This window comes from Enhydra lutris, unplaced genomic scaffold (assembly GCF_002288905.1).
Source record: "Enhydra lutris kenyoni isolate GAN:26980312 unplaced genomic scaffold, ASM228890v2 scaffoldscaffold68, whole genome shotgun sequence".
Lineage (NCBI taxonomy): Eukaryota > Metazoa > Chordata > Mammalia > Carnivora > Mustelidae > Enhydra > Enhydra lutris.
This window is the reverse complement of record NW_019154152.1, coordinates 4,718,819-4,862,997: the sequence shown is the minus strand read 5'-3', so window position 1 is coordinate 4,862,997 and position 144,179 is coordinate 4,718,819. Positions and strand designations below refer to the sequence as shown.

At 42.8% G+C, this 144,179-nt stretch overlaps 2 protein-coding genes across 4 annotated transcripts in view; both read left to right on the top strand.

Moving 5' to 3' along the window:
* LOC111159578 (WEE1 G2 checkpoint kinase) overlaps positions 1-14,191 on the top strand; it is a 16,738-nt gene extending 2,547 nt beyond the window's left edge. Inside the window, exons 3-12 of one of the 2 annotated variants that reach the window (XM_022522107.1) lie at positions 551-614; positions 814-986; positions 1,686-1,807; positions 5,625-5,771; positions 7,892-7,987; positions 8,075-8,160; positions 9,017-9,187; positions 9,284-9,429; positions 10,360-10,448; positions 14,046-14,191. In XM_022522107.1, coding sequence (XP_022377815.1) covers positions 551-614; positions 814-986; positions 1,686-1,807; positions 5,625-5,771; positions 7,892-7,987; positions 8,075-8,160; positions 9,017-9,187; positions 9,284-9,429; positions 10,360-10,448; positions 14,046-14,164 — 1,213 coding nt within the window. In that variant the 3' untranslated portion in view covers positions 14,165-14,191. Of the gene's footprint in view, positions 1-550; positions 615-813; positions 987-1,685; positions 1,808-5,624; positions 5,772-7,891; positions 7,988-8,074; positions 8,161-9,016; positions 9,188-9,283; positions 9,430-10,359; positions 11,713-14,045 lie in introns of those variants that run through there. The other variant, XM_022522109.1, reaches the window with a different exon arrangement.
* A 45,618-nt stretch (positions 14,192-59,809) lies between these two features.
* On the top strand, positions 59,810-126,366 carry LOC111159419 (switching B-cell complex subunit SWAP70). 2 transcript variants are annotated; one of them, XM_022521867.1, is made up of 12 exons: positions 59,810-60,013; positions 85,066-85,206; positions 98,042-98,215; positions 108,991-109,218; positions 111,487-111,633; positions 112,782-112,890; positions 115,536-115,717; positions 119,881-119,988; positions 121,544-121,710; positions 123,657-123,855; positions 124,833-124,929; positions 125,261-126,366. In XM_022521867.1, exons 1-12 carry the CDS (start codon positions 59,915-59,917, stop codon positions 125,365-125,367), a joined length of 1,758 nt encoding a protein of 585 aa, XP_022377575.1. In that variant the 5' UTR covers positions 59,810-59,914; the 3' UTR covers positions 125,368-126,366. The 2 variants fall into 2 exon arrangements, with proteins under 2 accessions (XP_022377575.1, XP_022377576.1); XM_022521868.1 differs by lacking the exon at positions 98,042-98,215 and having other exon boundaries at positions 59,868-60,013.
* The last annotated feature ends 17,813 nt before the right edge of the window (positions 126,367-144,179 follow it).

Below are 144,179 nucleotides of genomic sequence, written 5' to 3'. Positions count from 1 at the left end.
AGTAATCAGCTGTGGAAAAGTAGTGGTGTGAAAAAGGAAGGAATAAAAAGCCTAGATAGCTTGTAGAAAATCTGCTGGTGTCAAAAATGAGGCAGGCAGAGAGAGTTGATTTAGACTTTAATTTTGATATGTGTAGTGGTGTTGTTGGCTTGTAGTTAATAAGTATATTTCAGCAGGGACAGCATTTTCATCAACTGAGCTATACCTTGTGATTGTAAAATTAAGTGCTTATCTTTTTTTATTTAAGATTTTATTTATTTTGGGGAGAGAGAGAGCATGCGCATAAACACAAAGCTGTGGGGAGGGGCAGAAGGAGAAGCAGACTCCCCGCTGAGCAGGGAGCTGGACACAGGACTCAATCCCAGAACCCTGGGATCATGACCCAAGCTGAAGGCAGATGCTTAACTGACTGAGCCACCCAGACGCCCTTTCTTGTCTGTTTCTATTCATTAAAATATAATTTCACTGTACACCTATCAGATTAAGTTTTGGATCTCTAGTTGATGTATCTGTTAGATCTCTTGATGGAAAAATACATAATATTTTTCAGTTCTTGTGGTGAAGACATGGAAGCCAGTGATTATGAGTTTGAAGATGAAACAAGACCTGCTAAAGTAAATATCTTTTCATTTTCTTTTTATTGTTTCTGAGATTTCATTTTCTACTTCTTAACAAGTTACCATATATACATTTTAAATATCCATTAAAACATAAGATATAATGACTTAAGTTTCACATACAGTGCTATCATCATAGCAAAAAATCATTTTTATATCTTTGTATTATGTATATGGATACGCTTTTTTATTACAGAGAATTACAATTACTGAAAGCAATATGAAGTCTCGGTATACAACAGAATTTCATGAGCTAGAGAAAATTGGCTCTGGAGAATTTGGTTCAGTGTTTAAGTGTGTGAAGAGGCTGGATGGATGCATTTATGCCATTAAACGATCAAAAAAGCCATTGGCTGGCTCTGTTGATGAGTATGTATTAAAAATTTTGTCTTTTGCTCTTTTATTCCCTATGGTGTTAACAAACCTTAAGGTTTTACATAATCAAGCACTAAAATTCTTTCACTTTTGAGAAGCTATAATAATTTAAACGTATCCTTTCCATTTTGTGCCATTAATTCTTATTGGACTTGGGAGAATTATATGAGTAGTCTGATTTTGAAACCTAACTTTTTTTTTTAAAAGAATTTATTTATTTATTTGACAGACAGAGATCACAAGTAGGCAGAGAGGCAGGCAGAGAGAGAGAGAGAGAGAAGCAGGCTCCCTCCTGAGCAGAGATCCTGTTGCCAGGCTCGATCCCAGAACCCTGGGATCATGACCAGAGCTGAAGGCAGAGGCCCCAACCCACTGAGCCACCCAGCCACCCCTTGAAACCTAATTTAAATTTCTTTGTTCTGATAGCATCCATGAATTCAGAGTAAAATGGAGTTTCATTTTTCTCAAGTTCTAGGGCCAGCAAGGTTCCTTATTTGTAACATTCTTCTTTAATGGAATCCTTTAGAAAAATCTGGTACAGAGGTTCTCACCCCCTCTCTCTTAAGCAAGTTATCCTTCAGCATAATGATAGATGACAGAAATTAAGTTTCTCTTATGAAGTCAGATAAATTTGTTCAGTTTAGGCTTGAACAAAAATGATTTACCATTCTATCAATCTCAAATTTCTCCTAGGCAGAACGCTTTGAGGGAAGTATATGCTCATGCAGTGCTTGGACAACATTCTCATGTAGTTCGATATTTCTCTGCATGGGCAGAAGATGATCATATGCTTATACAGAATGAATACTGTAATGGTGAGTAATATGTTGGTTCTGTTACAGACTTGTGAGCTCAAAAAAATGAACACTGAGGAAATAGTTTTTATTTGAAATCCTGCTCTAATTCTATGTCTCTTTTATCTCTTATAAATTCAAAGAGAGCCTATCTTTTATAAATTGAAGAAGCCTAACCTGAGTTTCAGTGAAGTTCATTGCTTACCTGGATATTAAGTAAAGATTGAAAACCTTGTCCCAGTTACTTCAGTAGTAGAATTGTGCATGGTAGTGTGCCTGTTAGTCAAACTGATCTTGAGAGGACAGTGGTCTTGCCATACATATTTTGGCATCCCTAGCATGTAGCATAGTGTATGTAGGGTATGGTAGTTCATAATATAGGTTCAATTCATTTTAGCCTTCCCTTTCCATTTCATTTTATGAAATGGAGTTAAAACTGATGCTGGTTAATCATAAAGTGACAGTAACTCTCCATTGTTCCAACTTAAGCCATTTGTTAAAGTATTCTATAATCTTGCCACCATTCCCATTTTTCCAACCTAGTTTACCATTAGAATTCTCTCACAATTTTCTATTAAGTTATGCCTTTAGTTCTCTAGCTGTGCCTCTCTCCCTCATTTCCCCCCAAAAACAAGAAAAAAGCATCTGTAGAGGGTCAACTTTGGATCTCTGGAGAGCTTTCAATTTTCAAAAAGTCCCTCAAGGACCAACTTTGTTCCCCCCTTCGTAATTAAACCTTTATCAAAACCCTAGTCTCAATTCTGATTCTTGTAAATACCTGTTATTAAATAGGTTAATCTTTATATATGCTGGGTTTCCATTTCTGTATATCTTCTGTGAATATTAGAGAATTTGGAATTTAGTGAGCAGTTGGGAGGTGATAGCAAAGGTTTGTTTGTTACTTTTTTTTTTTTATTCTCGTTATTTTTTCCTTCAACAAGACCAGCCTTCTCATAGCTTGTTAATAAATAAGTGGTGTAGGTAGTGGATTCAGGTTTTCAGTATTTAAAAAGATTGAACAAAAAGGAAGTAAAAGATCCATTTCTCACACCTAGCTTTTTGTTGAGTTGTCATTATATTAATTCTCTGTACTTGAAAAAACTAAGTACTCAGTATATAGCATTGGTGCTAATTTGTTTCATACATCTCTTGAAATGTTTCTATTCATATCATCAGAATATTTATGTAGCTATCATGACCTTATGGACTAATCTGTTTCTTAACCTTCAGTTTTCAGTTACTGCACTTAATATAGGGCAGTTTGACCATGTCTTTTCCACTAGATGTTTGCTAGATGCCATCTTCTGGTTTCTTTCTCCCTTTCACTTTGTTGATGCAGTTGGTCCTCTTAACAAGTATTTCAGTAGCAGTCCAGGGATCACACATTTGTAACAATCCACCAAATAAATATGTGGTTGTATAATTCAGATGATTTTGAGAAAACTTTGGGCCTGGGGGGATAGGGAGGGGTGAGTTGATGTCCTACCCTCTCAGATTATAAAGACCTTGTCCTAAAAAACAAAATAAAACAAAACCCTGTCTTGTTATACAGTTAGATTATAAAATAATATTTTGTAACAGTTTATTATTTTGGAACAGTATAAAACACTTAAAGAATACACAGATCTTTAAAAATAAATAGACCTGTGTGAAACAGGGTTGCCTCTTAGAATAGTTGTCTTTTCTGTTTAGATGAAAGGAAATGAAGCTACCTAAATACATTCCTAAACTCTTCTATTTCCTTCTGCCATCATTGTTCTCTCCACATAAAGCTTTGAATGTCCTAATAATAGGCCCGATCTTCAGATCGTTTTCCACAGTTCTACAGGGAACTCATTCTATTATTTCATTTATACATGGTGATTAACTGATGTCCTTTATCGTGACTAAGTTTCCTTATTATCTCAAACAGTCATTTTGCATTTTAAGCCTTTTGTCTTGATTTGGTGATAGACTGAAATTTTTACCCCGGTAAACAAGTGTGGGAAAATGTGGATGGGTAGGGGAAGAGAATGTGAAATATCAGATGAGTGTCTTGCTCTTCTTACTTCTATTTGCCTTTCAGCAGTGAAATAGAAGGAACTGGCCTAGCTATAGCTGGTAGATCCACTAAAATGTTTATTAAACTTAGACTAGGACTTCAAGCTCTTTTATAGACCTCCCTTCTAGAGCCCTTTTTCCTGCAGCTCAATATTTGTTATGAGTATAGAGAACATACTTAAGTCTAAAATACTGAGGTGTGTGATTTATTTTTATTTTTAAAATACATTGGACATTTTGCTACCTAGTCTTATTCAAATTGTATGACTTCCTTTCCTGACTAATGTATACTAATATACCTTCCTGATTTTATTACCCTGGTTCTGATTTCATTATTCCTAACTAAGCTTTAAACAGAAGTGGTTTGTTTTGGTTTTTGATTTTTGTTTTGTTTTACATAACTCCTCTTTTCCTAAGATAAGTTATAAACTTAAAAATGTTTTTAATAAAACTTAAAGAGTATAAACTTAAAAGCTTTTTTAAAGTGTAAACTAATGAACTGGTTGGTTTGACCTATCCTACAAAAGCAGGTTTTATTCTTATTCATAGTAAAAGTAGTATAAGTTAAAACTATTCAAATACTGGTTTTTACCTATAAAATTTATAGACTGTTGTCAAGGGTGTGGGGAAAACCGTTTTTCTCATACATTAATGATAGGAGTGTAAATTGGTACAGGCTTCTCTATGGGGAACTGTGTGTGTGTGTGTGTGTGTGTGTGTGTGTGTGTGTGTGTGTGTAAGTAAAATTGCCCCATATTTGTCTTCCAAAGCCCCAAATTCACATAAGGCACATGTTAGCAGAGTTTAAGTACCGGCCATTTTGAAATCAGAAACAGAATACGCTGTTACTTCTTTTATGTGGATTTTCACAGGCCCTGAAGTTTTGGCACTGATGGTGTAAATACCAACCCTAAGCTGTTTTGTAGCAGAATAAACAGAGAAATGTCCCTCTCAGCTATAAATACATATTCTATATATAAGGTAGTATTTCACACACATACTTGAGCCACATATTATCATTGTTTTGTGACTAAGCATATCCTTTAATTTTTTAAAAAAGATTTTATTTATTAGAGTATGTGCATGAGCATGAGGGTGGGCTACAGAGAGGAACAGAGAGGGACAAACAGCCAGCCCGAGGGAGGGCTCGATCCCACGATCCTAAGATCATGACCGGAGCCAAAACCAAGAGTCAGATGCTTAACCAAGTGCCACCCAGGCACCCCTGTATATACCCTTTAAACCGGCAATTTGTTTCTATAAGATATGTTAAATGTGTGTGAAATGACCAATGTACAAAGTTATTCCTTAGACTATAGTATATAGTACTAAAAGCTCGGAAATTACTTTAAAATGTTCATCAATTAGGAGACCAGCTGATACATTGCCATTCATTTACACTATGAAATTCTGTAGAGACACAAGAGAGAACAGGGTAGCCTTTGTATGTTAGTAAAGAACGATCTTCAAGATAATGAAAATATGTTGTCATTTGTGTGAAAAGGAGTTGAGAAAAATATATAAGAAACCAATAACATTGGTTTATTCTGGGAAAAAGAAACAGGTAGGATGCTGGGGTATATGGATGAAAAAAAACTTTACATTTTATTTTGTACCCATGTGAGTATATTACTTAATTGAAAGAATAAATAAAATTTAGATTTCACAAGCAGGAAAAAGAATAGGTTGTATAAAATGCTACTTTCTTTCTTGAGTTTGTGGCCACTCAATAAAGATGGAGGGAAGAGAAGTAAGATCTCATGAAGAGGAAATTGCTAATTTTTCCTGTGTTTGTTAGGTGGAAGTTTAGCTGATGCCATAAGTGAAAACTATAGAAGCATGAGTTACTTTACAGAAGCAGAGTTGAAGGATCTCCTTTTGCAAGTTGGCCGGGGCTTGAGGTATATTCATTCAATGTCTTTGGTTCATATGGATATAAAACCTAGTAAGTATTACAAATTCTCTGACCTGTGTTCTTTAGTTTTATAGAGAATAAATTATTTCATTAAAACAATATGAAAACATATACATCTTACTATGTTTTTTCATTATTGGTTTTAAAAGACCTTTGAGCCACATACTGTTTTATGATTTCCATTCACTTCTTCTCCTGTTATTCCAAAGTATTTGAGGCAATTCATTTTTAATAAAAGTTGGAAAAATTTGCTGAATCTTATGGAAACCTCCCATAGTTATGAAGTGGGACTCTGATGGGAAGACTAAGAACCTATTGTTTAAAGTCCCTCTCTTCTAGGTTATAGAACTATAGTTACAAAATAGTGCTGGTGCTGCTAACAGGGTTGTTAGAATAAAATGAGATATGTGAACATATTTTTGGAAACTTAAGTGCTATGTAAACATGGTGATATTTCTAGCCTGTATACCATGAAAGTGTTACTGCATTATTCAGAAAACAAATGGCATAATCAGTATGATTATCTTGCATTTAAAAAGGGTGCAAGTGAATGCAGCCATAACAACGTGCACATTCCTCTCATTTTATTAAAATAACCTCATAATGTGTACTTTTAAAAGTTGTAAGTCAACTCTACCTTTTTGTTTCAGTAAATTTTCATCTCTTCTAATAGCTAGATCATATTAAAATTTTTTCCAGGTGACCCAAGTCTTTTTGTCCAAACTAGTATCCATTTTCAGGACCATGCATTCCATCTGCTTCTATTTCCACCCCCCCTTCAGGTTTTGCCCTTCCTCTTCCTTAAAAAAATAATACTGATATGGACTTTGTCTTATAAGATGTCCTTTCTTCTGGATTTGATTGGTTGCTCCATTGTATCATTTATCTTACTCATTTTTCCCCTATGTTTCCTATAAAAGGGAAGTTAAAACTAACAGATTGATGAATTCAAGTATGAATTTTAGGCTAGGTATTTCTTTTCTTTTTTTTTAAGATTTTATTTATTTATTTGACAGAGATCACAAGTAGACAGAGGGCAGGCAGAGAGAGAGAGAGGGAAGCAGGCTCCCTGCTGAGCAGAGAGCCTGATGCGGGACTCGATCCCAGGACCCGAGATCATGACCTGAGCAGAAGGCAGCAGCTTAACCCACTGAGCCACCCAGGTGCCCCTAGGCTAGGTATTTCTAAGTTGAACTTAATGAAGGTTTTTTTGTTTTATTTTTGTCTATGGAAATATGTGATTCATGAGAATTTAAATCATTTTACACAATTACGTGAAGAATTTATCTGTATGTTAATAACTCACTAAAATTTTTATTTTTCAAATGGGGAAAAATAATATTTGAATTGATGGCAGTAAATAGAAATTAGTAAGGTTTGCCTATACTCACTCATACCTTGTTTTAAGTGTCAGACAAACATAGTAGACCCTTATAAGTACAGAAGTTGAAAATATTAAGATGTGAAGTTTTAAAATTTCAAATTTATAAATATCATTGAAAAATAAATTATTCCATAAATAAAGTGAAATTGGAAAGATGACTTAAAAAAATGAGTGTAACATTTTTAAACTCAGTAGTTTATTTACATTTTACATTTACTTTACATTTACATTACTTATTTATTTATAGTGGTAAAACTATTAAAATGAAATCTGTCACTGAAACTTAATGTTAAATCATGAACTTACCTGAATTTGAAGAAGAAAAGTGTGTGTACAGCAGAGGAACCACAGAGCCACATTGGGATGTAGATACAGCCAAACTCAAAAGTTACATTACTTGTATTTTTCATACCAGCCCCTAGCATTAGGTTAAAATTTATGATTTGGAAGCACCACAGATTACAACATTATTGCCTTTTTTGTATTGTTTCTATGTAGTTAAAACTAAAGATCAATGTGTAGATGACAAGAGTCTAAGGAAGTGGTTTCCAGGTGTTCAAAGATCAGTACTAGGTCAGAAAATACGTTCCTTAGAAAGTACAACCCGTTTCCTATCCCCTGAGATTCTTACTTGGTTTTAGGGTAGAACATATGAAAATCTATATGTTTGAAAGCTTTTCGGATGATTCTGATGTATGGCCTTGTTTATGAGTTTTGGTTACACTATTTATTGTTAGTGCAGCTGACATACATAACTGTTTGACAGGTAATATTTTCATATCTCGAACCTCAATCCCAAATGCTGCCTCTGAAGAAGGAGATGAAGATGACTGGGCTTCCAACAAAGTTATGTTTAAAATAGGTAAGAAAGAAAGATAACCAGATTATTGCCTTAAAATAAAGGAAGAGCCTATTTAACTCTTGACTCTATTTTTTTCAATACTTACAGGTGATCTTGGACATGTAACAAGGATCTCTAGTCCACAAGTTGAAGAGGGTGATAGCCGGTTTCTTGCAAATGAAGTTTTGCAGGAGGTAGTTTTTTTCTTTAATAATGCTATTTGTTTTGTAACAATGCAGACATATTAAAATTTTGAGCTCTAATAACTAGTAAGATCTTAAAGAAAGCCTAAACCTTCAGCCAGGGATATTTAATCTAGCAACATTCAGTAAAGGCAAAGATTTATAGCGTTCAACGATGATGGAGTTGTAAAAGAAGTTCTCATACACTACTGGTGCAACTGTAAAATGGCATAGCCTTTTAGGAGATCAAAGTATTTGTATCTATCAACATTTTAAAATGCTGTACCCTTTTACCCAGAATTTCCTTTCTAGGAGTCTTATCCACAGAAATGTTCATATGCAAATAAATTGAGAACAATGTAAATGTTTAGCAATAGAGAAATGGTTAAATAAATTATAGCATATAGTTAATAGTACTATTTGAAAAAGTGTGACCTAAAAAAAAGTGTGACAAAATATTTCTTGATAAAGAGTTTAGAATGAAAGTAGAACAAGCAGAACAAATAAATTGCATGATCCCATTGTTTTTTCATAAGTATATATGTATTTGTAACTTGTCAATGTATGTATGTCTCCTGTATTCATATATGAGTGCCCCAGGATAGGAGTTTATTCTGAGAGATGAATTGGACTAGTGAAAGAGAGAAGGCATTTACTTTTACTCCTCTCCCTGATTATGTATGTATTTGTGATATTAAAAATCTCCTCAAATTTAACTTCTTCTCTGAATAGGTTTTAAAGGTTAAATGTGGCATTGGATATTTTAAGTTAGTCTTATTTCTCACCTAAGTCATCACTGAAGTGTAATTCTACTTTATTTTGGCCATTTTTATATTCCCTTAAAAAAATTTTTTTTATAATTTTACAGAATTATACTCATCTACCAAAAGCGGATATTTTTGCCCTTGCCCTCACAGTGGTATGTGCTGCTGGTGCTGAACCTCTTCCCAGAAATGGAGACCAATGGCATGAAATCAGACAGGGTAGATTACCTCGGATTCCCCAAGTGCTTTCCCAAGAGTTTACAGAGTTGCTAAAAGTGAGCATTTTTGGTATATAATGCACTTTTTATTGACATGGTTTTATATTTTTTTAAATTGCATGTCTTTGCCTTATTTTTACTTCTCTTTCTAAGGTTATGATTCATCCAGATCCAGAGAGAAGACCTTCAGCAATGGCACTGGTAAAGCATTCAGTATTGCTGTCTGCTTCTAGAAAAAGTGCAGAACAATTACGAATAGAATTGAATGCTGAAAAATTCAAAAATTCACTTTTACAGAAGTAAGTGAGAGTTTTATGGAATGTTTTGTTTTAACTTTCTCATTTTCATTTTCAAATTTTAATGAGCGATGATTTAGGTTTTCTGTCAATGAAGGCTGTAGTGGTTTGGTATGTTATACAGTTAAATTTTGGGGATTTCTGCCTTAAATTAATTATTTGTGACCTATTACTTGGTATTGTTCCTAAACTTGGAAATTATGGACTTAAAAATTTTTAAGACTAGCACGTATTTGCAAGTGGTATTAATCCCTAATCCTTAACTTGTAGCAAAAGCTAAGTGAGCCTGTACAGTAGACAGGCTTTTTTTTCCCCCTTAAAGGCTCACCGTAGATTAAGTTTCCTTCATTCTTTCTGTTTATTTTTTATGGAGGGATTAAATGAGTATCGGTTAAGTTAGTAGATGAGTCTCATATTTTGAATGACTTTTGACATTTCAGAAAATTGATGGGAATGATAATTCTAATTCATTTGTTTTATTGCTGATTTTAACCTAATAAAAACTGACTTGAAATATAAAAGGTTTATTTGCCACTAGTTTGATAGCCATCATAGTTTATACAAATGGGAAGTAGAAGTTTCCTTTCATCTCTATTATGTAATGATATTTTCACAATATGAATTAGAGTTCTGTTTGAAATTATTTTGTATTACAACTCAGTCATTACTAACATCTTTATTACTTAGGTCCAAGTATATATGATATTTTAATTCTGAGAGCACAAAATAAAATCATTTCATAAATTCAAGTTGTTTGAGCACAAGCTAAAGTTTCATACTGTAATTTTTTTCCTCAGTTGTATCTTAGAATAATCATAGCATGCTAATAAGATCTCCCAGCTGATAATAAAGTTTGTGTTTGGCCTCTTAGGATCCTTTCCTAGGATTAATACAATAGGTGAAAAGTCTTGTTTCCTATTTTTATGTTCTCAGAGAACTCAAGAAAGCTCAGATGGCAAAAGCTGCAGCTGAGGAAAGAGCACTCTTCACTGATCGGATGACCACTAGGTCCACCACCCAGAGTAATAGAACATCTCGACTTATTGGAAAGAAAATGAACCGCTCTGTCAGCCTTACCATATACTGAACTACTCAATTCCCACCTCCCCCAAAAAACTGTGACAAGAGGAAGCTAGGTTGAAATCACTGCTAGAATCCAGTTTGCAATTACTTTCTCAATCGGTGTCAGTAGTTTTACTGAAATACCTTTTAGAACTTTTATTTGTGAATTACAGTTGAAAGCTGTATCTTGACCAGTGGTATATCAGGCTTTCGTCTAGTCTTACTAGTGTGTCTTCTGTAGGATATCAGTGACTGTTGGATGTTACACCAGCCTTTCCAGGGTTAACCACTGTGGTGGTGTGCTGCTTATAGTTTGCTGTTGCATTGTAATAAAAGGTGTCTTTCCCTGTAGTGACCTGTAAAAGGGACGCAAGGGCTTTATTACAAACATATTCTCCCTTTGAGAAGGGGAATGCTAAGAGACTCAGTACTACTCAGCCTTCAATGTACCTGTGTGTCAATCTTACATTTCTTTTTTTTTTTAATTGTGAATTATACTTGTATATCCAACTGGGAGCACTTTGTAGGCATTGCATGAACCATGGAATGATAATTCTGTGGAAGTATTGCCTTGTGAATTTGCTGCTATTTTAGTTTTGTCGTTGCTGTAAAATTGTAGCATTAAACAATCATTGTTGTTAATAGGCTTTTTTGGAAAACAATTATGTGAAATACATAGCTGCTCTTGATGACAAGCAGCTATTTGCCTTTTTTTCTTTGAACTTTGAAGCTAGTGCATTGGAGTAATGCACCTTTTTTTCCCTTTTGGATTGCTGTATTAATGTAGTATAATTATTACTGGTTTTGTAATTTTTCCTGATAAGCCCTTCCCTGACTCTTTTTTAAAATGTTCCCTCCCTCTACCCAAGTTTTGTACTTGATTGTATTGTTAGTCTGTTTTTAAATGTTTTGCCCGGTTTCTCTTCAATATTTGTGTATATAAACTAATCTTGGTGATAGTGTATATAGCTGTTTGAAATGCCAGAATGACTTCTGACTATTCCAAGCTTTACACAAAATATATTTTATCAATGATAAGCCATTTGACTAATAATACTGGCTAACCAGACATTGCAAAAAACAAAAACAGAATTTGTCTATTGTTTGTTTTCCTATTAATTTTGGTTTACAATTTGTTTGCACTTGTCTGTCTGACTTGTGTTTTATTAACATTGATTGGCATATTAAAAGTCACTCTGAGCTTACCTTAATTGTCTAATTCCTTGTGATGCCTGTTTTCTACCATTTTATCTCTAGTATCACTATATTTTAACATTTAGAGTATAATGTATATAAAATACTAAAAGAGGGCACAGTTTTCGATAGAGTATGGAACATTATTTAATGGTGAGTTTTAGGCTATATCAGTTACATTTGGTAATTGGAGGAAAATTTGTCCATCAACCATAAACTTTTTGTCACTGTAAATATTTAATATTTGTGTATTATATTGCATATTATGCATTTGATCTGCTAGAAATGTAAGATAATGTAGTTTAAAATAGCTTTAGATTATTAAGTGGATATAATGACTCAACTTTCTAATTTAAGCTGAGTCACACAAGAGCTTCAAAGTAAGGCTGTAACTCAACTAGGCTAGATTTTTTAAGAACTGAGAGTGCAAATTTAAGTGATAAACAGTGCTAATTCTATGTGACATCTTTTTCTGATACAGATTAGAACCAGAGTAAGCAGCAAAGGCCTTAGAGCTTAGAGTGGATTTCCCCCACCCCCCCAACCAAAAACAAAACAAAACACCCCAAAAAGGATTTCTCAAGATCCCTATGCTTTTTGATCATGGGTACATAATTTCTGTTGATTAGGGTTTCTTTCTTCCCACTATAAACATTTCTAATAAGCTTAATTACTTTAGCTTTGAAGCTTATGGCATGTTAAAAAGCACATTTTAGAGGTGTGAGAGGAATTAGTGCAGACAGGTAAATTAGATAAAAACTCTGATAGGTGGGGTTGAGGAAAACATACTGCAGAGACTGGAGCAGGTAACACATTTCAGTAGTCACTGAAGACAAAACTATAAAAAGTATAATCAGTGTACATTAGGGTCACTCAAAGTCACTAAGGTGCATTTTTCTAGTGTACTTGCTTCAAAGAAAAAAAATCAGGTGTTTTCCAAGTTGATATTTGCAGTAAATTTTTCATATTGTTTAAGAATATTAGATTAAGTAAAAAAATGTCTGGTTTTCTAGGAAGGAATTCTTAAGCCATCTAAAAGCTGATAGAGTTGGGCTCATATTCACCACAGGATACTTAGGTTGAATGCCTTTTGTGTACTAACTGGTAGACCAAAGACTTGTAAGAAATAGTCTTTGCCCCTCAGTTCTCAGGATAAAATAGAGGAGACCCATGTAAACATAAAATGACAATAAAATGTGATAAGTGATATGTTGGAGGGATTCTGCAGGTAGAGGGCTCAAAGGACAATTATATAGCTTGCAAAGGTGCTGGTGGTAGAGCAGTGATCAGATCCAGGGAATGACATTTAGACTGATTTCAAAGCCATTGTACTGACTCAGGGTAAGAGTAAAGGGCCTGAACTAGGACCCCTGTGGACAAACGAGAATAAGGATTTCATTAGATGGGAGCACTGCACACTAAACAGTTTTTTGTTTTTATATAATAGAATGAGAACTTGTTAGCATAACATCGAGAGGAAACTATAAGTGCTAATATGGAAGCATTGAAGAATTTTCCAGAAAAGTTAACTAAAATGTAAGGGCCTGTTATTATTTGAGACCGATCTCTAACTACTGTTTTGGAAAGCTGACTTTAGTAAAGAAGAAAAATTTTTAAATATTGACTATGTAGGTAGGTAGGAGGAATCATAAATTGCAGTTGACTGCAAATTAAATTGCCTTACCTTTAACTTGACATGAATCCAAGGCATCCCCCTTTAACTAGGGAGCTAATGTCTTGAAGAGCCAGTTCTGAAGCTTTGGTTTTCACTCTGTTCCAGAGGTCAAGAAATAATGGCATTTAAAATATTGCTAACACCTGGATTTGGGTACCGCTTTCAGCTGTCTCCTAATCCTTAAAGCAGCAGCATCCTGACATTAGTTTTCTTCCTCCCTAATTCATCTCCACAAAGCATCTCCCTGACTTTAGCCAACAGATCAAATAAGTGATTGCATCCCTAAGGTATTTTTATGTGTGAAATTTTTAAAGACCAATTAAAGCAATCAACAAAGGATGATCAAAAAAATTTTTGGATGTGTTTTGAATATTGTGAAAATTGTAAGTGAAGCCTGGAACTAGGAATTTGGAGGAAACTGTCTCATTCAGTATTTTGAGGCATTTGTATAACTGTAAAAAAACATCACCGTAACTGATTTGACCCTGCAGAGTGAGTGGATCTAGAAATTTCTCCTGCAAACCCAGTTATGTTGTTAGAAACTTGTCAGAAGCTCAGCAAGGTAGATTTTTATAAAAATGGAGGAGTAAGACATCATTGAAACTGCCCCTTTCCCAGCAATTAGCTTTTTAAAACTTTGAGAAGCATTCATCTGAACATCATTGAACTTTTTTTTTCTTTGTGGCAGATGACCCTAATTTTCAATGCAGTTCAAAGGTCTCTGGAATAAGGAAAAATATCTATGTATGCTCTAGGAAGATTTACCAGGAAAAGATGACATGTTCTGTCCAAACTTCATTAAACTAAGAGTCTAAGAAACCTCGGCCAGTCCAGCCCATGAAGAAAAATACCTCAAGGAACATTTATATCATAGTTCATATTGTTTAGTTTTATATGGTTAATAAATATTTTGAAGAGCACCTTATTTGAGTTTTGACATTCTTATGATATGAACTGGGTTTCCAGGCCTGGAATTCCAGCTTATGCCTACTAATCCATAATGCCAACGGGAAGTATGGGTTTAATGTACAATGACTCTATTTCCGATGATTATCCAGAGAGAGGTCCCTTTTCGCTGATGAGACTATAGAGGCCAAGGTCAGTTAAATAGCTTAGGAGCTCAGTTTGCTAAGTGGGAAAGCCAGAATTCCAACTCAGACGTTATGGCAAAGAATCCTGCTTTTTCCAGACACGTGAAAGTTGAGGACAAATACTAATTAAGGGAAAGAGTGCAGGCAACAAACGAGAGTTAAGAAGATGCTGTCTGAATATTAGGAAAACTGGGAAGACTAATGTCATAGTAACCAAGAGAGAAGTTTGAAGAGAAATTAGGTACAACTGTATACGGAAAAGATTAAGAAGTGACTCAAAGCTCCATGAAGGCATCTAGAGTGGAGATCTTTGGTGAGCAGTTTTAGTGGGGGAAGAGAGGTGTGGGGAACAAAAGCTAGATTGTAGTGAGTTGGGGTATAAATGGGAGATGAGCGAATAGAGATAGCATGTATAAATCATTTTCAAGAAACATGGCTGAGAGGCGCCTGGGTGGCTCAGTAGGTTAAGTGTCTGCCTTCGGCTCAAGGTCATGATCCCAGGATCCTGGGATTGAGTCCAGTGTCAGGATCCCTGCTTGGCTAGGATTCTTCTTCTACCTCCTGCCCCCTTGCTTGTGCACCCTCTCTCTCAGTCAAATAAATAAATAATCTGTAAAAAAAAAAAAAAAAAAGAAAGAAAGAAAAGAAACATGGCTGAAAGAGAAGGGCAAGGGAGAAGAGGACTATAGCTAGATGGGAATCTGGGTTTTTCTGTTTTCACTACCACTTATTGATCACCTAGTATGTGCTAAGTGTTTTACATACATAATATAATTCTCATAAGAGCTCCATAACAAAAAATCCCCATTTTACATATAGTATTTGGAGGAGAGGCAAAAGGAATTTCCCAGATTATATCACTACAAAGTATTGGGATCTAAACCTGAACTTTTTGCACCACTATCCAAATTCATAGCAAATCCTCTGAGCCTGGAACAGGCGAAGGATAAGTGAAGATGAGACAAGTTTGGAAGTGTTTAGAGGAATGCAGGAAATGGGGGAGGAGAACTCCAGTATGATGGCCCCTTTTCTGTAGCTGGAATTGAGTCCCATGAACTGTATAGTGCCTGAGGACAGTGCACGTGTATGGGAGGAATGCTGACTCACTCCACCACCTTTTTTCCTTCTGAATGAGGTGGTTAAAAAGTTTTCAACTTTGTGTTGAAATAAAAAACCATACACACACACACACACACACACACACACACACTATAACTATTTAAAGCAATGTTTTAAGAAGTTTTATGGGGAAATGCCTGTGTTATACTGAAGTAAGAATCAGGAAGAAAAGTTACATATATGGGATTTAAAAAAAAATATTAAAACAGAAGGCTAACATGGCTTTCGTTTGAGTGGTAAAATTATGGGATATTTCCCACTCCTTTTTCCATTCCAAACTTTATGTTTTATTTTTTATTTATTTTTTAAGATTTTATTTTATTATTTTTAAAAAAGATTTTATTTATTTATTTATTTATTTGACAGAGAGAGAGAGACATCACAAGTAGACAGAGAGGCGAGCAGAGGGAGAGGGAGAAGTAGGCTCCCTGCTAAGCAGAGAGCCTAATGCGGGGCTCGATCCCAGGACCTGAGATCATGACCTGTGCCGAAGGCAGAGGCTTCAACCCACTGAGCCACCCAGGTGCCCCAAGATTTTATTTTTATGTAATCTCTACACCTAACATGGGGCTTGAACTCACAACCCTGAGATCAAGACTCATGTGCTCTCCCTACTGAGCCAGGCTGGTATCCCTGAACTTTCTATATTTTGAACAATGAGAGGTGCCTGGGTGGTTCAGTCAGTTAAGTGACTGCCTTCGGCTCAGGTCATGTCTCAGGGTCCTGGGATCGAGCTCCATGTGGGGCTCTGGGCTTAGTACAGAGTCTGTTTCCCTCTCCTTACCCTTCTGCTGCCCGCACCACCCCCCCAACACACCCCCACCCCACCCTGTGTTTAGTCTTCCTCTTTCTCAAATAAATAAAAATGAAATTTAAAAAATGAAAAGGTATCTGACATTATTAATATGCAATCAATACAAATTATCAAGTCACCTAATTGACAAAGATTTGTCCAGTGATCATGCTTGTGCTCCCCCAGATTTCTAGTAATGGAGACCACTCCCTTGAATACAGGTGCACTTAATCTCGCCTGAGCCAAATGGAGTTTCTCCTAAAATCTTGTAGATGCCCCAATTGCTATGTTGGCCAAGATTTCCACTGCCTGGAAAAGGCCTATCCACAGGAGAAGGGAGAGAATAAACACAGAAGCAGACTTGAGAAAGGAGGAAAGTTAAGATCTGACAGTGATCAGTCCCTGAAGCTAATCTTGGTTTGATTCCAAGTGCCTGGGTGGCTCAGTCATTAATCTTGGTTTGATTCCATAACTCTGCAATTTTGCAAAACAGTAAGCTATTTTGAGATGGGTCTGAGGTGTTGCTTGCAATTAACAGTTTGACTGGTGCAACATATTTTTCTAAACTGGCAGCCATAGTCTAGATGTTGTATGACTGAGAAATGTATGCCACAGATCCTAAACTTCCTGGATTACTCCTTTGTTGAGCCTCCTGCTGTGTCAAGACTGGCGTGGGACATCACAGACTCCCCAGCATCTCCTCCTGGCCTACCTCATTTTCCTGGTTGCATATGGTAAGAACATAAATTTTCTTTTTCTTTTAATTTATTTACTTGAGAGAGAGAGTGAGAGAGAGCACAAGAATGGGGTGAGGGGCAGAGGGAGAAGCAGATCCCCCCACTGAGCAGAAGTCCGATGTGGGGCTCAATCCCGGGGCCTCCAGGACCACGACTGAGGCTGAAGGCAGACGCCCAACTGACTGAGCCACACAGGAGCCCCAGGAACATAAATTTTCTAATGACTACTTTGTGTAAAGCACCACCACTGCAGTTCCAGAAAGAACTCCACGGGTAGAAGTTGATCTCTGCTGAACAGGATGAGACATCACACGGTCCCATTAATAGTTAAAGGGACTTGGGGCTCCTGGGTGGCTCAGTGGGTTAAAGCCTCTGCCTTTGGCTTGGGTCATGATCCCGGGGTCCTGGGATCGAGCCCTGCATCGGGCTCTCTGCTCGGCGGGGAGCCTGCTTCCCTTCCTCTCTCTCTGCCTGCCTCTCCGCCTACTTGTGATCTCTGTCTGTGAAATAAATAAATAAAATCTTAAAAAAAAAAAGTTAAAGGGACTTATGCAGCTAGAGGATTTGGGCAATAATTATAATATGAAGTTTATTTGCCTGTCCGCCACTACTGCTCTGTCAAAGATGCTATTCATAAAGAAAGAAGCTGGAGATAAAAGCCAATGAACAGTCTTGAATTTGTATTTGTATTTGACATAAGAATTTGAAAAAAAGTGCTATTTTTAAATCTCTTCATTGTGAGGAGTGGAGGGAGTAATGGGAAGGCAGAGGACTTAGTTCCACCAGTGCTCCCCAAACAGATTCCTGGCTCCAGCATTGAATGGACTGAAATGTAGAGTGGCACTGTAGCCATGTTCACTGTGTCGATTGCATTCTTTGGTTCATTTTTTTCAGTCAAGTGTATTTTAAGAACCTGCACTGTACTCAGGTTTAGCAGCTTGTGCTAGGCACTAGGATACAAATGCAAACAAGATAATCCCCACCTTCTGCAATATATGGAGATATTAGGCAGAAACAACTAACTATATACAGTAAAACAAGGGTTCTTTGAGGGTTCGCTAAGATCACTTTGGAACAAAATGATAAGCAATTAATCCAGTGGACAAAGGGATGGATATTGCTGTTCCCAGGAGTGGTAACACTTCATCTAGGTCTTAAAAGACAAGAAAAGTTTGCAAAGTGGATAGAGTAGAAGGGTTTCCTAGGCAAAGGGATTTGCATGAACAAGGCACAAAGAGTGAACTGCACAGGTATGAGGAAGGCGAGGGCACATTGTGTGTGTTAGAGAAGTAAGCCGGTTGTGCACAGTGATACTGGGAACCCAACTTCATTTTTGCCAGGTTTGTGATTTTCATTTCTAGGTGTCAGTTCTGTGATAAACTGCTGAGAAAAACAGATTTCTGTCTATTCTTATTCAGAGAAGAGTTGAAAATAAATGATGAATGGAGCAAGTGAAAGAAAAATATGTAAGAGGTCCGAGGCCTTGCAATCAAGGACTATGAGTCCTAACAGTTCTAAGAGGAAAAGGAGAGAAGAGCTTCCACCACCATGGAAACTTTCACCTTTTCCAAGCCCCATTCTCTCCTGGGCCGGGCCCAGAGAATCTGGTCCTACCACAACTTTGCCCCGGCTCTCTGCTCCTTCCGCAGGTCAACCCTGGGCACTGTCCCTCCTGTCCCCTGTGTTCCTGGTGCTGTCTTCCCTGGGCCTGGGCCCTGTGCCTGATCCTTGGGTGTTGCCACCCCTGTTCCCCTTCCTATCTCCTGGTTTCTGAATACTGAGCAGCCCCAGCAAAGAGATAGGACTGGCGGCTGGTGGTGGTGGTGAAGGGCTCTGCCTTGGAGTTGAACATCTCTTCCCTGTTGGTAGGGGCAGCTGCCTCTCCTTTCTTCTTCCTCAGTGCCCAGAAAGAACCAAGAAAATAGTTGCCTCTCTCATCTAAAGACAACATATCTGCTGGTGAGCCTCCACGCTGTTGCCATTGTGAGCTTGGCTGGAGTGCTTGCCAAGTCAGCTGGGTTGGGGCTTTCTGGGTCAAGGCTGAAATTAGAGAGACAGATCCTAATCAAAGTTATTCACCAGAGGCTGAATAAGAGCTAAAATCTTTGGGGGCAACAAGAGCCAGTGCAGAAAACCAAATTCGACTCCAAGTCCAGGCAGAAGGCTCGGATCCTGGCAGGACCCGGAGTAAGTGGGGTGGGGGGCAGCACGATCCCCATTTGCTCTCTCTTAGGTTGTCAGCCGTGTCCAGCTAATGTGGCCTACTGGCTCACACACTTGTTCACACACATTGGCTCACACCTAGGGGGCCAGGGCATACCTTGGTTTCACCCAGGGAGGGACCCAGACCCGTTTGGGGCATCTGCAACACGAATGCTCCTTCCTTGACTCATCTTTCTGCACCTGGCCTTGGAAGGAAATCCTTCCTGGACCACCAGTCTCTGTCTGTGAAATGGGAACATGTGCAGACTTACATCTGTATGCATTTTTCCTTCTCAGGAAGATGTCAAGTCTCTCCCTTTGGGCATAGTAAAGAAAGCAACTCGGAGGCTGCCGGTGAGAGGGAGGAAAAAAACACAGAGGGCGGCCAGGGCAGGCGTGGAGGCCCAGGCAGCTTGGGAGAGGGGCCATGGGCTGCAGCCTTAAAAGGGAGGGTAGCCGAGGGGCCTAAGAGGGAGGAGGACAGAGCAAGGAGACTTCGGCTCAGATCATGATCCCAGGATCCTGGGATAGAGCCCAGCGTCAGCATAGGCTTCAGGCTCCCTGCTGTCAAATAAATCAAATCTTAAAAAAAAAAGAAAAGAAACACTTATTTAGTAGTGATGTAGTAATCCCTACTAGGGATGGCTGCTTGCATTCCAGTTCCAATATTCTTTTTTTTTTTCTTTAAGATTTTATTTATTTATTTAACAAAGATCACAAGTAGGCAGAGGGTCAGGCAGAGAAAAAGAGAAGGGGAAGCAGGCCCCCCGCCAAGCAGGGAGCCCAATGCGGGGCTCGATCCCAGGACTCTGGGATCACAACCTGAGCCAAAGGCAGAGGCTTTAACCCACTGAGCCACCCAGGCACCCCCCAGTTCCAATATTCTAATTCTTTTTTTTTTTTTAAGAGTTTTTAATTTATTTATTTGACAGAGAGAGACACACAGAGAGAGGGAACACAAGCAGGGGGAGTGGGAGAGGGAGAAGCAGGCTTCCCACTGAGCAGAGAGCCCTATGCTGGGCTCGATCCCAGAACCCCAGGATCACAACCCCAGGACCCCGGGATCACGACCCTAGCCTAGATGCCCCTATTCTAATTCTAATTCCAACATTCTAACACTTCCTTCTACCCTGGAAAGTATCTTTGTTACCTCAGGCAGGTGCCTAACAGCCAGGCTATACTATTAGACCCTATCCTCGTGGCATAACTGATTGGTCCAGTGGTAGACACTCAAATCTAGAGGGCTCTTCACAGTCCAGCCATAAATAGTATGGGAGCCAGCCCCAACCCCAGCCAGCCCAGAATCCCTCTTCACAGCAAAGAGAGAAAAGGCGAGCCCCCTCTGCTGCAGGATAGGTGGGATGTGAGAGAGGCCAGAGTATTGGCACTCAGCCACTCCAAGGAGTCCAGTCTGTAGCAAGGACAGTTGAGCCAGCACTGAACGAGACACTGAATCTTCTTGTCAGTTGGATCTAAGGTCAAACTCAGGGTTTCCTCCCCATCCTCCAGTTTAGTTGATACTTGAAACACTCAATTATCCTTCCAGGAAGCCCCACTCTCTATTTTTCTTTCTTAAAGCAGCTGGTTCCCTTTTAGTTTCATGCATCATGCACCAGGAGTTCTCACACAGATGACAAACCAGGTAGATGAAATTAACGCTATCTAAAACTTTGCTTGGGACCCCTGGGGGGCTCAGTCGGTTAAGCATCTGCCTTAGGCTCAGGTCCTGATCTCAGGGTCCTGCGATCAAGCGCTGCATCAGGCTCCCTACTCAGCAGAGAGTCTGCTTCTCCCTCTCCCTCTGCCCCTCCCCACCCCCACTCGTTCTCTCTCTCTCTTCTCTCAAATAAATAAATAAAAATCTTAAAAAACACACACACAACAACTTTGCTCATCCTCAGACCTCAGATTACTCTGCATCTGTCAGAGAAACTGTCAATAGGCCATTTTTGGAATGTTCTGGTACCAGAGCTAGCATTTGCCTTTCTAGGAAACTTCACTTAGGAAAGAGCTGATCCCTAACTCTGGGAGCCCACAGTTCAGGAGAAGAGAGGAAACCCAGAAACCTAGGCCCTTTAACTTGGGTCAACTGCTACATTTGGAGAATGGGATTTTGTCAGAGAGTGTAGCTCTGCTAAACGATGACAAAGCTCAGAGTGTGGGCAAGGGGTAAGTGGCCCAAGTGGAAAGAAGGGTCATTGAAGATGACGGAATCAGAGACTTTAAAATTAAGATAGAGAATGTGTCACCCACAGAAACACTAAGTCATCCAAGATGGTGGCAGTATTTCCCCCTGGGAACCCTGAGAACCAGGGGCCCAAGTCCTGGTGAACATTGGGAGGTAGGTAGATGGTAGTGCCAAGAAATGGAATCTCAAAGAAAGGTGATGGTCCAAGAGAGACAGTGAGGGATGGAAGGATGCTGACCACCCTCCTCCTTGTGCCATGGTAGGCGGGCTATGGGAATGAGTCAGCCTCTCTCAGGATGGTAGCAACAGAAGCCGTGTTCTCAGCGAAATTTCAGTTAAGGCAGAAAATGGAGGAAGCTTCTCTCTATAGGTGAACAAAAGTTCCAGGCGATAGGCTCAGGAGTCTGGGTGTAGTGGTGGGCAGGGCAGAAAGCAGCATCAGCCTAAGAGTGCAGGAGAAGTCAGGTTACTGGACTCACTTGCATTTAGGAGTTCGCCTGAGATGATGGTGGGGAGGGAGTACGGTGGGACTGATTGACCCGAAGCCAAAGGAGACCATGATTGAAATGGCCTCCATGCTGTGCTGTTTAGGGATCTGTAACAGGTTCCCAACAGAAATTTGGTGACATTTTTTGGGAGCCTCTGCAGGGTCTGGCCCTGATGAAGGGATGGGTAATTAGACCTGAGTAAGAAAAGGAGTAGACAGTGGTCCTCCAGCATCTCCAGCTCTGGTCGGGGAGGGGATATGCCTTTGTTGTGGATCCCATGGTGGGTCCCTCATCCATGCCACCCTTTCCTCTAGATGGAGGGGCCCTGCTCTTTAGGTAGGATTGACTTCGCCTCCATCTCCAGTGGTGTGTCTTCAGCCAGTTAGCGAAACCCCCTTCCTGGCCGGTGACTGGTTCAGGGAGGGACCTCAGCCCTCTCGTCCTCCTCTGCATGCTGGCTTTCCTTTGGCCACAGCAGTTGCTTGGGGGTGGACACATGATGGACATTGGCCCCAACAGATTGAAGCCCAGTCATCCGTAAGGATGCTGCGGTGTAAGGATGTACAACCTGAAAAAAACCACAGCTGTTTCTGTACCCATTCGGAGAAACAGAATAAGGCCAAGGCCAACACACAGAGCAGGGCAGAGTTGAGGGAGTCCTGAAAGAGGCCAAGACACTTGAAGACCTTGGGAATTTCTGGATCGAACCATTAGTACCATTAGTCAAGTTCTCATTGCTTCTGAGACAATAAAGGCCCTTTAGTATTTAAACTAAACTGAGTTGAGTTTTCTGTTACTGTCGTAGGCACCCCTTACTCCCATTGGCTCTGCCACATCCCACTTCAGGGCCAACGTATGTCTGTGGGGCAGGGCATGGCATGAATTCCGGTGTTCTTACCCCTCAGAGGACTGTGATTCTGAAGATGGAGCTGGAGGTATATCAACTAGGAGTCAGGGAGGGATCCAGTCTCTGCCCGAGAAGAGCTGGCCTCCAGCCTCTATCTTGGTGATCCAGACGCTTATTTCTGTTTTGCAGAGTCTTCTGCACTATTAACCGGTATTCTTAGCAATCTCCCTAAGTGACTACTCTGTTAATGTTTCTCCTCGTCTCTTATCTTTACCACATTGTTATTATCTGCTTTCCCTTCCCCCTCTCATTCAATCAATGAGTATTTTTCCAATGCCGACCAGGTGGCAGGCACTGTTCTGGGTACTGGGGGTACGTCAGGGAACAAAACAGATATATGTCTGTATATTTAGATTCAGAGAAAGTGGAAAAGCCAAAGTAGGGAGACTTTTTTTTTTAAAGATTTTATTTATTTATTTATTTATTTATTTTAGAGAGAGAGAGCGAGCGCAAGTGCGGGAAGGAGCAGAGGGGGAGGGAGAAAGGGAGAAGGAGAGAATCTCTGGCAGACTCTGTGCACTGAGCCCAACTCAAGGATCCATCTCACAACCCTGACATCATGACCTGAGCTGAAACCAAGAGTCCAACTTTTAAGCGGCTGAGCCAACCAGGTGTTTGAAAGCCGGGAGTTTTGTGGATGCTTGCCTCACTGAAAAAGTTGTTTTGTTGCTTTGGCTTCTGAATAAAGATCTGAAGGAAGGGAGGATTGATCATATGAGACTCTGGAGGGAAAAAGCATCCCGAGCAGAGGGAACAAGTCCAAAGTCCTCTAAGTGGGCTGGTGTCTGGTGTGTTTGAGGAGCAGCAAGGAGGCTGGTCTGGCAGACAGGAGTGATGGAAAGGCCAGAGAAGTAAGTGAAGAGGTCAGAAAGGTTGGGCCATTAGGGCATAGTGAACTCTTCAGCTTTTACATCTGATAAGTGGGGAGACAAGAACAGGTTTAAATAGAGGACTGACATGGCTTGCCTTAATTTTAAAGGAAAGAGAAGTCGGGGCGCCTGGGTGGCTCAGTGGGTTAAAGCCTCTGTCTTAGGCTCAGGTCATGATCCCAGGGTCCTGGAATGGAGCCCCGCATCAGGCTCTCTGCTCAGCGGGGAGCCTGCTTCCCCCTCTCTCTCTGCCTGCCTCTCTGCCTGCTTGTGATCTCTGTCTGTCAAATAAATAAATAAAATCTTAAAAAAAGAGAGAGAGAGAAAGAGAAAGAGAAGTCAAGGATGACTCCGTGTATTTGGTTTGAGCAAATGAAAGAATTGACTTGCTATTAACTGAGAGGAGACTGTTGGAGTCTTCTTTGTGGTGTGTGTTGGCGGGGTATGTGTGATGGAGGGATGGAGAACAGGTGGTCACTTTTGGACATTTAAGTCTGGCATCCATTTGGTGAGGTCAAGTGGGCAGATGGATGTTTGAATCTGGATGAAGTTCAAGGCTGAGGATCAGGTTAGGGATCTGTTTGAGAATGGTTAGGCTCGTTGATCCCCCAAACTGGACAAACCTACTAAAAAACAACCACATTTTTGTCTTTACTTTGAACACCCTTTCTCTAAATTGTGGCACTACTTTAACTCATATCTTTGTATGCTTCATTTAGAGAAGGGCTGAGTGTGCTGGAAATGAATAAGTAACATTTTATGGAAGATGATGGGGCTAAAACAATCTTTTTGTAATGTCACCTACCATGGGAGCTAAGGTTTTGTTAGTTTAGTGAAGATAAAATAACAGATAATTGACAATACTATATCATTTCAGCTTAATGAATTCATCATTGTTGTAATATGTATATAAAGTAAACCAATTTTTAAAATATTCCAAGTATTTTATTTAATTTTTTTCCAAGCATTTTATTTTATTTTTTAGTTTCAGAGGTAGAGTTTAGAGTTAGTGATTCATCAATTGCATATAACACCCAGTGTTCATTACACCAAGTGCCCTCCTTAATGTCCGTCACCCAGTTAGCCCATACCCCCCCCACCTCCTAAAATATTTCAAGTACTACTGCATGATTAAAAAGGAATCAAATGGTGTTCTACTAGTCACATGCCCTTGCCTCAGGGTCGTTGTCCTTTCTGTTCCCTATAACCTGGAGCACTCTTCCCACAAATATGAACAAGATTTGTTCCCTTGCTTTGTTCATGTCTCTGTTCAGATGTTATCTTATCCCAGAGCCTACCCTAGCCAGATTCAAAAGCACATCCCATCACTAGTTGTTCTATTTTTCTCCTGTGGTGTACATGTTTCTTGTCTGTTCTCCTCCATGGCAATGAACTTCTCAACAGCTATTTGCTACACGAATGTAGATCAGTACGTTGCTGTTCAAAAGAACTGTATGAACTATGGTGACTTTATTATTTTACCAATTTGCTAATGTTATACATTGCAATCTTACAATATTTTTGCTACTTTAGTAGGTGTAAGGTACTGTGTCAAGGTTGTTTTGAGTTTAAAATTTTTGATTGTCAAGGACAGCCAACATTTCCCCATGCATTTGTGTACTAATTTTATTTCTCTTGGTGAATTATATTATTTATTACCTTCTTTGTCTATTTAGTTATTGTTATTTTGATTATTTTTACATGTTTAAATAAGCTTTTATACATTTTTGGCGTTTCCTGATACAAATATTCTTTTTCCTCAAGATTTTGTCTTTTCAAAATCCAGTTTAAATTTTTTTTTTTTTTTTTTTTTTTTTTTAAGAGAGGGGCAGAGGAGGGGCAGAGGGATAGAGAATTTTAAGTCCAGGGCAGATCTCCTGCTCCATTTCAGGACCCTGAGATCATGACCAAAGGCAAAATCAAGAGTCCCACGCTTAACCGAGTCACCCAGGCGCCCCGAAATCTTTAAATATTAATCTTTGTTTCTTCTATTGTTTGAAAGCCTCCAGAATGTTGACAATTAGCCACAAAATAACTGTTTTATCCTACTTAATATAGTGTCTCTAAATACTTAGCATTTCAATCCTTTCGGAGTTTTATGAATAATGTGGAACTTGGATTTTTCTTCTCTCCAAATTTTCATTCCTAAGTAACCCTTCCTTACAGCGTGTTTGGGAATACTATGCATGTATCCCATGCATACACACTTTCTGTTTATTCAGTCTCGTTCCTTTGCGTTGAGCTCAGCTTCTATTTTTAGCTCAGATCTCAGGTCCGCAGACCGCCGTCCCCCGCCCCCGGCCCAGAAGTACCAAAGGAACATTTCGCCCCCTGCAGGCGGCCGTGGTTTCCCAGAATCAAGGAAGTCTGCGACCCAGCAGCAGGGGCGCTCACAGCTCTGAAACCTGCCCTCCGGGCCCCGGAGAGGTGTCACTCTGCCCCCGCAGGAAGATTTGGGGCCTGCAGAACTCCTGGGGCCTTTAAGTTTCCCTGATCCCGTATCTCTGGTACCCAGTGGAGCCGGACCTGAGCCCTACCGTCGAGTGAGGACCGTCGCCCTTGGGCTCTCTTATTTGTATCTTTCCACCCCGCTGGCCCCGGGGCACTCGGCCTGCTGTTCCCACCGCGGGCGCTGAATTCCGCGACCCAGAGGCGCAGCGCTCGGACAGATTCTGGGTGCAGCCTTTCCTGCGTACCAAGAAGCTGCCTCTGGGCCGGCACATTTCCCTCCACTTCCTCACTCTCCTTCGCACATTACTGACTGTACCCACTCTTAACAGGGGGCTAGCTGTTGGAACTGTTGAAGCACACGCAGTTCAAACAGGAAAAAGAAATTATTTGCTATATTCAACACATGCACACATATCTACTGTGTGCCAAATACTGTTGTCAGCTGAGTCCCGTCCTGAGCCAGCCCCGCGCTCCCAGAACCAATCGGGCTTGGTGGCCAGAGTTGAAATCGGGTCTTTGAGCGTCTCCGGAAAGAAGCAGAGAGCCGGGTGGGGCGATGGTCGTGGCGCTGGCAGCAACGGGGTATGGGCTGGGCTCTGCACCCTTCTACTCTCTCTCTTCCCATGAATCTGCCAGCCGCCGAGATGGGGGGGGCTGTCCAGGGACCGCAAAGCCCCGGCGCGGCACCGGCCGGCACAAGACCACCGCTTGTCTGGGGGCTCCCGGCGCCCTCGCGTCCGCCGCCACGCGGCGAGCGCCCCTCCAGCATGAAGGCGGTGGGCTCCCCGGGTCAGGGCCTGGCGCACGGGCGCTTCCAGCGGAGGGAGCTCGCGGACGGGACATCCCGCCCACGCCCGGGCCTCTCGCGGCTCCACCCAAGGGCGCTCACCAGCAGCGACCTCAGCGGCGGCCTCTCGCGCTGGGGGGCCACGCCCGTAAGTCTGGACACGGGCTGACAGTCCGCGTCCGGAAAACCCAGTCGTAATTGGAGAGTAATCGTAAATACATGCGAACCGACCAGCCGCTGCGGCATTTCCGTGAAACACCCCCCACCCCCCGAAAAGCTGGGGTAGGCTTCAGCAGATTCTCCAAGGTCGCGATCTGGAGCCCTGCACCCTCCAGTTGCCTGGGGCCTGGGGCAGGGGAGCGGCCAGCAGGAGACAGCCTTGCAGCAGGGATGAGGGACACCTGGGCTAAGAGGCGGCTTCCCTCCTGCACAGGCACTTACTGTCTCTCTGGAGAACATAACCAAGTCTCTGAACCAAGTATTTCTTTTACATGAATTTGTATTTATTCATCACAGTCCTCTCAACAGGCTTGGAAAATAGCGTTCACGTTGTATACCTGTAGGTAAGACATTGTATTTATTATGGCCCAGCGGGGGTTCTTAATCTGGGGGACAAGTAGGATTGTTTAGTCGGATTTGGTGGGGGCGGGGAGGAGATATCCATGAAAAGCATGAAATTGTTTCAAGTTTTTGGGCTGATGTGCATTTTTCTGGAAGGAGTTCTCTAGCTTCTATGCTTGCCAAAGAGCTTACAACCTTAGTTTGGTTAAGCAGGGCCGGTCTAAAGTTAAGGCTCAGTGGGTTTAGGGACTTTGCGCTAACACTGAGGGTCTGAGCGCCACGAATCTGGACCCCTGTGACAGAGTATGGTTCTCTGCTGAGGGTCGCGGCAGCCTGAATTTACTCTTGCTCCTTACAGAAGGTACTCCCCCTCCCCCCACTAAAACTTAAGGGGCAACTTTGGTTTCCTTTTAAAGGCAAGTTAGGTTCAAGTTGATTTACTTCTGCATTTCTCTAAGCTTAAATAGAAATAACTCTCTGATGGGTTTTTTTCCCTGGGTTAGTCATGCAAATGCCCTACGCTTCATTTGTACTTGGTTTCGGCCTCTGGGGCAGCCCTCTGCACATGCCCAGCCCAGGACCCCTCCCTCCAGGCGTGGGAGTCTCTGGGGGGAACTTAGGTGCTGACTTCACTGGGCTGGGTTTTCCTCAGCCAATGTGACCAGGGAGTTAAAACGTGTTCCTTTTAAGGAAAAAAGAATGCAAGATTTTTGTGCCTATATGAAGAAAAAAAAGTTACAAAACCACCCATAAACCCACTAATAGGCCTAACAACAGTAACTAATTTTGTTTTTAATATCAGCTCTCCTATGTACACATAGGATTATGTGATTATAGCAGTATCATTGTTATATATTAAGAACTGTTCTTGTGGTAGCTGGCTGACTCAGTTGCTGGAGCTTGCGGCTCTTGCTCTCTGGGTTGTGAGTTCGAGCCCCATGCTCGGTATAGAGATTGCTTCAAAATAAAACTTTTTTTTTAAAGAAGTTATTTATTTATTTGACAGAGAGTGTGTGTGTGCACGAGAAGGGGGAGTGGCAGGCAGAGGAAGAGGGAGAAAGTAGGCTCCCCACTGAGCAGGATGCCTGAATGGCTTGATCCCAGGGCAGCATATCTGGGATCAGAGTTTCCCACCTTCCCAAACAGCTCTTGTAGGGCTGCTGTGTACACTGAGAGCCTTCCCTTCTCTCCCCACCTCCTGTGAACCGCCTGAGGCCAGTCAAGTCCTGGGGTAGGGTATGTTGGCCCATGGAGGGGGTGCTGGGAAGACCTATCAATTAGAAACTCATCTGAGCTAACCATCAGGGGTTTCAATCGTGCAGGTTTCTGAAAGGAGTGAGATGATTTGGAATTAGGTTTAGCAGTACCCCAGGAAAGGAACCTACCTGTAGGGGTTACGCACAGTCAAAGGTCCTTGGCCCCGGGGATCCAAAAGCCACTGGACACACGAAGGGTGTCGCAGTTTTATCCTTAACCATCCTGAGTGTCTACATTTGTGTATCACTTACTCCACATCATTTCCCATTTGGGTGGTGGTATGATAAAAAGCATCTCATTTTGTAAGTATGGTTGCAGAAATAAGATGGCGCAGGACAAGGCGAAACTTTCACTTTTTATACTTTGGTGTTATTTGAATTCTTAAAATGAGCAGGAGTTAATTTTTGTTATTTAAAAAATCGATGGTGGATAGGGCCGGTGTAACAAGATCACTCGGTCTCAAGGGGGGCCCTGTACTGGAGTCCTCAGTAGATTGACTAAATTTACAGCAAGTTATTCTGATACTTTTAAAAGGAAAATAGGAGGGCGGGGGAAGCGCCTGGGTGGCTCAGTCTTTAGGCGTCTGCCTTGGGCTCGGGTCATGATCCCAGGGTACTGGATTGAGCCCCGCATCAGGAGCTCAGTGGAGAGTCTGTTTCTCCCTCTGCCTCGCACCCTGCTTGATCTCTCTCCTGCTCTCTCTCCGTCTCTCAAATAAATAAATAAAACATCTTTAAAAAAAAAAAGAAAAGAAAAGAAAGGGGTGCCTGGGTGGCTTAATGGGTTAAGCCTCTGCTTTTGGCTCAGGTCATGATCTCAGGGTCCTGGGATTGAGCCCCGCATCAGGCTCTCTGCTCGGCGGGGAGCCTGCTTCCTCCTCTCTCTCTCTGCCTGCCTCTCTGCCTACTTGTAATCTCTCTCTGTCAAATAAATAAGTAAATAAAATCTTAAAAAAATTTGGGATAAAAACACGGACACACAGATAAGCCAGTGAGTGTCAGTATTCCTGACCTCTTTCCCCCCACCTCTACCCTCCATGGTCCTGCCTTGATTTAGCCCTCATTCTCTTTCTCCAGGCTCGTGAACTCCAGGAAGGCAAGGCCGGGGTTCCTATCGGGTGTCCGGAGCACAGTACAGCTCCCAGAAGAGTGGCCAGTCTGCCCATCAATAAATATTAACGGTGAATGGGCTATGGCAATGATCTCCTATTGGTCTCCCTGACTCTTACATGTGCTGCTAATTAAATTCAGCAGCCATACACCTGATGCTCCTACAGGCCACGTGTTCCCTGCTATTGTCCTCAGCCAGCAGTCTTTGAACTGTCCAGTTTCTGTGTTCTCTGAAATCAGTTTTGGAATTTGTATTATAAGTTTGAATAATTTCAAAGGACATAATAATTTCTGGCTTATTGTATATATTGACATTTAAAACCGTTATAACATCTTTTAGAAAATGTAGATCTAGTGGAATCTACATACCAGAGTAGAGGCTGATTTAGTTGGTAGAACATGCGACGCTTGATCTCAGGCCCATTAGTTGGACCCCGTATTGAGCGTGGAGCCTACTTAAAAAAAGGAGAGAGAGGGGTCACCTGGGTGGCTCAGTCAGTTAAGTGTCTGCCTTCCTCTCAGGTCTTGATCCCAGGGTCCTGGGACTGAGTCCTGTGTCAGGCTCCTTGTTTACGGGGGAGTCTGCTTTGCTCTCTGCCCCTCCACTAGCTTCTCTCTCTCTCTCTCTCAAATAAATAATTAAAATTTTAAAAAAGAGAGAGAGAAAGAGAAAGAATGAGAGAAAAAAATAATCTGAATACCGTGGCAGCTCAATGCCCACCATTATCCATTTTTCTAAAAATAGACAAAGTCTTCTTAAAGTTGGAATTTTATCTTGTGCCATTCTCTTCTCAAACTTATAAAATCCACTGCCCTTCTTCCCACAATATTTTATCCTGATGTAACATATTCTTATCCTTGAAAGTCTTTTATTGATTACTTTATTATTCTTTTCTGTAATAACAAAATATATAGGAATTAAATTTTTTTTTTTTTTTTTTTTTTTTTTTTTTTTTTGTCAGAGAGAGAGGGAGAGAGAGCAAGCACAGGCAGACAGAATGGCAGGCAGAGACAGAGGGAGAAGCAGGCTCCCCGCCAAGCAAGGAGCCTGATGTGGGACTCGATCCCAGGACGCTGGGATCATGACCTGAGCTGAAGGCAGCTGCTTAACCAACTGAGCCACCCAGGCATCCCATATAGGAATTAAAATTTTTAAAAATTTCCTGCCATCATTAGGTTTATAGGTGCTGTATTTCTTCTGGACTGAAGAGCATTGCAACGATTATTAGTACACACTTGGTCAAAAAAATACAAGTATAAGTTATAAATAATTATTAAACATCAAAACAAAATTTTAGCGACACTGTCTCTCTTGGGCCTGTGTTTTTATTAGTCCATGTATTGGTGGTTAAATGTTATCCTGCTTACAGAAATCAGTAAATGAGAATGGAAGGAGTTTTGTTAGTTCAGTCTTTCTTATTTAAGCCCCTTCTGAGTTATGTGCCAAAAATCACATAGTAATCTACTATCAAAAATTACTTTTAATAATTGATCGGCTGGTAATTTGATTTTCGGTTTTGTTAAAAGCAAAGGCACTGGAAACCACCTGACTTTCAAAAGGATTTGTTGCCCAGTTAGACTCATTCACTTTTCAATTTCTGGGAAATATACCAAGAAAGGCTTTACCAGATTTAACAAATTAATGTTACTTGTATCTTTTATTCTTTCATATAGAGACTCTTTCTTTAACTCCATGTACTCAGAATTGGGAACATAACAATATTAATTTTAATATGCCTTGCCAATATAATTTTTACAAATCAAATGCTTTTATCTTATTGTAGGTTTTTTTGTTTGTTTGTTTGTTTTTAAAGATTTTATTTATTTATTTGACAGAGAGAGATCACAAGCAGGCAGAGAGCAGGCAGAGAGAGAGGAGGAAGCAGGCTCCCTGCTGAGCAGAGAGCCCGATGCGGGGCTCGATCCCAAGACTCTGAGATCATGACCTGAGCCGAAGGCAGCGGCTTAACCCACTGAGCCACCCAGGCTCCCCTTATTGTAGGTTTTATGTATAATTTGTCAAAACCTTGGAGCTGCATATGTGACTCATTCAATTTAAGAGAAATGTCTACCATTATGAAAAATTGGTGGGCACCTCAATGGCTCAGGTGGTTAAGCGACTGCCTTTGGCTCAGGTCCTGATCTTGCGTGGAGTTCTAGGATCAAGTCCTGCATTGGGCTCCCAGCTCAGCGGAGAGTTTGCCTCTCCCTCCGACCCTCTCCTCTCTCATGCTCTCTCTCACTCTGTCTCTTAAGTAAATAAAATCTTAAAAAAAAAAAAAAAAAAAGGAAAAGAAAGAAAAGAAAAATTGGCAAAACCAGTGTATTATCAAATCAATCAGCCAACCAGGCTTTCTTTTTTGAGTGTGATAAGCATGTTGTGGTTCCATCAAACACATCTCAACTGAATTCTAGTTCTTTCTTTCTTTTTTTTTTAAAGATTTTATTTATTTATTAGAGAAAGTACGCATGCACTCATGAGAGAGAGAGCAGGAGCGGGGGGAGAGGGAGAAGCGGACTCCTCACTAAGCAGAGAGCCCGATGTGGGGCTCTGTCCTGGACCCTGGGATCATGACCTAGGCCAAAGGCAGATGCTTAGCTGACTGAGCCACCCAGGTGCTCCCAGAATTCTAGTTCTAAATTGACTGGCTGGAGAAGGCAAGAGAGCCTGGCCATGAGTTTGTGTCTGGATGATAAAAGATGTTGCCACTCTCAGTATTTCCTACCCGACTTCCCTTCACTTTACTCTCACAGAATTCTCTCTCTGCAGCAGCACTTTCTTTTACAGCAGTGTGAGGCGGGAAGAAGTAATAAAGCTTGTCATTATTCCTTGGACCCATTCGACCATTTACCTAAACTGGAACATTTCAACATGTGCCAAGTTACCCCGTTTCTAACATGGTACTTCAGACTTAACAGAAATGTGTATAGGACAGGGGAAGACACAAAGCCTACCATAGGTTTCCTGTTTAAAGAGATGAATTTTTTATATTTTGGGTCAATTAATAATACAAGCTTTAGGATGGGTGAGAGATAAACCTCTCTTTCATCAAGAGAAGGAGGATTGTGAACAGGGTAGAGGGGAAGGACAAGAGGCATAATGGTACAACCGGAAGGTCATTTTTCAGCAAAAGTACATATGGAAGTCAAAGACCCTCCCTGAATAGGGGGTCTCGAACACTCCGTGCTGCATCCCCCTTGAAACCCCAGTTTTAAGACCACTATCTTCAAGCGCTGTTCTGATCACCAGCTTGCTGGCTGGAAGATGGAGGGGACAATGTGACAGGGATATGGGCAGTTTGGAGAAGATGATAAAGGCTCCGGGCTCACAGCCAGCCAGGAAGTGGGCACCTGAGCCTTACAACTCTGAGGAATGGAATTCTTTTTTTTTTTTTTAAGATTTTATTTATTTATTTGGCAGAGAGAGCAAGAAACAGAGCACAAGCAGGGGGACTGGCAGGCAGAGGGAGAGGGAGAAGCAGGAGGGAGCCCGACATGGGTCTCGTTGTAGGACTCCATCCCAGGACCCCAAGATCATGACCTGAGCTGAAGGGAGATGCCTAACCGACTGAACCACCCAGGCGCTCCAAGGAACTAAATTCTGTCAACAACCTGAGTGAACTTGGAAGAAGTTTTATCCCCAGAATCTCCAGAGACGAATGCAATCCCATATCTCATCGCCTTTCTGGGAGTCTGAACAGAGGACCCAGTTGAGCCATGCTGACCCTGCATTTCTGACCTACACAGAACAAGGGGATAATCCACAGGTGTTGTTTTAAGCCACCTCATTTCTGGTAATTTGCTGTGGCAGCAACAGAACATGAATCCACCATACTGTAATTATTTGACCTTATTACATAAGACGCTGATGCCACCACACTATCATTACTGATCAGCCCCTCATGCCTTTACTTCCCTTCTTTTCCAACTTAGACTCTCTAGTCTGCCATTATAATTATTTCCTTATAAGGATCCTTAGCTCTCTTGTTCTTTCCTTTTATTGCAGTGCTGGTCACCTTGACTGGGCATAGCATCAGAATCATCTGAAGGGCTTGTTAAAGCATAGATTGCTGGGCCCTCTTGCAGAGTTTCTGATTCAAGAGTTCTGGGGTGAGGCCTGAGAATTTGCACGGTCTGGAGACCATGCACTGAGAGTCACTGCTTTGCTACAACCCCCTGACTGAACTCACTTCTGTCTTCTCAAGAGAAACTACTGAACAGGGTGACTGTTTTTGTTGAAATTCATGATTATTGACCCCAAATGAGTCCTCACTAACTTCCTGGCTATCCTTTCACAGTTCCCTAGGACGGTCTCTATCCGTCTGCACACTCTTCTGTCTCCTCTTCTCAAACTTCCAATCCCCTGCCCACCCCTTAATTTCAGCTGGTAACTTCACCTCCCACACTTGAGTGAGGTACTAGAAGCCAGAAGGGAACTCCCTCATCTTGCCATCAATGAGGCCTTAACCGCTGGATGTTGCTCTTTCCTCCTGTTCAAGGTAAGGGTAGATCTCTGCCCATCACAGTCAGTCTCTCCTCCTGGGCGCTGGCCCCTGCTGTTTTCACCTCTCCAAGAACTTGGCTTCTTCAATTTTTCCTTTTTCCTATGCTATTAATATATGTGTCGATCTGGATTATTCCTTGTATCCCCATTGGTAACCCTCCTTTGACCATATAACCTTTTCCGGCCACCATTCCATTTCTTTGCTCCCATTCCACAGCCAAATTCTTGAAAAAGTTGTTGATGATGTTTTTACCTCCCCATTTCCCATTCACTCTTTTATTTATTTTTTTTTTAGAATTTATTTATTTATTTGACAGACAGAGATCACAAGTAGACAGAGAGGCAGGCAGAGAGAGAGGTGGAGGCAGGCTCCCTGCTGAGCAGAGAGCCCGATGCGGGGCTCGATCCCAGGACCCTGGGATCATGACCTGAGCTGAAGGCAGAGGCTTAACCCACTGAGCCACCCAGGTGCCCCTCCCATTCACTCTTTTAAAAGATGGGTGGGAAGTGGATTTATTTCTGGGATAAATATTACACTGGATATTTGATATTTGTTGAGCACTGCTCTACTCCCGCTTTCATGGAGTTCATGGACAGACCACTAAATATGGCATTTGCAGCTGGTGACAAGTGTTATGCTGAAAACAGAGGGATGTGACGGTTTTCACAACCCAAAAGGACACACAAGGAATACACACGGAGCACCCACAATGCACCAGGAGCTCTAGGCTCTGAGAATGCATCAGTGAAGAAAGCAAAGATTCTGGTCCACACATTTACATTCTAGTGGGAGGATATAGAAGAAACGCAGTGACAACAAAAGGTAAAAAATATATGTCAGTGATGTAAGATATAGAGAAAAATAAAGCAGAGAGAGAGATGCAGGGAGACAATAATTTTCTTTCTTTCTTTTTTAAAGATTATTTATTTATTTGACAAAGAGAGATAACACAAGCAGGGGGAGTGGGAGAGGGAGAACAGGTTTCCCGATGAGCAGAGAGCTCATGAAGGTCTTCATCCTGAAACTCTGAGGTCCAAACAGAAGGCAGACGCTTAAAGACTGAGCCACCCAGGTGCCCGGGATGGTAATTTTCAATAAGGTGGTCAGATAAGGCTCACTGAAAAGGTGCGTTTGGGTAAAGCCCTGAGAGAATAGGACTCTGGATGGCTAACTTGGGGAAGAACATTCTATGCAGAGAAAACAGCAGGAGCAAAGACCTCAGGGCAAGGGCGAGCGTGGCTGGTAGGAGTAACTGTAAGAAAATGCAAGGAATGAGCAGGTGGCCAGTCTGCCTGGAGTTATGTGAGCCGAAGGGTAGGTGAGCAGGGGAGGAGATGAACAGATTCACCAAGGGGCCAGCTGTGCAGGGCAGAGTTTGGCAAATTTTTCTGTAAAATACCAGATAGTAAATTTTTTTTTAAAGATTTTATTTATTTATTTGACAGAGATCACAGATAGGCAGAGAGGCAGGCAGAGAGAGAGGAGGAAGCAGGCTCCCTGCTGAGCAGAGAGCCCGATGCGGGGCTCGATCCCAGAACCCCGGGATTACGACCCGAGCCGAAGGCAGAGGCTTTAACCCACTGAGCCACCCAGGCACCCCAGATAGTAAATATTTTAAGTTTTGAAGGTCACATATGGTCTCTGTCATGCGTTCTTCCTCTTTTTTATTTTTTTTAATAGCCTGTTAAAAAATAAGTCTGGCAGTACAAAGATTTGGCAAATGGGCGAGAGTTTGCCAGCTCTTGGGATCTTGTAGGCTGTTGTAAAGATTTTGGTGTTCCTCTGAGATGAGAAACATTGGGGTATTGTGAGCGGAGAAGTATACACACACATACACACATATATATATATAGTATATAAATAAATATATATATATATAAATGTATATATATATTTAAGATTTTTTTATTGACAGAGAGAGAGTGCACACAAGCCAGGAGGAGGGGCAGGCAGACAGAGAAGGAGAAGCAGGCTCCCCGCTGAGCAGGGAGCCCAATATGGGGCTTGATTCCAGGACCCTGGGATCATGACCTGAGCTGAAGGTAGAAACTGAACTGACTGAGCCACCCAGGTGCCCCTAATCTCTTATATTTGAAAAGAATCAATCCAGCTATTATAGAGAGAATAGACTGCAGGTGGTGGGGTGTGAGGGTGGTAGTGAAGGAGGAAGCGGGGACAGTAGAGTTTATGTTATATTTTGTGGCAAAATAAACTCCCCTATAACTTAAAGGCTTAAACAAACAGACTCTTATTATTAGTCATGGTTCTGTGGGTGAGGAATTTGGACCAAGCACAGCCTGGCTAGCAATTCCTCCTGGACCTGGAATGTGTACCACGGCTTCTTCATTCACGTGTGTTCACCAATAGCTGGGGGCTGGCTGCGAGAGCCGCGTGCGCATCAGGTGTCTGGGCGCTTTGCCGTTGCTTGGACTCCCCGGTTTACCTCCAGGTGGTCGCATATGCTCTCCCTCTTCATGTGGCCTCTCCAACAGGGTAGCTTCTTACATGGCTGCTCAGGGCTATGGGGCCTTCTTGGATTTTTGTTTTGTTTTAAAGATTTTATTTATTTGAGAGAGAGCATGAACAAGGGCAGAGGGAGACAAAGAATCTCCAGCAGACTGCGCTGAGCACAGGGCTCAGTGTGGGGTTCGATCTCACGACCCAAGATCATGACCCCAGCTGAAACAATAGGTTGAATGCTTAACTGAGCCATCCAGTCACCCCGGGGCTATGGGGTCTTCTTAAGGCTTTGGCTCATCACTGGCAAGCATCAGTTCTGCCACTTTCTCTTATTTAAAGCAGGGTACAGGGCCAGTGTGGATTTGAGGGAGTGGGCCCCTCAAGAACATGAAGACTTTAAAAAAAGGAAAGAAGAAAGAAAAAAGGGGTGTGTGGCTGGCTCAGTCGCTAGAGCATGCAACTCTTGATCTCAGAGTCGTGAGTTCAAGTCCTACATTAGGCATGGAGCCTACTTAAAAAAAAGAAGAGAAAGAAAAACAAATATGAATATAGGAGCTGTAGTTTATTGAGGGCACTCAATGATAAGGGACAACAGTGATAGTTCAACACCACTGACTTGAAGGCTAATAATTGAGGCCAAACTTGATGTGGTGTAAACCAAGGTGTTAGCACTAGAGATGGTAAGAATTCACTGGTTTCTGGGTATGTTTCGAAGGCAGGGTTGAGGGGATTTCCTGACAGCATTGAATGCGGGTGTGGCACAAGGAAGAGTCAAGGGTGACTCTGAGGTTTTCAGATTGAGCACATGGAAGAAGGCCATTTACTGAGGAGTGGAAGATGGAGGAAGAGGCAGGTTTACGGGAATGTCAGGAGTTTGGATTTGAAATGTTAAGTTTGAGGTTTCTATTGGACATACACATGGAGGTATCAAGGAGCAGCTGACTGCGGGTTTGGAGAGGTCTGGTGTGGATAAGTAATTTGCTAGTTGTCATTATAGATGGCGTTTAAAGCCATGAGCTGGGACGATATCACCAAGGCAGCTTGGGAGCAAGAAAGGGAAATCCCCAGGTGCCAGAAATAAAAGAGGAGCTCAAAACTCATATGGTGAGCAGAATCTGAAGCTGGAACAAAATAGGGGAAAGGCACTGAGGATGGGATTTTAATGTTGACATGGAGGTGAGGCCTTCACCCTAAAAAACTTGAAGCTAGAATGAAGGCTTCATCATGAAGTATGAAAGAGTCCATTAAAAGTCTAGCAGAGAGTAAAAAAAAAGGTGGGGGGCGCCTGGGTGGCTCAGTGGGTTGAAGCCTCTGACTTCAGCTCAGGTCATGATCCCAGGGTCCTGGGATTGAGCCTCGCATCAGGCTCTCTGCTCATCAGGGAGCCTGCTTCCTTTCCTCTCTCTCTGCCTGCCTCTCTGCCCACTTGTGATCTCTCATTCTCTGTCCAAAAAAAAAAAAAAAGTCTAGCAGAGTGAATGAAAATAGGTACTCTATGGAGAAATTCCAAAACAGGTGAGCAAGGAGACATTCCTAAAACCTTTTAGAAAGGAAGAACAGTTTTCCACCAAGGCTCAAGGATCAAGGTGCATCTGAATTCTCAGTTTTCTCATGGAAAACTATGAGACAATGGGAAAACGCCTTCAAAATACCGAGGAAGAAATAATTTCCGACTTAGAACTCTAACCCTAACAAGATATCAAGTGAGAGTAAGAAAATATTTTCAGAAGTGCAAAGTCTCAAAAAATGTTCCTTCCAGGGGCGCCTGGGTGGCTCAGTGGGTTAAGCCGCTGCCTTCGGCTCAGGTCATGATCTCGGGGTTCTGGGATCAAGTTCCACATCGGGCTCTCTGCTCGGCAGGAAGCCTGCTTCCCTCTCTCTCTCTGCCTGCCTCTCCGTCTACTTGTGATCTCTCTGTCAAATAAATAAATAACATCTTTAGGGAAAAAAAAAAAAAGAAAAAAATGTTCCTTCCAGTGCACTGTTGGGATATAACAGGAGAATTTGCTCCACTAAAAAAGGGAAAAAGGGGCACCTGGGTGGCTCAGTTGTTAAGCATCAGCCTTCGGCTCAGGTCATGATCCCAGAGTCCTGGGATGGAGCCAGCATCGGGCTCCCTGCTTGGCGGGAAGCCTGCTTCTTCCTCTCCTACTCCCCCTGCTTGTATTCTCTCTCTCACTGTGTCTCTCTCTGTCAAATAAATAAATAAAATCTTAAATAAAATAAAATTAAAAAGGGGAACAAACCAAGAGGGAAGAATAATGGGACCCAGGAAACTAGGTCTTCATCACAAGACAGAGGTGAAGGAAATCACCAAAATGATGCTGAATAGAAATTCTAGGGTAGGGATGATGCCATAGGCTTTGAGAACAGCCAGTTCATTCTGGAGCAAGTCTGAAGGCTCCAGGAAGAGCTCTTCAAGTAGCTGGAACAGACAGAGTGCCTAATGGGAATGATCCTGGAGAGCACATTTGCACAGCTGTTGGAACATTCAATGGCACATTAAGATAAGTATCTAGAAGACTAAGCAAATAAAAGTCTAGACCTTTCTTTTAAGAGCAAACAAAACTAAAAATAAAAGTTTCTGATTGGGGGCGCGTGAGTGGCTCAGTGAGTTAAGGCCTCTGCCTTCGGCTTGGGTCATGATCCGAGGGTCCTGGGATGGAGACCCTCATCAGGCTTTCTGCTCAGCAGGAAGCCGGCTTCCCCCCCGCCCCGCCCCCACCCACTCTCTCTGCCTGCTTCCCTGCCTACTTGTGATCTCTGTCTGTCAAATAAATAAATAAAAATATTTCTTAAAAAAAGTTTCTGATTGATTGTAATACACATAATGATTTTGGAGGCGTGAACATATAAACAGACGCATGTGTTAGAATCAAAATCCTGTAATTTAGCAAGGACCTGTGAATAGCAAACATTTCTCAGTTTTTATATGCTGAGATCCCCCCTGCCCCAACATGTGAATAATAATTTGGCTGAGTATAAATTTCTTTCCTTTGTAGGATCTTTTCTTAAATTTTGGGAATAAAAAAACTCAGTAATTTTCTCTTCAAATATTGCTTTTTCTGTTATTTCTTTCAATTGTCTTTCTCTGGAACTCCTATTATATACATATTTAAACCTCATATATTCTGCATGTTTTTAATTGCTGGCTTTTTTTTTTAAATCTCATGCTGTGTTCTGAGTGAATTCCTTTGTTCCCTCTTCCAATTTTCTAATAAACTCTTTGAGAGTAACTTACTCTAGAATTTCTCCCTTTTATGGCCCTTAGATTTCAACTAGAGTATTTTTCTTTTCTTTTTTAAAAGAATCTCAGCCCCCAAGGCGGGACTTGAACTCAAGACCCCGAGATCAAGAGTCTCATGCTCTACTGACTGAGCTCAGCCAGGTGCCCGTAGGGTATTTTTCATTTCAAGGATTTCTATTGGTTATGGTGCACGTTGTTTCATTTCTGTGTATTTTTGCTTCTCACTTTCCTTTTGAAATGGAAGGTGTACATTCATCTCTGAACATGTTCAACATACTATTTTAAAGCTTCCTTATGCTCTTATACAAATTTCCAGAGGAAATTTCAGAAAATTTCTGATCTGGTTGTTCATTTTAAAGGCTAGCTTTCCCACAAGGAGGTTCTTTCATATGTTTTGGAATTATTATGAATTAGTATTTGGAATTATTACTCTTCATAAGCTTTTGAATGAGGAAGTATTTGTTTTTGTTTGATTTCTCTCTCTCTCTTACTTTCCCCTCTTCCCTTCCCAGGATGCCTCCATCTGGCCTTCTGGGTGTCAGCCTAGAGCCAGGGCCTCTGCCCGTAGTTCTCCACCCCCAGATATTAGGGAAATGGCGGATCTAGTCATGGCGGATCTAGCCAGCAGATGACTTGACAATTTCTCTTTGTTCCTCACCTCTTCGGGCTCTAATAAAGACAGAGCCCACAGACTGACAGCTATTTTCTTCATTTTTTTTTTTTTTTTTTAATAAGCTGTGGAGCCCACATCATCCTCTGGTATGGAGCTGTGAGCATCAGTCTCCCACAATGAGGGGAGCACTTTATTCCCACAGGAGCTTAACTCTTGACCAGCTGCTGCTCTACAACTTGTAGACTTAGAGCCCCTAAACCTGAGACTTCATACTGTGTTCTATTCCATTTTTGGTTCATGGGGATAGCTAAGAGTTCAGTTACATCTTTTTAAAAAATTATTTTTATTTAAAAATTTTTTTTCATTTTTACATTTTTAAATGCCATGGCTATATGTTTGAAGCAAAGGGGTTTTGGGAGATATAAATTTACTTCCTTGTGCTGACTTCAGCGTTCTGGCATCTGCTTTCTGTCCTCCCCCCCCCCCCCCCAACTACTGAAAACATGAAAAACATGAAGTCAGGTTTGCTTGTGATTTCTAGTTTACCAAATCCAATGGACGTTTCTCTGCCCTAATTGTTCTTGACTATTTGGCAGCTTTTTAAAAAAATGATTATTTATTTGTTTATTTGACAGAGAGAGAGAGAGAGAGAGAGCGCCCAAGCAGGGGAGCAGCAGTCAGAGGGAGAGGAAGAAGCAGGCTCCCTACTGAGCAAGGAGCCCAATGCGGGGCTCCATCTCAGAACCCTAGGATCATGACCCAAGCCAAAGGCAGATGTTTAACCACCTGAGCCATCCAGGTGGCCCTATTTGGCAGCTTTTGACATAACTAACCACCTGTTTTGTTTTTTTCTTCTAATTGTGATATAACTGACATATAACATCATATTTTTTTAGGTGTACAACGTAATAATTTGAGATATATATATATATATGTATGTATGTATACATATATATATATATATAACAAAATGATTACCACAATAGGTTTAGTTAACAACCATTACCATACATATTTACAATATTTTTCTTGTGATGAGAACTTTTTTTCTTTAATGGTTTTATTTATTTGTCAGAGAGAGTGAACACAAGCAGGGGGAGCATCAGGCAGAGGGAGAAGCAGGCTCTCCACTGAGCAGGGGAGCCCGATGCGGGACTTGCTCCCAGGACCTTGGGATCATGACCTGAGCCAAAGGCAGACGCTTAACTGACTGAGGTATGTTACATCCCCATGACTTATTTATCTTATAACTGAAAATTCGTACATTGACCACCTTCACCCATTTTGCCCACTGCTCCAACTCCCAGCTTCGGTAGCCACCAATCTGTTCTCTTTATCTATGAGTTTGAGTTATTTATTTTTTTTAGACACCACATATAAATAAGTGAGATCATACAGTATTAGTCTTTCTCTGACTTATCTCACTTAGCATAATATCCTTAAGATCCATCCATGTTGTTACCAAAGGCAGGATTTCCTTTTTTATGGCTATATAATATTCCAGTGTGTGTGTTTTTGTGTGTGTGTGTGTGTGTGTGTATTACATTTTCTTTTTAAAATCTTTTTTTTTTTTTAAGATTTTTATTTATTTATTTGACAGAGAGAGATCACAAGTAGGCAGAGAGGCAGGCAGAGAGAGAGAGAGGAGGAAGCAGGTTCCCTGCTGAGCAGAGAGCCCGATGCGGGGCTCGATACCAGGACCCTGGGATCATGACCTGAACCAATGGCAGAGGCTTCAACCCACTGAGCCACCCAGGTGCCCCAACATTTTCTTATCTATTTATTCACTGATGGACAATTAGGTTGTTTCTTTGTTTTGGCTATTGTAAAGAATGCTGTATTAATGCCTGGTTCTTAAAACATCAATCTCTACATGATTCCTTGACACTCTCCTGATTCTCATTCTTGTTGTCTTTTGCAGCTCCATAGATTAGCAGTTTTAAGATATCTTTGTCTTCTGGCATTTATCGTTGCTGATGTTGAGTAGCTTGCTACAGTTTGTTAGTCTTTTGTAGGTACTCTGTCTTTTTCATAGATTGCTTTTAAGTTTTTTGTTCCTTATAATTGATGTTCTCCAATCTTATTATGCTACCTAGGTATTAATTTGCTTGTATATTACTCAATATCTTGGGACGTACCCCTAATGGATAAGGCACAGGACCTGATGTACCTGTGAGTTCAGGTCCCATGCTGGTCAAAAACAGGTTTGGGGTTCCAGTTTATCACAGACGATTTTTCTCCTTGTAATCCGGGCTAATGGCAAGTTCTCTTGCTCCTTCCCCCCGTTGGTTAACAAGGTTTTTCTATCCTCCTATGGGGAGCAGGTAGGACCTCTTTTACCAGTCCAGATCTCGTCAGGGCACAATACCTTATCTTTTGTTGCCACATCAATATTAAAATGTCCTTAATCTCTAAGGCCATCCTGTCCCAGCTTCAGATTCTGTTCACTGTGCTAGCTTTGGCTTTGATTTCTGGCTCCTGAGAACTTCCCTTTCTTGATTTCAGTCTCAAAGAGGTGAGTCTTGCTTCAGATCCATCATCTTGTCCTAGTTTCACGATACCATTTTGGAACTTAGAGCCAAGAATGTGACTTTTTCTCCTCACTGGGTTCTTTTGAATCTTCTTTCTAGGACCTCATCCCCAAGACCTTGTACAACCAAGCTTAGCCAAAACTGAGTTCCAGTCACTTGAAACCAATTCTTCAATATAGTGGGGTTTGGAAATTTCTGACCTTCAGGATAAATTTCAAGTTCCCCAAACATTCTGATCATAAATAAGCTTTCTATTATCTTCTCTTGTCCACCCAAAGCATTGGACAAACTGAAATACTTGCTATTGTCCAGCTACCCCTGAGTTTCTCATATCCATGACCTTGCATATGATGTTTCCTTTACCCATAGTTCTTTTGCCATCAGCTTGGGCGGAATCCAGCCTGTCTTTCACAGTCCAGCTCAGCTGGTACTCTTATGAAGCCTGGCTTATCTCTCCAGCCTAGTTATTTGTGCTTCCTCAGGATTTCTGTGACTGAGGGAAGCAGCTGTGATGTGAAGGACTGAACCGACAAATTGATATCAGGGCTTGTGGGTTCTGGATGGGGCTCTGCTACTCCTTAGCTGGGTTTTTGTTTTGTTTTGTTTTTTGTTTTTTTTTTTTTTGCCTACATGACCTTCAATGTTTCTTTTGTGACACAGAGATGGACATATTTATCTCATAGAGTTAGAGCCTTTTTCGTGACTCTTTATGTTTCAAGTAACAGAAAACCCAACCCAAATCAGCTTCTGACAAAAGGGCACTTACTGGTTTACACAGTTGAAAAGTCTAGGGGGAGAGATGGCTTCAGGCATTGGTGAATTCAGAGCTCTGGTGATATTATCAAGACTCTCAGCGCTGCATTTTACTGACGCCTTCAGGCTCAGATTCAAAGAGTGACAAGATGGCTGGCAGCAGTCCCCGAACCCAAGTCCTTCTGCTTCAACTCCAGCAGACAAGCTCGAGAACTTTTGCAGAACTCCCAACTAAATTTTCGTTGCTCTAACTGGGTCATGTTCCTGTCCCTGAGGTGGTCCCTATGGCCAGGAGAATTGGCTGCTTGGATCAGCTGGGACACAGGAGACTTGTCCGACCTCAGACGCTGGGGTGTAGTCTTGGCAACAGCACATGGGATGAGAATGGGTAGGTGGAGCTTCTCCAGTGAGAAGTTAGGGTACATTGATCAGAACGGTGAGAGGATGCTAGAGAAGAATCACAGCAGGTGTCTGCCACAGGTGTGCTGAGGAGCAATTGAGATAATATAAGGAGACTGATTTTAGAAAGTCCCATTTAAATATAAATGATGAGTATTATGTGGTTCTCGTTCTTTCTCTCTTTCTCTCTCTTGTGGTACTTAGCATTTTCTTCCTTCTATCTACAGCCTTCTAATTCATGCTTTGTCTCCCCTCTACCCTCTGAGCAGCTGGAGAGCAGGATCTGTGCTCTCGTCATTCTGGAGTACTCCCCCACTCCTAGCTCAGCACCTAGAAAGTCAGTTAATTCCCAATAAATGATTGTGGGATGACTGAATGAACCTAAAATCCAAAGCATTCCCCAGAATTCTGTTTTTCCCTAGGCCAAACTCTCAGAAGGCTTTGGAGAGCTTTAACCTTCTGCTGGAGTCATAGATAAGTCAGCTCTGGCTTTTTTTTGTACTGAGTGGAGGGTGGGGTGAGATAAACAATTTCAGGCGGATGTGTCCTAGCACTGATTTATTGACCTGGCCAAGCTACGACCAGTCAGGAAAAAAGAAAAGACCTGACTTTTTTTTTTTTTTAAATTTTATTTTATTTCTTTGACAGAGACAGATCACAAGTAGGCAGAGAGGCAGGCAGAGAGAGGAGGAAGCAGGCTCCCCGCTGAGCAGAGAGCCCAATGCGGGACTCGATCCCAGGACCCTGAGATCATGACCTGAGCCGAAGGCAGAGGCTTTAACCCACTGAGCTACCCAGGCGCCCCTGACTTATTTTTTTAAGTTTCTGCTTTACTTTTTCTCTCTCCGTCCTTATTGTAGAGCAATGTGCATCAGGAAAGCACAGACTGAGTGAAAAATCTTCCCCCCAAAAACTCTGACCAGCGGGACAAAGTTGGGCCTGCCTTCTGATCCTCGAGGCCTAAGCTCCTAGGAAGTTTTGAGCTTAACGGAAGAAACTGGGTGTCAGTTCTAGTCGAACAGCTGGGAACTCAACCCAGTGAGTCTGTTGTTCTGTGTCTCTGTGGTTGTGCTCATTTCTTTAGATTTCCTATTTGAGCACAGAGTCTGGAGTCCCTACAGCCCTCTGGAGTTTGGGAAACCAAGCTGTTAAGAGCACAAACTTCAAGTTATAAAATAAATAAGTCACGGAGATGAAAAGGACAGCATAGGGAAATATGGCCAGTAAGATGGTAATAACGTTGTTTGGTGACAGCTGGTGACTGCATTTGTGGGGAGCATTGGGTAATGTATAGAATTGTCAACTCATTAGGTTGTACACCTGAATCTATGATAACACGGTATGTTAACTGTGCTTTTTTTTTTTTTTAAGATTTTATTTATTTGATAGAGAGAGACACAGCAAAAGAGGGAACACAAGCAGTGGGAGAGAGAGAAGCAGGCTTCCTGATGAGCAGGGAGCCCAGTTGAGGTGGGGCTCAATCTCAGGACCCCGGGATCAAGACCTGAGCTGAAGGCAGATGCTTAATGACTGAGCCATCCAGGTGCCCCAATGATACTTCAATAAAACAGAAGAGGGACCCAGATTACCTCTTAAAATAATGTATAGAGAGTCCTCCCCCTCCCCCGCCCCTGCCCCCTGCAACCGGAGTTGTCTTGGAGCTGCTCTTTGGCTGATTTCACAATACAGATACTAACTCTTTTCAGCCACAAGGGTTAAGTAGGAAAGTCAGTGTGGCTTAACATACCATATACTGGGGCTCTAGGGACCCATTGGTTTCCAACCTGCCCTCTCTTACGTAGTAGCAATGATGCTATTCCAGGAGCCTGGGCCCTAGCAGGGCAGAAGCAACAGGGCCAGTATTTTAGAGAAGGGAGGTTATACCATTTACAGGTATTCTGAACACAAGCATAAACCCCTGACCACATTGCAAGGCCATTGCTGGAAAGCGTTCCAGTTCCTGTACATCAAAGACAACTGCTGGTGGGTGGGACAGTGGGAACGGGATTTGTCCAAGGGCGCTGTTAGCAAGTCAGGAGTCACCAAAGGAAAATCTGAGCTGGGAGGGTCAGCGGCATCCAGCCTGGTGCTTGGCAGGCTTGGCAGCGCAAGGGGGGTGTTGTATCAAAGGAAGTCCCTGGTCACTATCTTTGTTTCCTGGACTGTCCATGTCTGTGTAGACTCATATTCTAAAAGGAAATCCCTTGACTTCCAGGTTCTGACCTTGCCTCCCCTTTGTGTCTCTTTCTCCTCCCTGGTTGGCATCTTATCTCTCTTCCTGACACTGGTTTTCCTTTTTTGGGTCTCAGCAGCGCTCTCACAACTGTTTTGGGGAATATTTTCCTTGCTGGAACCTGCCCTTTGGTTGCTCTTCCCCTGCAAGGACCTGCGGCAACATGGTCTTATAGAAGGAGCCTAGGCTTGGAAGTCCCACAGAGGTAGGTTCTAACCCTAACCCTGCCAGGGTGAAACAAGTTATTTTCATCTCTCTGAAATGAAGTTCAGCTTCCTCATCTGTAAAATGGGATTATTGGTCTTACAGGGGTTTCTGGGAGGACTTGGTAAGGACCTACAACAGCGAGCATGTTATCAATGGCGGCTTGTACTAAGTGAGGAGCAGGCTGGCAGAGACATCTCACACCAGTGCTGCTGACTTCAGTGATAGCATCTGACCGGCAGAGTCAGGCGTTTACCCTCGCAGAGAAGTCCAGCAGAGACGGAGCCTCTACTTCCTCATTCGTAACCTGCTCTCATGTTTCACAATCTGTTCGTCAGGAAACTGTTCTTAATATCTAACCTAAGTTCCTCCTGTTACAATGTGTCATAGCACACGTATTTTAAAATAACACACAAACAGACCCATGAAAATGAGCAGATTTTTCTATGAGTCAGAGGCATTCACAGACCTTGGGTTTACTCTTAAATCTTTGAGAAACCAGGGAATATTTGTCATGTGACCCCTGCAGACTGCGGACTGTGCTGGGCAAAACTGGGAAGGTCTGGAGATGTGTGATGAGGTTCCAGCGACTAGCAGAATCAGTCTCCGTGTGTGTGCGTGCATGTGTGTGTGTGTGTGTGTGTGTGTGTGTGTGTGTGTGTCTAGTTTCTTTCATCTGTGAGTGAATGGTTGATCCTAATTTAGAAAGCCTAGGAACACAAAAAAGGAGTTCAGCAGGACTGATCACATTTGTGGCTAATCACCGTTATGCAACTTGGATCTGGCAAGGATGGAAATGCAAATTATGTGTCACTCTGCTTTGAAGCAGAGGACAACATTTTTTTTTAAAGATTTTGTTTATTTGAGAGAGAGTGTGAAAGAGAGAGAGAGAGAGAGCAAAAGAGAGCGAGAGAGCATGAGCAGGGTGAGGGGTAGAGGGAGAGGGAGAAGGAGAAGCAGGTTCCTTGCTGAACAGGGAGCCCGAAGCGATGTGGGGCTTGATTCCAGGACCATGGGATCATGACCCCGAGCCCAAGGCAGCTGCTTAACTGACTGAGCCACCCAGGATCCCCAGAGGACAACATTTAAGCAGCCCCACGTGACAAATCATTCACTCAACTCTGCAGGTGCATTTTGCAGCTAATCCTTCTGGCTGGGCTATTGGTATGAATCACCTCTTTTGGGCTTGGTGGCCCCAAATTTAAGTGTCTAAGAAGCACCTGTGGGAGGGAAATGGTGGCCCTAGTTGGCAGCACAGGACAGATGTCACAGCTGTACACATCTGCCCTATGGGCATGCTGCAAATCTGTGGGGTGAGGTTGCAAGCTGGCAGCCTGTGGGTAGCCTATAGATGTGTTTTGTTTGGCCACACAATGTTTTGTTTTTATTTTTGAAGTTGAATCAGTTGGCTTGATCTAAAAATTCATATGATCCAGGTTTCTGGCTTTTCTTAAAAGGGGACAGTCTGGCAACACTGAAGCTGTGGCTTTTCCTCATAGTAACACCATCTGGGGCTGGGATCCTCTAGGTAGGACCCCCATTTCCTGCTGCCTCACTTCCACTCAATTTCAGTCACAGAAATTGCCTGAACCCTAAAGGCATTTGAGTTGGGAACTCTTGGCCTGTGAAGTCTCCTTTGGTCACTGATGGAGAGCATGACGACTTGTGTTTTGTTCCTTTGGGTTCTCTAACTTCTCTTCCTCCACCAGAAACGATACCAGAAGAAGTCAGTATTTGTGATTCAGGCAGATATGTCTTCTCAGAGTTTATATTTAATGCCACAGTTGAAGACATGTGTCAAGTTACCAGTAGGTTTTCATACGAGGATCAAGGGAATGAATCCCTCTTTGAAAATTGTCTGTTGGCGCTGCTTCTAGGTTCTTCAAAGTCCAAGGGGCTTCTGTGTGTGCAGAGGAATTCTCTCTGCAACTCCCAGTATCAAGACAACTGATGCTCAATTTATCAAACTTACACGCTTAGTAAAACTTAGAAAATAAAAATTTCTTAAACATTTTTACATTTAAATCCTGATTATAACTTCTATTTCTTTGGGGGTGACAATAACAGAAAACCCTAACTCAAAGTGGCTTAAATAATAAGGAAATAGCTTTATTATAATAAGGTGAAGCCTTAAATAATAAGGTGAAGCCCCACGGTAGGGTGGGCTGTGGATGCAGAACCTCTGGGTTCTAGCTCCACTTTGCTGGGATTCTCTTGGTTCTGCCCTTTTCCGTGTTTTGGCAACACCCTCAGGCTCTTCATGGCGGGCAGCTGCAATGACATTATCCTATGCAGACACAACATTTCAGATCAGGAAATGGGACTTTTATTTCCTTGTGCGGGGTGGAGACCATGGAAACCTTTCCCAGAAGCCCCATGAGTGGACTTTTGCTTACATCTCATTGGTCAGAGTTGTGTCACATGCCTATTCCTAGACCAATCACTGGCTAGGACCATGGGACTGCCAATTGGCTTTTTACTAATTATCCCAGAGTAAATGAGTGTAGGGCAATCCGCCTTAATGATTACTGCATACACTTAGTTAAATTCACTTAAACAATCCAAATTAGATGCACAAACCGATCAATTCTTTGAACGTTTCAAACATCCTAACATACAAAATGGCAGGCAGAAACACGAAAATAAAATAATCACAGGCTAGAACTACTCTTAAATCTAATTTTAAAATATTAAAGCCACAGATTTTATTTATCTCTATAAGTAATATTTATTTTAATACTCTTCTAGGCTTACAGTAATTTTAGTAGATCCCCAATTAAAATAATACCATTTCATACTGGCCAAGGTTGTAGGTTACTTATGTTTGGTTGTTTGTGTAGGTTGGAGTTATTTGTAATTGATTTGTTATTTGTAATTATTTGTAATTGGCTGGCAGCAGGGGGGTGGTGGGAACTTCTAAGCCTGAGCTGTCAGACATCAGGCTGCCCTTACTTTCATAACAGCTTTATTGAGATAAAATTCACATATCATGCAATTGACTATTTAAAGTATACAATTCAATGGTTTTTAGTATCTTCAGAGCTGTGCCACCATTACCACAATCACTGTTAGAACATTTTCATGGAGGGGTGCCTGGTTGGCTCAGTCAGTAGAGCATGTGACTGGTGATCTCAGGATCATAAGTTCAAGCTCCACATTGGGCATGGAGCCTACTTAAGATAGAAAGAGAAAGAAGGAAAGAAAGAAAGAAAGAAAGGAGAGAAAGAGAGAAAGAGAAAAGAAAAGAAAAGAAAGGGAGGAAGAAAGAAAGGAAAAAGAATATTTCCATTGCTCCAATAAGAAACTGGTTAGCATTCACCCTCCATTTCTTCCCTCCTCCAAGCCCTGAACAACCACCGAACTACTTTTTGTCTGTATGGCTTTGTTTACTCTGGACATTTCATACAAATGGAATCATACACTATATAGAAACTTGACTCCTTTAAATCATTAAACTTGGGGCACCTGGGTGGCTTGGTGGGTTAAAGCCTCTGCCTTCTGCTCAGGTCATGATCCCGGGGTCCTGGGATCGAGCCCTGCACCGGGCTCCCTGCTCAGTGGGGAGCCTGCTTCCCCCTCATTCCCCCCAGCCTGCCTCTCTGCCTATTTGTGATCTCTGTCAAATAAATAAATAAAATCTTTAAAAAAAGTTATTAAACTTTACTTGCTCCATCAGTGTTATTTGTCAGGCCTACACCTTTCATGGGGGGGTTCCTGAAATTATGTGTTATTGTTTGTTTTTTTTTTTTAAATATTTTATTTATTTATATGACAGAAACACAGTGAGAGAGGGAACACAAGCAGGGGGAGTGGGAGAGGGAGAAGCAAGCTCCCCACTGAGCAGGTAGCCCCTTGCTGGGCTTGATCACAGGACTCTGGGATCATGACCTGAGCCGAAAGCAGATGCTTAATGACTGAGCCACCCAGGTGCCCCTGAAATTATGTATTTTGAAAGTTTTACTTGGTATTGTATGATTGGTTGTATTGTCTTTTGTTATGTGTTGACCCAGTTATTTGGAATAACTGGAAATAAAGAGAAATACAAACATGCCATATATATTAGTCACTCACTCCCTTCTTCTCTTTCTCCATGCCTGCCTGCCTGCCTGCCTGCCTTCCTTCCTTCCTTCTCTCCTACCATCTAACCCTTGACATACCATCCTTCTATGTAATTATCATCATTTATATAAACTTTTCCAGTGGTGGCTGGGTAGCTCAGTTGGGTAAAGGTCTGCCTTTGGCTCAGGTCATGATTCCAGGATCGTGGGATCCAGTCCCACATTGGCTTCCAGCTCAGTGGGGAGCCTGCTTCTCCCTCTGCTTGTGTGCTCTCTCTCTCTCTCTGTCAAATAAATAAAAAAAAACTTTAAAAATATATATATATAAACTTTTCCATCATGCTGAATTATCTTATTACAATAACAAATCATGAAATATATATGAGTTGCTTTGTTATCAGGTTTCACTTGATTACAACACTAAACTATTCTATTCATTTATTTTATATTTATACCAAGATTCTTACGAAAAAAGGATTTGAATTGAAGCAGAACACAGGTCATCTATAAATAACCATGGTATAGACAATAAGAGTTAACTGGAAAATCTTTCTTACAGTTGAGTACTAAATTTATTTTGGACCAAAAAAGAATGCAAACAAATTTGCATCAATCAAGAGACTTCTGAATGGTGATAGGTGATTCAAATAAAGATTATAAAAGAGAAGTCGTTATAATTATAGATTTGGTGAGAGGTTAAAAAAGGAAGTATATGGTATGTTAAGGAAGTATATTTTTGTTAGAACAAAAGGAATTTCCAGTTGGATAAAAATGGAAAGTTTTCTTTCTTTTAAAGAATTATTTATGTGTGGGGCGCCTGGGTGGCTCAGTGGGTTAAAGCCTTTGCTTTTGGCTCAGGTCATGATCCCAGAGTCCTGGGATCGAGCCCCGCATCGGGCTCTCTGCTTGGCGGGGAGCCCTCTTCTTCCTCTCTCTCTCTGCCTGCTTCTCTCTATTTGTGCTGTCTGTCAAATAATAAATAAAATCTTAAAAAAAAAATAATTATTTATGTGAGAGAGAGAGAGGGTTCGAGTGTGTGCAAGAGAGTGCACGTGTGAGTGGGGGGAGGGGCAGAGGTAGTGGGAGAGAATCCCTGGGCAGACTCCGGACTGAGTGTGGAGCCCACCATGGAGCACCATTTGGAAATCAGTTCCATGACCCTAAGGTCTTGAGATCATGACCTGAAGCTGATTATAAGGTTATTTTATTTTTAATTTTTTGAGGAAACTCCAAACTGTTTTTCATAATGGTTATACCAGAAGAAAAGATGTTTGATGCCTCTCCCAGAAAGAGAATGGATGGAAAGAGATGTCCTCTTCTCTACTACTCTCTCCATCAGTTTCCTCTATGGAGTCTGAGGACCTAAATTGTTCTGTCCTCCTGAGAGTCAATAAAGGGAAAGAACAAAGAAGGATATTCAGCCTGAAACTGAACTACACCCAGGACACTACTGTTTGGCTTGTCCTAGTTCCCAGAGTTTCTAGGTATGCATGGCCATCAGTTAGACGTTCCCAGCAGATTCAAACCATGAATGCCCCCCATTAAAAATGGAGAGTAGGGGTCCTGGGTGGCTCAGTTGGTTAAGTGTCTGACTCTTAATCTCAGTTCAGGTCTTGATCTCAGGGTCATGAGTTCAAGCCCTGCATTGGGCTCCATGCTCAGTGTGGAGGCTACTTAAAATTAAATTAAATTAAAAATAAAAATGGGAGGTGGGAAGGAGGGAACCACGTGAGTGTCACTAAATTAGGACTTCAGAGGGAATTCATAGCTGCTTTCAACTCTCTCCTCTGCTTCTCTTCCCCAAGCTGAAGTAAATAGCCAGGGTGGCCACAACTGAAGTTTTCTTTACCACTCCCAAGTAGGCTGAACGTTTATCCACTGGAGATTAATTTACTGTTGGAGATTTATGCTCAAGGATAAAGGTAGAGAAGAATTGGTCATTCAAACCTAAACGTGGATCACTTTGACTCAGATTGCTTTCTCACACTCAGAAGAGGAGTTTTGATGGAGAGGGTGGAGGGGGAAGAATCAAGAATTAATTCAAGAATGAGGGGCATGACCTCTCTGGCTACATTTTTTTAGTCCTTTTCAAGGACTCCTCTTCAAACCATCCCTTAAATTTTGGTGTTCCTGGACTCTAGACCCTTGTTTCATCTTCTGCTTTCTCTAGCTGGTCTCCTCCACTCATCTACTTGTATGTCCCATCTGGGCTAGACATTAACCCGTAAGCCCTCAGGTCAACCTCTTGCCTTTGACCACAGGAACCATGTACAAATCAAGCACTTCTTCAGGCTTTGCCTCCCACCCTTGGGTTTGGAGCTTTGGTTTGGCTGCTCTCCCTGATTTCTGCACCACTGCTTTTCTACCCAATTCCCCTCCTCTCTGTGTAGTCCTTTTTCCAGAAGTGAAATCTAGTAGATTTTTACTACTCATTTGGAGGCCCTGTCTGGCTTTTGCATTCAGTTTCACCTTAAACACACACACACACACACACACACACACACACACACACCCCACAAAACTCTTTCTTGGGTCATCTTTCTGACTGCAAAGACCAAGTTGTCTTAACCTATAATTCTGAAACCAACTATGATGTGTGGGTTTTTCCCACACCAAGCAATTCTCCCACACCAGCTGGTGTCAATTCCGACATGATCTACCTGGAGATAGCATCAGATGCCACAGTTTAAGGGCTCAGTCCCACAGGGCAGATGTTAGCCACCAGTCCAAGGATGGGTTATTACCAGGGCTTCTGATAGACTAGCTAGAAATCAGAGGTTCCTACACCCCTCTTCCCTGCGTCCAATTGGTTTGTTAGAGTGCCTCACAGAACTCAGGAAACCAGTTCACTTACAAGATTACTGACATATTACAAAAGATTTTAAAGAATGGGAATGAACAGCCATATGAAGAGATACATAGGGTGAGGTCTTGCACATGGAAGCTGATTTCTGCAGAGTGTGGGGCCTTGCACATGGGGGTGGGCTGGCTCACCAACCCAGAAACTCTTCAAACCTTGTCTTTTTGGGCTTTTAGGGAGGCTTCATCACATAGACATGAATGATTAAATCACTGGCCATTGGTGATTGATTAAACCTCCAACCCCTCTGCCCTCCCTTGGTGGTCAGAGTGGAACTGGAAGTTCCAACCTTCTAATGATATGGTTGGCTACACTGGCAACCAGCCCTCATCCTCAGGTGATTTCCGAAAGCTCATGAACATAAAAAAGACAATTTAGTCATTCTCATCACCTAGGAAATTCATGGGCTTTAGGAATTCTGTGCCAGGGATTGGAAGAAGGCCAAATACAGTTGACCCTTGAACAACACAGGTTTGGACTGGGTCCACTTACATGTGGATTTTTTCGAAGCAGTGGGTACAATAAATGTATTTTCTCTTCGTTGTGATTTTCTTAATAACATTTTCTTTTTTTTTTAGCTTACTTTATTGCAAGAATTCAGTACATAATACATATACAAAATATATATTGACTGTTTATGTTATCAGTAAGGCTTCCAGTCAACAGTGGGCTATCAACAGTTAAGTTTTGAAGAAGTCAAAAATTATACACGGATTTTCAGCTGTGAGGTGGTTGGTGCCCCTCATCTCCACACTGTTCAAGGGTCAACAATATATGTTTCTTATTATAAATCACAACATCATGTAGCCAAAATACCATTTTTTAAAAGATCTTATTTATTTATTTGAGAGAGAGAAAGAGAGAGAACAAACAGGGGGAGGAGAAAGAGGAGTAGAGGGAGAGGGGGAAGCAGACTCCCTGCTGAGCAGGGACCCTTACTTGGCTTGATCCAGGGACTCTGGGATCATGACCTGAGCTCAAGGCAGATGCTTAACCAGCTAAGCCACCCAGGAGCCCTTAGCCAAAATACCATTCTACATTCTTCCTTCTCCTTTATCTCCCTCAAGTTATTTTTTATTTTTATTTTTTGGCTTTCATACTTCTGCACATTCACCTACCTCTTTCTGAAATGTCCTTCCTTCTACTCTCCAGCTGTCTGTAACCTTTTATTAATTTTCAAGACTCAATCTCCACTTTTGTGAAGCCTACCTTTATCCCTATCCTCAGTGGGTAATGTTGACATTGACTTTCATGCATTCAGTGGGTCTGTAGATCTGACTTTGGTCTCAACAGAAGATCATTAAGTCAGGATATTCCATAGAACACTGGGTTAGCCTAAACTCCAGCTACTGTTGTCTGAGAAGGCTTTAAGAATTAGTCCTGTCACATGGTTCTCATCATTAAAAGCTCAAATTTTGCTCCTTTTGCACCTTGAGCAAACCACCCAACCCTAAAGCCTCAGAAGTTTTTTTCCTTGTTGGCATCAGAACTCTATTATTATTTTCCTTCTTCTTGTTCGTCACTATTGCCCCTACCATTTAGATAGGCTTTAGTGATTATGGGTGCTTTCACAGATGGTATCTTATTTGTTCCTCACAATAACCCACCCCTTTGAGGCAGAGAGGGCTATTGTTTTTCCCAGTGGAGGGGACTGTGATTTCACCTGGCTTTGAGGATGTGGAGCCGGCCTGACTCCCATTACCCGATTTGTGAAATTTCCCATGGAACCAGAAGCCTCCTTGTCCCCAGGAAAGCTGTGGTATGGCTGTAATGGAGATGCTATCAGCAGCCGAGCGGCCAGGGGCTGGACACCACTCCCACATCTGCAACTTCAGGCTGAGCTGTTCGGCATTTCTGCTCCTTGTTGCCAGATAGTGCCACTGATTACGTGGTATTTCAGACCCCTGGGGAAGATAAGAGCTCTACAGACCTAACTGACAGGCCTGGCGCTCCTGGCTTATTTGGCCTCAGATGCCAACCTCTCCAATTTCCTCTCCCATCTCTGCTCTCTCTGTTGTTCTCCACACTCTACTCTGGCCTTCACTTGGGTTTCTTGATTAAACCATACTCTGTGTAGGCTCTTATTTGTCTGGAAGTTTCTTCTCTCACGTTGGCCCAGTTAGCTACAACTCATCCTTCAGGATTCAGCCTCACTGTCCCTCCTCATTTGCAGCTTTCCCTGTTCCGGAGAGCGTAACATGTTCACCTGTACACACTCGTATCAACCCATACTTTTCCTCTGTAGCACTTAGCAGAAAAACACAGGGTGGTCTGGAATGGGGTCCAAGGGGAGGGAGTGCCCTTTGTAACACTTATAAGCCGTAAGTATTAGCCATAATTAAGCTGGTCCTGAATGAAAGAACAAAGTCTATCTAGCCAAAACTATTTGAAAAGATTTCAAATCCTTTATCTATAACTTTCAAAGGCTGTGAAGCTCATGGAGTCTTCCATGAGACTTGTTAGAATCCCCCCTTTCCTACCCATTGCCTTCACATGCTAGAGCTGCTTTTCTTTTCTTCTCAACAACTTCATCTCTTCCCCCCACACCCCAAATTTCTGCATTGTGGTCTTCTTTCCTTCTTCTTTTCTTCTTAATTCTTCATGACAAAGAACAGCTTAAGAAGTAGACTGGGAAGGTAGAACTCTCCTGGAAGTCAGGGGAAGGGAAGAATGAGTAGGCCAGACCAGAATCTTCTTTGGTAGGCAGGGGAAGGAAACATTATCTTGGGAACATTATCTTTTCACTGTTGTTCAGTTATCTAATCCTACATAACAAACCACTCAAAACTTAGTGGCATGAAACAACTACCATTTCATTATACTCATTCAGGGGGTCAGAAGTTTGGGCGGGGCACAAAAGGGATGGTTTGTCTTTGCTTCCCAGCGTCTGGGGGCCTCAGCGGTGATGGCTCAAAAATGGCTGGAGATGGTAGGGACAGCTTGACTGGGGTCATATGTCTGGGATTTGGGTTCTTTTCTATACAGTGTCTGCTGGGGCTAGACGGTCCAAGATGGTTCCTTCATTTATGTCCAGGCTGGTATGTTTAAAACAGCTAGGATATGGTCAGTATTGTTTTCTCTCTTCATGTGGCTTTTCCATGTGACCTTAGCTTCTCACAGCATGGTGGCGAGGTTCCAAGAAGGAACATTCCAAAGTAAGAATTCCAAGAAATCCAGGTGAAAGCTGAAAGGCGTTTTGTCATCTGATTCAGAAGTCCCAAGCTGGTGTTCGCTTCAGCAGCACATATACTAAAATTGGAATGATACAGAGAAGATTAGCATGGCCCCTGCGCAAGGATGACACGCAAATTCATGAAGCGTTTCATATTTTTGATTATGCTGAGTGAAATAAGTCAAGCAGAGAGAGTCAATTAGCATATGTTTTCACTTATTTGTGGAGCATAACAAATAACATGGAGGACAAGGGGAGATGGAGAGGAGAAAGGAGTTGAGGGAAATTGGAAGGGGAGGTGAACCACGAGAGACTATGGACTCTGAAAAACAATCTGAGGGTTTTGAAGGGGTGGGGGGTGGGAGGTTGGGGGAACCAGGTGGTGGGTATTAGGGAGGGCATGGATTGCATGGAGCACTGGGTGTGGTGCAAAAACAATGAATACTGTTACGCTGAAAAGAAATAAAAAATTAAAAAAAAAAAAGAAGTCCCAAGCTGTTACTTCTGCCACATTCTGTTGGTCAAATAAGCCACTCAGTCCAGCTCATATCCGAGGGGAGGGGAATTAGATTTACCTCTTGATATTTATTTATTTAAGATTTTATTTATTCATTTGACACACACACACACACACACACACACACAGAGAACAAGTAGGCAGAGCAGCAGGCAGAAGGAGAGGGAGAAGCAGGCTCTCCGCTGAGCAGGGAGCCCGATGTGGGGCTCGATCCCAATCATGACCTGAGCTGAAGGCAGAGGCTTTAACCCACTGAGCCACCCAGGTGCCCTTACTTCTTGATCTTTAGATCAGTATGGATCCACAGAGAGGAACAGAGTTAATTGCTGCTATCGTGGAGACCATCCACCATAGTCCTTACCTCATCCCAGCCACTACAATTCATGTACCTTTCATGGAATTGCTTGAAAGTCCAGGATTGCCTCAGTCACGTCCAGGTGTATGAGGCTCCTTGACTGGAGCTCTATTTCATCTGAAGACCTGTGAATTAAAGAGACAAGTTATGTGTCCCATTCCTCCCACTGGAAAATATGAGATTTTTTTTCTTTTTTGAGATAATGTTTATTATTGTTATTTATTTATTTATTTATTTTCAGCATAACAGTATTCATTGTTTTTGCACCACACCCAGTGCTTGTTTATTATTGTTTTAAGCTAAATTTGGTTTAATTGGTTACACAGTACTAGAGAACTAATATAATCTGTTAGGTTTCAAAGTACAGCTCTTTTCATGACATCTATCTGCTTTAAAACTTGTTTGGATTATGAGAATTGGGATTGTGGGAGCAATGGGAATTTGGAAGTTCAGAATATCCTAGTCATGTGATTATATATATGTAAAAAGCTTTGAAATACTTGTTTGGTGCTAACAGATACTGAGAGAACCACCTACTGGTTAAGCTGAACCCTAAGAATAAGGAGTTTCTTTTTTGTCACTGCCTAGGGAAAGCTGAGTTGGCCTTCAGAAATTAAAGGTTGAATCATGTGTTTTTCCTGACTGGCAGATTTAGACTGGAGCTGGGAAAATAAATGATAGAAGTGATACGGGCATGTCAACATAAGTCCTGGCAGATGGTGATAGAGTGAGGTAGGGCCTCAAGGTCAGAGTGAGGGACCAGCAGTCCCTCTGCTTATGCCCCCTCCCTTCACCTAGGTGATCCTTTCCTCTGGCCCACCAAGTTCCCTTTGATCTCCAACTCATTGAGCAGTTCCTTCCTTTTCTGCTTTTTCCCAATCCCCTTTCCTTATGATGCTTTTTTCCTTTTTTATAAGGTACATATGTGTGTATTTAGGAACATAAAAGAGGAAAACAAAAACTAAACTTGATCTGAGAATGACCTTCTTTTGAAAACTCTTGGTATTTGTTCTTCTGTCCATATTGCCCAGATTTAGTCTTGGACTGGAGAGGCAAGGCACTAACTGTGCCTGGTGACTTCATCAGATTGGAGTCAGCCAGCAATCCTTATTATTCCAGGATGTGAACACGAGAAGAACCCCTCCAGAACAGCTGGTGCAACATGCTCATTTGTATGTGGAGAATCTGAAGCCCAGAGAGCTGAGATGACCGTCGTTAACAGATACTAATTACACATCTATGATGAAGAGGTTGCTGTTATAGGCTTGGCTGTGTTCCTTTAAATGGTCCGCCCATTCTGACTAGTAAAATAGGTGGAGTGATTTGCTGTAATTCTCTCATAACTCCTATTGTGCAAGCACAGAAATACCAGGAAGAGCACAATAACCGGGGTCAAACCCTTCCTAAATTGTGAACTGACCCTCAAAAGCTGAGGTTTAGGAAGAAAGGGTTGCCTGACTCTGTGGCTTCTCAACCAACCTTAAACCTCGTCTCTGTGCCCCCACGGCCCACGACATAGTGGGCATCAAGGAACGTTTGAGAAGTTAATATAAACCTTCTCTCAGAAGCCCTTCCCTGACTCCCCCTCCCCCCAACATCCTCTCCGGCTAGGAGCTGCGCTAGCATTGGACCCCCTGCTCAGGGACTTTTCCGGCTCTTCTTAGTTCTCCCGAAGACAGTGGCGCGTCCGCGGGACAGTTGCGGGGCTCTTTTTTTCCCCACTGCGGTGCGCGGGCTGGAGGTGGCTTCACCCCGATTCTCATTTTTCCTAGGAATGGGGGTCGCAAGCCCCAAAGGTAGCTCGAGTAGGTTTGGGTACACGAGGCCCTGCGGGGCTGTGCTCAGCTTCCAAGTCGGGAGGGAAGACCCGCACGGGTGGAAAGACCGGTGCACTGCCGAGTCCACCCTGCACTCCCACCCCAGGGCGCCCGGCTCGGAGCAGGAGCCGAGGGGGCGGGGCTTATAGGGGCGGGGCCTGCCACGGTCAGGTGACTGAAAGGCGGGCGGCTGTGGCGGCGGTGACGGAGGGGCGTCAGACTCGCCTTGGGGTCGGCGAGGCAGGCTGGCAGTTAGGATAGCCACGCCGCGGCCATGGGGGGCTTGAAGGACGAGCTGCTCAAGGCCATCTGGCACGCCTTCACCGCACTCGACCTGGACCACAGCGGCAAGGTCTCTAAATCCCAGCTTAAGGTGGGCGCCCCCCCAACCCCCGACGTCCCAGTCCCCAACCCGGACTCTCCCAGGCGCGCGCTCCACCACCCCCCGGTGGTGGAAGCCGGCCCGGGAGGGCGGTGACCCCAGGGAGGGGTGAGCAGGAATGCGGCCGGGCGGCCTGCTCCGCGCAGAGGGGCCAGAGACCGGGGTTTGGCGTTCTGCCTCCCTCTTGCCTTCGGGCGGTGCCCTCGGGCGGGTAGTTAGTCCCCTCAGGGCTTCCCGTGAGCGGTGGCGGGAGGGTTAGGCGGGGATGGGGTCTGAGGGGCCAGGCGAACTCCTTTCGGCAAGGTACGGTGGGGGTCGGTTGGGGGGACGCCCAGAAAGTCTCAGACTCGGAGAGGGCGATGGGAAGCTCCAAATTAGAAGACCCAGGTTACCGCTGTACTCTGGAAGAGGAAGGGACTTACCCAAGGTCGCTGGGCAGAACCTTCTTCAGAGCGCACGCTCCACACCCGGGCAGCCCTCAAAACGGCCAGCTGCACCCGAGGCAGTCTGGCTGTTCAGAGGAGGGAGAAGTGCCCGGCGCCTGGTCTCCAGCGGCTTCCTCCTTTGGGGGCTTTGGTGATGGGGCACTTGTTAGAAACACCTCACCGCCTAGGGGCCTTTAGGTCGGTCACTCGTGTGCTGCGTCCCTCAGGACGGTGAGGAGTTTCGGTGAGGAGCTCTGATCTTTCTGGCAGAGTCTTTATTGTGACTGCCAAAGACCCCATCATTGAGAGTATAGGGTATAAATAAAGGAATGCTTGTAAATTGAGAAACCCCAAGCAGGGAAAGTGGCACTTAGCCAGGAGAAATTGGCAGCTTCTTGAAAGTATAAAATATAGAAACAGACAAGAAGAGCCATTCACAGGCATTTTCTAATATCCACATTTTGGATTTGAATGTCTGGTTTTCTTAGCCTCTTCTGGGAATGAGTTTCTGAAGATTGGATTTGCTTTGTTTATTTTGTGCAGTGATCAGGAGGGTTTTATGAGTGGTAGCTTTTATGTTAGTAGGATTTAGCATTCACTCTCCTCCCATGAACTTCCTTTAACACTCCTTTCTTCTTCTCATTCATAAAATCATAGTCTGGAAGGGTTCACAGAGATCATTCTCTTAATCTTTATTTTACTTTTAAACTCCAGTAAAATTGACTTTTTGATGTACGGTTCTATGAGTTTAAACACATGTACAAATCTCTATGGAATTTAAATCAGGTTTCCATCAGTTCTATCATGCCAGAAAGTTTCATATTGCTGTTGCACCTTCAGCTGTGGTCAGCCAATAGTGCGTTCTATTCTTAATTGCTATAGTTTTGTCTTTTCCACAGTGTCATGCAAATGAAGCCATTTGATATGTAGCCTTTTGACGCTGGCTTCTTTTATTCAGGGTAATGCCTAGACATTCATCCATGTTATTGTGGGTATGTATTAATACTTATTTTTTTAAAAATATTTTATTTACTTATTTATCAGAGAGAGAGAGAGAGTGCAAGTACAAGCAGGGAGAGCAGCAGGCAGGCGCAGAAGCAGGTTCCCTGCTGAGCAAGGAACCTGATGTGGAACTCTATCCCAGGACCCTGGGATCATGACCTGAGCCAAAGGCAGATGCTTAACCAACTGAGCCACCCAGGCACCCCAGTATGAATACTTATTTTTTATTTTATTTAATTTTTTATAAACATATAATGTATGTTTATCCCCAGGGGTACAGGTCTGTGAATCGCCAGGTTTACACACTTCACAGCACTCACCATAGCACATACCCTCCCCAATGTCCATAACCCCAGCAACCCTCAGTTTGTTTTGTGAGGTTAAGAGTCACTTATGGTTTGTCTCCCTCCCAATCCCATCTTGTTTCATTCATTCTTCATTCTTCTCCTACCCCCTTAACCCCCCATGTTGCATCTCCACTTCCTCATATCAGGGAGATCATATGATAGTTGTCTTTCTCTGATTGACTTATTTCGCTAAGCATGATACCCTCTAGTTCCATCCACGTCGTCACAAATGGCAAGAGTTCATTTCTTTTGATGGCTGCATAGTATTCCATTGTGTATATATACCACATCTTCTTTATCCATTCATCTTTTGATGGACATCTAGGTTCTTTCCATAGTTTGGCTATTGTAGACATTGCTGCTATAAACATTCGGGTGCACGTGCCCCTTCAGATCACTACATTTTTATCTTTAGGGTAAATACCCAGTAGTGCAATTGCTGGGTCGTAGGGTAGTTCTATTTTCAACATTTTGAGGAACCTCCAAGCTGTTTTCCATAGTGGTTGCACTGAATACTTATTTTTATTAACTAATCCGTTGTATGGATATACCCAAGTTAATCAATTAATCTTTGAACATTTGTGTTATTTCCCCTTTTTGATGATTACGAATAGAGCTGTGTTTTACTTTTTACCTTTTTTTTTTTTTTTTTTTAAGATTTTATTTATTTATTCAACAGACGGGAGATCACAAGTAGGCAGAGAAGCAGGCAGAGAGAGGGAGAAGCAGGCTCCCTGCCGAACAGAGAGCCCGATGTGGGGCTCGATCCCAGGACCCTGATCATGACCTGAGCTGAAGGCAGAGGCTTAACCCTTTCAGCCACCCAGGCGCCCCTACTTTTTACCTTTTTTTAAAAGATTTTATTTATTTATTTAAGAGTGAGAGAGTGGGAGAGAGTGCACACAAGCGGGGGGGAGCAGCAGGCAGAGGGAGAAGCAGGCTTCCCATTGAGCAGGGAGCCCCATGCTGGACTCAGTCCTAGGACCCTGGAATCATGCATGACCTGAGCCAAAGGCAGACACTTAAGGGACTGAACCACCCAGGGGCCCTTACTGTTTTTACTTTTAATTTATTCATACCACTATATTTAAAGTGGATTTCTTCTAGAGATCATGTAGTTGGGTCTTGTTCTTTAATCCATTCTGACAATCTCTGTCTTATAATTGTTGTGTTTAGATCATTTACATTTAATGTAATTATTGATATGGTTAGATTTAAGGCCACTAATTTTACTGTTTGGTTTCTGTTTTCCAATATTTGTTCCACTGTTTCTCCTTTCCTTCCTTCTTTTAGATTACTTGAATATACTTCAGTATTACATTTTAATACTGAGTTTTTTTTTTTTTTAAGATTTTATTTGTTTATTTGACGCAGAGAGAGTGAGCACAAGCAGGGGATGCTGCAGACAGAGGGAGAGGGAGAAGCAGGCTCCCCGCTGAGCAGGGAGCCCAAAATGGGGCTTGATCCCAGGACCCTGGCACCATGACCTGAGCTGAAGGAAGATGCTTAACCGACTGAGCCACCCAGCCACCCAGTTTGATACTGAGTTTTTTTACTTTATTTTTTGGTATAGTTTCCTTAATGGCAGCTCTGTAGATTATAATATATACCTAACTTTTCAGTCTACTTAGAATTAATATTTTACCACTTTAGGAGAAATGTGGAAAACTTATGACCATTTAAGTCCTATTAACATCCCTGCTTTATAATTGTCATATTTATTAATTTACACACATTGAAAACTTTACTGATGTTAAAATTTTTTTTCAAATACCATTTTTATTTTAAAGATCTCTTAAGAATAATTTTTTCTCCCCAGATAACTCTCTTAACTTTTTAATTTATGTATTTTATTATTACATTTTAAAGATTTTTAAAGATTTATTTGACAAAAAGAGACACAGTGAAAGAGGGAACACAAGAATACAAGCTGGGGAGTGGGAGAAGGAGAAGCAGGCTTCCCGTGGAGCAAGGAGCCTGATGCGGGGCTTGATCCCAGGACTCTGGGACCATGATCCAAGCCAAAGGCAGACGCCCAATGACTGAGCCACCCAGGCGCCCCCCTCTTTAACTTTTTTAAAAAAAGATTTTATTTATTTATTTGAGAGAGAGAGAGAGAGAGAGTGCGTACAAGCAGGAGGATTGGCAGGCAGAGGGAAGGGGAGAAGTAGACTCCCTGCTGAACAGGAAGCCCAAACTGGGGCTCAGTTCCAGGACCCTGGGATCATGACCTGAGCCTGAGCTGAAGGCAGATGCTTCACTGACTGAACCACCCAGGTACCCTGATAACTCTTTAATTTTATAGGTGAGGTGGATTAAGCTTATAAGATGTTTGGTGGCTTGCCCAGACTCCCAGTTGTAAGTAGTAGCTGAATCTAGTACCAAGATTTTTAAAACTTTGAGCCAATTTTGTTCATTTTTTCTCATTTGGTTGATGACATAAATGAGATGTTTCTATTACTTTTGTTGCACTCCCTTCAAGATTGTCCTTGCAACTGCTTATAGAAAAAGGGGATTCTTGACTGAAAGGCTTGGCAAGAAATATTAAATCCCAGTACATATGTTCATCCACAAGATGTTGATAATGCAGCTATGCAATTGTATTTTGTCTGTCCCTTGTCTGCTTAACTGAGAGACTTTGGGATTGATTTAGTTCTGTTTATCTTGCCAGTCTTCCTGGAATGGAAAATATTAAGAAAAAATTTCTGTTTAGATCTTTCCTTTTTGTTTTGACTCTGAAATTTGACGTCCACTGATTTTATTGGCTAGGAGTAGAGTTTTTGCCTTAATTTGTTCATTCATTCGTTCATACAATAACCGTTTGTGTGTCTACTCTGTGTAAGATACCATGTTAATTTCATATCAAGATTAGTATTTTTAAGCTCTTTTTTCTTTATTTTCTTTCTTTACTTTTTATTATGTATAATGTATTATTTGTTTCAGGGGTTCGGGTCTGATTCATCAGTCTTACACAATTCACAGTGTTCACCATAACACATACTCTCCCCAGTGTCTATCACCCAGCCACCCTATCCTTCCTACCCCTCTCTACTCCAGCAACCCTCAGTTTGTTTATTGAGATTAAGAGTCTCTTATGGTTTATCTCCCTCTCTGGTTTCATCTTGTTTAATTTTTTCCTCTCTTCCCCTATGATCCTCTGCAATTTGTTTCTCAAATTCCACATATCAGTGAGATTATATGATAATTGTTTTTCTCTGATTGACTTATTTCGCTTAGCATAATACCCTCTAGTTCCATCCATGTTGTTGCAAATAGCAAGATTTCATTTTTTTGATGGCTGCATTATATTCCATTGTATATATATATACACCATGTCTTCTTTATCCATTCATCTGTCAATGGACATCTAAGCGTTTTCCTTTAGTTTGGCTCTTGTGGACATTGCCGCTATAACATTGGGATGCACGTGCCCCTTTGGATTACTACATTTGTATCTTTTTTTTAAAGTTTTTTTTTTTTTTTTTTTTTTTTTATTTATTTGTTCATTTGTCAGAGAGAGGGAACACAAGCAGGGGGAGTGGGAGAGGGAAAGCAGGCTTCCTGCCAAGTAGAGAGCCAATATGGGGCTCTATCCCAGGACCCTGGGATTATGACTTGAGCCGAAGGCAGACACTTAACAACTGAGCCACCCAGGCGCCCTACTACATTTGTATCTTTGGGGTAAATAACCCAGTAGTGCAATTTGCTGGGTCATAGGGTAGTTCTAATTTCAACTTTTTGAGGAACCTCCATACTGTTTTCCAGAGTGGCTGCACCAGCTTGCATTCCTACCAACAGTATAGGAGAGTTCCCCTTTCTCTGCATCCTCACCAACACCTTTCGTTTCCTGACTTGATTTTAGCCATTCTGACTCGTGAGGTGGTATCTCATTGTGGTTTTGATTTATATTTCCTTGATGCCAGTGATGTTGAACACTTTTTCTTCACTTTCATGTGTCTGTTGGCCATTTGGATGTCTTCCACCCATTTCTTGATTGGATTATTTGTTCCTTGGGTGTTGAGTTTGATAAGTTCTTTATAGATTTTGGATACTAGCCTTTTATCTGATATGTCATTTGTAAGTATCTTCTCCCATTCTGCTGGTTGTCTTTGGTTTTGTTGACCATTTTTTTGCTGTGCAAAAGCTTTTTATCTTGATGAAGTCCCAGTAGCTCATTTTTGCTATTTTTAGGTCCTTAAGAGTTAATATCATAATTGCTTTATTAAATACCAGACTAAATATCCAAAACAAGTGTTATAATTTATCACTTTGTAAAATTGTTTGGGCATTCTAAAATAGTTTTGAAATGGATATTCACTAACTATTTAATAGACACCTCATGTGTTAGATACTGTGCGCAATGCTAGGGATGGTAGTAGAGTTTGGGGAGCGGGGAGAAACAAATACAAATTTCTGCCTTCAAAGAGTTTAAATTTTGGTAGGCAAATTAAGAAATTAATCAACCATTAGAGATGGTTGGTTCTCTCTCTCAATTACATTACTCAGTTACCTTATCCTTAAGAAATGTAAAGTCTGCTTCTCCCTCTTCCTCTGCCCTCCCCCACCACTTGTATGCTCTCTCTCTTGCTCTCTATCTCAAATAAATAAAATCTTTTTTTAAAAGTTTTATTTATTTATTTATTTGACACACACACACACACACACACACACACACACACACACACATCAAAAGTAGGCAGAGAGGCAGGCAGAGAGAGAGGGGGAAGTAGGCTCCCTGCTGAGCAGAGAGCCCGATGTGTGGCTAGACCCCAGGACCCTGAGATCATGACCTTGGCCAAAGGCAGAGGCTTAACCCACTGAGCCACTGAGGTACCCCAATAATTAAAATCTTTAAAAAAAAAAAGAAATGTAAAGTCTGGTGGTTGAGATAAGAAATAAGTATTATTGGATAGAGGATGTTGAGTGGGTTAGAAGAAGGCGCCATTAGACTTTAAAGGAAGAGGTGATTACTTTTTACTGGTGAGATTATTTCATGAAAAAAGCTTCTTTGAAATAAACTCAGAAGACGGGATGTGATTATATAGAAACAAACAAACGCAGGAGGGAGGGGTAAGCCCATTCTAGTCATTCATTCATTCATTTATTGGATATTCATTGGATATTTGTTGACTGCTGTTAGCTCCAGGACATCCCTGTGAACTATAGCAGCAGACAGGAATTAATCAGTCATTTATGGGGACTTCCTTTTAATTTATTTTGATTGCAGTATAGAATTTTCTCTTAAATATAGAATATTTAAGAGAGAGTTATTGCTGGTGATAAAGCAATAGAAATAGATTGTGGTTAATGCATGGAAGGCTTTGAATACTGGGTTAGTGGGGTAGGTGCCATAGAGCCTCCAAGTTTTCTAAGAGGTGATGGGCCATGATAAGAAGTGCACTTTAGGAAGTCACTTGGACTGTACCATGTGACCTGGGTTAGAGTGGATTGGGCATATTGGAATTAAGAAACTATTGTAGTAGCCCTAATGAGAAGTTATAGGGCCGGAGGTGGTGAGGATGAACAAGTAGGGGATGATGGGTGAAGGAATTTTGCTCTCTTGTAGCTGGCTCATGATTGGGTGTGAGAAATGAAAGGGACAGTCAGAAAAGTTTCAAATTTCAACTGTGGATGACCAATGGATAGTAGTGGTTTTTAACAGAAACAGGAAAGCTATGAAAAGGAGCTGTTTAGAAAAGAAAGAAAAGTTAGCTTTGAACATGTATAGGGTTTTGTTTACTTTGTTTTGTTTTTGAAGTCCTTGTTGGAGATGATGTCCTTGGCAAGGGTGGGGCTGTCAGTACAGGATCTGATTAGTTGAAACTTGGAAAAAAGAGAGGCGAGATTAATTAATGGCCTTGGGGAATGGCTAGAGTATGTGGTGAGAGGAAGAATAGAAGCGAAGGGTCCGGAAAGGAGAGCAAGAACCACTTTGGAGCAACACTGGAACTGAGGGAGAAGAGATTTCAAGGAAGACATGGTCTCTTATCTTTGAGAGTTGAGTTATTATTATTATTGTTCTATACATATATTTTGGAGATTATAAAGTAATGAAAGTGTCTCTTCGCTGCTATAGCTTATAAACTACATATTTCTTCTCTAAAGTGAAGTTGTGACAAGTTTGAAGTTTTGGCATCGTTTTGGGTATAAATTCATTTTTTTACTTTTAGGAGATTACTTTCTAGTATAGTACTCATTTAGGTAGATGTGTTTGAGTCATTGCTATAATTAGTAAATATTGGGACACCCAGCTGGCTTAGTCGGTTAAGTGACTGCCTTCAGTTCAAGTCATCATCTCGGGATCCTGGGATCCAGCCCTGTATTGGATTCCCTGCTCAGTGGAGAGTCTACTTCCCCCTCTCCCTCTGTGCTCCATCGCCCCCCGCCCCTGCCCCGCATGCAGGAACACTCTCTCTCTCAAAGAAATAAAATCTTTTTTAAAAAATTAGTAAATATTTTCCTTCAGGGTCTCCGGTTTATTACAAAAACTTGTTTTATACATAATTTTTATTAATTAATGGTCTCTTTTTGAGAAAACAAAAATTACTACCTCAATAAATTTGAAACTTGAAGTCCAAAGAATAAACAACATATTATTTTGTTTTGCAGCCATAGACTTTCATTAAATTTATCCATAAGATAAAAATATGGAACACAAAATTGGAAAACCACTTGGGACTTGCATAAGCTACTATAGAGGCAAGATGTTGAGGTTGTTTAGTCACAGTGATGCTTCCTTGTTAAGACAATTAGGCATGAGGTCAATGTAGGTCAGTATATTCGTGGTCTTCATTAATGCACCCTTTTCCTCCCCCTGAGCCCCTGTTCCCTGTACCCTCCAAATAAAGGGGAACCACCTCTGCCTCACTTTTCTTACCCTTCATTCTTTCTCCTCTTCCTTCCGCATTCCCTGTGATTTCTCAGGCTTCTTTCTTGGAATCCGTGCATCCTCTGCAGGAGCCTTCTCTTTGTCCCCAGTTGTGTTTCTGGCTCCCCACCTGAGCTGCAGATGTACAAGTCTTCATTCCCCACCACACTCAGACTGTGTACTCCCATAGAAGTCATCAGCTGTATTAGTGTAATTTGCAGTGGGATTGTTAGAAGGCAGCTTGTTTTTTTAAATTGGTATTATTCTGTTTTTCAGGCTGGATACAGAGGGACATTAAACTGAATTATTATTTTATTTATTATTTTAAAGATTTTTATTTGAGAGAGAGAAAACGCAGAGCAAGCCAGAGAGCTCTAGTTGTGGGGGAGGGGCAGGATGAGGGGGAGAATCAGGCTCCCTGCTGAAAAGGGATCCAGATACAGGGCTCTCCATCCCAGGACTCTGTGATCAGGATCTGAGCTGAAGGGAGACCCTTAAATGACTGAGCCAGCCAGGTGCCCCTGAATTATTATTTTAAATTAAGCTTTTCCCAATTGTGTAGTGATTTAGTTGTTGATGGCTGAAGTAGGTATAGTGGGGAAGGAAATCTTCAGAAACACATTCTCTACTTGCTTTTAAACTTGTATTTATAGTCTTTCCTTAGAACAAACTATAAGACTATTATTTGTTTTGAATGCAATTTTTTTAAAGGTTTTTTTTTTAAGATTTTATTTATTTGTCAGAGAGAGCGAGAGCGAGAGAGAGAGAGAGAGAGAGCGCGCACAAGCAGGGGGAGCAGCAGGTAGAGGGAGAAGCAGGCTTCCTGCTGAGTAAGGAGCCCAATGTGGGACTGGATCCCACGAGCCCAGAATCATGACCTGAGCCAAAGGCAGTCACTTAACCAACTGAGCCACCCAGGCACCCCAGACTTTTTTTTTTTTTTAAAGATTTTCTTTACTGAGATGCCTGGGTGGCTCAGTTAGGTTAAGTGGCTCAGCTGGGTTATTAAGCATCTGCCTTTGGCTCAGGTCATGATCCCAGGGTCCTGGGATTGAGTCCTACATGGGGCTTCTTGCTCAGTGGGGAGTCTGCTTCTCTCTCTGACTGCTGCTTCCCCTGCTTGTGTGCGTGCTCACTCTCTTTCTCTGACAAATAAATAAAATAAAATCTTTTAAAAATTAGTTAAAAGTAAAGACTTTATTTATTTATTAGAGAGAGAGATCATGAGCAGGAGGGAGGGATATCGGGAGAAGCAGACTCCCCGCTGAGCAGAGAGCCCAAAGTGGGCTTGGTCCCAGGACTCTGGGATCATGGCCTGAGGCGAAGGCACATGCTTAACCTACTGAGCCACCTAGGCATCCGTGAACAGACATTTCTGCAAAGAGGACATCCAGATAGCCAACAGACACATGAACAGATGCTCAGCATCACTTACCATTAGGGAAATGCAAATCAAAACCACAATGAGATAACACCTCACAGCTGTCAGAATGACTAAAATAAAAAACGCCAGAAACAGCAAGTGTTGGTGAAGATGTGGAAAAAAAGGAATCCTCCTTCACTGTTGGTGGAAATGCAAACTAGTGCAGCCACTCTGGAAGCCACATCTGGAAGATGGTATGGAGGTTTCTCAAAAAATATAGAATTACTGTGTGATCTAGTAACTCCATGACTGGGTATTTATGAAATATGAAAACATTAATTTGAAAGATATATTCACCCCTCTGTTTATTGAAGCATTATTTATAATAAGATATGGAAGCAACCCAAGTGTCCGTGGATAGTTGAATGGATAAAGAAGATGTAGTGTATGCATACAATGGAATATTCCTCAGCCATGAAAAAGAGTGAAATCTTATCATTTGCAACAACATGGATGGATCTAAAGGGCACGATGCTAAGTGAAATAAGTTAGGCAAAGAAAGACAAATACCATATGATTTCACACATGTGGATTTAAGAAACAAAACAGATTAAAAAAGAGAAGAAAAAAGACAAATATAGAGAACAAATTGGTGGTTACTCAAGGGGAGGGTGGTAGGTGCGGGAAGGATGAAATAGTTAGGGCAGATTAGGAGTACATGTATTGTGATGGGCACTGAGTATTTTTTTTTTTTTTTAAGAATTTATTTATTTGAAAGAGAGGAAATGAATGGGGGGGGGCAGGAGGGACAGAGGGAGACAGAGAGGCAGACTTCCCCAATGAGCAGGGAGCCCAATGCAGAGCTCAGTCTCAGGACTCTGGAATCATGACCTGACCCAAAGGCAAATGCCTAACTGACCGAGCCACCCAGGTGCCCCAGAGTAATGTATTCTTGAATCACTATATTGTACACCTGAAACTAATATAACACTGTGTATTAATTATACTGACTTAAAATAACATAAAAATTTAAAAAAGAAAAAAATGCGTGTAATTCAAGAAGGTAAGATAATGAGAGCTATTATGTAAACACTTGTACATCAAAGAGAAACTTTCGAATAATTCATATAAGCACATGGTATAGGATTCATAAAGTTCGGTGTGCCTGGATGGCTCAGTCAGTTGGGTGTCTGCCTTTGGCTCAGGTCATAATCCCAGGGTCCTGGGCTCAAGCCCTGTGTCGGGCTCCCTGCTCTGTGGGGAGTCTGCTCTCCATCTCCCTCTGCTCCTCACCCCCACTTATGTTCTCTTGCTCAAATAAATTAAAAAAAAAATTCATAAAGTTCAAAAGGTCATTTACAGAAGTGAAAAGTAAGTTTTCTTTAACCCTTGTCCTACACTATTTTCCTGCTCTGGAGGTAACCATTATTACTAGTTTATTATGTTCCTTCCAGAGATCAAAATGTACCTTAAGATTAGTACTCTTATTGTTTTAGTAAATGTTGTCCTTTTATTTTTTATTTATTGTTATTATTTTTTGAAGTTTTATTTATTTATCAGACAGAGACAGAGACAGTGAGAGAGGGAACACAAGCAGGGGGAGTGGGAGTAGGAGAAGCAGGCTTCCCACTGAGCAGGGAGCCCAATGTGGGGCTCAGTCCCAGGACTCTGGGATCATGACCTGAGCCAAAGGCAGATGCCTAATGACTGAGCCACCCAGGCGCCCCAAGTGTTGTCCTTTTAAATAGAGCAAAGTCTAGTGATATTTTTTGCAACCTTTATTATAACTTTACTTTGCAATTATGGTTGCAGTGCGAATTACACGTCAGTCCTGGAAATGTCTTGAAATAAGCTTTTTGGTTGTGCACTTTTCTCCTGTTGTTTTTAGAAACACAGGGTTTTGTTTTGTTTCAAATTGTGCCTTTTTTTTTTTTTTAGATTTTATTTATTTATTTGTCAGAGAGAGAGAGGGAGAGAGAGCAAGCACAGGCAGACAGAATGGCAGGCAGAGGCAGAGGGAGAAGCAGGCTCCCCGATGAGCAAGGAGCCCGATGTGGGACTCAATCCCAGGACGCTGGGATCATGACCTGAGCCGAAGGCAGCTGCTCAACCAACTGAGCCACCCAGGCGTCCCCAAATTGTGCCCTTTTGAAGTAAAGCAGAATCTAAGTGGAAAAAAATTTTTGAGAATATGGGTAGTTTGAATCTTTATTCATTTCTCAATGATCATTTTTAGCGAAATATTTTTATTCTTTGCTTTGCAGTTTTTGTATCTTATGAATAGAACATTATATGTTCTATTCCCATGTAGGCATTTAGCCTTAAAATTTTTGAATCTTATTAGTTACAAAAGTAATTGAGCCTGGGCAGTGTGTCAGTTGAAAATACAGTAGTCCCTACTTATCTGCATTTTCGAATTTCACAGTTTCATTTACCTGCAGTCATCTGTGGTCTGGAAGCAGATGATCCCTATTCTGACATTTTTCAGAAGTTCTCTAATAGCATAACAGTATGTCACAGTGCCTCCATCATTCACTTATCTCATCACATAGGCCTTTTATCATCTCTTACAATTACAGGAAGGGTGGGTATAGGACAATATTTTGAGAGAGATATGACATTCACATAACTTTTGTTACAGTATGTTGTTATAATTATTCTATTTTTTTAAGGATTTTATTTATTTATTTAACAGAGAGAGAGAGAGAGAGAGAGAGAGAGAGAGAGATTACAACTAAGCAGAGAGGCAGGCAGAGAGAGAGGGGGAAGCAGGCTCCCCACTGAGCAGAGAGCCTGGTGTGGGGCTGGATCCCAGGACCCTGAGATCATGACCTGAGCCGAAGACAGAAGCTTAACCCACTGAACCACCCAGCCGTCTTATAATTATTCTATTTTATTATTAGTTATTGTTGTTAATCTTTTGTTGCCAACTCACTTTCCATTTACCTTGTCCCGAGGGTTGTTGTCCAGCTTTAGTTACACATGATTTGAGGTTTAAACTTTCTTTTCGGGAAGTTTGTTATTTATCGAGATATTGATCCCGTGATAGGAGGAATCCACACAGTTCCAAAGTGCAGGTCAACCTAAGTAAGACAGAAACTTTCAGAGATAACTTGGACTTTTTCATCTGGTTCTCCAAACACTGTGACACCGACTGTAAAGTTAAGGACATTAGCTTCACTGTTTATCATGTAACTTCCTCTTTAAAAAGTTCTGATAAAACAACCAGGTTAGTTTTTGCATTGTTTAAAACAGTAAATGATCTAAGCGTAGAATCATGTGCCTAATTTATAAATTAAACTTGATCATAGATATATATGTATCTAAAAAAACATATATCTAGGGTTCAGTACTATCCGATAGGGTTTCAGGATTCCACTTGGAATATGTCCACTGCATAAGCAGGACAACTGCATACAGGAAGCAAGTTGTAAAGGGCTTTTATCGTGTGAAACACAATGTAAAAATATGTCTAATTTTTGTGAACTTGGCATGAATAATATTTTTCCCTAATTTTTTTAAGGTGTTGAACTTTATTTTTTTAATATTTTATTTATTTATTTGACAGAAAGAGAGCACAAGCAGGGGGAGCAGCAGAGGGAGCAGCAGAGGGAGAGGGAGAAGCAAGCTCTCTGCTGAGCAGGGAGCCCTGTGTGGGGCTTGATCCCAGGACCCTGGGATCGTGATCTTAGCTGATGGCAGACGCTTAACTGCCTGATCAACCCAGGCGCTCCTTTTTCCTTAATCTTTAGTATTACGTTTCTGTTAACCTCTGTGGTAAAAGTTCTTTCTGTTGAAGAACTAAAAACTCTAATTAAAAAATGGGATTTGGGAATTGGAATCATGAATAAGCCTATAAAAGTCTTTGTAAGTATTTTTTATATTTCACCAAAACAAAATAGTAAAGACAGCTCTCCAAATAAAGAAACTGTAAGAGACTTTAAAAATCTTAAAATGGTAATAATGGATTCTGGGTTATTTCCTTTCCTCATTCCTTATTTGATAACAGCTTTTCAGTGAGGGGAGTTGGAAGTTTTGGGTTTTTTTTTGAAATAACATGTAAACTTCTGCCTTATTGAAGGTAAACTGTGAGGCGCTGTGTGTGTGTGCGTGCGCACCTCCATCTTAAGAGCCAGAGTGCATTTCTAATCTTATGACTCAGAGTTCTTAACCTTGATCTCCATTTCATACTTCCTTTTGGGTCTCACTATAATCCTGAGGTACATAGTACCTGGAAGCTAGAGACAGAAGAGGCTTTGCGTGACCTTTACTCATTTGCCATCACAGAGTAGCTATGTTCTCACTCCCTCCCGACAAGAGGCTTATTATGTAATCCCCTCAGTGTCTAATTAGCACATTGGACCTCGAGGTATTCCAGCTTGCCTCCACAGTTTCTCTTATGTGTGTCTCTGTTCCCGTCCTACAACATAAGTCTAAGGTAGCCCTTTGTCTCTGCTTCCTTTATCTTCCCCAGGGATTCATTTCACGAATCTATTTTTCTGCTCTGCTTTCTGCTTTATTTCCTTTTCATTGTACCTTCAGATTCCTTTTTTTTTTAAATTCAAAATCTGTGTTTCCTTGAAACTGCAATGCTCAGCAACTAATTAACTGTAGAAAGGTGTTTAGGAGTAAATCTGCATGTAGTTGAATTTTATAAATGAAGAGATCTTGTGGTTAGGGAGAGATTTCTGCAATATTGGAAAAACTAATTTTTTCATCTTGGGATTCCTCTCTGCTTTCTATACCTTTTGCTTCCTTAGGAATAATTACCTTTGTTTGGTAATCAAGCATGGAGAGTGGTGTGTATGTGAGCACGGTGTACCAGCCGGACTCCGACACATGCTGAACAGTGTGGAAGGTATTCTCTTTTCATTGCGTAAGTAGCTGTGGGAGGATGGAGCGTTGCCTTACCAGGCAGCACATCCCCATCAGTTCTTTCAGCTCATAGGGTGATGGATGTGTGGTTACATTTTCGATGTTTTCGTTCCTGTACAGAATAGATGGTTAACATGTATTTGTTGACTGGCTACATTAGTGTCAGTATTTCAGAACTGATCCTATAAAGGGGAAGTTACGAAAACTTTTTAGTATTTATGACAAAGGTAGAGTTTTGAGATTATTGTGATGATGTGGGTGTGGTAATTAGAGGTGAGAGGCTGGAGATGGGAAGACCAATTGGGGAGCATCTGTGAAAGTTGATGAGTCAGTTGATGAGTGCTGGACTGGGATGGTGGCCGTGGGAATCAAAACAGGTTTGTTCCTTACCCTTATAGAGCTTTAGTCCTGGGAATGATGGAGACCCAGCAAATTGTCAATTCAAATATAGTGAGATAAAGTACACATTTCACCTAAGGCTTGTGGAATCTATTCATAACACTTGTAATGAATTATTTTATTGTTGGGTGCAATATAGTGATTTTTTTTAAAAGATTTTATTTATTTGACAGACAGAGATCACAAGTAGGCAGAGAGGCAGGAAGAGAGAGAGTGGGGGAAGCAGGCTCCCCGCTGAGCAGAGAGCCTGATGTGGGGCTCAATCCCAGAACCCTGGGATCATGACCTGAGCCAAAGGCAGAGGTTTTAACCCACTGAGCCACCCAGGTGCCCCAATATAGTGATTTTTAAGATTAGTTTTATCATTTTTGTCCATTTATTAATTGTCATTCTTGTTTAAAGACAAGCATTCATTTTCTAACTATTTTTAAATTAAACTTTCACCAGAAAAAAAGTGCTGGGTGCACAGAGGAGGGGAACTTATCTAGCTTAAGGGGAGGATTCGAGGAGTTAGGTTAGAGAATACTTCTAGAGGCAGAGGCATTTGTCGTGGACCTTAAGGGATGATGTGTCAGACTTGTCTGTAAGAACATCTATGATGAAAGATACAGAAAATAAATCCTCTGGAAAAACAGGAAAAAGTCTCAGGAAAGAGCACTTGTTGGGGAGTCAGGAGACCTGTCTTTGCTCTGATACTTGTGTAGCCATGGGAAGTCACTTCTTGCTGGGCTTCAGCTTCCTCATTTGTAAAATGTAGAGTACCAGATGAGGTCTTTGAGGGTTAGCCTTCTAATTTAACTATGTTAGCTTATTTACCACAGTCATATCCTGTTGAGTGTTTGCTCTGCAGCAGCTCTTTGTTGGAGTCTCAGAAGGGAGGTTGGAACCTGCTGCTGAGGACGGGGAGCCCCTGTTTCGCCAGCATTACATTCTCTGGTTAGCCATAAGTTGATAGAGCAGCTCATTCAGTGGAGAGAGGAGTTGGCCTTGGGGGTTGCTGAGTTAGATTTAGCAATAGGACAATCTGTAAGTTAAAGAGGTACAAGAAGAGTAGAGTCCATGATTTGTTGTGAAAGGAATGATAGTACCAAAGTTAGCATCAGGGTGGGAAGCCTCTTTTGGGGAAAAAGGTGATGAATTCTTTGGGTTTTTTTTTGGATGTGAGGTAAATTTAGTGTGGAAATCTCTAGATGTAGGGATGTAAATCAGAGGGAAAGACCAGAAGGAGATGTGAGAGTTATTAAAATAGAGGTAACTTAACATCGTCAGAATAAAAGCACTTTAGAAGAAGAAAATAGGGAGAAAGAACTCAGGGCTGAAAATTGAGCTTTGGTAGAGGTGCCTTTCGGGGATCACCTCCCTCACCCCTCATTTTCCTAAGGAGAAGAACCAGCATAAGTCTAAGAGGATGGGGGTGATCCAGCCTGCCAAGTGCCAGCATCTTGGAAGAATGACTTGTTCAGAAGGTGTCTGTCCTATGATAGGTTCTCCAGGAAGCAGATGGTAAGACAGAGTTGGGATTGCAAAAGGGCTACTGAGAAGAAACACCTAGGGGGGAAAAAGGAGAGAAAGAGGAAGCAGAATTGGGAAAAGGAGGTATCAAACTGTGATGCGGACCTGACAAAACTAGGAGCAAATGATATCACCATCTTGCTCGGTCATTCGCTGAGGAGCCTAAAGGTGTCTGCCACATAATCCTTTTGAAAAAGCAATTTCATGAGATTGATAAGGATGAGAGCCATATTATGGGGACCATAAGGAGACAGAGTGATCAGAAGAGGGGACAGCAGTGATAAACCTGAGATTTGTGATGTTTATCATCACTTTGGGTGTATACTGTGTCTTCAGATTTTCTTTTGGAGTAGAGTGTACTAAATTGAACTACCTAACTTTTCTCACTTCTGTTACAGAGTTCTCTCTCACACTTGTTGATTCTTACTAAGTCCCTTCCTCAAAAATCTCAACTTGAATTTTGAGGAAATGGATTGCTTTACTAGACTGCAGGTCAGATGAATTACGCCTGCTAGTTCTGGTGGCGTGAATAACTAAGGGGGGCATTGGTTTTTACTCTAAAAATGATCTGAGTTAGAGATTCCAATTAAACAAAAATGCTCTCCAGTAGAATATAGTGGTAGTACAATGAAGTAAATTCAAAGACCTAGATCTAGATAAAAATGATGGAGAAGCAAACGAAATTAAAGAGAGAGAGACATAAGAAAATTCTTAAATAGGGCTCATTTAGCACACATTTGTTGGACATCAGGCACTTTATTAGGCTTTGGTATTGTACAGTTGGATAAAATATAGATCTTCCCTTTATGGAATTTACAGAGTAGTGGGAAAGATAGATACACTTATTGGAGTTAAATATTTTTATACATGATTTATCTTAAAACATTTGTTTATGCTGTAATCCAGCAGGAGGGAGACTGGAATCTAAGGAAGTTGTCCCAGATTGGGAGACTTTGTTGCCCATCATGTGGCTTCTTTAAGAGGCATGGCAAAGCCTAGTTCTTTGTGATGACTGAACTGAGTTAATCTCATCAATTCTATATTCCTAGAGTGATCTCTTCATATTTTGTAATTTTTTGTAATTTTATTGGTGTCCCCTGGAACCTCCAGACATACTTAATTTTTAAATTTTCCATAAATATAAGAACTTCACTTTTTCTGATTATAAAGATAATATGTAGAATATTCAAACAATGCATTGAAGTATAGAGGCAAAGGTAAAAGTACCCAAAATTCCACCACCAAGGGCAGATGCAGTTAACTTTTCAGTGAATATCTTTCTAACATCTTTTCTGTTTCTTCCACCCCTTTTTCCTCCCTCTCCTTGCTCTGTACGCATATACACATGCATGCACACAGTTGCATATACACAAACATACATATCCTTTTATATAAATGGGACTGTATTTCATATACTTTTGTAACCTATTTTCTTTTCTTTTTTCTTTTTCTTTTTTTATTTTTTAAGATTTCTTTTGTTTACTTGACAGAGAGAGACAGCGAGAGCAGGGACTCAGGCAGGGAGAGTGGGGGAAGAGAGAAGCAGGCTTCCCGCCCAGTAGGGAGCCCAATGTGGGGCTTGATCATAGGACCCTGGGATCATGACCTGAGCCGAAGGCAGACACTTAACAGACGGAGCCACCTAGGCACCTCTGTAACCTATTTTCTTTCTTTCTTTTTTTTTTTAAGATTTTATTTATTTGACAGACAGAGATCACAAGCAGGCAGAAAGGCAGGCAGAGAGAGGAGGAAGCAGGTTCCCTGCTGAGCAGAGAGCCTGATGCAGGGCTCGATCCCAGGACCCTGAGATCATGACCTGAGCCGAAGGCAGAGGCTTTTACCCACTGAGCCACCCAGGCGCCCCTGTAACCTATTTTCTTAAAGAGGTGTTAGGGTTATCTTTGCATATCACTCCTCATAGATACAGACAGCATTCTTAATAATGGCTATAAACTATTTCACTGTGTTGATGCACCATGTTTTATTTAACCACTTTCCTATTCTTAGATATTTGAGGTGTTTAGATGCTTTCAGCCAGTAAACTTGTTTGGTGGGATTTGTATTGTTGGTACAGAAGGGTAGGAAGAAATGCTAAAAAGCTAAAGAGGGCCTGATTTGTCGAGTGGACTTAAATACACGGATGAGATACTTATTTGGTTTTTTACTTCTGTAGGCTTTTTTTGAATTTTAGATGAGGGAATAATGTGGTATAAGCAGCACTTAAAGATTAACTTAGTAAGGGGCGCCTGGGTGGCTCAGTCCTTTAAGCATCTGCCTTTGGCTCAGGTCATAATCCCCAAATCTGGGATGGAGCCTGCTTTGGGCTTCCTGCTCAGTGGGGAGTCTCCTTCTCCCTCTGCCTCTGCTGCTCCCCCATTGTGCTCTCTAGCGCGTGCTCTCTCTCTGTCAAATAAATAAATAAATAAAATCTTCAAAAAAATATATTAATTTGGTAAAAGTGTCTAGGATTGCTTTTAGGGCTGAATCAACATTGAGTTGGAGATTTCTGAGGCTGAATACAGTAAAGATAATTTAAGAGAAAGCAAGCAAGATTGAAACAGTGATAAGCAGGATGAAAGGATATTGTCAGGAAAGGGAAAATGACTCTATGTGGTAAGGGGCAGGACTTCTATTAAGACAATGCTCTTAAGGCAGGGCATAATACTGGTAGGAAATTGGTCATTCTGCTTCATTGTTAGGAAGAGTTTTCTGTAATTTGCCATTAGCTTGAAATTTTATAAATCAGACAGGAATTTTCATGGTTTTTTTTTTAAAGATTGCTTATTATGAATTATAATTCTATAATTGTGTTGGTTCAGATAAGCTTGTTGGAATAGAGATCCCCACCCCCCTTTTCTTCAGTGCTGAAGTTTGCCCATTACGCACATCCTGTAAAGGGAAACTGTGTGACTTGTTGGGGGGCACATTTCAGAGAACCTTTATAATCTCTACATCTTTGGGAGGGAGGAGGGTAAAGATTATGCACTCATGTGTGTTAAAACACTGCTTAGTCGTTCATCATCCTTGGTTTTGTTTTCATGATAGTTGGAGTAAAGTGCTTAAAAAGGGTAAATGGCAAACCACTGAATAAGAACAGACCAACGAACAGGGCTTATGCGGCTAATTAGTCATCTCTCGTCAGCAAAGGCCCTGCAGAGGCAATAGTAGATATGAAAGGGCTGGAGAGATGGGTTGTTGGCATGGATATGGATCTTTTATTGTAGTAACAATAGTTTATTCTTCAAATCAAGGGAATGAGAGCAAAGTTGCTTAGCAATCATATGGGCGCTAGAAGAATGGCCTTTGGAAGCAGGCATTTGAAGTGGGATCAATTCAACTTTTTTGAGAAACTTGCAAACAGTCTGATTAGAGTGATTCAGGGCAGTCCTCGTGCAAATCAAGAACTTGGAGCCCTCTTGTCCTGATTGCTTTTGTCCTGATCTACTTTCCAGCTTCCTCATCTGGAGAGGCTAGCACTTCTTGGAACTGGTTCCCCCAAAGGTGGGTGCTAGGAGATGGGGGCTCCCTGAGAGAGAATGGTTCCAGAGTTCTAGGCATGTGTAGTTCTTCGCCACTGGATTTAACTTGGCTCCACAAAATAGTGCCAGACATCTTATTGGGTCCTGGAGAACTGACTAGGTAGGGCTAGGCGAGCACCAGTCCATCAGTGCACCTTATCTATAACATGCATACGTGGCCACAGGGTATTGGGCTCTCTGTTCTTCCAGAAACAGAGGGCAAGTGGCAAATGTGGAAGGGGCATCTGAACAGGAGGCTTGGGTTCTGGCCTAGTTTCACTATACATAACATTCTGTGATTTGGGGATATCTCCGAACATCTGACTCAGACTCTTCATCTGTAAAATAGCAGTAATACCTACCTTTCTCCGGGGTGACACTAAAACCACCAATGGACAATGCCAGTCTACTCTAAAAAGCATAAAGTAATCTACAAGCTTATGGAGTATTTACTTCTTACTAATAGTTTGTATTCTGGCCTTTAAGATTTTGATTTCTTTCTTTTTTTTTTTTTTTTAAAGATTTTATTTATTCACTTGACAGAGAAAGAGAGATCACAAGTAGGCAGAGAGTAAGGAGGAAGAAGGCTCCCTGCTGAGCAGAGAGCCCGATGTGGGGCTCAATCCCAGGACCCCGAGATCATGACCTGAGCTGAAGGCAGTGACTTAATCCACTGAGCCACCCAGGTGCCCCAGATTTTGATTTCTTTATACATTTTTTTATTAAAAAACTTGAGATACTGTTCAGGGTTTAAAAAAAATTGCTGATAATTTTTTTTTTTAAAGATTTCATTCATTTATTTATTTGAGAAAGAAAGAGAGAGCACAAGAACAGGAGGAGAAGGAGAAGCAGACTCCTCACTGAGCAGGGACCCCAATGTGGGGCTCTATCTCAGGACCCTGGGATCATAACCTGAGCTGAAGGCAGATGCTTAACTGACTGAGCCACCCAGGCGTGCCACCCCCTACCTTTTTAAAAGATTTTATTTATTTATGCTGATAAAATTTTTTGAAAAGTTTTAAAGATAGCACACTTTTTTTTTCTCTTTTAGTAACAAAACCTTTTCAGTTATCTATTATTCAGTTTGTTATTTTGTTTGATGAAGACTTCCCTATTCTAGGCCATATTAACAATGAAAAAAGCCAATTTATGATCAAATTATAGTGCTTTTGCTGAATTCATAAAACAAGTTTGGGTTGACAGTTAAGGATTGGTCTTTAAAAAAATTTTTTTTTAGAAGCAGGTTTAACACCTTATTCTGCAGTGAGTATGCTGAGAATGAGCAAATAGGTAGCAAAACATTAAACCATTATAAAATGGTAAGTGGCAAACCACTGAGTAGGAACAGACTGCATGAGCAGGGCTAGCGCTCAGATCTTCTCTAGGGTCATTGTTACTATTAAGTGTTGTCTCCCTCGGTTTGTTTAAGTAAATAAAATAAAGAAATTTCGGCAGTTAAGAAAATTCTAGAGAAGTCTAGAGTTCAAATCTAAATCTTCTTTGGTGGGATCACTGAATTGAACTAAGCACCTACACATACAAAGAGCATTGTTTGTTTACTTTAGAGAACTAAAACTATGATGTCCCTAATTACTAGAGAGTGTTGGACCAGGGATTACAAAACCTGAATTCTAGTCTCTGTTCTGCTAAGTAACCTTAGTTAAAAACAAAACAAGAGGGGCGCCTGGGTGGCTCAGTTGGTTAAGCAACTGCCTTCGGCTCAGGTCATGGTCCCAGAGTCCTGGGATCAAGTCCCACATTGGGCTCCCAGCCCCATAGGGAGTCTGCTTCTCCCTCTGACCTCCCCTCTCATGCTCTCTCTCACTCTCTCTCCCTCTCTCAAAATAAATAAATAAAAATCCTTTAAAAAAAAAAAAAAAAAACAAGAGAAATTTTATCTCTTTAAGCCAGTACTTATCAGCTATAGGATGAGGAGGATGACAATATGGCACCTAAAGCCCCTGCCAGGACTTTAGTTGGAAGATCTATAAAACCCGAAGGCAGAGAAAGAGGGGTGTGGGAGAGATTGGTGTATCCTTTTTGTACCTTTGGGAGTTTGCATTAATCACCTACTTTTCTCATGTTACTCCCCTATCTAAAAGCCTGCTAATTGCCCTTTTCTGTCCAAAAAGCTTTCCTTATTTTAAGGCCTAGGTTACGTTTCACTTCCTCTGTGAAGTCACTTTAACACACATTGTTTTTCTTTTCTGAACTCATTGATTGTCCTTACATCACACTCATCTGTTAATCATGGTATTGCTGTGGAAAATGCCTTCCTTTTATACCTATCTCTAGAGAGTAGATTAATGTGAAAGAAAAAATAGACTTCGAAGTTAAATAGATCTAGCTGTATGATCTTATGTCAGCCACTTTCTAAAAATACATGTTTAATTTCTTTTAATAGAACATTTTTGATTAGATAAAATTTTTTTCAAGCTTAAGAAAAAGAGGAGGTGCAGTGAAAAGTCTTCTTCCTCAGGTCTACCACCAAGCTAGTCTTTTCCCGACTATTATAGTTTTTTATATATTCTGCTAGAGTTTTTAATTTTTTAAAGAAATAGAACCTTTATCTATTTTTAAGATTTATTTATTTGTCAGAGAGAGAGCCCAAGGAGGGGGAGCAGCAGACAAAGGGAGAGGCAGGCTCCCTGCTGAGCAAGGAGCCGGATGTGGCACTCTGGCACAGGATCCCAGGGCCCTGGGATCATGACCTGAGCTGAAGGCAGACACTCAATAGACTGAGCCACTGAGGTGCCCCTCTGCTAGAGTTTCTTATTTTTTCTTTCTTTTTCTTTTACATAAAAGATGGCACACTAAACATAATCTTAAGCATATTGCTTTTTTCACTTAGAGATCTTTTTATATCACTAGATGGTGAGCTTCCTTATTGTTCTTAATGTTTTATGAATGCATCATAATTTAACCAGTGGTTGGGAATTTTTACTTGAAGTCCCAAATGATTTCAGATTTGAATGACCTTTGAGCCTTATCTGAGAAAATCACTCCTTATTTCTCTAAACTCCTATTTCTATGGTGCTTTACAGGTTTTAAGCGCTTTATGTACTTGAAGTTGATCCTCACAAAACCTCTTTGGAAGTAGGTAATTTACTCCATAAGTTTTACTAGGTAAATAGAGAAAGGAAATATCTATTTAGGTTTCTGCTGACTGCGGTGCAAGATTCTTCAGCAAAAGCTCTACCGTGCTCTTTTCATGTGCTCTACTATTGGCAAATAGAGATTTTGTTTGAGAAACACAGCCTGCTTTGTAGGGGCTGATAAAAGTCTTCATTACTTCCTTTATAACCATTTGTGAATTTACTTCCTTTCCTTTACTTACTTCCTTAAAACCAGTAGAGCATGTTGAAAAGGATCTCCAGATAAAGGAAGCTTTGAGAAACAAAACAAATATAGAGAGAAGATATGCAAATATTCTTTTTATAGGTTACTTTTTTTAATCTTAAAAAATCCTAACTGAAACGTGTGTATGCAGAAAAAAGTGACTTGCTTAATGGCATTGATATGAATGTGGTTCTTCAAGTGATTAAATGTGTAGGGCTGAGAGAAAAGTAGGTAGTATTTTAACCTGGGATTTAACATTTGGTAAGATTCTCTGTTAAAGTACAGCCAGAGCTCTGTAATTGACCTGTTCAGAATGCACAAATGAAAGTGGGAGGGATTTAAGTTTTACTGTAAAATTTTCATTTAATGCAAAATGAGGTTAGTACTCAGATAGCCCAAACTGCTACTTGAACTGCCTGAGTATTAATTATGAGCTCAGGTTATGCCAAAACTAGTAACACTTTATATATGGAATGCGAATTTTCTACAAAAGTCTTTCAACCATTTTGGTGACTTCTGAGATATTTTTTCAATAAATTTTCTCCTATTTCTTCTAAACCAGGCCCTTGGTTTCTTTTTTCTTTTTATATTTATGTTTTTTATACTCATGCTGAAAACAGTCTAGTATCCTAGGATTTTAGAGATATTTGGACACTTAGAGATTGCTAAATAATGTTTGGTACCTTTGTATATTAACTTGGCCCTTTGTCTTGTAACAAGTGAGAGAACACTGGAGCCCAGAAAGGTATGATTGGCCCTGGTCAGTCACTTTGTCCAGAACCCTCGGCTGCAGCTGCCCGGTTCCATGTTCTTTCTCATACAGCTTTGACTGACACTGCTCTACCTGGGGAATTTAATTTTGAAAACATTCTTTTGGCCCTTCCCAACCCTTTTTTCTTTCTAATGTGGGCCAAGTAATAAAAAACTCTAAGGAATATTATAGTCACGGATATGTAAACATTTTTCTTTTTAGTAGAGTTGACACACAGTGTCTAGTAGTTTCAGGTGTACAGCGTCGTGATTCAACTTCTCTATACTTGATGCTGTGCCCACCACAAGCGTAGCTCCATCTGTCACCGCCCAGCACTGTCACAGTCTCATTGACTGCATTCCCGTTGCTGTTCCCTTTATTACTGTGTAGAGTCACAGATCTGGCGTGGAGCCGGCTCATTGTAGGCACGTAAAAGAGACTTTTTGAAGTGAGCCAGAACTGGGGAGGGAATGAGGTAACAACCAAGTGAGGAGCAGGCAGCCGAGCAGTACTCACCCAGCATTTGTTAGCTCATTTCTCCATCTTTCTCTCCCTAGGGCAGGGAGCAGCCAGTAGTGTTCAGACAGTGAAGCTGCCATGTGTTGGTTTGTGGATGCCTTTAAACGACTTTCTTTCCCCCTTAGGTCCTTTCCCATAACCTGTGCACGGTGCTGAAGGTTCCACACGACCCTGTTGCCCTTGAAGAGCACTTCCGGGATGACGATGAGGGGCCTGTTTCCAATCAGGGCTATATGCCGTATTTAAACAAGTTCATTCTGGAAAAGGTATGCTTCTGATGTCTTCTTGCTTTCAGAGTGGTTTGATTTGCACATTTCAAGTGGGCCCCGGAGCCCCTTGCTGGTGAGTTCACTAAGGAGTTCAGGTGTGAGGCATCAGGTGGATAAGTCAGTCAGAAACGAAAGAAAGAATGGGAGACTGACATTTCCTATTTCTTCCTCTTCACTGTCTTCTTAAAGTTGGTTTGGTATTTTACAACTTGGCTCATTTTTTGAAATTAAGAACTGTATTTTGTACTAGTCTGTAATGTCTTCTTAGAGTGCTTCCCCCCCTCCTTTTTAAATTCTGGTTCCACATGTACTGGCAATGATTGTTAAAGCATGGGTGTGTTAGGATAAAATGTGAATGCCAAAGGTGATATTAATTATCTTTACTAAATAGCTATTGTACAGCAAAGTTTTCATCATAGACTTTTCAGGGTACCACTCAGATGCTCCCTCTGGGGTATATAATGAGTAAAGATGCTGCAAAAACCTGTTATGTGTTTGGAAGCCAAATATAACCTATTGGCATTGCTGCCATGTTCAGTTTCTCTTCTGGTTTGGATAATTAAAACTTGACAGAAGAAGGGGTTGAATTTAATGTACTTCTATTTAGAAGAAAATAAGCTGATGGCACCTTCAAATAATTAGAAAAAATCGGTGATTAAAAATAATGAAAGGTTGTATATGCTTATTAAATAGGCAGTTAATACAAAAATACATGAAATAAAAAGTGAATGTCTCTTTACTCTCACTTTAGTCTCACTCTCCAGGAGTAACCACCCTTAACAGTTTGGTGAATATCTTTGCCAGTCTTTTTAAATATATGCATGTAAATATCCCTGTACATAATACGTAATGTTTGTTTCCATAGGGCTCAGATCATGCTATACATAAACTTCTTCAAATTTCTTTTTTAACTGAATGATATATTAGTGTCATTTTTCCATATTGTCTAACTTTGTTTAGGTATGAAATTAATTACATATTCACATGAATGGCTGGGAAATTCCTGCTTTGGCTATTTATAACACCAAGCATGAAATTTTTGGATATATCTTAAAAATGCCTTTCAAAAAATGACAGTGATAATACTTTTAAATTAAAAAGAAGATACATTTAGGGGCACCTGGCTGGCTAAGTCAGAGGAGCATGTGACTCTTGATCTTGAGGTTGTGGGTATGAGCCCCATATTGGGTGTAGAGATGATTTAAATAAATAAACTTAAAAAAAAATTTAAAAACTATATTTTCCCATCACCTAAATACCACAACTATTTATGTATTTTTTCCTATGGTTTCTTTGGATTTTTTTATTGCTGTATTTGTATACATTTATTACATTCGATATCTTTTTTTAATAGTAAAGTACAGTAATTAACATTTATGATAATAAGTTAAGTTAGTAGTTTGGAAAATGTCAAGATGTTGGTGAAGGTTCTTTTAAAAAGTCTCATGTTTTAGTGTGCCTGGGTGGCTCAGACGGTTGAGTGTCTGCCTTCAGCTCAGATCATGATCCCCGGGTCCTGGGATTGAGCCCTGTGTTGGGCTCCCTGCCGAGCAGGGAGCCTGCTTCTCCCTCTCTCTCTCTGCCTGCCACTCCCCCTGCTTGTGCTCTCTCTCTTTGTCAAATAAATAAATAAAATTTTAAAATATAAAAAAATCACATGTTTTTCAGAAATTTTATTGCAAAGGTTGTCAAGATTACAATGTGTTCATTTATGTAGTATTCTTTGTACCTGTGTCTGTTACTCCATATCAGCCTCACAATACAATTTTCTTTCTTCTTTTTTTTTTTAAGATTTTATTTATTTATTTGACAGAGAGAGAGAGAGAGAGATCGCAAGTAGGCAGAGAGGCAGGCAGAGAGAGAGAGGGGAAAACAGGCTCCCCGTTGAGCAGAGAGCCCAGTATGGGGCTCGATCCCAGGACCCTGAGATCATGACCTGAGTGGAAAGCAGAGGCTTAAGCCACTGAGCCACGCAGACACCCCACAATACAATTTTCTGCTCTTTATTTGTGTTTGTTTTATGTGTATATGTGCTATATGTGTTTTAAGTATTCCCTGTAGAGATGATAACATTGCTTTGATCATGCCTAATAATTAGGAAAATAAGAGAAATCTACCATAATGAAATACAAGATTTAATAAGACTCACAGAAGCCACAAATTATGTGATTCCACTTATATGAAATGCCTAAAATAGGCAAGCAAATAGAGATAAAAAGTAGATTAGTGGTTGACAGAGGTTGAGGGGAGGTTGGAATGGTGAGTAACTACCAATGGGCTTGGGTTTCTTTTTGGAATGATGAAAATGTTCTAGAATTAGATAGTGACGGTAATCGCAAAACTTTGTGAATATATTAAAAACTATTGAATTGTACACTTTAAAATGCAAATTTTATGGTATGTGAATTATGTTTCAATAAAAAAAATGTCTAGGGTTGCCTGGGTGGCTCAGTCAGTTAAGTGTCTCCCTTTGGCTCTGGTCATGATCCGGGAGTCTTGGGAATGAGCCCTGCAGGAGGCTCCCTGGTCTGCGGGAAGTCTGCTTCTCCCTCTCCCTCTGCTCTACCCACTGCCTGTGAACTTTCTCTCTCTCTCTCAGATTCTGAGATTGAGCTTTACCTTGGGGTCTGCACTGGGTGTGGAGCCTGCTTAAGATTCTCTTCCTCCCTCTCCTTCCGCTCTCTACCCTCCCCCCAAATTAAAAAAACAATCAGCAGAATTGTGTCTGTTATTAAAATATAGAATGTACTGGGAAATATTCAGAATGTACTGGGAAATATTCAGAAATCTGAAAATTGCCTTTTCAGTGCTAGAATTTGTGTGGGGCGGGTCAGTGGATAGGGAAACATGGTTTCATGTCTCAAAGTGCGGTACCCTAATACTGTATTTTGTTCTCCTTGGTGTAACTTTAATTAAATACCTTGAATTTTAAGCTTTAAAATGTTTTTTTCCTTTAGTATTTAGGTGTTTTAAAGTTTTATAATTGGGGGAGCAAATATAGCAGTATTTAAAAAGTTCAAAATTAGCTATGAAGTTTGGAGAAAAACTTATTCAAAATGAATGAGGATATGATGAAACAGTAAGTTCTTGTTTATTATTGCTTAGCCACCTGGAGTGGAATTTTGCCAGTCCTTCAATCCAAATAAAGCAGCCAAGGTTTCCATGGTGTGGGTTTAAATTGAAAAAGATTAGTGCCTTGTTTTGAAACTTGGTTGAAAAAGTGCCAATAGTGACTGGAGAATGTTAACATAAAGTTTAGAGATTCTAAATGGTTATGCAAAAGAAATAGAAAATAATTTGTAATTTGATTAAATTTGCAAGATGTGATACACATATCTGTGTCATACATATACATAAACATATATGTAAATATATATATATATACATATCACACACTATCTCATTTGATCCTCATGTTAATCCTGTAATGCATAACTGGAATTCTTACTCCCATTTAACTCAGGAGGAAGCTGAGCGTAAGGTTGCCTAACTAATAAGGGTTAGAGAGATTTTAAACCTAAGCCATTTAATTTCTAGATCAGTGTTCTTTTAACTGTACTGTTGAGGGATTAATTACTTCCTTTAAGAATTATTGTTTTGGGGCGCCTGGGTGGCTCAGTGGGTTAAAGCCTCTGCCTTCGGCTCAGGTCATGATCTCAGGATCCTGGGATCAAGCCCCGCATCGGGCTCTCTGCTCAGCGGGGAGCCTGCTTCCTCCTCTCTCTCTGCCTGCTTCTCTGCCTACTTGTGATCTCTGTCTGTCAAATAAATAAAATTAAAAAAAAAAAAAAGAATTATTGTTTTTCCAATTATGGGGTATATAGGGGAAGGGGGAGAGGCTTAAAAGCTATTCTGACAAATCTCAAACTCTGTCAGCCTCTAGTTCTCTTAGGTTTTTTTCTCAAAAGTTTTAACATGAGTCTTTTCTCTTAATTAGTATCTGGTGTTCTTCAGTGTTCATTCTCATCACGTTTTCCCCAGGTGGTTTTAGAGGTTTTTTGCCTTTGCCTAGGTTAATTATTCTGAAGGGGCTGGGACTGAGAGATAAAGTATGTTGAAATTCACTTTCTAAAAACTAATTTTTCCAATTGATTTCTGTATTTGCTTTCAGAGATAATCATATACCTGTTGTTCTTCATGATGATAGGATTCATTTTCAGCTTTCCTGAGACATCAAATGATTAATATGCCTGTGTTCTTGTATCAAATATTTTGCCTTCCCCGAGGGTTAACTTTTATTTTTTTGCTTTTTTGTTAAATTTCTTCTTTAGTAAAGAATGGGATTCTGTGAATATTTAGGAAGAATGTTTTTGTGAGCCTCCCCTCTCTTTTTTTGCAAAGAGACGTTATACCTGGATTATCTGACAGTAAATAATTGAAGAAAGCAATATATTTGTTACCTTTTTACTACTGAGCCCCAATAGATTACATCAAAAGGTAATTCCGCTTCAGCGTATTTATGTGGCAATCTAATTCTCTTATGAGATTTAATAACTTGTTAGGCTTTTGGGTCTGAATCATTTTCAGTTCTTTTTCCTGATTCCACATTTTAAGGGTTGTTCTGAGCTATTTATGACTAAAACTAATAGTAATCTGTTAGCAAGATGCCTAGTCTCATTGGGGAATTTGCTGCTTTCCTAGAAGAATCCTTTTCTTTTTTGCTTTTGGCTTTTTGGAAACATACATACACATGGAAGAAAAGCAAAAAGAAACGTTTTGGTTTAATATAATGTCCTTTCTCGAAAGGCTAGTAGCATCTGCATTCTGTTTCCTAGGCTGACATACCAAATGCTTGCTGTTCATGTCAGTTCTAGTTCTTCCATAAAATGAGGTTTCAGATTTCTGTTGCTTGAATCCGTATATCATCAGCAATCAAAATATCTTCAAATGGGTGCCTAACAACTGTCATTTAGTAGGAAGTCCTACTGCTCTCAGCTACCCAAAACCATGTTTTTGTACAGTTCTTTTTATTTATTAGCCTGTGTTATTTTTTCTTTCATTGTTGCTTAAGAGTTATGTAGTATTATTTTGGCATAATGTCCAAGTCAGACTCTATATTTTCATCACATTTGTGAAGTTATACAGCGCTAAGGACTTTTTTTTTTTTTTTTTTAATTTTAATTTTTTGAGAGGGAGAAGCATGTGTTTGAGGTGGGGAGGTGGTTGGAGAGGGACAGAGAGAGAGGGAAGGAGAGAATCTTAAACAGGCTCCATGCCCAGCACAGAGCCTGATGGGTGAGGCCTGATCTCATGATGCTGAGATCATGACCTGAGCGGAAATCAAGAGTTGGACATTTAATTGACTGAGCCACCCAGGTGGTGCCAGCACTAAAAATTTCTGGTGAAAAAAGAGGTTAAATGCTGAAAATTGTGGATAACTTTATGCCACTGAGTACTGTGGCCAGCAATGTAAGAGTGACATGGTTTAAAGAAATACTGTTTTTTAAAATAAAAGCCTTATTTAAAGTGTATAATTCAGTGGTTCTTGGTATAACCACTTCTTTTTTAAGATTTTATTTATTTGTCAGAGAGAGAGTGAGCATACAACAGGGGGAGTGACAGGCAGAGGGAGAGGCAGGCCTCCCGCCAAACAATGAGTCTGATGTGGGACTTGATCCCAGGACCCCGGGATCATGACCTGAGCCAAAGGCAGACGTTTCACTGACTGAGCCACTCAGGCATCCTAGGGACTTTAAAACAAAAAACAGTTATTTGTGTATTTTAGGGAGAAAGCACGAGTGTGAGCAGGGGGAGGGAGAGAGGTAGACAGGTAGACTCCTGCCGAGTGGGGAGCTTGACATGGCTCAATCCCAGGACTCTGAGATCAAATGGCCTGAGCTGAAGCCAAGAGTCTGATGCTTAACATACTGAGCCATCTAGTGTAGTGTAGTGTAGTGTAGTGTAGTGTAGTCATCTACATCTGTATGGTGCAGACATCACCATAGTCAATTTTAGAAAATTTTAGAATATTTTCTTTACCTTCCTTCAAAAAAACTGTATCCATTAGGACTCACTCTCTCCTTCCCCACACTCCTAAGAAACCACTAATCTATTTTCTATTTCTATAGATTTGCCTATTCTGGACTCATAAATATGAGGCCTTTTGTGTCTGCCTTCTTTCATTTGGCATGTCTTCAAAATTCATCTACATTGTAGCATGTAATGGTACCTCAGAGAGATAGAGAGAGAGTCTTAAGCCGACTCCCTGCAGATGGAGCTCAATCTTATGACCTGAGCTGAAATCAAGGATCAAGAGCTTCCCTATGACCTTGCAATTGCCTACTGGGTATTTACCCCAAAGATACAGATGTAGTGAAAAGAAGGGCAATCTGTACCCCAATGTTCATAGCAGCAATGGCCACAGTCACCAAACTGTGGAAAGAACCAAGATGCCCTTCAATGAACAGATGGATAAAGAAGATATGGTCCATATATACAATGGAATATTACGCCTCCATCAGAAAGGATGAATACCCAACTTTTATATCAACGTGGACGGGACTGGAGGAGATTATGCTGAGTGAAATGAGTCAAGCAGAGAGAGTCAATTATCATATGGTTTCACTTAACTTCTGGAGCATAAGGAATAACACAGAGGACATGGGGAGTTGGAGAGAAGGGTGTTGGGAGAAATCGGAGGGGGAGACGAGCCATGAGAGACTATGGACCCTGAGGAGCTAACTGAGGGTTTTGGAGGGGCGGGGCGTGGGAGGTTGGGTGAGCCTGGCTGTGGGTATTGTGGAGGGCACGTATTGCATGGAGTACTGGGTGTGGTGCATAAACAATGAATTCTTGAACACAGAAAAGAAACTTAAAAAAATTAAAAAAAAAAAAAATGGATGCTTAACTGACTGAACCACCCAGGCGCCCCTCTGCTAAATATTTTAAACAAGTGTTCTGATTAATTCTTTATATCAGCTCCATGGGTTAAGTACCATCATCACTACCATTTTAAAGACAAAGAAACTGGGCTTTGGGTTACATTACTTGCCTCAGGTCACCCAGCTTCTAAGTGGTATTCAATGACTATATGATAATTTTGTCCTGTGGCTTTGTAACTATGCCATTTTTGGTGGGCTTATATTTTATTTTTTTCCACTACTCTTATAAACAATAGTGACTATTCTAAGTAAATCATTATCTGACTCTGATTCTCTTTTTAGGATAGATTATTTGAAGTATAATTACTGATGGGAGAGTGTGAATACTTTTTTTTTTTAAGATTTTATTTATTTATTTGACAGAGAGAGAGAGATTACAAGTAGGCAGAGAGGCAGCAGAGAGAGAGGGGGATGCAGGCTCCCTGCTGAGAAGAGAGCCCAATGTGGGGCTTGATCCCAGGACCCTGGGATCATGACCCGAGCCAAAGGCAGAAGCTTTAACCCACTGAACCACCCAGGCTCTCCGGGAGAGTATGAATACTTTCTGAGAAAACAAATTCTACAATCAATTTCCAAAGCATCAAACTGGCCAATTTCCCTATCTTCTGAGGACTGTGTCTGTGCCACAGGAACTTTAGTCTTGAGCTGGTTTGGATGAAAATTCTAGTTTAGAGAACATGTGTGTTTAGTTTTGTAACTACTTTAAGTCCTTTAGTTAGAATTGAGGTCTATAAATAGCATTGCTATCTTGTATGGATTTTAGTGAGAAGGAAATATGTTGAAAATGAGAACAACTCTATACATTTCTTTCTAGGATATTATCTTCCATTTGGATACCTTGAAACCACTGGCAGCCGTTATCAGTTTTTTAAAAGATATGAGACTTTCGATTATGTGTGATGCAAACTGGGATTTTGGAGCAGTTTGTAATCTTAGATAAGATGGAGTATGGAATCATAGATTTCTTTTATAGTTAGAACAGACCTTGAAATCTTCTCAGTGTGTAGATTTATTTTAATCTAGCAAGCATTAAGTATTGAGCCCGTATCCTTCAATGGCTTGTGTTTTTTAGGTGAAGCCCAACATCCTTATCATGGCATGCAGGGCCTGTTTGATTTGGCCTCTGCTGCCTTCTCCAGCCTCCTTTTCTTCCTCTCCCCTTCTCATGCACTTCAGTGCAATTATGTTGGTCTTCTCTCTGTTCCTCATATTACCAAGACCCTTCCTGCCACAGAGCCTTCAGACATGTCACTTCCTCTGTTGTAAGGCTTCCTCCACCCTTAAAATGCATCTAATTCCTGTTCATCCTGTAGGTCTCAACTTGATTGTTACTTCCTCAGGGAGGTTTCTCCAGGTAGCACACTGCCCTTCCCAGAGCTAACTTGCTGTCTTATAAAGTGTTCTTACACTCTCCTGTGTTTTCCCTTTGTAGCATTTACCAGAGTTTTCATCATGTAGATGGTTAGGTTATTGCTGTATTGTTCGATACTGATACCCCTCCTCCTGGAGTGTAATTTCTGTGATGGGCAAGGACTGGTTCACCATTGGGCAACAATAGAGCCAATTAAAGTAATCTATTTTTTACTTTAATTTTGTGCAGAAGTTTTAAAAGTTTGATGTAGTCTTAGTTGTTTTTTTTTGCTTTTGTTGCCTTTGCTATAATTGTCATATCCAAGAAATCATTGCCCATTTCAGTGTCGTGAAGCTCTTCCCCTCTGTTTTCTTGTAGGAGTTTTCTAGTTTCAGGTCTTACATTTAGATTTTTACTCCATTTTGCATTAATTTTTGTATATGGTGTAAGATAAGGACCCATTTTATTCTGCTGCATATGGATACTTAGTTTTCCTAGCACCACTTGTTGAAGAGACTTTATTTTCCTCGTTGTATATTCTTGGCATCCTTGTTAAAGATCATTTGACTACATACATGAGAATTTATTTCTGGGCTCTGTTTTACTGGTCTATATGTCTCTCCTTATGCTAGTACCATACTATTTTGATTACTGTAGCTGTGATATATTTTGTATAAGTATAAGGTCTCCACTTTTGTTCTAAGTTCTTAAGATTATTTTGGCTATTCATGGTCCTTTGAGATTCTGTGTGAATTTCAGCATGATGTTTTCTGTTTCTGGAAAAAAAATGCCATTGGGATTTTGATAGGGATTACATTGAATCTGTAAATTGCTTTGGGTAGTGTGAACATTTTAGCAATAGCAAGTCTTCCAATCCATGAACATGGGAGGTCTTTCCATTTATTTATGTCACCCTTAATTTCTTTCAGTAACATTTTGTAGTTTTCAATGTACAAATCTTCTGCCTTCTTGGTTAAGTTTTTCCTAAGTATTGTATTCTTTTTGATACTATGCTAAATGGGATTTTTAAAATTTCTTTTTTAGATTGTTTATTGTTAGTGTCTAGAAACAGAACTGATTTTTAAGTGTTGATTTGTATCCTGCACCTTTGCCAGATTTGTTTATTAGTTCTCACAAGTTTTCTTTGTGGAATCTTTAGAGTTTTCTACATATAAGAAAGAGCACGTTATCTGCAAACAGGTAATTTTACTTCTTCCTTTCTAATTTGGATGCCCTTTCTTCCTCTCTTCCTTCATTCCTCCCTCCCTCCCTCTGTCTTGTTATGTCTTGTCTTTCCTTTTTCTTTTTTTCTTCTTTCTTCTTTCCCTTTTCTTTCCCTTCTTGCCTGCCTGACTGCCTGCCTAATTGCTCTGGCTAGGACTTTCAGTATTATGTTGAATACAAGTGGTGAGAGTGGGCATCCTTGCCTTGTTCCTGATCCTAGAGGAAAAACTTAGTTTTCCACTGTTGTGTATGATGTTAGCCATGGGCTTTTCATACATGATCTCATTTTGTACTTTTAAAAAATACGTAAATGCCTTTATTTAGTATGTTTTTATTCTTGAGCATGATTAAACTAAAGAATAGTGCATTAAATTTTAGAGAAAAGAATGAGCCAAACAGACAATTTATTAAAATTAAGTTATATGGTGGATTTGGATCAAAAAGCCACTATTTATTTCCTGGGAAAATTTATGGAGAATTTGCTTGGTTTCTGACGTCGTTGCAATCTGATTTTTACCCAAACTTCTTGGCTATCTTGAAGGTAACTAGTAAGCACTAAGTTGCAAAACCAGTGGTCTTTTCTCAAACAACTCCTTTTTAATCTCTGTAGTATTTGGCACTATTGATCAAACTTTAACTGTTTCCTCACTCAATTTTCATATCTTTGTGATTCTTCTACCACTTTGATTGTTCTTTCGGTCATCATAATTCCTCTTCCTCCTCTTGCTTCGTAAATGTCTATATGCCCTGAGGTTTTGTTTTTTGATCCCATCTCTTTTCTCGATTTACGTATTGTGTCATTGATCTCATTGACTATCATGGCTTCTGTTGTCAACAGCATACAGTTGATTCACAGATCTGCTTCTCCTCTTAGGCTACATTTCACTTTGTTTGTCTTTGGACACTTCCATCTAAATATCTTACCAGACCTTCAGGTTGAATATGCTCATAATTGAAAACTTTATCTTTCCTTCCATCCTGTGACTATTCCCTAAACTTGGTTGGTGTGATGTTTCTGCCATACCTTTGCTCATGCCACTTCCTTTTCTGTCTTTTGTAATACTTTCCCTTGCACTCTTCATATACTTCAAGGTCTGCCTCAAATATCATCTTTCTGCAAAGTAGTAATCAGGGCACCTGATGACCTGTTCTCATTCTCTGCTCTAAAACCCTTCAATTATTTCTTATTGTCTGTTTCTTAAAATTACAAAGCTGTTTGTGATTTGGTTTGTTTGCTTTTCTAGCCATAAGTCTAGCCACTCCCCCTCAGGAACCCTATAATTCATCAGATAATACACGTAGAATCACTTCTTATTCTTCAGGGTAAGGCTACATGCGTTAGTATACATGTGATTTCCACAAAGTTTTTTTAGGGGTGCAGGTGGATAGAATTGATGGTGGTGACCTGTGAAACAAGTCCTGTAGAGATGTCTTCTATCACATAGAGGTCCTCCATCTACTGAGTTTTGTAAGCAGTTTAGCATAGTGGAAAGATACAGAATTTGAGCTTTGATTTAAGCTCTAGTTTTTATATTTACCAACCATGTGAACTTGGTATGCAGTTTTTCTGAACTTTTGTTTCCTCAGATTTACAAGCCATGTGAACTTGGTAAAAGTACTCAATTTTTCTTAACCTCTACTTCCTGATATGTAAAATAGGGGCAATATTTGGCCTTACATGGTTACTATAAAGTTTAAGTCAGAAACTGCATATAAAATGCCAAACATACACACTAAAAGTCTTCATAAATGGTGTTAAAGAAAAAAAGAAAAGAAAAACAAGCTGAGGCAGCATCTACTGCTTTCCCTTCGTGAGATCAATTGTGTACAATTGGGGTGTGGGAAATGGTGCCAGACTGAGACAGGATACTGAAAACAGAGCATAAAGGATATCTTCGTACTCCTGGGGAACTGGTGTGCCCACCACAAATTCTAGGTAGAGATCAAGAGAAATTTCTCACTGCTGTCAGTTAGTGACTTCTTCCTTACGGTACACATAGCACTTTGTTTCTCTCTTTCCAAAAAGAAATGCTTTGTTCATATTGTCCTGCCACCCATTCTGCCTTCTCTAGTACATTTTCCTTATGGATATGGATTTTAAATGTAGATTGTAAGGGGCACTTGGGTGGCTCAGTCAGTTAAGTGTCTGATTCTTGATTTCTGTTCAGGTCCTGATCGGGTCCTGGGATTGAGATACAGCACAACTTCTCTATCCATTCATCTATCGATGAACATTTAGGTTTTTCCATGTCTTAGTTATTGTAAATAATGCTGCTAGGAACATGGGGATGCAGATATTTTTTTGAGTTAGCATTTTTGTTACCTTTGGATACATTCCCAGAAGTGGAATTGCTGGGTCATATGGCATTTTTAAAAATATTATTTTGAGGATCCTCCATTCTGTTTTCCATAGTGACTATAAACTGTTTGATATTTAATGATCCTTTAGGACTCTACTCTGTTGTCATGTCACTTTTTCTGCAAATCTTCCCCCAGTTCTTAAGATTAGATTAGTTTCTCAGTGTTCCCACAGAACCCTCTGCTTACCTCTATTATAGTACTTACCACACTATATTGTAATTGTCTTGACATTACTTGGAGACATGGGCTAGTATTATATTAATTATCTTTGCATTATCCCTAGCAAATAATAATTACTATCTAAATCTTATCTGTTGAATGAGTGAAAAACTAGTGCATTATACATGGTATTATATTAGAATTTGTCTGCTGCATATCTATTTTCCCTAATAAACTGAATATTTTATGAGCAGAGACCAGTTCTTAATCTTTACATCCTTAATTTATAGCATAGTACTTGGCTCATGGTAGATGCTGAGGGAATATCGAATGCATGATTGAATGACTGTATGGCAGGGCTGTCATTTTAGAATTTCAATTTAGAAATTCAAAATTTTTAGAATTAGAATAGAATTTAGAATTTCAATTAAAGCTTCCCTTTCCCCCAAAAAGAAATTGTCTTCTTTGATTGTACAGGTAGAGATGAGATATTTGCATATGGCTCATACTGAGTAATTGACATTCTCTACTCCTCTGTACCAGGGTTGGTAGTTTTATTTAGAAGAGAATGTGTACATGCGAAAAAATAACTATTCAACAAGCTAGTATTTTATGTGCCAAGTGAGTGATTTGGACAGGTAGATGTTACTTTACTGTCCCTCTAAATATAACATTCTTAATTGGGCTTTTGAAAGTGTGTTACACAAGCAAGTACTTAGAAAATGCTTATTGGTTAATTGGATTGGTTAAAATGGAAACCTGTATCTGTTCTACTTGGCTTATATCCTGCATATTTTGGAATATTTCCTCACTCATTGGAATTTTTTCACTGAAATTTTAACTCATTCTTTTTTAGGTCCAAGACAACTTTGACAAGATTGAATTCAATAGGATGTGTTGGACCCTTTGTGTCAAAAAGAACCTCACCAAGAGTCCCCTGCTCATTACAGAAGAAGATGCATTTAAAATATGGGTTATTTTCAACTTTTTATCTGAGGACAAGTATCCATTAATTATTGTGCCAGAAGAGGTAAGGTGTGCTCTGGGAGAGTCTTATGTGGTCATCATAGCACTTAATAGATCTAGCATGGAAGTATTGTGCTAATTCAGTGTAGATATAGAAGGAGATCCGGGACTAGTGTTTTTGGATCAGAGGCAAAACAGCCCGAGTCCAAAAAAGTCCAAAACTCAGTGATTTGGGGTCATGTCATATCCTGGAGATTTGCAGACAGGGTGGGACTTTTCCTCTCTAAATTGCTATAATTATGGATGACTCCGTCTTCCTATCCAGAGTCTTTCTTCAGTACAAGTTACAACATAATTTTCTGTCTACTTACATATTGGCAAAACCAGTATGGCATTTTAGGAGAGCAGGGCAAAATTGGCTGAGTGATGCTGTATGGAAAGCATAGACTCCACAGTGTTATTCTCAAGGCATTTTCGTGTGAGGAAATACTATCCTCATTTCAAAGTCCAGAATGGTGACTTTTTATTGTGCTTTCCAAAGTAAATGAAAAAGGGCATTTGCTTATTCTGTTTTGACTTACTTTCCCTGAGCTTCCAAAGTAAAAAAAAAAGACAGGAGGAGGGTTTCTGTGCTATCTTACTGCCTTAAAAATTTACATATGTAATGCATTCTTATTATAGTAGTAAGTATAGAAAAGACTAATTCACAGAATTACAATCAGCTGTAGTGCTCCCCTTAAAAGAAATCTGTCATTCCTTAACTTTTTTTTTTAAGATTTTTTATTTATTTGTTTGACAGAGATCACAAGTAGGCAGAGAGGTAGGCAGAGAGAGAGAGGTGGAAGCAGGCTTCCCGCTGAGCAGAGAGCCCAATGTGGGGCTCAATCCCAGGACCATGGGATCATGACCTGAGCCGAAGGCAGAGGCTTTAAACCATTGAGCCACTCAGGCGCCCCATTCCTTAACTTTTGACAAATTATTTCACCTCTTGAGTTCTAATTTACTCACCTATAAAATAGGGCTCATCACAGTGTTTAAGGGTTAGGAGGTTCTGCATTTAAAGGACTTGGCTCAGTACATGGCATGTAGGATGTACTCAGTAAATGCGTCAGCTGCTGGGACTACTGTTGTTGCATGTTTGCATACTAGGCTGCTTATTTCCTTAGGACAAATTTCCAGCAGTGGAATTCTGACTTCTAAAAAACACACTTTCAAGGTATTTGCTGAACAGGCAGTATTGCCTGTCAGAAAGTCTGTACCAATTTATACACCTACCAGCAGTGATTGAGGGGACCTCTTGTTACCCATCCTGTCAATTCAGAGTCTGTGATTTCTGTGATTCATATTTGTGTTAGGAAAATCTGTTTAAAAGTTCATACTGCAGTACTTTATTTAAAGTTAGCCAGCATTTCTTGACCGCCAACAATAAGCAAGGTGCCAAGAGGAATGCAGAGTGAAAAAGATTACTTCCTGCCTTCAAGGAATTTGTAGTCTGCTCAAAGAAAAAAGTAAGTCAAGTGTAATTCGAAGCAAAATAGGCTGCCTGTTATAAGAGAGGTGCAAAGGCCATGCAAATACAGAGAAGGGAAAGATTTATTTCCAGCGTGGGGAAGTAAGGAAGGAAAGCTTTGTAAGAGGCAATGTAATCGAATGGGCAAAAGTAGAGTCTTAAACTTTTTTTCCATAAAGGACCAGACAATAAGTATTTGAGGCTTTGTGCCCTTTTGGGCCATACTGTCTCTGTTGCAGCTACTTAAATCTGCTGTTATGGTAAGAAAGCAGCCATAGACCTTATGTTGCTGTGCTTTAGTAACACGGACTTTGAAATGTGAATTTGTGAATTTTACATAATATTCATGCATCATGAAACATTATTCTTTTTTTTTTTTTTTTTTTTCCCTCCAACCACTTGAAAATGCAGAAACTGTTCTTAGGTCTTGGATGTATACAGACATGCCATAAGCCAGGTTTGGCTGATGGACTAGAGTTGATCCGTGGCTATCATTTGCCGTTCCCTGGTTAAGGGCAGAGGTCTGCAGTCAGATTTCCTGGATGTGAATTGTAGCTCTATCACTGTTCACTAGCCATTTGACTTTGGGTGATATACATTGTTTGTTTTTGCTGTAGTTTCAGCTATAAAATAGGGTTAATGCTAGTATCTGTCTCCTACTGTTCTTGTGAAGATTGGACAAGGAGAATGCCTGGCCTTTGGAAAGTGGTCATTAAATGTTTGCTTTTATGTTTATGGCGAAAGTAGCACTTGTGCCGGGCCTTAAAAGATAGGAAGAATTTTGACTCATGGAGAAGAATTCTGGGTGGAAGAAACAGGGGGCAAGGTCATGTGAGTCAGGAAAGCAAAGAGCATGTTTTGAGGTGAGTGAGGTATTCCACTTGTCTGAAGAGCTAGTCAGGAAGCTTACTGAGAAACAGCTGGACGGACTGAGTGATGCCAGAAAGGATATTGGGTAGCTCACAGAGTGGTCATGATGGCTGAGAAACCAGGTTTGAATGCTATCAGTCTGGATCCATACTTGTCACTCCAGTGAGGAATCACAAGGAAAACGCTGCTGCCTCCAGAGGGTGGGGACTGTACTTGTGCTGTGGGACAGCTCTGGCCCTGCACACTTTTTGTGGCCCAGGACTCCAGTCTTCCTGCAGTTGTTCTTGCTACCAGAGAGAATTCTCTGTGCCCACTTTCCAGTTCAGTTGGGATAACACATTTGATTGGTATGGCCTGTGTCAGGTACCATGAGATAGCTGCAAAGCAGGCCTGTAAAAGATCCATTTGGATTTTTAGCTTCTATATTGGGTAGTAGGGAATTGCCTAGACATAAGAAGGGGATTAGATGCTAGGCAGTCAAAAAGAATGACACATGCCTTTTCTAACTGGAACATGATGGCTATGAAGAGGAGTGGTACTAGATGAGGCTAGGAAGAGTTCTAACTTTATCCTGTAGGCAGTGGGGAACTCTGAGCCACTGATGATTTTTAAACAAGAGAGTGACGAGTAAATAAATGAAATACGGAGAGAAAGGAGATGGGAAGTTGAGAGAAGGTAACTGATATTTGAGGACTGAAGTATGGTAATGTCAGTGGGAGTGGAAAAGGTCAGATGGGAGAGATTTGGAGGTGACAGGACGAAGTTCATAGTGCCTGGCTGTGTAGGACTATGGATAAATTTCAGGCCTTGACAATCAGAAGGTAATATAGTGTGGTTGTTTAAAGCATGATCTTTGAGGGGCGCCTGGGTGGCTCAGTGGGTTAAAGCCTCTGCCTTCAGCTCAGGTCATGATCCCAGGGTCCTGGGATTGAGCCCGCATTGGGCTCTCTGCTCAGCAGGAAGCCTGCTTCCTCCTCTCTCTCTGCCTGCTTCTCTGCCTATTTGTGATCTCCATCTGTCCAAAAAAAAAAAAAAAAAAATTTTAAAAAAAAAAAAAAAAAAAAAGCATGAGCTTTGAAATCAGATTGCCTGGTTTAAATCCCAGTTCTACCACTTTTTAACTATGTGACCTTGAAGAGATTACTTAAGCTCTTTGGGTTTCCCCATCTGTAAAATGGGGAAAACTGTTCCATTTATTGGACTCTTGTGAGGACTAAAATATTTGATGATGTGAAGCATTTAGCATACTGTCTAGCCCCATGATAAGTGCTCACTAAATGTGTGTGTGTGTGTGTGCGCACGCGTGTGTGTGTGTATGAATGAATGACTGGATTATGAATAAATTGGGGATATGGTATCTGATGATGGGTTGGGTATATTGGTATTTTAGGTGGAACATATTTGTGGAGCTGTCCTGTATTCAACTGGAAGTGGACTTCTAGGGCTTGTGAGAGGCCCGGACTTTTTTTTTTTTAAAGATTTTATTTATTTATTTGACAGACAGAGATCACAAGTGGGCAGAGAGGTAGGCAGAGAGAGAGAGAGAGAGAGAGAGAGAGAGAGAGAGAGGAAGAAGCAGGCTCCCTGCTGAGCAGAGAGCCCGATGTGGGGCTTGATCCCAGGACCCTGGGATCATGACCCGAGTTGAAGACAGGCTTTAACCCACTGAGCCACCCAGGCGCCCCAGGCCCGGACTTTAGACAGAGATTGGGAAGCCATGGAAGTAGATTAGATCAGGAAAGAAGAAACTGTTGTGGGAGAAGTGAGGGCTGAGGACAGAACTTTGGGACTGTTTGTAGCAGGAAGAGGAAGTAGATTTGATACAGGAAGCTGAATTGAATAGTCTATAAGGTGGGAGGAGAACTGGGAGCGTGTTGAGTCATGGATGCCAAAGAAAGAAAAAGTTCTAAGAAGCAGGAAAGTAGTTACTGGCATTAGATGTTAACAGAAAAATTAGAGGGTGATGAGTAAGAAGTTGCCTTTGGATTTACTGATTAGGTGGTCATTGGTAATCAGGTAGAACACAGTTTTACTGTAGTGGTGGGAACAGTTTCTTAGTGTTAGTAACAATAATGATGTAATAGTGCATGTATGGTAAAGGAGATATAGGGAATAAAATGTGCTGTAGAGTCTTGCACACCAAAATTGTCTAGCTTAATACAGAGACATATAGAAGGGGATGGAATGTTGATAGGTGTTGAAAAGATGTACCGATGGCATTTTAAAAACCTAGCTGTTGCTTGAAAGAATTATGCTAATAAACTTCCAGTATTGTCTTTTAAGACATTTTGTAGTTACTCTATGTTCTATATTTGTTTGTGTTTTCTTTGGCACTGGAGGTGGTGTGGGTCTCTTACTTTATCTTTGTGGGCTGATAGTAACGTATTTGCTCCTTTTTCTTTCTTTTCCTTTCCTTTCTTTTCTTTTGTCTTTTCTTTTCTTCTTTTCTTATTTTTACCAGATGCTATCTAGTATTTATTTATATAAAATATTTTTTATTTGTTTAAATTAGATTTATATATTACTTTATTCATTTAGGGAAAAAAACAAGCTGTTAGAATGTTTAGATTTTTTTCCCCTCTGTTCCTCTTTCTAAACAAATTAATCTCAGTTGAAAAGGGAATAACCTCTCTTTGACTTGTTTAGAATAGGCAGGCAGCATACCTTGTCAGTGATACTATTTGGACTTACTCTGTTTTGACATCCTTAACTCTTCTCAGCATTTCTGCCTAGATCTAGAATTTCTCTGTGGCCTGGAGTACTTGTGTGGGGAAAGAAGGAATCATTGGGAGAGATTTATGTGGAATTGCTTTGTCTGGTTGCTGAACCAGCCTCCTGAAGTTTAAAATACAGCTTTGTATTTATTAAGCTCTTAGCACATCTCTTGTCCTTGGACCAAGCACTATAAACTCAAGGTCACACTATTTTATGGAAAATACTGAATCATAATATTTCTTACGGTGGCCATTGTCTGGGGATGTCTGTGTGGCTAGGTTATTTAACACGTCTGCCTTCGGCTGGGGTCATGATCCCAGGGTGGTGGGATCAAGTCCCACATCAGGCTCCTTGCTCAGTGGGGAGTCTGGTTCTCCTTCTGCCTATCACTCCCCTGCTTGTGCTTGCTCGCTCGCCCTCTCTCTCTCTCTCTCTCTCTCTCTGATAGATAAATAAGTAAAAAAAGTGGCTATTGTCTGTTACGTTTTGCTTCCTTCCTAAATACTTTAGTAACATTTTTTAAAAACATGCTTTGAACTAGTTTTAGACTAGTTAATAAATTTATTAATTTTAATTAATAAAAATTAAAAATTATTGGATTTTATTACATTAATAAAATCTAATGTAAAGACAGGCATATTTTAAAAACAAAATTTGGAATATAATGTCTTAATTTGTCACGAGTGTATGTATGAATTTAATTTGTAATCTTACCAACAGTTTTTAGGCTTTATACATTTAAGGTAATTTTTATGTTTCTAGTTATTCATCTATCATAATGATTATTTGTATTTTGTTTAGGTCTAGAATTTTTTTTTTTAAAGATTTTATTTATTTATTTGACAGACAGAGATCACAAGTAGTCAGAGAGGCAGGCAGAGAGAGAGGGAAGCAGGTTCCCCACCAAGCAGAGAGCCCGACGTGGGGTTCGATCCCAGGACCCTGAGACCATGACCTGAGCCGAAGGCAGAGGCCCCAACCCACTGAGCCACCCAGGTGCCTCAAGTCTAGAATGTTTTTAACTAAGATTTTATTCTCTAGCTTCGATTAATGCTATAAAAGATATAAATAACAGTGGTAGTTATATGAATGACATAAGTTATATAAATGTTTGCTTTTGACTCTGTTTCCCATCACCTAGAAAGTAGTGTTAAAATAGTCAAAAATATTAAATATATATATTTATATATATTAAAATATATATATAAAATAGTCAAATATTAAATATTTAAGTGAGTTAATCATGTAGAAGTCAAGATACAGTATGTTCCCGTTTAAGATGGTTCTGTAATTTTTGTCAAATGACATTCCTGGAAATGTGTGTCGGTAGTTTTTTTATTAGTATTCATTTTCCACAGAGCCAAGAACAAAACAGGATGTATCTGTTATGGGCTTATTTGGAAGAATTGTCTTGATGCAATTAAGTACCAAACCTAAAATAGTTTTTAGAGACCCTTAGTGAAATAAAACCTGAGTTGTTGTTAAGCCAATGGAGGCCGTTTTTAATGATGACAGGGAAAGAACTTTTAACAAAATAATTTTTGGAGCCAAAGGCCTCAAAAATCACATGCAGCCTGAAAGTTCATTCTTTGTTATTTTTGGTGAAACTTGCTTGGAAGGAGGAAGTAAGCTGCTTCCTGAAACTGAATGAGCTCTTAGAATTGATGCAGGCCACTTGATACTAGCACGGTGGCACGTGATTTATTATTTAGTACAATTGAGTAGTTGAGAATGGTAATGTTTGTCTCCCTGTCCCAATATAATGAATTAAGAGGTCCTTCAATTATTTGCTAATGATAAGTATATGATTGCGTTGAAAGTCAGCAGGAAATGAATCTAGATAATTTGCCTGGGACAGTCTAGGCAGATGCTCGGTGCTGATGACAAACTCCGAAGGCTTTGGGAATGCACCTTCAGAAAGGTTCAGGAGGAACCTGGTAGGCTGCCTCTGGAGCTGAGGTTGCTACTAATAGGCACTCTGAGTTACTAACATTATAAAAGACCATTTCATATACAAGAGGAACTGAAGCTTGGAGTGGGAGGGACTTGGGTGTATTCACAGTGGTATGTGAGAAAAAGCTGAGGCTGTTTCCTGACTGTAGTATGAACGGTCATTCGGATGCATCATTTTTTTGTCATGCGTGTACACGTGACCATATGCGTGTACGTACCTTCTGTTGGCTTTACTACTAAAACATGTGATCAGACAGCCTGGGCCCTTCTTTGTGCTGCGTTAGGGAGACTGAAGTTCTGTGCATGTTAATTTAATGCCTCTAAGATATTTTACTTTGGGCATTTATTTATCTTAATGTCCTTTTTGACTTTTTCTCTCGTCTCTCTTTAATCTTTTCTTGTCGATAGTCTTTCTTCCTTTTCTTTTCTGCCCCATTCTCTCCTCCTCTCTTCTTTCTCTGTCTTGTTGACCATTTTTTTTTCTCTCTCCTCCACTGACTATCCCTGTTACTACTTCTTCTTTTTTTAAAAAGATTTTATTTTTAAGAAATCTCTACACCCAACGTGGGGCTTGAACTAAAAACCCCAAGATCAAGAGTTGTATGCTCCACCAACTGTGCCGGCCAGGTGCAAATGAACTTTTTTTTTTTTTTTTAAAGTAAGCTTTACTCAACGTGGGTCTTGAACTCACAACCTGAAATCAGGAGTCACATGCTCTATGGACTGAGATAGCCAGACCCCCTCTCCCATCCCTATACTTCTATTTAAAAGCCAGGAAAGTAATAACGTCTGATAAGCTTAATAGTACATGATCTGTTTCCAACAAGAGAAAGGAAAGATCTAAGTGTGTTTTTTCTCCAACAAGTAAACATTGTTGATTGTCTACCATATGCTAGATTTAGAAGAGAAGATCATTTCCACACCAGAGGACTTATTTATAGTATTCTATCAAATTAAATCCATAGAACTCTTGATATTTTTGACTCTGTGATATTTTGTGGATGTACATTTCTTTGCAAGCACATTTTTCCTATTGTTGGCCTTCTTTCTCTGCTAAAATACATTATTTCACAGACATCATTACAACCAAATTAGAGGAAGTGCAAAGAAAAGAAAGAAAAATTAACTCACAATCTTATCTGTAACAAATTAGACTTACTGTTTCTATGTTTTCCTCTAGTATTTGTCAAAATATTTGTGGACTCTTTATGCAGTGGAAATTATAAGTAAATTTAATTTTGCATTCTTCTTTATGTTATTTCATAAATGCTTTCTAAAATGTAATTTTATTTTGTTTTATTTTTTTTAAAGATTTTATTTATTTATTTGTCAGAGAGAGAGCACAAGTAGGCAGATTGGCAGGCAGAGGCAGAGGGAGAAGCAGGCTCGCCTCTGAGCAAGGAGCCTGATGTGGGACTTGATCCCAGGACCCTGGGATCATGACCTGAGCTGAAGGCAGCCACTTAACTGACTGAGCCACCCAGGTGTCCCCTAAAATGTAATTTTAAATGCTTGAATAATACTCAGTGCAAAAGGAAGTAATGTTGATGGGGTACATACTGTGTCAGACACTATACAAAATAATTAGTACTTGTCTCATTTTATCCCCATAGTAGTTCTTTATGACAAGTGTTACTATGTCCATTTCATAGATGAAAAATTGAGGCTTAGCTTAGTTTATTTCAGTTTAATAAACATTAATTGAGCTCTACCACATTCTAGGTATGATGCTGATTTCTGGAGATTCAAAGATGGGTGGGACATGGTCCCTTGTATAAGGAATTCAGAAAATGGTAAGGAAGAAAAGAGATGATTTCAGTATAGTATGCTAAGTTCAGTGACATAGAAGACCACCTGACCTGGATTAGGGTTGGTCAGAGCAGTTTTGCTAGAGCAGTGCTTCTCAAACATCAGTGTGCATGGGGAAGTACCTGGGGTTCTTGTTATAATGCAGATTTTGATTTTTGCGTCTTTGGTAGGGTCCAAGATTTTTCACTTCTAACAGGCTTCTAAGTGGTGCTGTTGCCATTGTTCCACATACCTCACTTTAAGTAGGAATATCCTACATGATACAGATTTTGAACAAATACCAGTTAGCTGGATATAGAAATGAAGAGAGATATTCAAAACAGAGAGGACAGCATGGGGAAAGGTGTAGAAGCATAAAAAAGTGTGTTAAGTCGGTAAACTCTTTATAATCTATGGCAGGTGTTGGCAAACTATGGCTCATTGCTAAATCTGGCCCATAGCCTATTTTTGTATAGCCCATGTGCTAAGAATAGTTTTTACATTTTTAAAGTGTAAAAAAAACAACACCAACCAAAACAAAGTAAATTATAATAGAGATGCACAAAGCCTAACACATTTACTACCTAACCCTTTACATAATAAGCTCGAGACCTCTGATCTGTGTATGGTGAAGTGTAAAGTCTGCCTTGGGCATGGGGGAAGACATGTTGGAGACAGATAGTAAGCCGGGGTGGGGCTGGGAGGGTCGTGCTCACCAAGGGATGCAGAAGAGCTTGGCCTTCATCTTTGAGGTGACACAGAGCCAAGACAGGATTTAAAGAGGGAGGTGACAGGCTCAGCTTGTGTTTTAGAAGAATCTCTCTAACAGTATAGATGCAAGGGAGCAATGCTGGAGTCAAGGATACCAACTGGGAGGCTGAACCAAGGCAGATGGAAGGGATGGATTTGAGAACTGCTGGGACAACGTTTTTCATTCTCTTTTGACTGTAATCCGTAGGAAGAGAAGTATTTTATTTCATGACCCAGCATACATAGACACACCACAAAGCCAAACTTATCACAAAACATTTATCTTTATTATAGGTGAACTCAAATATTTTCATTCCATTAAGGAAAATGGTGGTTATTACCTAATACGTCGATTTTATATTGGGTTATAATGTACAGTTTGAAAAACACTGATCTAGGGAAGTAAAAGCAGTAGGTTATTATCACTGATTTTTGATATAAAGGAGTGGGGAACAAGGATTGGCATGGACGAATGGTGGTGTTCCCAGATGAAATCAGTAATAGAAGGGGAAGCCATTTGGAAGGTAGAAGTGATTCATTCGTTTATTTTTGGACCTGTTGAATTCAAGAGCGCTGTGAAACCCAGGCTTTCTGGAAGATAAGATACCAATTTTTCATTCAGTGAGTATTACTGCCTCACTCTTTTATTCATCTGCTGCTACTTCAATAACAATATTTTCTACTGTATTTCTACACAAAGGTATGTGTTTCAGGATTTCATAAGCTTTTCCAGCGTGGGCTAGAAGTTCAGCCATTGTTGCCGACGTTGTCAATGTTATAATGGGAGGAAGCATTATAACTTTCAAATAATTGGTTATGTGGAAAATTTGTAAATTGAGGACTAACTTGTACATTCTACTTTGAAATGCTTATTTAATTTAGTACTTGCATATTAGTTCAGTAAAATCAGTATTCTGGTATATTGAAATACTCATCCAACAGAGAGTAATAAAATCACATCAGTTAGTTTGTGTATGGTACTGTATGTATGCAGTTTGCATACTGATACACTGTACTTTTAGAGGGTTATCAGTTTTTGAAACCTTTACTTGTTCTATAAGGTTAGTATAAGACCAGTGTATCCATACCTTTCCCCATGTTAATATCATGATTATTTAAAGATATGCTTTTGTAACTGGAAAAAAACATTTCCTAAGTTGACCATATCAGTGTAAGTAACACAGATATATATGTAAGTTTAAAAGTTTTTTTTAAAACTAGGAATTAATACTTTTACATTTTTCTTTGTACAGATTGAATACCTGCTTAAGAAACTTACAGAAGCTATGGGAGGAGGTTGGCAGCAAGAACAATTTGAACATTATAAAATCAACTTTGATGACAGTAAAGATGGCCTTATTGTGTGGGAACTGATTGAGCTTATTGGAAATGGACAGTTCAGCAAAGGCATGGATCGGCAGACAGTGTCCATGGCGATTAATGAAGTCTTTAATGAGCTTATATTAGATGTGTTGAAACAGGTAAGAGTCCTGTCTCCTCACCTTTAGAATGTATGTTTGAAATAAGATATTTTCATCGAGTACAAGTCATTTATACTTTTACACTGATTAGAACAGGAATAAAGTTTCTTATTTTCCTAGTCTTGTATAAGGCTTTTTTTTTTTTTTAAATTACTGATACAGTTTTAAAGTACGCTTAAGCATTAGGAAATTACTATTTTGAAAGGACTGGTTAAGTGAACACATTTCTTACTATTTTTGAAGTACTTTAATGTTATGTGTACAGCCATATTTGTTGATCTGAAAGATCCTTATGGCATATTGTTCAGAGAAAAAAGCAGGTTGTTGAACAGGAAGTATCTTGCAACCCCTTGGATGGTCACCAAAATGTTAAAAGTGATCTGGATTGTGGGATTTCTGTAAATTTTATTTTCTTCTTTATTCCTTCCTTGTTATTGAACTTACTACTTTATATGAGTCTATTCATGAACGTATGTATATGATTTTATATATATATATATATATATTTTAAAGATTTTATTTATTTGATAGAGGTCACAAGTAGGCAGAGAGGCAGGCAGAGAGGTGGGGGAGCAGGCTCCCTGCTGAGCAGACAGCCCGATGTGGGGCTCGATCCCAGGATCCTGAGATCATGACCTGAGCCGAAGGCAGAGGGTTAACCCAATGAGCCACCCAGGCGCCCATGATTGTATATTTTATAAAATCGGAAAAATACCCTTATTTTGAGGAGAAATACCTTTATATAGCAAAATTGCATTTATTTTATAGATTATGACCTGCATAGCATCTGATACACATATGGGAAGCTTAATGTTTAATAGAATTTATATAATTATATATTTTTTAGTGGCTCTTTCAGATTTCTTAATTATTATCTAATTATACTGAATAATAACTCCAAGTTGGGATTTCTTTACCTTGGTCTTTTATTTATTCAGCAGGTGATATTGTTGTCTTTGCTCTTTTTCCCTAATTGATTCCCATCAATAAACATTAATTGAGGTTTCATTTGTCTAGGTTTTTAGTGCTAAAAAGAAGTGTGAGACATGGTCTCTGTCCAAAAAGTTCTAGGCCCACCAGGATGGCAGGATAATCAGACTACAGGTGAATTTCAGTATGAGATAGCTTTTACTTAAATGTCCAAGGATTAGGAAACTGAACAAGTATATGATTAGAACTTGGCATAATAACCAAATGATACAGCAAGGTAATAAATATTTAATGATAACGTATAGTCTACTATAGGCCATCAGCCCTTGTACATTTAATACTTAAATGTTAGCTATTCTGGGGGCTCCTGAGTGGCTTAGTCCGTTAAGTGTTTCACTCTTGGTTTTGGCTCAGGTCATGATCTTGAGGTGGTGAGATTGAGCCTTACACTAGGCTCTGTGCTCCGTGGGAGTCTGCTTGGGATTCTCTCTCCCTCTGCCCTCCCCCTTGAGCACATGAGCACTTTCTCAAATAAATAAATAAATAAATCTTTAAAAAAAGAAAAAAGGTCAGCTATTCTCAAACAACCCCAAAGGGCTTGACCTATAATAATGTCTCATTTTGTTTAAGTAAAAATATGAATTATGCACCTTCGTGACTGCTATCTGGGAAGGAAGTATAGGCCTAGATGAAGTGTGAGTGTAGAAGCCACATTTAGAAGCCAGAATCCTAACTGCTCATTCCTTTTCTGTTCATCTGGAGCAGAGTTCTTCCTCCAGAGTAGTGAGAGAGAGAGGTCGGTAGAAGGCTAGGTTGGTGCCTTTGGTTGAAAGATATATTTGGCCAAGTTTACTCTTTTCATTGATGGAGATTTTAATTTACTGAGAATCACTATAAAAAGTTTATATATAATTTTTTATTATCCAGGGGCACCTGGATGGCTTAGTTAGTTAAGCATCCAACTCTTGATTTTGGCTCAGATCATTATCTTAGGGTCATGAGATTGAGACCCATGTCAGGCTCCATAGTGGGTGTGGAGCCTGCTTAAGCTGATCTCTGTCTTTAAAAAAAAAGAATTTAAAAAGTCACAATGCTTTTAGCACCAGGAGTTCTAAGGCTATATGTATATAGCACTGGAGGATGGGGAGTGGGGTGGACTGTTGTCTCTGCATGTCCAGAATTCTGTGTAAACTTCCATATGCATGTATTTGACTGGATTTAGTGCCCCCGGCCTTCATAGATCCTTAGTGGGTTCAGATCCACAAAGGTCAAGAACCACTGATATTGGCTCCAATAGATAAAAGGCCAGGCATTTATACCAGATTTAATCTTTCGTAGGGTTACATGATGAAAAAAGGCCATAAACGGAAAAACTGGACTGAACGTTGGTTTGTACTAAAACCCAACATAATTTCTTATTATGTGAGTGAGGATCTGAAAGATAAGAAAGGAGACATTCTCTTGGATGAAAACTGCTGTGTGGAGGTATGAGTCTCTTGTTACCTCTTTCTGATGCTGCCCCCTGCTGCTGAAGTCTTTTATCTTGCTTCTAGATTATAGAACCTTAAAATAATCTTAAAATTAATACTTAGAAAATAGCATAGGCATACAGTTGCAGATTTTCTGAACCAAAACCAAGATAACCTGACAAAAATTTTTTGTGATGTGAATTTATTTTTTGTCTCATGAATAAAGTATAGGGATTACATCAGATTTATTTGAACATTTAAGGAAACATTTATTGAATAAAATGGAGTTATAAAAAAGAAAATGCAAATATTCAGTAAGACAGTGTTTGAAATCATGAATATATGAGGAAATCTGGGCCATTTTGAGTACAGTAAATAAAATTAAAGAAAATACAAGCATTATCTTTGAATATTTTAGGTGACTTTCAGTCAGGACACCTTATTCATTGCTGTTAATTCTGTAAAGAAGTGAAGTCTTCAAGAAACATAAATTTTGAGTTTTTAATTTATATCTGAACTATCATCACATCTGTATTTGATGAAGAACATTTAAATTACCTAAAATCTTGCTCATAAGTGACAGTGTATTTTGATAGATGAAATAGTGTAGCTATATTAATACCCCAGGGTGTGCGCTATCCACGAAGGGGTCTTCTTAGATTCGGCTAAACATGGAGACTCACAAGATTTACCATAGGCCATACCAGTCTACTTACGGATATAGGACAGGAGCTACAGCTTGCTCTTAATAACAGCCCAAGTGCAAAGATCTGATCTGCATCAGGCGGACATGGGAATCACCCTGGCTTAGTAGTCTAGTAGCGCACTAGGTCAGTACCTGTTGTAACAATGTGGATATACCTTCCAAGGTTCCTGTAAGGGATGTGCTCACATATAAGAGTCCCTGTGCTTAAGAAAGCCAAAGCATGGTGTCCCTATCAGATGTTGGTTGGTTCTCACAGTCCAGATCAAGTGTCCTAATCAGGGGTCATTGTTACCATAGGTAATGTTGCCTAGAGAGTAGCATTTTGTAAATCAGAAATATGCTCTTACAGACATTTTTCATTGATGTTGAATTTCAGCCGGATTTTTATAAATAATTGAGATTAAATTTAAATGCTTAAAAATAAAATTTTAAAAAACCGATTTTGCTTTCTGTGTTAGTCCTTGCCTGACAAAGATGGGAAGAAATGTCTTTTTCTCATAAAATGTTTTGATAAGACCTTTGAAATCAGTGCCTCAGATAAGAAGAAGAAACAGGAGTGGATTCAGGGTAAGACAGTTTTTATTATTTGTCATGATATAACTTGAGAGCTCTGACTTTGTATTTTAATCTCATTAAAGATGCTAAAAGCATTGTTCTCTCATTGTTCTCTTTTCTGCCTGCAGCATAGTAGCTGAAAGAAAAACAAATTGAGAAGAGTTCCCAAAGTTTTCATCAGTTTCATTTGCATAATAAGCTTATGGGAAAATTATAGACTGGGTATTTTAGGTTTTATTAACTTTTACTATTTAAAGAGAATAGAACTTCTACTTTTAAGGACTAGAAGGATTTTGAAGTGACCATCTTGAATTTTTAATAAACAGAAAACAAAAGAGGAATAATGCAATCACTTTTGAATATTTCCAGTAATTTTTAAGATCTGTTATTTAAAAAAAAATCTGTTATTTTCATAAGAAATCACTAGTTTTAAATAATTATTTCAAGAACACAAACTTTTGATTTAATAACTTATAAAGTATTCTAAAATTAATAAAGAATGAAACACTACATATGAGATTTTTTTTTTTTAGTCATGAAAGGAGCTTCTGAATATGATATCCTTGGACATAAGTATAATTATACTGAAAATTTTGGTCATTTTGATGTGGCTTAAGATTTTGAGACAAGTGCACCTAGGTTTAAATCCTCTTTCCTAGGTCACTTGAATTATGAATTTTGTAGCTGTTTTTCCTTTTCCATAGAATGGGGATAATAATAGTACCTACATCTTGGGGCAGCTGGGTGGCTCAGTTGGTTAAGCTTCTGTCTTTGGCTCAGGTCATGATCTCAGGGTCCTGGGATTGAGCCCCACATCAGGCTCCTTGCTCAGTGGGGAGCCTGCTTCTCCCTCTCCTCCCTGCTCATGCTCTCACTACCTCTCTGTTTCTCAAATGAATAAATCTTTCTTTTTTTAACTGACAGAAGTCTTCTTTGTTGTTTCAAGTGAAGTTATACATAATTTTTAAAAATTTTTATTTTTTAATTTCTTTTCAGTGTTCCGGAATTCATTGTTTATGCACCACACCCAGTACTCCATGCAATACCTGCCCTCCACAATACCCACCACCAGGCCCACCCAACCCCTCAACCCCCTCCCCTCCCAAACCCTCAGTTCCTCAGAGTCCACAGTCTCTCGTGGTTCGTCTGAATAAATAAAATCTTTTAAAAAAATAGTACCTACCTCTTAAGGTTTTTTTTTTTTTTAATATTTTATTTTATTTATTTGACAGACAGAGATCACAAGTAGGAAGAGAGTCAGGCAGAGAGAGAGGAGGAAACAGGCTCCTGGCGGAGCAGAGAGCCCGATGCGGGGCTCGATCCTAGGACCCTGGGATCATGACCCGAGCTGAAGGCAGAGGCTTTAACCCATTGAGCCACCCAGGTGCCCCAACCTCTTAAGGTTTTTGTGAGGGTTGACAGATAATGAAGATACACTTGCACATTTAAAAAATGGCACATCATTGCAGAAATGTGATAGATTGTAGATAACCTAAATGTCCATTAATTGCAAATGGTTGAATAAATGATAGAAGAAACACAATGGGGTTCTGTACAGTATGTATAATGTTTTATTTATTTGTTTTACTTATTTTAAAAGATTTTATTAGAGAGAGAGAGAGAGAGGGTGTGTGTGTGTGTGTGTGTGTGTGTGTGTGTGTGTGTGTGAATGAGAGAGAGCATGAGCAGGGGGAGGGGGAGAGGGAGAGAGAGAGAAGAAAACTCCCCGCTGAATAGGGAGCCTGATGTCAATCCCAGACGTTGGGCTCATGACTCCAGCCGAAGACAGGTACTCAACCAACTGAGCTACCCAGGTGCCCTGTATAATGCTTTATATACTGATACAGAAAGCTATCTAAGATAAATTAAGTGAAAATAACCAAGGCTCAGAAGAGTGTATTATGTCAAAAGAAGATGGAGGATGCATAAGCATATTTATTTGTACATGCTTAAAATATCTCTGGAAAAGATGCACAAGAAACTGTTAACATTAATTGGTGATGGAGAGGGGAAGCCAGAACTTGGGATAGGAGCAGGAGGGAGACTTTTCCTGTATGTCTTTCCATGCTTTTGAATTTGAACAATGTGAAAGTAATAGCTGTTCAAAAAATTAATTAAAATAATCAGGAAAATACATAAAAATGAGATGATGCATGTAAAGATACACATATAGCAAGTATTCAATAAATGGTAGCTACTCTTACCATCTCAGGAAGGGAGTGTATAAGGATATGGTTTCATAAGGCATAGATAAGGGCAGACTAAACCCAGCATGTAGCAAATCAGATATCAGGAAGTTTGAATCTCAGCTCTTACTACTTCTTGTTCTTATTTGGCCTTTTAAGAAATAGAAGGGAATTGAAAGTGTTGTAAGTTCTTCAAATGTGCGCACTATTCCCGTATCAAGTATCTGTTTAAGAATAGATACGCAGTTATGGAATTTTAGAGCTAGAAGGGACTCTGGAGATCACATTTTTCATTTCAGAGATGAGGAGACCGATGCTGCAGGTTATGAGTCACGGAAGGGCAGACCAGCACTCAGTGGCAGAAGCAGAAAGTCCACTGGGCCTCTTGTTTTCTTCCCAGTATGCCATCCTCATTTTAGGCTTACGAAGAATAAACAGTCCATCCCTTTTTCTGTCCTACACCTTTTATAGCCATTCATTCTACTATCCATCTGTTGAAGTTGGGCAGCCCCCCACCACATAAAGAAGCCCGCCAGCGTCGGAAAGAACTGCGGAAAAAGCTGCTGGCTGAGCAGGAGGAGCTGGAGCGACAGATGAAGGAGCTCCAGGCTGCCAACGAAAACAAGCAGCAGGAGCTGGAGACCGTGAGGAAGGTGGGCGTGGACGCCGGGCTGGGGGGGCTCTCTCTTCCCTTGTAGGGGCCACAGCTACCTTCCTGACAAGCTTTGGGTCTGCCAAGACCAGGTGCGTGCCGTTTTAGACAGCTGCTTTGGTAAATTATTTTCTCAGGAAGTGTATCTAGATTGCTGAGTGAGACATCCTGGTTTTCCCAGCCTTGAAAGTATGAGGGTCTCAGGTCAGCAAGGCATTTCATTGACCGGACAAGAACATTTATAAGAATAGTGAGCACAGTTGAATTTTGTCAGAGAAAGATGAGAAATTTTATTTCCTTGATGTCAAGGTCACTTTTGGTGACCTGGGCGTGGTGTGTTGCTTTTTTAGCTTTTTCCCCCCTTAGCTTTACTCATGAATACTCTTAGTATAGAACTGTGGGTCTCACTTACCGTTTTGAATCAAAGATGCAGTCTGGGTCAATTTCTCCTTCCATCTCTGGGCTAGGAGATCAAGTACTATTGATTGTATAGGATAATTGACATTCATTGGAAAACCTTGTTGCTCAGCTGTATCATGGTTCTGGAGGTGATGGTCCTCATTGTATGGCCACTCTCCTTATTTCTGTCTTGAATCAGTGAGCACCCGCTATCCACAAGATCAAAGACCCTTTTGTGTCTCCTACCTCTTTTGTAGCACCTTTGCCGTGGAATATGGGAGATACTCACAGTATAAGCCCCCACATTCCTGGTGGGGTTCTCCCTTTCTAGTCCATGGAGATGCCACACTTTGTGCTGACATCCTCTGAGTAGATTCACAAAGAATTTTCTAGTACTTTTATAACCTTGGGAATTAATGTGGGTGTATGAAGTGAGAAAGTTGTTCCCATCCATCATACCTTTCTTTTTTAAATTTTTAATTTAAATCCAATTTAGTTAACATACAGTATATTATTAGTTTCAGTATATTATTAGTGATTCATCAGTTGCATACAACACCCAGTGCTCATTATATCATGTGCCCTCCTTAATGCCCGTCACACAGTTACCCCATCCCCACTCACCTCCCCTCCAGCAACCCTGTTTGTTTCCTGTAGTTAAGAGTCTCTTATGATTTGCCCCCCTCTCTGTTTTCATCTATTTTATTTTTCCTTCTCTTCCTCTATGTTCATCTGTTTTGTTTCTTAAATTCCACGTACGAGTGAAGTCATATGATATTTGTCCTTCTCTGACTTATTTTGCGTAGCATAATACCCTCTGGTTCCATCCATGTTGTTGCAAATGGCGAGAGTTCATTCTCTTTGATTGTCGAGTGTATACATACCACATCTCTATCCATTCATCTGTTGATGGACATCTGGGCTCTTTCCATATTTTGGCTATTGTGGACATTGCTGCTATAAACTTTGGGGTGCAGAATCACGATGTTTGCATCCTTTGCATAAATACCCAGTAGTGCAATTGCTGGGTCATAGGGTAGCCCTACTTTTAACTTTTTGAGGACTCTTCATACTGTTTTCTAGAGAGCTTACCTACTTTCTTTTTTCTTTTTTAAGATTTTATTTACTTATTTGAGAGAGAGACAGCATGAGCAGGATGAAGGGCAGAAGGAGAAGCGGACTCCCTGCTGAGTAGGGAACCCAATGTAGGGCTCGATCCCGGGACTCCAGGATCATAACCCAAGCTGAAGGCAGGCATTTAACAGCTGAGCCACCCAGGTGCCCTGACATACCTACTTTCTAAAAGCAGCTTCTCAGGTCTTGTTGCTCTTCCTCCTGAATCACTCTTGCATCTTGCCTTTCTGCTGTAATGTGTTTTCTTTAAAAACTCCCGTAACAGGCTAGGATGAGCACCTGTAGTATGTGATCACTGCTTCCTTCATCCACTGTACACATGGCAGTAGTGGATGTTAGAAGAGTGGGGTGGAAATCTGGGCTTGTTGTCCTTCTTTCATAATTTTTAAAAAATTATACAATAGGTCCTACAGAAGAGAGTACAAAAGAGTGTGTACGAAAGCATCACAAAATGAATACCCCTGAAACTATTACCCAAGTTAGGATAGAGTATTGCCAAAATTTGAAAGTTCTGGTGTCCTTTTTTCTTTCGTTTTAATTTTTTGGCAGTTTACAAACAGTAAGATTCATGGTTTATATATAGTTGTGTGAGTTTTTACATGTGTCTGGATTCTTGGAACCAGCACAGACAGAATGCAGAACAATTCTACTGCCCCACAGAATTTCCTCACGCTGCCCGCTGTACTCAGATTGTCCACTAATCCCTAACCCCCGGCAACCACTGATCTTTTCTCTGTTCCTGTATTTTTGCCTTTTCCAAATTGTCATATAAATGGAACTGCACAGTGTGTAAGTTTTCAAGGCTGTGTTCTTTGACTTGGCATCATGCATTTGAGATTCACCGATCTGGCATCTTTTTGAACCTTTAGACTCTTTTAAACTCTGCCTCCCATGAGGATGTAGGTGCCCTGCTCTGCTTTATGTGAATGTATGCCCAGAGCTGGCAAGGCCTAGGCCAGACTAGACAGCTCTCCTCCTACCTAGATTTACAGAATTATTTAAGAAACTGATTTGGGACTTGTTAAGTGTTGAGAAGTTATTATAGAGCCTTAATAATCTTTAGTTTTCCTTTTCTCATAAAGAAATAAAATTCATCAAGTTTTCGTTGAAACATATTTAGGGAAAAAACTGCTTAGATGAATATTTTAATCACCTGGAATTCAATAATGTTTGTGGGTTTTGTAAGACTTGATTGGCCTCACTTAATTTGGAAGAAAGAACAAGAAATCATGTAGTTTTTGTAAATTAATATGTTTCTTTAAGGGGGTTGCCCACATTTTTTTTTTGTTTTTGAAAAAATGCTTTATTTTTGTAGGGCACTTGTAGGTTCACAATAAAATTTGAAAGGAAGATACAGAGATTTCCCATGTACCTCCGGTGTCAACACACGCACAGCCTCTCCCGTTCCAGAGTGGTACATTGGTTAAAATTGATGAATCTGCACTGATACTCATAGCACCCAAAGTCCATAGTTTCTCTTAATGTTCATGCTGGTGTTCTGCATTCTGTGGGTTTGGACAAATGTATAATGCCATGTATTTACCATTACAGTATCATTCAGGCTTATTTTCACTTCCCTAAAAATCCTCTGTGCTCTCCCTATTCATCCCCCTCCTCTCCCAAATAACTTTTATTTCTACTATGGTTTCTTTAGAAAATATATAATCTTTTTATAGATAATATAATCATATGGCTCAAAAATTTAGATTATACAAAAGAATAAATCCCACTTGATCATGGTATATGATCCTTTTAAAGTATTATTGAATTTGGTTTGCTAATATTTTATTGAGGATTTTTGCATCTGTGTTCATCAGGAATACTAGCCCCTGATTTTCTTTTCTTATATCTGCTTTTGATATAAGGGTAACACTGGCCTCATAAAATGAGTTTGGAGAGAAAGTTTGAGAAGAATAGACATTACTTCTTCTTTGGATGTGTGGTAGAATTCACTAGTGAAACTGTCTGGTCCTGGGACAGCTTGTTTGTTGGGAGGTTTCTGATCACTGATTGAATCTCCTTCTAGTAATCAAATTGGTTGTATGTTTTTAGGAATCTGTAAATTTCTTCTAGGTTGTCTGATTTATTGGTGTATAATTATTCCTAATCTCTTTTGATCCTTTGTAGTTTGTGGTATCCTTTGTAACATCTCTTTCATTTTTTTGAATCCTCTTTTTTCCTTGGTGAGTCTAACTAAAGACTTGTCAATTTGTTTATCTAACGAGCTTAGTTTCACTGATCTTCTCTTATCATTTTGGTCTCTTTTATTTATTTCTGCTCTAGTCATTGTTACTTTCCTTCTACTAACTTTGGGCTTCATTTTTTTCTTTTTCTGGTTCCTTGAAGTGTAAAGATAGGTCTTTTGAGACTTTGTTTTTATTTATTAGCGAGAGAGAACGTGCAAGAGCGAGCAGCGGGGAGGGATAGAGGGAGCGGGGAGAGAGAATCCCAAGCAGACTGTGTCCAGTGGAGCCCAATGTGGGGCTTTATCCCATGACCCTGATAATATGACCTGAGCCAAAGTCAGATGCTTAACCGACTGAGCCACCCACGTGCCACCATTTTTCTTTCCTAATGCACCTTCACTTTAATATTTATTGCTTTTCTGGGGGTGGGTTTTTGATTGGGTAGAAACTGGAAGAAGCAGCATCTCGTGCAGCAGCAGAAGAAAAGAAACGTCTTCAGACTCAAGTGGAACTACAGGCCAGGTTCAGCACAGAGCTGGAGCGAGAGAAGCTTGTGAGTGCCACACAGTTGGGAACCTGGGACCTGCTACATTTGCTCACAGAGCCAGTTTGGGTGAAGAGGGAGGGACCAAGGCCTGGGAGGCTGGAGGGAGGCCAGCTTGTCAGCTGGGCTATGCTTCTGACCTGCAGGGGGCTCATGGGGAAGTTCTGTGTTTCTTCATTCAGTATGGGCTTATTGAGCACCTTCTATGTGCCAGGCACCAGGCCAAGGATATAAAGGTAAAAGACGTAAGCCTTGCTTTTAGTACCCCAGAATAGAAATTCATGGAATGGGGTGATAAGTACTGTGGTTAGGGTGACTGTATGTCTTGGTTTGCTGGGCTAGTCCTTGCCATCCTGATATAATTATTAACAGCATTCTTTTTCCTTCTCAAAGAGTCCTGGCTTGGAAAATAAGTAGCTATGGAAAAAGAAAGCACGGGTTCCATGACATTCTTCTTCTGTCATGAGCAAAGTGGGAGGTTCTGAAATCATGAGAACATATGAATTCTGGTCTGCTTCTCTTAGCAGCTCTGATTCATCCCCCAAGACACCCAAGAGCCAGGTTGCTGGAGGTGGTTAGCTAGTTCATTGGAACACAGGTCTTACGCGGAGTTGTAATGTATGGGAGAGTACTGAGCCCAGTGCCCATCAAATAGATGCTGGTGACATTTATTAAGTTTTTGTTGCTTGGAGTTGAGATAGATATATTCGTGTTAGGAGAGAAAAGTTCATAGGCAAGCAGCTGTTGGGGGAAGGAGCGCTGTACTCACAGCCAGAAGAGCTGGGTTCTTTCCTCTCTGCTCCTGCTTTTGAGCATAAGTTTTCTCTTTACATTGGAGGTGTTGTCATGTGATCTCTCATGACTCTTAGGACGAGGAAGTGAGCAGTGAGAATATTTTAAAAACCACGAACACATATGCTGATGTGTGTGCTGTTACATTCAGATAGATATCCTTGTCTTCCAATTTTTGAGATTCAAAACTGTTTAATACAGAAAGGAGAACCCATATACTTGTTAGGGTGCTAACTTGGGTGCTTGAGTCCCCCCAAGGCTGGATATGTCCCAGGGAGGAAGAAGAGGGGGCCTGGAGGCAGCCAGGTAAGAGGAGTCGCTGGCTGCTGGTCAGTCGTCCCTTTCCCCTTTAACCCTCCCTCTGGCTGTTCTAACTGGGCAGAGGTTCATTTCTTTTAGAGAAGACTGTGGGTAAAGAGGTTGTGGTTGTATAATAGAAAGGAATTTAAAGAGAAATTATTCAGGGAAACGATTTTTTTTCTTGACTTGAATCTTAAAGTGTGGCGTGGAAGGGATGGAATGTTCCCTGGGCAGAAAGACAGCATGAGGGCTGTAGCCTGTGGCCCCGACTGTGCGTGCGGTCTCAGTGTTGGTATTGGCTGCGGTGTTCTCCTTGCTCCATCTTTAGTCTGGGAGTGCGCGACGGGGCCCTGCCCACCCTGCTGGGCTGCGGCAAGGGCTGGCCATCGGGAGCAGCCCCTTGCGAGCAGCGGGAGACGTTCCCTGGGGATAAAGTCAGCCTGAGTGTAACGTGGCCCTTTTATGCCATCAGATCAGACAGCAGATGGAAGAACAAGTTGCCCAGAAGTCCTCTGAACTGGAACAGTATTTGCAGCGAGTCCGGGAGCTGGAAGACATGTACCTAAAGCTGCAGGAGGCCCTGGAGGATGAGAGACAGGCCCGGCAAGACGAGGAGACTGTGCGGAAGCTTCAGGCCAGGTGCCAGATCTGTTTGTCTCCTGTGTCTTTATGTGCTTCGCTGGGGAGAATGTCGTTTCTAGGAATGACTAACGTTCTGGTGAAGAGGGAGGAGTGTCTGCCAGACCGGAGAGACCCTGGAGGCCTGGCTGGCCAACTTGTTTACTCTCGGTCTAGGACCCTGGAAGACCCTGGCTTCTAGGGCCCTAGACAGGCTTTCCATCTGTGTAGAGCAGGCAGGTGGCCTGGTCTGAACACAGGCATGAACCAAGGCTGAGCAGCCCAGCCAGAGCACCAGCCAGGCTGGGGGGGAGCCCACTGAGGATGCCACTGACGTCAGCACTGGCACCATGTTTTGGTCCCCACGCCTTCTGCTGTCACTCAACACAGGATGCTCGCACCTCCAGCAAGATAAAGTCTCCACTGTCTCTGCCGTTTTGTGTCGGCTGCTTCAGAGTCCAAGTTCCAGAGTCTCGTTTCTTCCTAATGCGTCTGCTTAGGCAGGCCCAGCTCGGGCTTCCACTGTGCCCTGGCTGCCAAAGGGCAGGAGGGCAGGGGTCTGGCCTTGGCTTCCGTAGTGGGAGATGGGCCCTGCTTCCCATCAAGATGCCCATTGTGCAGATTCCTTGGACACGTGAAGGGGATTCAGACCGGGCAGCCTGAACACCTGCAAACGTGCATCCCCTTCTATACTCTAACCACTAGGATGAAGAAATAGGTCTTTCCTGTTCTGTGTTGTATCACCAGTGCCTAGAAAAGCACACAGAAGGTGCATCATACATGCACACATTGAGTGGGTGGACGAACACTGGTCACAGCACATTTGCAGTGTTGTGTTCAGCTGTGGGTCTTACACTCCGGAAGGAGGGAGTGGCCGGTCCTGTGTAGAACTAGGGACAGTAGATGGGAGAGCTCTTCCTAGTCCAGGAAGAACTTTCCACGGCTACCTATAAATAAACTTGCTGGATTCGTGAAGCAGTGGGCGGGCCATCCCTCAGACGGTCGGATAAGTGCCTGCAAGGTGTCGCAGAGGGAGTTCTTGCGGCGGGGAGGCTGGGGCTGGCGACATGAGGCCGTCTGGTCCATCACTTTACTCCTTCTCTCGCTGGCTGTGGAAGAGTGTGCTGATGGTCGGGCCACTGGAGGTGTGTTGGTCCTGGGCCGGCACCTAACCACACCGTCTGTACTTGGTACAGGTTTGGGCTGTACCTCAGTTTATTTAAACGCCTCTGTAGCTCGATATTTTAGATAGGCAGCCTGTGACTCAAAGATAACCTTTTGGAGTCACACAAACCTTGGTGAAAAATCCACTACTAGCTGTGTCATGTACTTACGAACACCCTGATTTTTTATTGCTTCATCTGGAGGGACGGCAGTACCTTGGGAACTGATGGGTTAGCAGTCGAGAGGTCAAGGGAGTGACATACATGTAGTGATTGTTCAGCCAAGTGGGAGCTGATTTAGTCTGCCTTCTGTTGGCTCCTTCTTCCCTCACTTCATCAGTTTGTTAGCGTTGTCCTCGGTCGTAGGTCTGTACGAGATGAGAGATGTTTTGCTGTTACAGCAGCCCGGGCACATTTCACAACTTGGCCCTCCCACCTGCCCGGTGAATGACGTGGTACAGGTCACTTAGCTTTTGTGCCTCACTTTCTTCATCGTTGAACTATGAATGCTGATAGCACTTAAGTTTATTGTGGGGATTCTTTAGGAAAATACACTTAGTTCTTGGCCCAGTTTGTGGCACAGTAAACCTCTCATAAATGTTAATTTGTCTTCAAACAAGAGTGCAACAGAGAGGAGCAGGACAGGCGGCACGGGTCGCCTTACCAGCTTTAGGAATGTGGGCCTCTGTGGCTCGTTTCTTCCTTGTGAGAGAAGAGGGTTGGCTGAGATGGCCTCGGGGGCTCTGGCATCTGCCGGGGTGTGGGCGCCTGGGCAGGTTAGATCCTGAGCGCTCTGTGTCGCAGGTTGCTCGAGGAAGAGTCTTCCAAGAGGGCTGAACTGGAAAAGTGGCACTTGGAGCAGCAGCAGGCCATTCAGACGACCGAGGCGGAGAAGCAGGAGCTGGAGAATCAGCGCGTCATGAAAGAGCGGGCCCTGCAGGAAGCCATGGAGCAGCTGGCGCAGCTGGAGCTCGAGCGGAAGCAGGCGCTGGAGCAGTACGAGGTGATGCCTGGATTTCAGGTTTCCAAAACAAACGTTTAAGCACCCGAAACTAATCTAGCCCTCTTGCTTAACTAACTGGACTTAAAGTAAAAACTTAAACATTTAGAAAGAACAACAGTTGCTTAGCTGTTAAGAAGCTGTAGTGAGAATTTTGCCTAGCTATGAAAAGTAGTAGTTTTTATAGGTGGTGAGGGGGATCAGGTCAAGTCCAGTCAAAAGGCACACAGTAATTTGAACAGGAGAGGTCTAATATAAGCAGTTATTAGCCACAATGAGGGGACTGCCTGCTAGGCAGTGAAGACTCTAAGGAGGCAGCAATGGCAGGTAGAGGAAGCAGCCCATGCCTCTGCGCCTGAGGCAGGGGACCCAGCTGGAAGAGGGTCCCCCTTGATCCTTGCCCCTTATGCCCATGGCTGTGATCCCGACCTCCTTGGAGAGAGCATGGCCTTGGCCCCCGGGACGGCAGAAGAGCTATGACTGGGAGGCTGTCTTCTGGGCACGGGGTGAGCCCCTGGGGTGCCCCCTGCCATAGGAGCTGCTGAGAAGAGCGGCAGTTTCTCAGCAACCGAGAAGGGTCCAGTGGAACCCGGAAGCAGAGGCCCTTCCTCCAGTGTCCCTTCAGTGCCCTTTACTGACCAACCTTAATGGTGCCCACTGGCAAGGAGAGTTACCTGCTGTCACACGCAGGACAGGGGAGGCGGCGTTTGGAGCCGAGGAGTGGCGAGCCGTGATGCTCACACAGGGGTCTTACCCGTTCGTGAGTAGGTCCTCTAGCTGACCTCAGGCAGGTTACTCAAGCTCTCTGCATCTGGTTTCCACATCTGTAAAATGGGGGTAATAAGAGTTCCTCCTCTTGAGAGAGACTGGGAGGATTTCCTGGAATAACCCGCAATCATATAGTAAGCACCCAGTCATTTTTTATTTGGCTCTTGAACTCCCGTTGTGTTTGCATCATCCAAAATCTCCTTGTGTTCCAGGGAGTTAAGAAGAAGCTGGAGATGGCAACTAGTAAGACCAAGAGCTGGAAGGACAAAGTGGCCCAGCACGAAGGATTAATTCGATTGATAGAGCCAGGTAACACACTCCTTAGAGTAATCAGATATTTTCCCAGTTTTTTCCTCTGTTTTATTTATGTGTTTGAATTGTGCTAAAAGTCTTCATTAGTCCAAATACATAGAAAGCAAACTGGGGTCAATCGCTCTTGAGTGACCTGCCCTGTAATAGATAAGAAGGCCCAGGAATTCCCTTTGCATTCGTCTTCTGGTGGTTTTGGCGGGTATGACATTGATGGATATTCCTCAGAGGAGAAATAAAGGAGAAAGGGACTGTTTTATCTGTGGGGAAATGGTTATGTTAACTGAAGGGTATGGTACCTTCCTATATTTAATGTGTGTTTGTCCCTTAGGTTCCAAAAACCCTCACCTGATCACTAACTGGGGCCCTGCGGCTTTCACCCAGGCAGAACTGGAAGAGAGAGAGAAGAGCTGGAAGGGGAAGAAGAGCACGGAGTGAGGGGGTGACGAGGGGCAGGGCCCGTCGGGGGCACAGCCCTGTAGAGCCGGAAAGCTCGATGCTAAAGACACAGGAACTGGCTTTGCCGCTTCTGACCTTTTTCCTTTTGCACCTCCTATCAGGTCAATATACTAAGGAAGCCTTCTGATTTCTCTGCCTGAAAATCAGGGCTCATCTGAAAAGAAAAAAAAATTTGACCCTATCAAGCTCTTTATCTACTCTTTCCTTGAAAACTTCAGCTTTTGAAAATTCCCTTTAGCTCCCTCAGGTGCTCATGGGAATTGGGCCACGCGCACACCGTGCGGGGGGGCGCCATCAGCCGCCGTCAGAGACGGGGTCGGGCTGTGGCCCGCTCTCCCTCCTCTGTGGCAGCAGGTCCCTGTCTCCGAGCGCAGCCTTCTAAACCAGCCCGCCGGTCTGCTGCGGGTGCCACTGCCCGGGAGGCTTGCGACTGCTGCTCCGGCCATCCTGGCGACGTGTGACCCTTGTCCCCGCTGGTGGTCCCCAGTGCAGTTGTGCGGGGCTTTCTGCCCAATGCGCTGCCGCTGATCCACGTCCTGGCCCCGGTGGCCCCAACTCAAGGGAGCAAGTGCTTTGGCTGATAGATCCTGAGGAATGAAAGCACAGAGATGAACTAAGCCCTATTGGAGTGGTAATTTGATACTAACTGAATTCTTTCTAATATTTAAAATGGTCTGGAGGGTCAACCTGCTGCCAGACCCCCTTGCTTTTTCTTTTGTAGTTACTGTACAGAAAATTTCAGGAGTTTGTGAATGCTTGTTATAATCAGGCCTTTTCCTTAATAAATAGGGATATGATCATTTATAGGAATTACACATGAAGAAAGTTTTTAAAAATGTATTTTTATGATGTCCTATGTTGAGAGAGAACAAATATTTATAATTTGCAAACATTCTTACCTAAATATTGTACAATGTAATATGCTGAACTTTCTTAATTTTTTGCTAATTTTCTAAGATATATTAAAAATGTTTTGTATGTTTGGTTTTTTTGTTTTTGTTTTTTGCTTTTTTTTTTTTTTTTTTTAGTAAAATGGACTTAGAAAATAAAAACACAAGAACAGCATGCATTTTAAACTGCCTGATTTAATACAACAGGGTGAGGTTTTGTGTATATCTGTATATTTTCACATAATGAGATGGACTTGAGTTGAGGGATACTCCCTGAAAACCCTGATTTTGGAGCTTGGACCCGCAGACGAGTGCTGTCATGAGGTGAACTAAGTCCTTATGTTTGGTGTTTGAGTCACTCCTGTGGGAAACCATGGCAGATGTGTGCGCTCACAAACGGGAACTTTTAAGATATCTCCCTCATTGTTGCTCTTACCTCCAAATCCTCTTAACCTCTGCTTTCCTGAATTTTCTTTTTATGCCTTTTGGTTTTTCTTTCAGTTTTACCAGAGTAAATAGTGTGGTTTTTTTGTTTTGGTCTCACATGGTTGCCAAGACTAAAATGCCTACTGTGGGCTAAGCCAGCCCACTCACTCAGGCCAGCTTGATTGTGTCTTGGAAAGCTGATCTTTCCCTTCTAGAAGGAGAGAACACACTCGCTAGTGTTTTCTTAAACATCTTTCTCTACTGTAGTGGTTCTCAACAGGGGACACTTTTGCGCCCCCCTCCCCCAGGGGATATTTGGCAATGTGTGGGGACATTTGTGGTTGTCTCAACCGGTACTGTTACTGGCAGTCTATTGGGTAGAGGCCAGAGATGCTGCCGAACTTCCTACAATCACGGGACACTTCCCTGTAGCCAGGAGTCCTCTGGCCTGAGCTGTCGGTGGTGCCAAGATTGAGAAGACCTGCTCTACAGAAAGGCAAGTTCTAGTGCCCAGAACACAGTCAGGGTTTTCCCTCAAGGAGTCCCAGGAGTTGGGGTGCCTGGATGACTCACTCATTAAGCGTCTGCCTTCGGCTCAGGCCATGATCCCAGGGTCCTGGGATTGAGCCCCACATCGGGCTCCCTGCTCAGTGGAGAGCCTGCTTCTCCCTCTCCCACTCTCCCTGCTTGTGCTCACTCTCTCAGTGTGTCTGTCTGTCAAATAAATAAATAAAATCTTAAAAAAAAAAAGGAGTCCCAGGAGTTGTCCTGTTTGGTAGAAACGGGAGGGTGAGAGGCCGCCTGCTCTGGTAGCTGGCAGAGAGCTGGGGGCAGGAGGCCTGGCACAGCCGGCGTGGGATGCTATGCTTCAGAAACTCTCGTCATTTTGCCTTTTTTTTAAAAAAAAAAAAACAAAAAACATTTTATTTATTTGACAGAGAAAGAGATAGCAAGAGAAGGAACATAAGCAGGGGGAGTGGGAGAGGGAGAAGCTGGCCTCCTACACCTGAGCCCAAGGCGGACGCTTAACCACTGAGCCACCCAGGTGCCCTGAGTTTGCCTTTTCCACGAAGATCCGGAGGGAATTGCTTGGTATGTTTTAAAGTCTTTCTGTGTTGCAGGTTGCTGAGGTGTGAAATACGAAAGTTACCATGAGCTTGATTTTCTTTGCATGAGAGAGAGGGTCTCTCACAACCGTTGAGCAGCTGGTAAGGAACGAGTCGTTCGTTCAGAGTCACTGCCCTGCATTGCTGGGCCTTGTACTGGTGCCTGCTGCGCTTGGCAGAGCCTCGTACCCTCAGCCGAGGCCCGCAAGGCGCGACGGCCCTCGGAGCTGGGATCAGGCTAACCTGAGGCCGTGAGCACGTGCGGCAGACGCACGGCCCAGCAGTCCCCAGTTCACCGCAGGTACTCAAAATGTATCGAAAGGATCAGTCCTGGGAATTGTTTAAGGAATATGTTTCTTTCTCTTCCCCTCTATTTCCTTGTTTATTTATACTCATTTTGAGGCCCATAAAAGTCATGTCCCTGCTTGGGGAAGCTATTTGGTAATATCTACTAGAGCTAAAAACAACATGTGCCTAGCAGTCAGCAGTTCCACCCCCAGGAGAACTGAGGTCCGTGTCCCCACCAAGACCCTGCGGGAGGGTCGTTCACAGCAGCTTTGCCGGGATGGCCCCAAAGCAGAAACCACCCAGCGCCCACCAGCGGGGAGACTGACGAACTGGTGTATTCAAAGGACACTACATTGTAATGAGAAATAACACATCACTGAAGGATGGGAAAATATGAATGAATCTCACAGACATCACGTAGAGCAAAGAAACCGGAGAACATTCTGCGTGATTATAGTAATTTCCAGAACCAGCAAAGCTAATCTGTGGATTTCCAAATCAGAAGTAGAGTGACCTTGGGGTAGGCGGGGTGGTTGATTGCAAAAGAGCATAAGTGAACCTTCTGGGAAGCTGGAAAAGGGCAGCTGTTCTATAAGTAAAATGCATCCACTCGACACACAAGATTTGTACTGTTGACTGTTGGTAACCGTAGTGCCTCTAGAATGCTAGAACTGTCTAGTCCCTAGAGGTCAGGGAGTCCAAACCCCTCACTTTGCAGAGAAGGACCTGGAAGGGGAAGAGCCAAGTCCACACTGGAATGACTCTTCTAGGATGTGGTTCAGTACCCGCCCTGGCTCCCCTTTACATTTGTGGACATCAAACGTGTTCGTCTCCATGTGTTTCTGTCCCCGTCACCAGCCAGTTGCATGTCTATGCCTCACCTTGCTATGGAGGAAAGGCCGTGACCGCTCCAGTCTTATGCTCAGCTTCTGCTGGCCTGAGGCTGCTACGTCTTCGGCCCCACACCGTGGCTAAGCTGCGGTGGACAGGGAATGCCAGCCGGAGCTAGCCTCAGATCCCTCCTCCTCTACGCAGACGTAGCACACGGTTTCTTCGGGTTGTGTACCCACAGGAACGCAGGCCTTCCCCCTGTTTGGGTCCACCTCCTCAACAGCGGTCCACAGCCTCTCACTGAGAGCCAGCAAGGCGTGAGGAGGGGGGAGAGGCAGGCAGCCCACTTTCCTTTCAGCCCCTGAGGCTAGCAGCTGACGCTCTCTCCCCATCCGAACCCCTCATTTCCTGTCCCTGCTACCCTGCCTCTTCCCCTCAGCCGATGCTTTGCTCTGACCTGCAGCCCACATGGGGTCTCTGGGAGCAGGCCTCCCTGGGCCCCATTTTGTACATTCCCCTCCCTCTGATCTCAGGCCCCCTGCCCTCCTGCTGGGCCATCGTGGGCCAGCTCCCTGGGGAAGACGCCCTGTGAGCCCACAGGCTGGTTTCGGGGTGGTGGTGGTGCCCGGGATGAGAAGAGGAACCAGCGCTGCTGTTGGTGCTGCCAAACAGGGCTCTCTGGTCCCATTTGGAGGCCATTTGCCTCCGAAATACTCGCTTACCAGGAACACACAGGGGATCCAAGAAGGGGCGCAGAAGATTTCACCCCTGAGTCCCGAGGCCCTGTACTGCCCACAGCACGGTGAGCTATAAGATGGCTAAAGGGACAGGGTGAATGTCTTCTTTCCAGTGTGGCTGCCCTCCCAGCCCGAGATCACAAGGAGTCAATGTCCTTCAAAAGTGCTGAGCTGGAGAGAGGCTGGATTTCAGAGCGACACAGTCCTGGGTTCCACTCATGGTTCTACCTTACTGTGTCACCTGAGTTAGACTCTGTATTCCCAGAGGGGTCCTGCACGGGTCGTGTGTCCTTCTGGGGCTGTCACACCTAGAAGCACATGATGTTCATCTGTCCATCACTGGTGAGGGAACGTCAACCCGTTCAGGTTTCTCCACACCGCAGAGACGTGCTCTCCCCGAGCCCCTGGCCGCCTTGCTTCATCCGGGTGCATTTTCTTTAGAAAGTCAGGTGGTGAAGGGGCTTTCCATCTTGGCTGGACCAGGACACAACAGAGAAATTGCTGGTGAACTGGCAGGCTCTGAGAAAATTCTGTAGGTGACTGAAGTAGGTGATCACGCAAAGCCACTGGAGCGCGCTCTCTTTGCATTTCCACAGCAGGCGTCCTGCAAAGGCCTGTATTTGGCAAACGTTTGCATGGCAGAGGTCCTAAAGGTGATGGCTCCTGTCCAGCGAGACTCCCACTTCCCAGTCACACAGGCCCTTTGGGGGGGGGGGGGCGCAGCCAGGCTCTGAAGTGGATCTCTGGGACTACCACCTCCCAGGGCCTCCCCCAGCCAATTCTGATGTTCTTGCTGATTCTGTCTCAACACCTGTGGGGGGAGGCTCCCCACTGCTCTCTAGCCCTGATGCGCTTTCTCAGCGGTGAGCCCAAGGCTCCTTCTTTTCTTTTAAGATTTTATTTGAGAGAGAGTGAGAGCGAGAGAGATCACCGAGGGAGAGGGAGAAGCAGACTTGCTGAGCAGGGAGCCTGATTCGGGGCTCGATCCCAGGACCCTGAGATCATGACCTGAGCTGAAGGCAGCCGCTTAGCTGACTGAGCTGCCCAAGCCCAAGGCTCCTTAAGGGCGGGAGATCCTCCTCATGGCTATATTGACACTGAGTAGGTCCTTAGTAGAGGCTGGCTTTTTTTTTTTTTTTTAAAGATTTTATTTATTTATTTGACAGAGAGAAATCACAAGTAGGCAGAGAGGCAGGCAGAGAGAGAGGAGGAAGCAGGCTCCCTGCTGAGCAGAAAGCCCGATGTGGGGCTTGAACCCAGAACCTGGGATCATGACCTGAGCCGAAGGCAGCGGCTTAACCCACTGAGCCACCCAGGCGCCCCTAGAGGCTGGCTTTTTAATGGCCCCTTTGGCACAACACCCTTGTCCTCAAATAAGTCCTGGATATAGTCCCCTGGGCCTGATCAGAGCTCACAGGAGACAACAGTGACTGACCTGCAAGCAACTCTCTTCTACAGAATTTCTGGTCTGTTTAGAGCATTTACGCCACCCTGTGCTGAGGCTGGGGCTACTTTTTCTTGCCTTTTTTAAGAGAGTTAATGCCAGCTTATGTGAAGGATGGTCCATCAGTCCTAGGGTCTTGAGTCCTAGTCTCCATTTCTCCCAATAGAGATACTAGAAAGTCTGTCAAAATTCCCTGATGGACAAGTCAATTAGGCCCCCTCCCTGATTTTTTTTTTTTTTTAATAACTTTGGGGGCTCATGGGTGGCTCAGTCAGTTAAGCAACCGACTTGATTTCAGCTCAGATCATGATCTCAGGGTAGTGGAATCTAGCCCCGCATCCCCGCATCCTTGAACCCTGTTTCAAGCTGGGTGCAGCGTCTGCTTGGGATTCTCTCTCTTTCCCTTTGACCACTCCCCAAAATAAATAAAATCTTAAAGAAATGTTTGTAGTTTTTTTTCATCACAAAGTAGTACATACCAAATGTGGAAAATGGAGACAAAGGAAGTATGCAGAGAGAATAAAATACCGCTCTAATCCCACCCTCCAGGGACAATGGACCATGGTTGCCCGGGGTCTCAGGCCTACTTTCGGCTGGAAGCAGGGACAAGACCATCCCCATAAGAGACGAGCCCCCTATCCAGAGTCTCTCTGGCAGGTCCTGAAGCAGCCCAGACCCAGGAGCAGTGAGCTGTTGGTGCCTTTTGGGGGAATGACCCTGTGTCCCTGCAGCGCCTGGCCGGGCAGAGCCGGGGATGCGGGATGCTCGGCTGGGCGACGCTGCTGGGGGCCGCCAGGTGGCAGGCGTGCGCCGCGGCCACGTTCCCGGCCACCCTGCCATCCCTCGTCGCACCCGCAGCAGGGCGGTCCCACTGGGGCGGGTGGGAGCGCCAGTGGGTGGTGGCTGTGTCCGCCAAGGACTGAGGAAACCCACGGGCACTGAGCCTACCGGAGGCGGCCGTGGGCAGTACCACTGTGTCATCAACAGCCCAAAAAGGTGTCTTTTTTTCCCTACTTTACCGATGAGGGGAATGTGGTAATTGCCCAAGGGCAGGCAGTGATGGATGGGGGACAAAACCCAGGTGTCCGGACTCAGAGCCTCTCCCAGCCCTTGGGCATGTACCACACGCCTGCAATGCGGACCTGCCCGCTTGGGGGGCCTGGGAAGTGCCCTGCTGGTAGTTTGAGGCATTCTGGTCATGACTCACCCCTCCCTGCTGCCCCCAGCACACACAGCCCGGGCCCTGTTCCTGTAAGAGCCTAGGAAGGGACAGTCCTCTCCCCTCTGTGTCTTCTGTGGACCGGCTTGGCTGGGGGCCCCCCAGGACTGGGATGAGAGTGGGTGAGGAGGGAGGGGGGCAGCCAACAAGCAGGGGCCTGTTTCCTGACTGGTCTGACCCTGGCTGTCCCTGCGGAGGCCCCAGCAAACGGAGCAAGGTCATCCAGGGCGAAATTCCAGCCTGAGCCCTGAGCGGAACTTCAGTTTTGCTGATAAGGCTCAAGAAGCGACACCAAGTGGCCTCCCCACGCCCCCACCCTGTCAGCACCTCCACTCCTGTGAAGCCTCCGCTGCAGACAGTCTGCCTCGGAAAGAGACAAAGACAGACCTTTGGGCAGATAAGGAGAGAGACCGCCGGGGGTAGACAGGTCAAGGAGCACAGAGGAAGAAGACGGGGAGAGACCAGGCGGTGCCATACCAGGCTGGGGGTCTGGAGCCCCAGAGACTGGAAATGCTGCCGGGGTTGTGCCTGCTAAGGCTGCGACTGGGAGGTGGAGAAAGATGTGATCATGGCTGAAACGGGAAGAGTTTGGGGTATGGGAGGAAACTGGATCGGGCTGGCAGCTCTGTACCCCTCAGCCTGGTTCCTAATGTGTGCAGACCTGGCACTCGTGGGTGGGGGAGACGGAGGAGTCCGCATGGGGCACAGTCTCTAGGCTCCAGGAGGCCAGGCCGGAGAGGTTGAGATGAGGGCCCTTTGCCAGGGGAGGGGTGGAAGCAGTGGGGCCCGGATCGCTTACTGGAGGCCGCTGATTTGGGACTTTGTCCCTGCACACTCCGTGCAGAATATGTGCACCCAGCACTGGCTGTTTGGCTTGGCAAGTGAGCAAGGTGTAAAGTCACAGCTGGCCTGGGGGCACCCAGTCATGGAATGCAGCTGAGTCAGTCACAACTGCTTCCCCCACCCCCTGGGGGCAAGGGCTCGCGTGGCACACACAGTCCTATCCGCACAGGTACGGTACAGACGCCGCGTATGGCTGAGTCACAGCTGCCTCCTCGGAGAGCACGTGCCTGCACGCACACGCTCACAGGTGCCCGCAGACGCCTCTGAGCCCCGATCCTGAGTCACAGGCAGCGTGGAACCCTGAGGAGGGTGCTGAGAGGATGTTCTGCCGTCCCCATTTCTACACAGATACCCACGTATACTTGCACACACACACGTGCCCACCATACATCCTGCTGTGCCTGGCCCGTCATACGCGGGGATCGGTAACTCTATGGGGAATGAATCAGTGAGGGACCGAATGAATGAATAAGCAGGTACGTGCGAATGTGAGTGTCGCTCACACTGCTTGGATAGGTAAAATTGGTTGGGGCAGCGCTGCAGGGTGGGTCCCTAGTCTAGGTCTGTAGGGAGTTGTCTTGCTCCAAATATAGCCTCCGTGGGCGGCAGGGAGCCAGGGCTGCCTCCCAAACTGTGACTTCACTGGGCCTGAGGCCCAGCCTCTGAGGAGTTGGAGAAAATTAACAGAGAAGAGGCCCCAGCTTTCTACAGCCCAGGCTGAGCTGTGACACTGGAGTTGGTGGTGACAGTGTACTCTGGAAATGTCACTTGCTCAGGGGCTTGAGCTATAGGGCAGAGGGCTCTGTAGATGGGCCCAGAAAGGACTCTCCTCTGCCCCTGAGAACTGCCTGTCCTGAACTTCTGGGGCCGTATGTGCAGGAGGCACAGCCCTACCTGAGAGCTGGGGCAAGCATGGTGCCCAGGCCCACCTCGGGGCTGCCAAGCTGAGGCCCATTAGATGGTCCCCCACCTGGACAGGCCTGCTCCCAGGCTGCTCCGGTCTTCTCCTCGAAGCTTCCTTTCCCTAGCCACTCAGCTTCTGCCCTACTGCATCATCTGAAGTATTGGATTATTACCCCAACTGGTCTTCCTGCTTTAGATTACCTCCTCTAATCCATCTTCTTCACAACTGCCAGTGTTCTATTTCTAAAATACCAATCAGATTATATAACTTTTCTCTCTTCCATAGCTCCGCTGGCATTCAAAACCCTTCATGATCTGGCCCCATGCTACCACGTAGTTTTGAGGGGCTGACGTGCAGAGGGACAGTTGTTTGTTCTATCTGGTAGGTGGCTGGGTGGACTCTGGGCAGGCAGGTGCTCTTGGGGATGAAGGGCCCAGTGGGCTGTTGGACTAGTCATCTAGATGACCAGATGTCTAGATGGTTGGAAGGCTGGATGTGGGTGACGATGTGGAGGGTGTGTGGAAGGACAGTGCTTGAGTCAAGACTGTTTTGCTTCAAAGGAACAGAAACCCGCATCATCAGGAAAGAGGTGGGAGACAGCGGAGGATAAAATGAGCCCCCCTGCAGCCCTCACCAACACTCAAGTCTCATGCAGATTGGACCTGGCAGGTCTCTCCATCTTTTGTGGATCTCTCAGTCTGTCCTTTCTGATCCTCCCTTAGCTGGCTGGGAGTCCTCCCTGATGCCCAGTGACCATCCTCTCAGCTACTTCTGCTCCTTCCTCCAACACATTCCTACCAAGTGCTTATTTATGTGCATGTTTGTGCCTAACCATGTTTGTGCCTAACCATGCTTGCATGTGTTGAGAGACTCTGAACAGGAATTACGGCCTTCACAAAGCCTGCTTTCTGAGGGGAGGGACAGGCGGCTGCGCGTGAATGGTGAGGCTCTGGACACACCCAGGATATGCTGGGGGCAGAGAGGGGAGGAAAGTGAGGGGGGAGCTCAGGGAAGTCTTCGGGAGGAGTGTCCCAGGAAGAGGGCAGGCCAAGTGTGCTCGATGCTGGTGCAGGTGAGTGTGGGGCCCTTGGGCAGAGACGAGGCCTGGCTGGCAGCAGAGCGAGGGGTCGCCACAGGTTTTGTAGGTGTAGTAAAGTCTTAGAGACTTCCAGTCCAAGGAAGAGGGAGCAGCACTGGGGGATGCTGGACAGAGGATGCCCTGAACTTACATTTATAAGGGCACCCTTGGCACTGTTGGGTGGAAGCAGGGAGACCGCCAAGGGCGCTCCCGCACAAGCCTAGGTGGGAGGTGGGCCAGGCTGGCGGTGGCGAAGGTGATAAGTGGTGAGGCTGAGGGTGTATTTTGAAGGTAGTGTCAGCTGTGGGTGTGAGAGCAAGGAACATTCCGTGGAGGACGACTCAGCCTGGGGCTAAGGGCAAGTGTAAGGAGTTCCCAGTTCAGAGGAAGTGAAGCAAGCTTTCTTTTTCGGTGGGCAGGGAGTGCAGGGAGAGGAGGTGCACCTGTCACAAGGTCAGGGTGCCTTTGGGTGCTTGGGTGGAGGCGTCCGGAGGCAGCCAGGGCTCGGGAGGGTGTTTAGGCCTGAGTTGCCACAACGATGAAGCGGCAGCGCCAGCTCTCCAGGGAGGGGGCAAGCAGAGACAGGATGCCGGGCGGTTGGGGACAATAGGCAGCACTGTCGGTCCGTGCGGAGTGGACGGGGTGGACGGAGTGGACGGAGTGGACGAGAGGCTGGAGGGAAACCACGAGACACTGGGTGAGAGCATGTCTGAAGCCGGGGGGGGGGGGGGGCTGGCAAGAGCCGCGGAGAGCTCGGGAAAGGCGAGGCTCCCGCTTACGACTGGTGTCTCCGTGCCCCAGGGTGCCGTGCCCCACTCAGCTCCGCGGTGCACAGGGAGGGCCGGGGTACGACGTGGCCATCCCAGCTCCGCCTTTCGGCACGGGTGCCTGTGTCTCCGGGGGCCCCCAGGGGCCTAGCGCGGGGACGCGGTTGTGCTGGCACGGCGCTGGCTCAGCGCTGGCTCCTGGCTCTTTCCAGGCAGAGGCGAACAGCAGCTTCGTGGAAAACCCATGAGTGGAAAACTTAGCGCCACAGCAGCTTGCCGTCGTTCAGGATGGAGCCTGGCACTGGGCGCGACTCGACTTCTCAGGGATGCCCCACACTCCAATGAGAAGTGTGTGTGACCGTCTATGTCCGTCACCACCCGGACACACGACCACTACGTCTACGTCCGTCACCTCCCGCACACATGACCTCATAGTGGCCGAGGTCTATGCCGGCTCCCTAGACTTTCAGGCGCGTGCGTACGTGTGCGCGTGCGCGTGTGCTGGGCGGGGCGGGGGCGGGATTGGCGGGGAGCCCAGGCAGCGTGGCCGCGTGCACACCGCCCTCGAGCTCGGCCCCTGAGGTGCGGAGTGGCCCTGGCGGAGTCCCTGCAGGCTCCGGGCCATCTTTCTGAGGGTCATCCCTGCTCTCGTGGCTATTATCAACCCCTCGGTGACAAGCCTCGGAGGCTATGAGTAAATACGCTCGCTTCTTGCTCGCCCTGAACACGAACAAGCCAGATCCTGTCTTTGACCCCACAGTCCCCCTGCCGCTGCACAGGGCAATTCCTCCCCAGGCCGCTCCGCTGCTTACCTCTCACGGCCTCCTGGCCCACTGCAGCCTGCCTCTTCGGCCCCTCACTCACCTAGAATGTGCTCCCTGAAGTCGTCAGTGACCCCAGGACACTGTCCAGTCTTGCGCTTCCCAGTTGTCCAGCAGCCTTCAGCGCTGGCCTCTCCAACTGCCCTTCTTCCTTCCTTGCGGGGCGCAGCATTCTGGGTTGTTCCTGTATCTCCGGCCGCTCCTCGTGGCTCCTTGCGGGTCCACCCTGCACAGGCCCGCCACTCGGCATTACTGTCCTTGGTCGCAGGCTGGCTCTCTCTTCTTCTTTGAACTCTCGCCTGGGGCCCCCTGTCCGCCTCTCAGCTTGGGTTACCATCTACTTTCCTGCCTCCCTAGTGTGCACTTCCGGCTCATTCCTGTCTGTATCCAAATATTCACTAGGGCATCTGAAAGGCACCTTAGCTTGGATGATCCAAGGCAAACTGGGGTCCTCCCCCACAGCCCTGCTCAGCCCCTGCTGCTCCCCAAGAGTCTTTGCAACTCAGGAAGCAAGGGGGCCTCACACACCTCACCCTGCAGCCTCGTGTCCAGACTACCACCCGTTTCATCCTGTTGCCTCCATAGCTCTGAACTCTTCAGTTCTTCACAGCCTCACTGCCCCTTCCTAATCCTAACCACCTGCACTCTTCCCCTGGATCACAGCAGCCTCTTACATGGTCTCTCCACAGCCCTTCTCACTTGCCTCCCTCCAAGCCATTTTCCATGTTGTAGCCACTCTGCCCACGGGCTCTGCCTCAAGCCTCAGACATGGGAACACCAGTCTCCTAGAGAGAGTAGGGCCTGCTTAGTGTCACAGTAGGGCTGGAGTTTCCAGGGCAGGAAGGCGAACCCGCATGCAGGCTGGAGGTTAGACACAGAGCTCACCCAGGCCTCCTTGGGAATGGAGAGGAGGCTCTGAACTTAGCAGTATCGGGTTTCAGAAAACACGGGGTCAGGGTCAGCAGAGCAGCTGGTAGTGGGGAAGGCCAGGCCCAGCTAATTTCCTGTCAGAAAGGCCCAGAGGCCCCAGCCCCTCTCTGGGCTGGCCACAGGGGAGGAGATGCCGGGAATGGCTCACATTCCTCTGGCTGGGGCTGCACTGAACCTCGAACCTCGGGGGAACTGCGGGGAGTGAGGAGGTGGATCTCTGAGGCCAGAGTCGGGGGTTCTCTGCAGGGACCAGGCATCTGGTGTGCAACCCTTCAGCTGGAATGGGGCCAGAGACTGTACAGCAGACATAAAAGAGCGTCACAGTTGCTGAAGCTTTAGGGTAAATGAGCCCAGCCTCACACTGCAGATGAGGAAACAGGCTCAGACAGGACCAGATCTCACCAGGATCACATGAGCGTCCTTGTTCTAAGCCCTGAACTCTGTTTCTTCTGGCCGGGTGTGCATTTCCTGGAAGGCCCAGCTTTGCTGAGCTGTGTGACAGTGGGGGATGAGCTGGGCTAGGCCTGTGCTCTTCTTGGCAGGGAGGCAGGAACCCTTGCTTCCAGACAGGGGTATATGCTTCTCAGGTGGTCTGTGGGGTCAGGGGTGTGGGGTCTGTGGCCCGTGTGGAGAGAATGTAAGGGAGCTGAGTCAGTTGTGGGCCCCTCTGTCCTCTCCTGGAGGCCCTAGCTCATTCCACCCACAGAAGAAACTTGATGTCCTGGTCAAGTCCCCAGGAGGACGAGGTCATGGCAGTGTGCTCCTGGCCTTGAATGGCCCTCTAAGTGGCCTGGCTTGGCTGGTTGGGAGGTGGAGGTCAGCGGTCCCTAGTAATCTCCTTTCTCTGGTGCCAAGACTGGCCTGGTTGAAGTATGGATGACTAGGGAGGGCGAGATCGGGACACAGTCAGTCACTCAAGCCTGGGTTCAAGCCTGTCTCCATCAGACACTACCATCTGACCTGGGCATCTGACCTCTCTCTCCAAAGCAGGGAGCCCTCAGCTGCAGAGCAGAGGGTGGCCACTCCAGTTCTCTCAAGTTGTATGGTGTGTCTGTGACTTGGGCAGGGGGGCCACCTGCCTGATGCTGTGGGACACAAGCCCTCCCAGAGCCTGGCAGGGCTGCCCACCCCTCTCTCCAGCAGGGCCTGCCTGGCCATCTTTCCTCCACTGGACTACTCAGAGGCTGCGGCCATTTTCAGGTCTCTCGGGCACCAACCTGATAGTCTTGTCCCTCTCCCCTCTCTCCCCACTGACCCCAGCAGGTAGGCCACCTCAGGAACGTCTCTTCAGCCCCGCTGCCTGCCTTCTCAGATCTGAGCAACCACAACAGCCCCCAACCGCACCCCCACTTCCCAGTCCCCGTGTGCGTCTTCACCAGGGAGATCTTTCTAAACACATGTCCCATCCTGGCTTACCTGCCTTTCCTTGCCCTCCTGCCCTTCCCCTTTGCCCAGCTGCCTCCCTCTTGTCCTAAGACTTAGTCTCCATGTCATGTATTCGGGTGTCAACCCGAAAATAAGGAGCCACAACAAGAGGAAAATGAGGGTGTATTTGGGATCCAAGAATTGCAGTGTGCGGAGCACAGACTCTGGCAGTAACCGGGTTGACTGTAACTGATTGACTCTTGGGTTAACAAACGGAACTATTCCTGATATGCTCTAGAGATCTGCTCTGTCTTTCCAAAGCCCACAAGCAGCAGTTTTATGGCCAAGAAGCCTGCTGTCCACAGACTGTTGAGTCTGTGGACAATTTTGCCTGGTTCAAACACGGGCAGGTAAGGCGGTTTCTCTGTAGTGACCTCCTCTCCGCAGACTCTGTTTTAAAATGACTCCAGTCACGTCAGTTTTTCACGCCGGGAGGTCTTCTCTGATGCCAGGGACTGGGCTGGGGTCTCTTCCCATAACTGTCCCCACCTGGTCACAGTTCTGATTATGCTAGATAGGACACCTTGCAGGTGTGGCTAATGGCTTATTTTTACTTGGGGTCCAAAGTAGCCTCAACAGGCACCAGCACACAGCAAGTACCAATAAATGTACTGACTGACTGAATAATGAGCAAATGCATGGAAAGATGGGCTTTCTCATCTCACGGTGGGAGGTTTGGGGGGAACGCACACCCCATCAGGCTTCCCTGGCACCTTGCCTACTGAAGTCCCTGCAGAGAAATGACTTCCAGCCGCCTTCCACTGTGAGGCCTCAAGTGATGGGATCACAGCAGGGATCCCCAACCCCACCTGTCAAACTCAGCTGCCCCTGGGAAACATGGATGTTGAGAGAGGTCACCAGAAACAGGTGGACTGTAGGTGACAGGTGGGCCTGTGTCTGACAGTGTCTGCATGCAAAGTGCCTGTGTCACCAGGGTGGGCACGTTCAAGTCAGGGCCTGGCAGTAAGCCCCTGCTGGCGCAACCCCCCAAGCCCACACCTCTCGTGGCACTCAGGCCCTCTACCTCCCTTTCCCCTCTCCCTGGGCCACCCCGCAGCCAGCATCCCTGTCCCGGGGTCCTGTGCCCCACACGCTTCTGTCACTGCGGGTCATTTGTGTCAACCTGTATTTGTTTTCTGGTGCTGTTGTGACACATTACTGCCAACTTAGAGGCTTCAAACAGCTACTGATTGCTCTCTGGGCTCAGACTTCATCTGGTGACATGGCTATGTGCACCAAGAAGGGCAAGGCTGTTGCTAAGTGTGGGATCTGTTGTGGTGCCTCCCTCAGGAAAATGGTAAAGAAAATGGAAATAAGCCAGCATGCCAAGTACACCTGCTCCTCCTGTGGCAAAGCCAAGATGAAGAGACCAGCTGTGGGGATCTGGCATTGGGGATCCTGCATGAAGATGTGGAACGTGTGCCACCTGGACCCACAGAACCACTTCTGCCATCACACTATAGCCCGCCACCTGAAGACTGAGGAGCTGAAAGACCAGTAGAAGCTTCACCATTTGAAACCTCACTAGTCTGTAATAAATGGGTCAATTTGTGTAATAACAACAAACAAAACCCAGATTTATTATCTTACAGTTCTGAAGGTCTGAAGTCCAAACGGGTCTCATTGGGCAAAACTCCAGGTGTTGGCAGGGCTGCGTTCCTGCGGAAGGCTTGAGGGGAGGATGTTTTCTTGCCTTACCCAGCTTCCAGAGGCTGCCCACGTTCCTTGGCCCCCAACCTCTGGCCCCTTCCATCTTCTAAGCCTGCAGTGACTGGACATGTCTCTCATGTCGCCCTTCTCTGCCACTCACTTCCGCCTCCTTCCTCAGCTTACAAGGACCCTTGTGCATCAGGATGATCTCTTGAGGTCAGCTGATGCACAGCCTTAATTTCATCTGCAACCTTAATGCTCCTTTGCGGCAGCAGGTAGCACATTCACAAATTCTGGGGGATGTGGCCGTGGATGTCTCCAGGGGTGGTGGGCATTATTCTGCACACCACAGATGGCCTGTCTCTTTCCAACTCTTTGGGCCTCTGACTCATCCACAAACTCCTCAGAACCCAGCCTGTACCGGGTTTATTACATATTTCAATAAATCTGATTCAGTCAAATGATATACTGAGAACTCATTTGTGCTGGGTACTTTCATACGTATTATCACGACTTTTGTTCCCATTCTACAGGTGAGGAAAATAAGGCTCAGAGAAGTTAGGCCAAAGAAGCTGGTATGTGACAGAAACAAGGAGCTTCCGTATATACTCCCTCAGGTGGAAAATGCAGACATCTTTGCTCCTTTGGGTCTAGCGCTCCAATGGAGAGAAACCCCTAGAACTTGGGTGGTGGCCATGAAAATGCACCTCTCAGATTTCGGACTGGCCCTTGTGGCTGCGTTCTCATATCCTCAGGGTTTGCGCTGAGGCCCACAGGCTGCTCTCAGCCAGTGACTAAGATGGGTTCTTTCTTGGGAGATACAAGATTTCTCTGACAGGCGGTTTTAACGGCACAAGGGCTCCCCATTGGCCTTGCTCCTTTTAGATCCCACCTGCAGCCTCCGACTCTTCCACCCCGCCTCCCGTCCTTCTGTCTCTTGTTCACGGGGTCAAACCTACATCACTGCCTCACGTCCCTCCCAACCTTCCCAACCTGTGCCCTGCTCATCTTCCCTCACACGTGTTCCCCCTCTTGCACACAGAGAGTCCTGTCTTTGTGGAACGACCAGAACTAACATAAGTGGTCTGAGGAAACAGTGGCAAGATAGGGATTTGGGCCTGTTTGAGAGCAGATGGGGAAGAGGAAGCCGTCCTGGTTGATGGGGGCCCCAGATAGTCCCTTGAGTAAGGTAGCAGCTCACATGCTAAAGATTTCACTGGTAAAGACCTGGGAAAATTTCCTAGAGGAGGAGAATGTTGTGGTAGGTGCGATCATCCAAACATTTAAAAAATAAGGCAGGGGTAGGGGTGGGTGGGTGGGGATGGAAAATGCCCGCCAAGAACTGACTGGTTACCGTGAACGCAAGGTGATGTTCTGCGGAGGACTGAAGAGGGACCGCGGGCCACTGACAAGTAGTTACTGGGGCAGCGTGGGAGCCAGCAAGCCTCCCTGGAAGCTTAAAAAGCAGCACTTATCTCCGGCCGTGGAGAACAGATGCAGCTGAGCGGCAGGCTGAAGATCAGAGTTGCACAGATAAGTCTGAACGCTCAGCCAAGCTACTTCTGTGAAGGTCAGGCCCTGGTGGGGAAAGTCTGGAACCCTGCGACATGAGATAAAGACATCAGCGTGGATGCCCTGAGGTTGTGGGGGCTGCAGACTTCCTGAGCCTCCGGGCTTACTTATAGAGACGGCCTCCCCTCCTCCTAAGAGCTACCATTTCTGCTGTGCTGAAGGATGCCACAGAGGCCTCACCCCTGCTGGGCAACGGGTACCTTCTAGGGAGTTGGCCCCACTTCTTCCCCTGCTGGCCACGACGGTGATTAGGGTTGAATTCCAGAATAATCCGGCTGGGGACATACTGAGCCTGATAGCAAAGGGAAGAGAGTAACATGAAAGAATAGTTAACTATCACAGACACTAGTAGGAGCCAGAGGAATGGTTCTGGGCTTGGATTTGGGGAACGCTTGATTAAGGGGACTAGAAAGTAAGACTGGATAAGTAAGAAGTCATGGATTTGGGGGCACTTTCCTGAGACACAGATTTAATACCCTGGATGGGACATGAGGCGATAGGGCAGATCCTGCTGGGGGTGGCTCTTGGAAGTCTGGAAAAAGCAGTGGAAATACCCGAGTTTTCCTGGCAGATGGTAAAGAAGAAATAAAAGAAGCTGGGCCAGAGTGGGGGTGCTGGAATGGATGTGTTATGTAAGGCCAGTAAGGATGGAGGGGTAGGCAAGACGGCTCAACCCACAGAAAGTTGTGGAGAAAGCAGGGGGCCGTGGTCTCTAGGTACAAAACGGGCAGCCTATAAGGTTCTGCTTCGTAAGTACAATGAAAAAGGCCCACAGGAATGAAGGTGCAGGAGGCAGGCTCAGTGTAAAGTCTTGGTCCCTTGCTCAGTTCCCAGACCTGAGCCAGTCTGAGGATCCGGAACCCGCAGTTCAAAGAGGGGCCAGGGGTGTAGGAGGAAGGACCCTGCAAAACTGCAGCAAGTATATATGGTGATTCCTGAGGTTTTCTCCCAAAGGTCTATGGCCATTTATTTGGGTGACTGTTCACTAGAGACAAGGGACTAGTGGATACTGGAGTTCTAGTTCACATGAACCTATGAGACTCAAAGCATCATCATGGGCCCTTTCTTAGAGTGGGGCCCCTGGAGGTCAGGGAAAAGGGGAGTCACAGCTAAGGTCTGACTTGCAGTGGGCTCGCTGGGTCCACAAAGTTGCCCAGCAGTCCCTTGAACCTAAGTGCTCCATCAGAACTCATGTGCTCTGACAGCTGGAGTGACCCCCACATCAGGTCACTGGCTTACTGGGTGGGAACAGTCATAGCAGAGAATGCCATGTGCGGACTTCTGAACCTGCTGCCTTCTCCCGGCTCCCTCGCCTTGCCCAAAGTAGTAAATGAAAACATCTCATCTCATACCAGGGGATATGGCAGAAAGTAATGCCACCATTAACAACTTAAAGGGCGAAGGGGTGGTGGTCCCTGCCGTTTCTCCTTTTAATTCACCTATCTGACCTCTGCATGAATCTGCTGGATTCCTGAGAAAGACTAGCTAGACTGCCTCTGGCTGAACCAAGGAGGAGCCCTGCTCACAGATGCTGTGCCAGACATGGGATCATTGCTAGAGCAGATTAATAAGGCCGTAGGTATGTGGTTTGCAGTCATTTGGTCAATGTGTTCTTTTCCATTCCAATTGGAAAAGAGGATTGGAAACAGTTCATATTCACATGGGATGGACAACAATATTCATTTACAGTTTGCCTCAGGGTTGTGTAAACTGCCTTGCCCTCTGTCTTAATGTCATGTCAAGAGATCAGGGCCATGTGGTCATCCCACAGATCACACTGATCCATTACATCAATGACCTTGTGCTGATCAGGCAGGATGAGTAAGAGTTATCCTGTGCTGAAGGCCATGGCTCAGTCAC

Excerpts from the sequence above, each read along its gene's own strand:
- LOC111159419 (XM_022521867.1), top strand. The coding sequence starts at position 59,915 with ATGGGGGGCTTGAAGGACGAGCTGCTCAAGGCCATCTGGCACGCCTTC. Across the intron at positions 111,634-112,781 it reads ATGAAAACTGCTGTGTGGAG|TCCTTGCCTGACAAAGATGG; the intron begins GTATGAGTCTCT and ends TTTCTGTGTTAG. Across the intron at positions 115,718-119,880 it reads AGCTGGAGACCGTGAGGAAG|AAACTGGAAGAAGCAGCATC; the intron begins GTGGGCGTGGAC and ends TTGATTGGGTAG.